Source organism: Rhinolophus sinicus, linkage group LG12 (genome assembly GCF_036562045.2).
Source record: "Rhinolophus sinicus isolate RSC01 linkage group LG12, ASM3656204v1, whole genome shotgun sequence".
Lineage (NCBI taxonomy): Eukaryota > Metazoa > Chordata > Mammalia > Chiroptera > Rhinolophidae > Rhinolophus > Rhinolophus sinicus.
Genome location: NC_133761.1, coordinates 5497885 through 5642063, shown reverse-complemented (window position 1 = coordinate 5642063; position 144179 = coordinate 5497885). Strand labels below are relative to the sequence as shown.

At 44.5% G+C, this 144179-nt stretch overlaps 1 long non-coding RNA gene across 2 annotated transcripts; it reads right to left on the bottom strand.

Annotated features, from left to right (window-relative positions):
• Positions 1-63584: 63584 nt before the first annotated feature.
• LOC141567921 (uncharacterized) lies at positions 63585-112250 on the bottom strand. 2 transcript variants are annotated; one of them, XR_012490895.1, is made up of 3 exons: positions 112085-112250; positions 69028-69103; positions 63585-63781 (listed from the first exon to the last, which is right to left on the bottom strand). It is a non-coding gene; the product is annotated as an uncharacterized LOC141567921 (long non-coding RNA). The 2 variants fall into 2 exon arrangements; XR_012490894.1 differs by lacking the exon at positions 112085-112250 and adding an exon at positions 97780-97960.
• Positions 112251-144179: the final 31929 nt, after the last annotated feature.

Sequence of the window (144179 nt, the reverse complement as noted above, 5' to 3'; positions counted from 1 at the left end):
GCAGTTTCCTAAGGTCTAGGAGTCAGACTCTGGAAAGAACTCTGGGAAATGCTGAGAAAACACTGGCTCCAAGAAGCAAAGAGAAAACAATGGCCTCCACACCCAACTTGGGACAATTCCGAAGGTCCTTCCCTGCCCCAGAGCACCCCTGCGGGTTCAACTGAGGCCTTGGCTGGAACTTCAGAGTAACTCAACTTCTCCGTTTGCCAAATTCTGTTCTCTTCCCCTCTGTTTCACAGGTCCTGAATTGCTCACAAGAGCAATTCCCAGGGACCCTATCCTTTTTTTTCATATATTTAAATTTCCTATTTTTTAATTAAATTATAGTTGGCATACGACATTATATCAGTATCAGGTGTACAACACATTGATTTGACATTTATAGACCTTATGATGTAATCACCACACTAAGTATAGTCATCATTTGTCACCGTGAGAAGTTAGAACTCTATCATTGAGTATATTCCCCTTCACCTTTTTCATCCATCCCTACACCCACCTTCTAGGTACTCTCATTTTTATCTCAAAGTCTGTTGCCAGGGGAAGCCAACCTGCCACGGCCATCATCCCTCCTCGGCGGGCAGAAGACCCCAGTGTACAGCGGCCTGATACCCGCTCCCTAGAGTCTCTCTCTATGCAAATGATTCGCCCAAAGCAGGCTGGTAGTGCTGCCAAGTTTCAGATCCAGATATGTCTGTCTTCAAAGCCATTGTTCATCTTTTCACATCCCAGTGTGTTTTCCTATGTAATGCAGAGCAAAACCAAGCTGATGGACTTCAATACAGTGTGCCGGAAAGGGTTGGAATGTGTGAGGTGATGAGCTAAGTGTCTGGGATCCATTCACTCGCTCTTAGATAATTCACTCAGCAAACTTTTATTAAGCCCTTCCTCTGTGCCAGGCCCTTAGCTAGGTACTGGGGATATTGCAAGGAACAAAGCTTAGATTCTTACTCCAACATCTATGGCTCAGCAGACAGAATGATACGTAAACCAGTGTGTGCAATACATCATTTAGAGGCAGATAAAGGATGGTTAAAGCTCCCACTTATAACCCACGAGAATAACTGAGTAGCAGTTTTTGAAGGGAGAGGCTCCCTTTGCCTGCCAGGGCCCCTTTGCCTGCCAGGGTCAGTGAAATCTAGCACGATCTGGTATGAAACTAGCAAGAACACCAACACCCCACTTCTCTCTTGTCCCACTGATCCAGCCCTGAGCCCAGCCCCGTGAGCAGTCCGGTGCCCCATGGCACAGAAATCACAAACAGTGCTTTCTGTGTGACAGCACAGGCGGCGTGCCTCACTGGAGACTTTAGAGCAAAGCAGATTATGTGGGCCCCGTGTCCACTTTCATTTCTGTACTTGGTGATGGTTACCAACGCCAAGTAGGATGAGAGGCCGGACCCTTCCACTCAGAGATGAAAAGAGTACCGTCGTGTTGGGCACTAATAAAACATGGAGATGTGATCCACTTCCCCTTTTCTCTTCTGTCCAACACTGGTTACCATATTGCCCGGTCGTCTATAGCTGCCATCCTACTCAGGGGGCACGTACCGGAACTTCCAATGCTAGGAAGCTCATGGAAGAAGGGCAAAGACAGTGGATTTAGCGCTCGATACAGTAGAGAAGAATTATAGGTAGAGCAGGAGAACGGAGAGGGAGACAGTTAATGATTAACCAACAAGTGAGTACTGTTGCTTCCCATTAAAAATTAAAATGATAACGCGCTATTCAAAGGCTTATGGTGGGAGAATAGATTAATGTGGAAAGACAACTGACAAGAGGGGTTATTATCAAAAGTTGTAACTTTAAGAAGGTGGGCAATTGTGGGAGTCAGAATCTAAATGTTATTCCTTGCTTAGCACCTAGCCCAGGGCTTTGGCACATAGTAGGAGCTTCATACCTGTTTATCATGTGAATATAGACTGACTGAATCACACACTAAATTCATCATCTCATATACAGTGTTCTAGCTGTTTTCACCTACATGTTTAGCTTTCATAACATCTTCCCGCAATTGCTATTTATTGCCTTGATTGCTTTCTCTGCTTGAGGATTTAGACACTTTCCAACAGACATACTATACAAACATGTATTAAAAAGGAAAGCACAGCCATATGCCAAAGGAAGCACCTTGTGTTTGAATGTAGACATACTTGGGTCTCACAACGGACAGCAGCACCAACACGGGGCAAATCGTTTGATCTTCCAACGCTATGTTCTACTTCCTAGGTTGATGCTAGGGCGACTTTAGGTCATGTATATGCAGATTTTCATCTCGGTCCAGAGAACTAGAATAGTGAGCCAGGGCTGGTTTCTAAGTGTTTATGGACACATAAAATGTTGTGGTTCTGACTTTGGCTCTAACTAGCTTGACGGGAGGCTTAAAACCGTCCCTGCAACGTAGACCCTTTGATGGGTTATTCAGTCAAAGGACGGATGCACAAAGGCAGCAGAAACTGTCACAACCATTTACCACCATGCAAAGCACACCACCCACGGCATCTCTTGGGCTAATTTAATCATCCTCACTCTCTCCTGGAAGTATAACTTGCATTCCCATTGGAAAGATGAGAAAAATGAGGTGCAGATTAATTCTTAAAGTCATCAAGATCCCACTGTGGGTGTGTGGGGCAGCCAGGATGTGAGGGCAAGAGTGCCCGCCTGCAAGGACAGGCTCTGGTGTGGCACAGCCCCTCCTCTGTGCCCCTCCTTTGGTCCTTCACAATCCCTGTTCCATTCAGGACTTACAATCCCCTGCAAAGGAGCGTTCACCATGACAGTAACAGATCAGACGTCAGGCTCAGCTCAGGTGCATTATGGGTAAATGGCCATCATAACAACGAAAGCCACGTTTTAAGTGTCACATGCTGTGATTATGATTGTGGTTGTGACACTGCACCCATAAGCCCTGTTCTAAGTACTTCGCAGGTCTATGTAAGCCTCATCACCAGCCCATGAGGTAGTAAGTACTGTTATTATTCTCGTTTCACACAGGAAGGTACCGAGGTCAGAGACTTCCCAAACCCGTAGTCCATCCGGGACTCACAACCAGAGGGCGAAGAAGTGGAAGTCATGAGGGATCTGCCTGCTCTGAGGTTGTGTCTTCCTGCCAGGCACGCTCCAGCCACTGCCCCAGTGTCCTGGAGATGGACTGGTGGGGGCCACTTCTGACCCCTCAGTCATCATCCACCAGTCGGCTGCCTTCCGGGTGTGGAAGGAGCACCATTTTGCTCTGCCTTTCCACATCTTGCTTTGGACCTCTTCCTTGAGTCCATGGCAGGCATGATAGGCACTCTCTTTTGAGGCCAAGGAGAGTGTCACTCTTGGGATGACATCTCTTGTCTCATTTATGCAAAGGTCTCGGGCCTCAGGTAGCAGGTTATGAAGAACTTGGGGGCATTAACCCCCGTGAAGCTGCCGTGTGGCATCCTGAGACCCTGCCAGGCTCTAGCGAGGCCTGGACCCTCCTCGTGAGCACGCTTACTCTCTCCTCTCTCCTTTCACGCTCTGCGTTTTGCCCCTTTCACTTCCCTGCTCCTCTCCCTGTCCTCCAGGCTCTGGGATTCTCTATGGTTCAACCTGGGCCCACCAATCCACTCTCTGGGGCAGCACAGCTTGTGAAAAAGGAGCGACTGTTTGAATTTCGGATCCCTGGCTTCTCTTCAATTCCCCGAAGCTCCGGCCACTCCTGGCTCCTTCTTACTCCACAGGTGTGGCCTGGGTTCACAGTGGCTGTTGGTCTCTCTCATTTCCGCCCCTACCCTTCTTCACACATAGTAATTGTTTCTTTGCTTTACGCCATTTCGGCTTACAAGAGGTTTCTTAGGAACAATCTACTTTCAGATTCTGGGGGAAACCTGTATTATTAAAATTCATAGATCTGCACACAAACAAAAGCTGATGCTTCTACGTATACATTTTTAAAGGGGTTTCGATTGGTCAAGCAAGAAGAACATTGACAACTGGCTATTGGGTTTACAACATGGACGTTATCGATGACCGGGAAAGAGCAGGTTTGGTGAACGATAGAGATGGAAGCCTGTTTGGCGTAGATTTAAGAGAAAATAAGAAAAGAAACGGTAGTAGTGACACATCTTTCAAGGAAATTTCTTTTAAATGGAAGCAAATAAATGAGATAATAACCCAAGGAGGGGGGTGCAAAGTGGGGGGCAGTCAAATAATGTAGATAGATAGACAGAAGGTAGATAGATGATGGAGTGATAGATGGATAGATAGCTAGAAAAACTCACAAAATATTAGTCTGCTGCTAGGAATGATCCAAGAGAAAACTGAGGATGCAGAAGAGAGAGTAAATATGGGGGCGCCCATGAATAGAGCAGAGAGGATGCACGACAGGGTTGGCCTGAAATGGGGCCACAGGGATGCATCCTGTGTCAGGAGCTAACGCTCAGCGTGTGGCACTGAACAAGTGAGGGGTGGCTGTGTGGTGGCAGGGGTGCAAGCTCTCTTCCGGGGTTTTGCCTAAACATTTCCTGTCAACAGGGTGGCCCACCCTTCGTTTTTCAGGCGAAGTCTTTCTCTGGCAGATGTCAATTTACATCTGTGGGTATCTTCCCTTGTTCAAATGTCATCCCATCTGACCCGCTGCCCTTTAAGTTCCAAATAAACTTAACTCATCACATTCCTCACACATGACAAGCCTTCAAGAGCTCAGCTATTGCACATGAGATTCCTTTTATCTGAAGTGCCTCCCATGTGCTCTAAGAAGGAAGTGCTTCCCGCCTCCTGCTCGGAGGCCCTCTCTCTATCTGGCTTCCTCTGACTTGCCTGGACAGTTAAGCCCGCTGCCCTACGGGCTCCTGTGTTACTTTGTTCACTCCCTGGTTGAAACCTTCCGTGCACAAAGGTGGCGCCTCCCTCCTGGCTGATGAAGCAGCTCTCAGCTGTCTACGCTGGCCGGTCACTCCACTGGCCGGTCACACCACTGGCCGGTCACTCCACTGGCCATGGGGGATTAATCATTGACAGGCTCATTGCCTCACTACTCCAGACCTTGACGGACTCACTTGTTAAAGGGTTGGTTGGGGAATGCCGGATGAGATGAGTGGTTCTCACACGGAGTGCTCCCCAAAGGAACTGGTGGGGATCTTTAAAAGTCTGGCCCCACCTAGAATGAAGGAATCGGGCTGTCTGGCTATTTGGGTGGAGGGGAGCAGGTGGCACCCTCTCTGTTAGGATTCAACCTCTGGACAGAGGGGCTCTTGAGGTCCTTTCATTTTGTACGTTCAGTGAATTCTGTTTTGTTCTGTTGATTTCAGTGTGCAAAATGGTGCTCCAATACCAAGAAGCACTGGGACCCCCTCAGATACTCCCTGGAGGACAAAGGGCTGTTCCAATTTGCCTCAGCAGGCATTTTGCATTTTCTCAGCTAGTGTCCTCACTGCAGCCTGCTCTGTGCCATCTTCATTTTGGTCAGCACTGACTCCAAGCTGTATATCAGCCTCTACACTATAGGCATTGTTTTAGGCCTTCCTGTTTCTCCTGCAGGCCTAGTAAGTATCTGACACATAGAAGGTCCTCTGTCCACTTTTCGTTTGTTTTTGTCCTTGCTGCAGTAATTAAAACAAACAAACAAAAAATTTAATGAGAGTTTAGTTGAGCCAAACTGAGGACATGCCAGGAAGCAAGATCTCAAACGCTCCCGTTGATGCATGAAAATGGCATCCAGCTGAATGGTGCCCTCCCACACCCTAGTCACCATCTTGACCTTTAGAAATATAATTGGGTGTGTACACATTTTCAATTTAACCAGTTAGTCATTTCTCTGGAAAGGTCTGGCAACGTTCCTAGATTTTACAAGAAGGCTATAATGCTGTAGTTCGTAGATCTGGGTACCCAATTCCAGGAGCCTGCAAACACCACTGGGTACTGCGTGGTGGGATATGAGCAGGAGGAAGTGAGGAATGTCTTCTAAGCCCGACACTGGGTGCTTTCCTCTCATCAGCCCTGCAAGGAAGGTACTGGTAACTCCAAACCCACAGCTGCAGAATCTCAAGCTCAGGGAAGTTCCCTGGCCTCTGTTTACCAAGGGTGCTGGTGACAAAGAAGCAGCTTCTTCCCTGAACACTTTCCCTCTGGCCTCACCTGCCACCTGCCACTGTCCAAATTCATTGCTGAATAAATAATGGCAATGGATGATTAGCAGAGCAATCCTAAGCGGAACGACCATGGAGGTGACCCAGACAAGCCCTGACTTTTAGGGAGGTGAGGGCTGGCAGTGGAAGTGAAAGCAGAGGAGGGAACCAAGAACTTGTAGTTAGTCGCCCCCAGCTGGAGCCTCAGGAAGCACAGCGGGTTTGGGCTGAGCTGCTCCAAATCTGTGGGGCCTCGGCCACATCGTCACCTCCCTGGGTTTCCGTTCCCTCTGGTAACTGAGGAATGGCCATTCCCTCTCCATGAGGCTGTCACAGGCATGCCGCACTATGTATTACAGTGACCTGCTCTCTACCTCTCTCCCCACCCGACTATGTGTTCCTGGAGGGCAGGGGCTGTGTCTTTTTCTCTGTTAAAATCCCTTAGCAATAGGAGAGTCTGAGTAAACATTTGTTTTTTAACTCAATGATTTACTATGTGGCTCAGCTTCTCCATTTGTGAACCTCCCTATAATGCCCCTGACCTTGTGAGTTTCTGAGAAGGTAAGTGGGATGCCAGTCACATGTCACATGGCACCTCTGGTACATGGAAGGGCCCTAATACATTATAAGGATGTTATGGCCTGAACTGTGTCCCCTCAAATTCATGTGTTGAAGCCCTAACTCCCAGGAACTCAGAGTGTGATTATCTGTGAACCAGTTAGTCATTTCTCTGAAAAGGTTTGGCAATTTGGCCACCTTCCTAGATTTTACACGAATGCTATGATATTGTAATTCACAAAAATGGACACCTATTTCCAGGAGCCTACAAACACTACTGGGTGGTGGGTGATGGGATATGAAATTCAGAGACATGTAAGGTAAAATGAGGTCGTCAGGGTGGGCCCTAACCCAATATGACTGATGTCCTTATAAGAAGAGCAAATGAAGACAGAGAGAATGACACAGACACATGTGCACAGAGAGAAGACGGCCACCGGCAGGCCAAGGAGAGAGGCCGCAGAAGAAACCAACCTTGCCCCGCATTTCAATCTTCGACTTCCAGCCTCCGGACTTGTGAGAAAATAAATCTTTGTTATGTAAGCCATCAGCGCCCTGGTATTTTGTCATGGTGGCCCCAAGAGACTAACACAGGACTGTTAGGTTATCAACATAGGTGTGGGCAGAGCATACCCCAGCTCCCTAAGAGAAGGCTTATGTTTCCTACATTTTAAGGGCTCTGATGTACCATAGGTTTCTAATGATCTTTTCTGTACCTGGGCTTTTCCTTGTATACATGTAGTTCCGAGGCTGGATTATGACATTATTAGAAACAATCGGATCACAGCTTATAGACGTGCACACTGAGCCTGCCCTCTCCGTCCTAAAACCCTCCGCCCAGCCTGGTGGGCTGAGTCCTACCGCCTGCAACCAGCACCGGCAGGCTGAGTCCTCACACTCCAGCTCAGAGGGAATGGACGAGGTCAGGATGCGGCCACAACAAAGCAAGAGGACAGGGCAGGGCCCACAGGGCAGAGGAACTTTGCCCCATTGCAGCACATTCCTGTGACCCATTTAAACTCAGACAGCAAGGAGCTCACCAATGCTGAGATGGGCCACTATTCCCAGGCTTCCCACCACTTCCTCTACAAATATTACCTGATGAGAGAAAGAATAAAAACCACCCGTAAACACGATATATGGAGGAACGCGTCAACTTCAGAGACTAAGTCAGAGAGCACACACCCTCAGACTCCCCCATCTGCAGAGAGCTCTGAGTGTCTAGGTCTGAAACCACCTTTCTTGGTGTCTACAGGCCCCAATCTGCTTTGAGAATCTGGTGGGAGCTCAGGGAAAGGTACTGCACATACACCTAGTAATCAGACACAATCTCAGGATCCCCGGGGTTCCCCGAAACCCAGCTGAGTCACCAGGAGCTGAAGAACCCCGGGATGGGACTGCCTTCCATTCCATATGGCAAGCAGAGGCTTGGGGCAGGATGAGCTGCCCACATCACAAGCTGTCAGGGCGAGACCTCAACAGGAAGCCAGGAGACCTGGTTCTTAACCTCACGATCTTCATCAGGGAGACTCCAGGGTCACAGACATTTAACTTGTGTCCAGGTTCCGGGCCAATTGGATTTTAAAAACAGGTTTCTTGAGATGTAAGTTGCATGCCATGAAATTCATCCATTTTGAGTGTACAATTCAACGATCTTTTTAAAAGCATATTTGCAGAATTTTGCAACCATCACCGAAATCTAATTTTAGAGCATTTCCATCACCCCAAAAAGAAACTTCATTCCCATTAACAGTCACTCCCCTTTCCTACCTCCAATCTAGGTGAACACTAATTTATTTTCTTTCTGTGGATTTTCCTTTTCTAGATATTTCGTATAAATAGAATCATATGGTAAATATCTGGTTTTCTGTATCTGGCTTCTTTCACTTAGTGTGATATTTTTGGGGTTTATCCATGTTGTAGCGTGTGTCAATATTTTGTTCCTTTTGATTGCCAAACTATATCCCCAGGGCTGATTGCCTCAGGTTATAACGTGCGTGCATGTGTGTGCATGTGTGTGTAGAGACGACAGGAAGGCCTATATAGGGAAGGTGGGCTTGGGCTGCTATATCTTGAGCTATTTTAGTGTGTACCCATTTTTAAAACTGAGGTGACCTGTACGCAGGGGATCTAAGCCAGTGGGGAGGGCAGGAAAGGTAGCTGGTGGCTCTTTCTATTCCCGAAGCAAGGATGGCCAGAACAGCCTGCTTTTCCCTTGTTCCCAAGCTGTTGGCACAATTCCTCTGAAAACAATAGGGATGGATCTTCAGTTGCTCAAGCTGTAGGACTTTGGGACCTTCTCCCTGACAGAGCCGAATTTCTTTTGTGCTTGATTTGCCTGGATTCCAAAGCTCACTATTCTTATCAGACTGGAGGTCAGATGGCCTCATTATGCTCTGTCCTGTGACGAAGTGTCTTGGGTTGGAGGTGATGGAGAGTTTGGCAAGGGGCCACCCTGTGAAGCATCTACCAAACCCTCATGCCTCAGGCGTCGCGTCGTGGAACGTGTACGTGGGATCCAGCGCAGGGTCCAGCTCGGACCTCAGCTGGAGCACACAGGTGCTGCCCAGAGGAACACTGACAAGCTGGAGGTCACCCAGAGAGACCAGCCTGAGCGATCCCATGCCAGGCAACACGCTCAGCCAACTGTGTTTAAATTCCGAAGGGCTGTCCCTTGGAAGAAAGGATCTGGATTCATCCAGGAGGGCCAGCAAGGACCAATGCGTGTGAGTCACAGTCCGGACAACAGGCGGGGGCTCTGCAGGGAATGAGTCACCTGGGCAAGGGGTTTGGGGTCTGGCCCCAGCACCAGTTCCAACATGAGCTTTAGATCCCAGTGAGGAATTTAGAGAGAATCCTGGTCATGTGACCTAGGAAAGCTCAGCGTGGGCCGGGCAGGAGGGAGCTGCTGTGTGAGGCTTGGACTCGCTCTCCTGGCAGCCGAGGACACCAGGACACCAGGATACCGGCTGAGAGGACAGAGAGTCCGGGACTCTGCCGGCCTGCAGTCAGGGCTGGGGAACCACTGCCTGGCTGACCCTGTTTGGGAAGAGCTTTTGGGTCTATCGTTGAGCAAGCGGAGGGCAAATGGGGTCATTTTCTGTTTTTGTCAGTGTAAGCAATTTCCCATTTCCTTGAGTGCTGGGCTTTGCGGTTAAAGGAGTGGGTTTAGGTAATCAGAAAGGAGTAAATCCACGAACCATTGAGTCATTCCCACGTCTTCTGATGTCCTCATCTGTTAGTCCCAGTGAGTCCCTCCTTAACCTTCCCAGGGTTATGGAGGCAGTTCATTGGCTCCCGTGTTTAAGACGGACAGCGAACTTGCCTCGCAATCATTATTATGAGATCTTATGAATAGCAGCAACGTCCACGTGACAACTTGACATTCCACTTTAATAAGGAATGGATTGTCATGGGCGACTTGGAACGAGATGGTCTGTCTTCTAACAGCAGTAGGTCTTCTGGCAACAGGCCTGCTCTGTTTTCTGGCTCTTTACCAGATTAAATTAATTTACTCCATAGTCCATCCCTTCTCCCTTTTTGGGCAGCAACCCAGGCGGACAGATCAAATTGTACAGAATGTCTGGCTCTCAAGGGCTCTCAGAAGCTCCTCAAGAAAGCGCAGAAATCCTGGAAACAGCAGGACCAGTGGAGGGTCCCGTCTCTGCTGGATACCATCAGGGTTGGGCTTCCCTCATAGCAGCAGGCAGTTCCTGTGCTCGGCAGCTCCAGAGAGACCCCCTCACCCACCCTTACATTGAGCAGAGTGGGGTGCCCCATGCAAAGTGGTTTGGGACACATTTCTGCATCCAACGTCGAACAGCATTCACGTCTGAAGAATTGCAAGTAGGCCCAAATAACGGAGTACAGAGTGTGTGATAGGGGAAGGTGGCCAAGAGATGGAGACGCAAGTGGAGACAAGATCACAGATGGCCCTGTGCAGCCCTGAAGGCACTCAGTTGTCCAAACCCTGCCTCCCAGCCAGATCTCACACGTCACTGGAACTACTATGAGGCCTTGCTACAGCTTGCCCTTATCCCGGCTCCCTCTGCCTTCCTCTGACTCCCTCTTGGTGCTCTTCCCCTTTAAGTCTACCTAACACAGTGATTTTAATGGGATTTCACTCAGCTCCAAATGTCAATGGCAGATGCATCCTGAAAATCCGTGCCCCCCACCCCTCCCAGAACACCACACAAACAGAACATGACTCCTGGTCAGAGGCCCCGCGGCTTTCACACCATTACACCATGTGATTGAGTGAGCTCCCGAAGAGTTAGGAGCCGTCAGCCCCTTTAATAGGTGAGGGAGGCCCAGTGAGACGGGGTAAGATGCTCAGGGCTGCGCAGGGTCTCAGCGGCAGAGCAAAACATCTCAACAGTCTGGACTCCAACCCTGGCGCTCCCACTGTCCTCAGCCTTGGCCTTAGTCAGACTTTCCTAGAACTTGGAACAATGTCCTGCTGCTCTAGATCCCACAGAACAAGCCAGGACTGGCCTCAGACTTTTCTATGTAGGCTCTGGGCCTTCTCAGGTTGTTGGAGTTCTAAAGAACAGCCTGGGACCCTGTGCTTGTCATTACCAGGTGGTGGTTTCATGGGTTTGGTTGGCAAGTAAGTCACAGTAGAAGCCAGATGGCGTGCTAGCCCATCTTGCTTCTTTAATTTCGCTAAAATGAGGGGCTTGGATAAATTGTCTGGTTCAGCTCTGATTCCTGGGGAATCTACAGTCTTAGAAATAGAAGGTGGAAAAAACCCTGAAGAAATGTCAGTTCCTGTTTGCCTGGGTCCATCCCTGAGCTTCTGTCATACCCAGTGTCTGAGTTGGTAAGGGCCAGGGGTCAACATGGTGAAATAGTTTATCTCATGGGAAACTCAGATTGGTTGATTAAAGTTGCATAGTTGAAAGAATTCTGATTACCCTTAGGCCCGTGGGAAAGAGTACGGTGGGTGCAGGATTTGGGAGCTTGTAGCACACATACCACACAGTACTCAGCTCTAGTGATGGAACAGTCTCATCGGTTCTGGAGGACAGAATGATCTGAATTCCCACTGGCCTTGGATCTTCTACAAGGGAGCCCTAGGTCTCACCATACTTCATGGGTGGACATGATTCTTGCTTCCTATATGATTAAGGTAGTGCTCCGAGAGGTTGGATAAGTTGTCCAAAGCCACACAGCTAAGGCACGCTGTATCCAGGACTCGAATCCAGATCTGTCCCATTCCAATTGGGGTTCTCTCCATGCCTTAGTATACCCTGCACCTTACGTTCTCTCTGACAGAGGCTGAGTTAAAAATTTTACAAGTATGCATTTATTTTTTTAAAAGACCCCAAATCAGTAAATAAAAATTTGAAATGATTTTTTAAAAAGATTTCTCAGTTAAAGGATGAAAGTTCTGATTTGAAAAATTAAAGTCACAGAACAGTTACAGGGACTCTTACAAAGCCTTTTAATATTTGTTCCTGAACTTGAGAGGGAACAGATATTGAGAGCTATTCTAGATGCTTGAAAAGGTGACCTCAGGCCTTCCCTGAGATTAGCCCAAAGCAGATAAGGATAAAGTGTTTTCATTAAGGCTATTAGAGCTGGCAGGGGACACCACCTCTGGGCCACTTTAGCTATAAGCCTAGAGGAATTTAAGTCAGAGGAAGGGGTAAATCTGTCTCCAACTGCAAAGCAGGAAAACCCTACAGTGGATTCAGCAGAATCCATCCTCCACTGGTCTATTTTGACACTGCGTATGATTTATTTATTTTTATTCCTTCCCAATCTCTAATGCATGGCATGACATATCACGTGACTAAATGAAAAGCAAGTAGAGATGAGAAAGGTACTAAATGGTGCCCAGGGGTTTATAGTCCTTCAACTGTTCACTTAAATAATACAACTCTTTAAGACACATATGTGAGTTTTTAGATGTAGTCTGGGTGTCGCAAATGACAGACATGAGAGGTGGGGGATTAGATTATGGGGGGCCGTGAGTGTTGGGTTACGATAACTGGATTTTATTCTATGGATAAGGGGTACCCTTTAAGTGGGGGACAGACTTTGCCAGATTTACACTGTACAAAGGCCACTCTAGCTAAGGGTGGAGCCTGGATAGAAAGGAATGCGGCTGGAGGCAGGGAGACAGTCAAAACCCAACAGGAAAATGCCTGGTTTCCCCCTGAACTGCCCTAATGAGGGAAGAGATCAAACCAGACTTGTTCACTGCTCTAATTCCCCAGCTAAGGACAATGTCTGCCACCTATAGGCCCATGACACACACTGGTTAAAGGATCCAATGATGTAATTTCAGTGATCCCAGTGAAAAGGTAAAATCTCAATCGGAGCTTTGGTAGAGGGAACTGAGAAGAGAGGATGGGTTTGAGAAACAGGGGATAAAAATCTAGAGAGCTTGGTCATTGACGGAATCAGGAGTGAGGGCGGAAAGGAGACCGAGATGTCTCCAGACTTCTGGCCTGGGGACTAGAGGGCTCTCAAGGAGTAAAATGGGGCACATTTGGGGGCGGGGACAATGCTGAGCTAACATGAGGTTGAGCTGCCTGTAGGACATGTAGGTGGGGTCGCCTTAGATGCGTCCCCTGAGCAGCTGCCTTGGTTCAGCTCTGGCCCTTTGCACATGCTGCCCCCTGTAGACCGGAAGGCCTTCTTCCCTTCACTCTGTTAAGTCTTCCTTACCTTGGACCTCAGGTCAGCCATTCAGGTTCCCTGGTGTCAGGCTCTAAGAAACCAGCTGCATCCTTTCGGATCATGGCTTTCAAATGGCAACTGATGCCCAGGAGTGTGGTTAATAGATTAATGTCTGTCGCCCCCTCTAGAATCTCCATAAGCCAGGACCATGTCTCTTTCTGGTCACCAGTGAATTCCTAGTAAAAAGCACCATGCCTGCACATAGTAGGCACTCAATAAATATTTGCTGAATGAATAAGGGACTGACTGAATACCTTTGTAAATAAATGAGTGCACAAATAAACAAGAGATAAAGTCCTGATACTTGAACAGCTTTCCAATATTTTCAACTGTGTGTCAAACCCAGAGAAGTGACTGGGTCTGTGGTTCTGTGTGTGTTCGGCTGCAATGCCCACCACTCAGTGGACACTCAGCCTATGCCTACTTCCTGCCTCACCCACTGACCTCGGTGGTCTCAGCTCTTTGCACACAGTAGGTGCCCTATTCAAGTTTGAACTATGGATAAAGGAAGAGAAGGGTGAGAGGCAGGTGTATGTGTTATGTTGTCTCCCTTCCCAGGTACACCAGTGCCACCAGGCGTGGGTTTAAGGAGAAGGCGGAGCAGGTGGGAGCTGTCGGGGTGCTCATTGTCTGAAGCACCTTTTATTTATGATAAACACCAGGGGGAGCCCCCAAATGTCTCCTGTTGTGCCAGAATGCTGATCCTACAGCTGTTGCTAAATTACCAAGGGGTCCTGGCCACGTCCTGCCACTCACCAGACTCTTAATGGACACAAGAATCTTACACCCCTCTCCCTACACACCACAGCTCTCTCTGAGAGACTCCGGGACATCACAGCCCATACAAAACGGATCGCACTGTCTGGCTTGTGCCTCCTGCACCATCCAGCTTGGCAGCTGGTGCCTGGATTTGGAAGTCATCCTAGACGCCCAAATGAGTTGGTGTCAGGCTGACCTGGATTCACATCCCAGTTCTGCCCCGTCCTGGCTGTGCGGCTTTGAGAAAATGACTTAAGTTTTCTGAGCCTCAAGTTTTCTCATCTACAAAAAAGGGAAAGAAGGGACCGTACTCATTTATGGTGGATTGCAAACTCAGGCTTGCAAAAGATCCAGCCTAGTGTAGATGACAGATAATCAATGAGTCTCCTCCCACCTCCTCTCATCCATGGTCATGTCAGAAATTCCTAAATCATCACAGGGAGGCCATTTTTCTTGTGTTCCACTCAGAGACTTAGCACATAGTAGGGCAGCAGGTCTCAAACCTCAGTGTTCATCAGAATGTTCTGGGGCTCCTTAAAAATGCCATTCTCGGCCTTGCCTTCAGGCTGCAGGGCCCAAGAGTCTGCATTTTTAAAGAGGGCCCTCAGGTGATTAGGGGTCTCCTCTTGAGCAAGCCCCATTTTCAGTCAAGACCTGGCTTAAGTGGCACTCACTAGTTCCTTGGCTGAGCGGCCTGTGGGTCTGTGGTGTGGAGTAAAAAACGAGAAAGGGAATTTTTAAAAAGTTCAGGGGGATGGAGAGGGAGGGTCCCCTCACAGCTGTCTTTCTCTGCACAGGGAAGGTTTACAAAGCTTGTCTCTTGTTGCTCATAAAATGGCTCTTGTGCTTAAATGGGCGATGTTTAACGAAAGCAGAAAGCCATCCTGGCTCCGGTGACTGCAATCATGGCACTCCTAATTAAAGGCTGCTGGCGGGAAGACTTTCCTGGCACCAGAAAACTCCCTTGGGGGCAGCTGCCTAAAGCAGCCACCTAAATGCCAGCCGTGGTTGCTGGAGATCTGGGAACTTTGTTCTGCAAGATTCTTTGCATCTTGGGATCAGCATCAGAGAATCCTAAGGGGAGGCCCAGGGGGGCGGGTCTCAGAACCTTCCACACCTGTGAGCTCCAGGAATCCTTCTAGGACTTCTATTGCGAATGGTTTGAAATAACAACTGTGTGTGTTCAATGACTATCCCTCCTCATCCTCTCTCCTGTTTTCAGCTGCAGCCTTGGACTCGAACCCCGGCTCTGGCTCCCAAACCTCTTCTTTTTAAACCTTTCTCTGGAAGCTTTCAGTGAAACAAATTTTAAGCAGGCAGCAACTGAATTCATCCATAGGTCTTTGTAGCCACTTCTTTAACGCTTGCGAGACAACAGAATAGTCCAAACAAAGGCAGAAACCAAGCCTTACCTTTCAGCGGTACGGCTGCTGTATCCTGACGCTCTTGTCTGGACCACAGAACCACCCACAGCTTCGGTTTCCGGTAGAAATGAATCGGCCTTCTCCTCTTCAGCGGAACACTCCAGTCAATCATCTAGACATATAAAAATAAAATAGGAGTGGATGTGTGTGTAGTTCCTTTTTAACTGGGCCTCAGTTACTGGGAAAAATCCGGTGTCGTGACCAGTTCTGATTCTGTTCACCAGATAGTTGGCTACCTTTTTAATAGCAGGGCGTGAGGTGGCTTTCAAGATTTCTAACCTCTTCCCGGACACCTCACTAAGGCGTAAGATACACAAAGGCTTTAAAAAAAAATGATTGATCTATCTATTATCTCTCTCTCTCTCTCTCTCTCTCTCTCTCTCTCTCTCTCTCTCTCTACCCCCCTCTCATCTCTCTATCTATCATCTATCTCTCCAATTGAGATATAGCTCACACATAACATATGTGTTAGGTGTATGACGTAATGATTTGATATACGTATATATTGCAAAACGATCACCACAACCAGTTTAGTTCATATCCATCACCACACAGTTAAAATTTTTTCCCCTCGAACTTTTTAAGATCGACTCTCTTAGCAACTTTCAAATAGACAGTACAGCATTGTAAAGAATCATTAGTACGCTGTGCATTCCATCCCCTGGACTTATTTATTACTTATTTTATAACTGGAAGTTTGTATCCTTTGACTCTCCATCACCCATCACAAAAGTTTTTCAATGTCGTATGAGTGTACCCTAAGACTCAAGGTATGTATATATATAGATATATATGCAAATATAAGTATACATACATGTACATGCATATACAAACATGCATATTTGCACGTTTCTCTATATACAATGTGTTTATACTATATATACATATTACCGTGTTTCCCCCAAAATAAGACCTAGCCGGACAATCAGCTCTAATGCGTCTTTTGGAGCAAAAATTAATATAAGACCTGGTCTTGTTTTACTATGATATAAGAGATATAAGACTGGGTCTTATATTAATTTTTGCTTCAAAAGACGCATTAGAGCTGATTGTCCGGCTAGGTCTTATTTTCAGGGAGACACGGTATAATATGCATACATCTATTCCTACCTACACACACACACACACACACACACACACACACACACACACACACGAACGGCATGTGATCAGAAGTCCTGAGTGTGCCCCAGGCACTCTGAGGGGCCAGCGGGGCCCCCTGAATGCCAGTCCATTGCCTAGTAAGCCTACGAGTCCCCTGCCCCTCCAGCACTGGTCTCCTAGCTTCTGCTCAGCCCCCAGCACCGTGCCTCACCTGCTGCTGCTCACCTCAGGGCCACAGGTGTAGGGAAGAGAATGTGACCCACTCAGTCGTTCCTGACTTTGGAGACTCCACAACAGAGCTGCTTGGGCGCTGGGGCAAAGCCTGCCGGGGTCCGAGTCAGGCTAGTTAACGGGCACTTCTGTCTCTACCCCAGGCCTCGGGCTGAGCCCCAGGCATCACGGGTGCCTCTGAAACCCCTTCCTGCGATGTTCCTTTGCCTCATGCTACCTCTTCCCCCTTCCCACACACGCAAAATCGCAAGTTTCCACAAGGGCCCACAGGTGTCTGGATCCTGGCTTAGCATCTGTTCTTGGTTCTTCTCCTAGGAGGTTTCCCAGCCTCCATTTTAACAGTACCTGGCAGAGATACGGGGAGGAATGGAGACAAAGAGCACAAGGAGCCAGGCATAGCATGGCGCTACGGTACCTGAGGGGTGACCCTGCCGTCCTGCGTCGAAGAAACAGAAAGGAGCGAACCTGCCCCATGTCACCCAGCTGAGGAGGGGGACACTGGGCATCAACCTCAAGTTTACCTGCCTGACTGGGAAGCCCATGGGCTTCTTTCTGCACGGCCTCTGGGTACAGTGGCCGCCCTGGAAGTCCTCCCAGCTCCTCTGGTTCCAGGCGCAGTGTGCTTTGTGGGATGCTAGTCCTGAGTCGAAACCGGAAGTCACAAGCTCCAAGCCTGCAGGGCCCAGGACCGGATGGTATTGGGGGGCCAGAGAATCCACGACAGTGGAGGGAAACTGGCACCAAAACCAGCCCCAGGGAGTGGGGCGAGCCCTGACTGGCTGGAGGGCACACACCCACAGGGAGGCAGCTGCCCCTCAGCCCTGGCTCCTGGGCCATCTGGAGAGAAAAGCCCAGACTTGCCAGATCTGCTGGAGCCTTAAGGGAAGCCAGGCACTGGGAATTTTAGGTCAAGTGTCCCGAGGGTCTGGAGCTAATCCAAATAACGTGTGTGCGTGTGCATGTCATGCTGGCTAAAAAGCACAAATTATCAGCAGAAACTGGCTGGCGTCTGTTTACTCTTATTAACCATTTTACAATTTAAGAAGGTATTTGGGTTCTTTTTTTTTTTTTCCTTTGGCAGGTGAATCTAATAAAGTTCTCTCAATTACCCAGACCTCTCTTTATGACCAGCCTCAAGCTTCCAATTGGGGAAACGGAGGCAAAAGCAGCCAGAGGGGTCATCCCAGACATGCTGCCAGCGCAGTGCTGTGTTGAGAGGTCTGGGAACCAGAAAGGAGGGTTCAACCGAGGACACTCCCGCTGTTCCTCAAACCAGAGGGCTCTGCAGGACTGAAAGCACAGACTGGCTGTTACTCTTTGATCCAAACTGTGGATCACAGCTCATCACCCCCAGGGCGATGACGCACAGTATAGCTTTCGGCTGACTCAGCACTTTCTGAACGCAGTGATAACAGGTCCCCCTCCAATTGCCAGGGAATGGGGGTGGGGACGCCCTAGGAGATCTGCGGTCACAGCCAACTCTCTTGAGACCAGACCTGTGCTCGCCTCTGACGGGGGGTATGCTTTCCTCTGGGGCTTCTCCTCCCAGCTGTGAGCGGTACCTGTGTGATCTTTTTCAACGAATCTCATGAATTTCAGATTTTATATCATCAGAGAAAGGAGGATGCATCAATAACATTCGTGAATATGCTAAAAAACAAAGAAAAAAATGTATCCCAATTTTAATTCTTGTTAGGATTCCATTTCCTGACCATGAAATTAAAGTGATGAGGGGAACTGGTGACGGAGATAACAGTAACAATCGCTGCACACAGTGAAGCCTTACACTGTCCCGGGCGATGAGCTGTATGCTCTACTCAAATGATCTAAGGCGGGGGTGCCTGCCTACTTGACATAGGTGTGATTCTGCTGTCCAAACCACTTACGACCTTTTTCAAGTCACACTAAATTACAGCTCAGGCAATTTACATGCAATGAATCTCCTTAATTGAACGTTTATGGTTGGATAATATAACTGTGGTATAGACAAGTGGTAATTCATCCAGCTCCTCTGCTCAAGGAGGATCTCGCCTGTTCTAAGAGGAGTGTGTGGGGACGTGGGCGGCAAGGTGGGAAGAAGAGGCAGGGCTGGGCTGCTGACCAGCTGGCACTGCCCCTGCCACGTCCCCCGCCACTGTCCCCTGGTCCAGCTCCAGCCACACTGTCCTCTTGCATCCTTTGTTCCTATATTTTTTATGCTTCCCAGGACCTTTGCAAATGCTGTTCCATTTGCCTGGCGACTGTTCTCTTCCCTTTGTAGAAGTAACACCCACCCATCCTCCAGGCCCTCAGCGGGGACCCTCAATGGGACCTGTGCCCCTTTGTCTGTACAGCTTTCTTTCATGACGCTGATAAAAACTACAGGCGGACACTTATTTGGGGTCGTGTTTGTTAATGCTTCTCATGCATGAGACTCCACACACCATGAAGACAGAGGCCACTCTTGGTTTTATTTGTTATTACTTATTTTTGCATCCTGACCGCCTAACACAGGGTATGGATTTAGCAAATGTTTGTTGAGGAATGAATTAACAGGAAGGTGTGTTCAGGTGCAAGGGCATGTGGGTGTCAGCTCGGTGAGGGTGGGTGACAGATACATTCTGAGCTGGCCCCTAGACCACACTTGGGGGAAGGGACTCGGTGGTGGTGGCCTCAGCCAGGACGCTGGCTGCAGGGACGGGCACATCTTACGCTTGGCAGGTTGATGACAGCATCATGGAGTCTGGTCTCCCGGGGGTGTGAGCCTTGCCCTTGCGGGGCCTGGATTTGAGGCTGGAAGAGAAGAGGAGCTAAACATTGGGTGTTGGCAGCCCTGGCTGCTCCCAGGCAGGTGAGGGGTGCAGGCCAATGCTCACTCACTGCCCCAGAGCCTGTCCTGCCCAAAGCAGGAGAACTGTGCCCTCGAGGTCTGTACCACAGGTTGGCAAACACCCTCTGCAAAGCAAACAGTACACCTTTGCGGGCCCCATGGTCTCCGCTGCAACTACTTCCTTTGCCATCAGTATAGCACAACAGCGTCCATACATGATGCAGGAGCAAATGAGCGTGACTGAGTTCCAATATAATTTTCTTTACGGACATTGAAATGTGGCCATTTCAGCTGTCACAAAATATTTTTCTTCTTTTGATATTTTCCCTGACCACATAGAAATGTAAAAACTCTCCTTAGCCGTAGAAGAACAGGTGGCCTGTTGGATCTGGCTCATGGGCTGTAGTTACTGACCCCTGGTCTATCCTCTTGTTCCAAATTCCAGGGTGTTTTCTCTGCCATTTCACAGAAGGTGCTTCCAGATGGCTGGTTCAGGTCCTTACTCCATCCTTTACACTTTGTGTGAGGCACGGAGCATTGTTTCATCAATTCAGGCCCAGGTGTCATCAACGGTAGGGGGATGCTGAGTCAGTTATCAGGCTGGGGGTCCCTGCCGTGCCCCTCCAGGCAGGGGCGTCACCTGTGGAGGCTCCACTGGGCTTTGAAGAGGACTCTGAGGGTCACAGTGGGTCAGATGCCACAGGGAGCTACCAATAGCTGGGGACTCCGACACCACATCCCTGAGCTGTGGGTACCATCTGGAGTCTGGCTGTCTCCTCATTCATCTAGAGGGTCTCATAGTCACACTAAGAACTGGGTCACAGCCACATACTCATTCCTTTTTCCCGCTAGCAAAACTACGCAAGATTACAGGAAATCCAGCCTTCCCTTCACACACTTTGTTACCATGAAATAAGACACGACATACATCAAGGCTGTGGAGATAAGACTCAGAGGGGGTAAGGGACGTGGAGCTTGTTCCCTCCTGTAGTGTGTAGGCAAAAATCACAGATCACAGATGATTTAAAAAAAACAAAATAAGCAAGCCAACCTGTTTTTTCTCTAACAACCTTGTTCTCGTCCGTGACCTCAGGATGCCCTCCACCCGGAAACCTGGGTTTACCGTGGACTCCAGCCCTTCTCTCCTACACAAGGAATCATGGAGATCTGTGCATTTTCCCCCAGGACCACCTGGAAATCGGCGGCCTTTCTTGTACTAACTGTCCCACTTCCTCCACGTCTCTTACCCTCCCTCACCTGGACCACATTTGACCTCTTAAGGTCATCTCCCTAACATCATCGCCCTGCCTTGGTTTTAGGTTATGATTTGTTTTTCCATAAAAGGAAAATCTGAGTATATCACTTACCTGATAGATATTCTACAATGGCTAGGGATGATGACAAGTTCTGGAGATGGGCAGTGGTGATGGTGGCCCCAGTGTGAGCGTGTTTCACGTCACTGAGCTGTACGCTTCAAAATGGTAAATTGGTACACATTTTATGTCATGTATATTTCACTACATCAAGAATTCCATAATGGCTCCCCATTGATCACGGAATACCCCCGTAAGGCTTATAGACATCGAAACACCTCCCATCTCCTACCGTGTAAATTTCCTTCTAGGCCCACTGATGTCACTTTAGCTTTCGTTACCTTGCCATTTCCACTTGCATCTTTTTGTCTCTTCACATTCCATTTCATCTACCTGACTGTATATTTTATTTTTCCCTTCTCCCTATTTCCTGAGCATCTACTCAACCTTTAAGAGCCAGGTCAGTAAGAAACACTGCCATTTCTTCCATCATTCTTTGCCCCTGGACCTCACTTTTTTCATGCAGGTAGAACTAAATGATTCACTGTTTATCATAATATTAAGACCTAGATGAAAAGGGGGAAAGGACCACTCATAAGCTCTATGTCCGATCTAAAGAACCACAGTAAAATGAATACCGGTGTGTCCACCACCCTTTGTCTAGGAAAGGACGACGTCACCTTGGCAGTGATCGCTAAGTCCCTCCCAGACTTCTTCCCTCCCTCCCCCTTCAGACTCGATGCTCCTGGAAATTTTGTGCTAGTCATTTCACTTATTTTCTTCATAGTTTTACCATGCATACTGTATTATCTAACTGCACATGACTTTGAACTTTATATAAATGAATTCATACTATATATTCTCTGTGAGTTGCTTTGTCTCCTCAAAATTATGTGTAAGCACACAAAAGCACACTCTTTTGTACTTTTCTGTAATTTGTTCATTTTTCACTGCTCTGTACTTTTGCATTGGTTGAAGAGAGCACTTTTCTTTCTTTCTTTTCATCCACTACTGCTGGTGATGGGCATTTCCGTTATTTACAGTTTTTGCCATTAAAAATTGTGCTAATGTGGCCAACTCTACAGGTCTCTTGAGACAATCACAAGCTTCTCCCGGGTACAGGCCCAGAAGTGGAAGGGCTGGGCTGGACTGAGGCACGTCTTCAGCTGTATTCGATGAAACCAAATTGCTACCCACAGTGGTTGTATCAAATCGCAGCCCCACCAGTCACTGGTTAGGAGCAGTGACTGTCCTACTTCCTCCTGTCATCTGATTGTCAGACTTTAATTTTGCTAATTTGGCAGATGTGAAATGATATCTCCTTGTGATTTTATTTTACATTTCCGTGCTGACAAGAGAGGTTCGTTTCTTTTTGTACGTTGATCATTCAGTTTCCCCTTTTATTGTTGAATAGTATCTGTTTTGCCCATTATGCTAGTGAGCTGTTGGCTCTTATTGTCTTGTAGTTTATTGCATATTCTTAAAAGTCATTTGTTGTCAATTTCCTATGTGCAAATATTTCTTCCTAGTTTTGGGTTATCGTTACTCTCTCTCTGTGGTTTCTTTTGATACACTGAAACTGTCAAGTTTAATGAGGATAATTTTGTCTCTTTTTTCTTTATTGCATGTGCTTTTGGTGTCTTGCTTAATACATCTTTCCAAGCTTGAGGCCATAAAAAGCCACTCTCCTACGTCATCTAAAATGTCTATAGTTTCACCTTGAACCCTAACATCTCCAAGCTTCCTGGAATTGATTTTTGTGTATGTGACAAAGAAGTCCCATTCAAATATTTTTCTATATGGACGGCAATCATCCCAGACTCACCCACTGAGTCTACCCTTTTCCCACTGAACAGCTGCAGGGGTTCTCACTGGGCCCTGAATCCAGTTCCAGCATCCATCTCTGCGGCCACTCCACACTGCCCTCATTCCTAGAGCTTGATGCCAAGTCTACATGTCTGGTAGAAGTCACATCATTAATTCTTCCTTCGGAATGTCTTTGCTATTTCTGTTTCTTTGCTTTTCCATTTCCAGCTTATAATCAGCTTGTCAAGCTTCACCAAAGAACAAAACAAACTGTCATGTTTTGAATCATACGATTCTTAATCATTGCGCCCATAGTGTCGTCTATGCTGCACATAAATCCATGTACACTTATGTATTCACAGACTCTACATCTTATATTCGTAAAGCTTTCCGTAGCGCCTGATACACAGCCAGTTTCTTGAATAAGTGAATGAATGAATGATTGAATGAATGAATGATGCAAGTCCTCTCTTCACCTGAGGTTCACTCTTACATAAAACCCCAAACCCATAGCACAATTAAAATTTTCATCTTTCAAAGGGACCTTTCACTCCGCAAAAGATAGGAAAACAAAGGCATGTTATTGGAGTACCTGCTATATGCGGGGAATGCTGCCAGGAAGAAAGGGACGCAGAGCCATTTTGGAGTCCTGTAAAAAGCCAAGCACTCAATTTAGCCGTCTTCTCAGAGCACGTGGCTTGTGGAAGGCAAGGATTCCTCTTCTGTGTGTGTAAGTCCCACGAGTAACCCCTAGTGCTGACCTGCCTGATATCTTTTGTTTGAGACCAAGACAGGTTACAGGTGGACATTTCATTAAACAAGGTTCACAAACAGGCTAAGGGAGGCAAGACATGTCCAGAGCGAGGCAAGCAGCCTGGAGAGGCCCGCTTTCTCTCTTCTGCATGATTTTTCCATAATGCTCACAGACACAGGCTCTGCGGACGCTGATAAAGAGAGAACAAAGGCTCTTATCAGGGAAGATTGTGTTTAGGAAGGAGGAGAATGACAGAGATGAGAGAAGGCGCTCAAGCAAAAGGCTGTCTGAAAAGTCATTATGGGCTTTTAAGTAAATTCTCAATTATAATTATTCTAATGGCTTTAATAAGTCTGCAATTTGGAGCTGTGATGTTCTAATATGTCAGCTGTCATAGGCCTCCGTGGAAGACTCTCTCGGTCTGTTTTCCTTTCAAAGCCAAAATCATGAGGGCACCTGCTATGGTGAATTCTGCCAATTTCTCACTCAACAGGGTTGGGACCTCTTATGATATTTAAGCCCAACTCAGCCATCAGGCATGCAGCTCACAGCTCACGACACCCGGAGCTGTGTCCCCTGAACTCTGCCGACCGTGGGCCCTAAGTGACAAAGTAGAAAATGGTCCAATGGGGATAAGTTATTGTGGTAGATGTGGCTCAGCAGATTTGGATTCAAATCCAACCTCTGCCTCATCACAGCTGGGGAACTTTAGGAGAGCCAGTGCCCTTCTCCCTGCCTCAGTTTTCCCATCTGCAAAATGGGGGCAATGCCCACCTCCTAGTGTTGGAGGAATAAAAACTCAAACGTGTAAAAGTCCCTGCTTGCCATATAATGGGCTTCTTCCATTACAGCCAAATTCCGTCTGCAGTTGAGAACAAAAGGATAAACCAGTTATCCAGTGTCACTTAGAAACAAAATTGCTAACGCAGTGAGTCAGCGAGAAGTGGTCAAAAGAACACAGAAAGAATTCTTTGTGATGTAGGAAAATGACTCTGCAGCACCTCACCTGTGTGACTCCAAGGACAGTGCTCTCTGGCCTCGTGTCACTTGCCGTCCCACCATCTGGCATGCTGTCCCTCCAGGTCCTTCATGGAAAACACCCCCCCGCCATTTCTTCAGGTCTCTGCTCCAAAGGAGCAGATTCCCAGTACCCTCCTCTAGACAGCGTCACTCTCTGTACCCAGGGCTCTGCCTTGGTGGTTTTCATGGCAGCCTCCACAATCTGACATATCGACCTGTTTGTTCATTTATTGTCTGTCTCCTCCAGTTAGAATGCAAGAGCTCTGGGAACAGAAATATAAGTTGTATTCACTGCTATATCTCCACGTCCTAGAAAGGCACCTGGCACAGACCAGTGGCATAATACACACTTGTTGCATGAGGTTGAATGGATGTTTCTTAAGTTCTCTAAGCTTCCCACTCTTCCTGGGAAAGGAAACACCTCCCTTCCAGGGTAATGTGGAGAGTTACACTAAATACTTAGCATGGCACACGGCATGTAGGGAAACGTCGGTGAACGGCTGTGACGATAACGACCATCTGCCCGCTGGCCGAGGCCGTCATAGCTGCCCCTGCTGCTAAAAGCCTTTGTCAATGGAGGAGCGGGATTTGGGTCAGTGAGTGTTTCCCACATCAGGCTGCAGATCAGAATCACCGAGGGAGCTTTGGGAAAACACAGCTGTCCAGGTCCTACTGCGGTCATTCTGACCCAGATCTCTGGGTCGGGCCCAGGAATCCGTGTATTTTAACACGAGGGTGATCGTGGCATTTCCCGTGCAGCACTCCCCTTAGAAAGGAGGCAGCTCCCAAGAGAGATTTCATGATGCCAATGTTTCACATGAGGTCGCTTCATTATTATAAGGAATAAACACTTCCTGCACAAGGTAGGACTATAAAAAGCACAATGGGAAGGGAGGAAGCGGAACGAAGAACAGAGAACTTGCAGGCAAGGAGCTGGCGACTTGGTCTGATAGGGACCCTACTCCAGCCGCATCTATTCAAGGGAAGCCAGTGAACTGATGTGACCTTCACGTTTCTTTACACCTTGACTTTGCTACGCAGCAGGCCAACCGTGAATGCTTGCAAGACTGTTTGCGTTTGCGTGTGTAATCTTTGAATTGTGACCCTTGCAGCTTCTTACAGTGTGATGCTAATAAGCAAACACATGACTTCTTTCTGGAACTTGATTTTGTGCAGAGGGTTTACACAGCTGTTGAGTGCCCACAGTGCAAAATACTGAGGCCCAGAGTTAAACCCGCCAGGTAAACAAATGAAACTCATTTCGTGTTTGCAATAAAATAAGTGTATAAATAAGTAATGGGGTTGATATTTCCTTAGTAATTACCTAGATCTGTGCTGTACAATCCCATCGCCATTAATCACATGTGAGTATTTAAATTTAATTAAAATTGAATTAGAAATTCCGTTCCACAGTTGCACTAGCCACATTTAAAGTGCTGAATAGTTATGCAGGGCTGGGGGCTAAGGCATTGGACGACTTAAATTCTGAAGTGGGGACCCTGGAGCGGGAGATGGAACCATGGTGGGGCTGTCCCACTAGACACTGGGACAACAGGGCGAGAGGGTTAGTTACTCTTAATTGGTACTGAAGCTGACACAAGAGACAAAGCCACTGCTGAAGACACCACAGGAAACAGGAAGTGCAGTTCCCCGCAATGCAAAACAGAAGGGAAGGGTCTGAGAACAAACAGGAAATGACCAACGTTGAAACCTCAGCTGTCCTGACTCCTTCTGGAGCACTGCCCTCAGAGGGACAGATGAGCCATCCTTTTGGTTGGACTTGTTCTCTGCAAGGTTCAAGTTCCCCAGCCGGGGGATGTGATGGCCTCATCTTGATTCAAGTGGTCCCTTTGGAGCTCAGCTGTGGCCAAGAGACCAAGGCAGGGAGTCATTAAAGGAACTATTAGGAGCCCCCTCCTCAGGGTTACTACAGATGCATGGCCTGGGAGGTGGTCTTCACTCTCAGCTTTACTTTGCAAACAAAGACATCAAAGACCCATAAGATGAAATAATTTCTCACACATTGTATGACGGTCAAGAGCTACATGGAGTCACACGAATTCGGGTTTGAATTATGGCTTTATTTTTCACTGGCTGAGTGCCCTTGAACAAACAATTTGACCTCAGTGCTCAGTGTTCTCATCTGTGTAAAGGGAATGTCCATATTCACCTTGTAGTGTTGTTGGGAAGATCCAATGAAACACACACACACACACACACACACACACACACACACACACACAGCCTGACAAATCGGGGTATTAAAAATCACCTACTTCCACCAGCAGTTGCTTCTGTCTGCGTGCCAGCACCCTGTTAGTTCATGGAAGGTTTTAGCCTGGTCAGCAAGAGCCTCCCTATCTTACTAAATAAGGCTATTCTAATGCAAGAGGTCACACAGAGCGATCAGCATTCCCTAGAAAGAGGGGATTAAGAGTTTTTAATCCATGAGTTCTCAACATGGAGTGTGGTAGGGGGAAATTGATTCTTTGAGAAGAAAAAAAAGCTGACTCCTTTTGTGGATAAAGCATAGATATACCTAACATATACCTCACAGAAGCAAATATAGGAAATATGGTATTAAAATCTCATGGTGGGAAGGTGGAGATTGGGGGTGGGGGAATATCTAGAAGGCTCCTGAGACATGCGTGAAGGATGTGCCTTTCAGGTCTCTCTCGAAAGTCTTCTTTTGCTCAGCAGAGAGTCACCCCATTGTGCTTGGGGAGAGTTTAGTGTTAGGATGTTAGGATATCTTTACAGGGACACCCTCGTGCTAGGCATCTCTGCCTAGTGTTGGGCATCGGCTGGATGAGTCTACACCTGCTAGGTACATGCAGGCCTTGAGGGGTCATCAAAATGATTCTTTGTTTCTGCCCAGTTATAATTCTCAGGCATAGCTACCAGGATCTCTGGCTTTCTTTTTCCTCTAGAGCTAAATTTTCAAAGTTTTTTAAATTTTATTTTATATATTTTTAATCACCACAATATCTGTGTCTAATCCCTAGGAAATAGAAAGTTTAGCTCAGTGAAATGTCTGTGCAAACATCTGCCTGGGTGAGGCTGAGCTGCTAGCTCAGGGTTTAATAAGAAATGGGAAAAGGAATTGAATTAAAGGAAACAAGAATAATCACCTGTCTCCGGTCCTCTTAGAAAAAAAAAATATATATATATATCAATCATTTTCAAGGGAATCCTCACTCCCAACTCAACAGCTCTACTCAATTTTCCCTCTGGAAACTGGCAGATTCAACAGCTTCTCAGAGAAATGAATTACAGTTAGGGCTGGCGAACTTTCTGGAAAGGCCCGATGGTAAACATTCCCAGCTTTGTTGGCCATAGAGTATTTGTCCCAACCACAGCTGCACAACTCTGCCGTTGTAGTGATGCCTCTGTGTGTGTGAGTGTGTGTGTGTGTGGGGGGAGGGGTTTAAACAGTCTATGGATATGGAAGGACTTTCCATTCCGCCCCAGACAGGGATTATTATTGTTTGTTATTCACTCTCTTGGATGGGCGGGGGGCAGGGGGGCTTTAGAAGCTTCCACGTGGTCTTCCCCACTGTGACCACTCTTGCCCCCCAGGCCACAGGCTCAGTGTGGAGCTTGAGATGCCCAACAATACACTTACGAGTCCCTTAGAGTGTGTGTCCAGCCTTCCCCCACGGACCTGTAGACGTCACGTGATGTTGGCATTTATCCCATCTGCAGTCATAAGATTTACAAAAGGAGGTGTAGGAATCCGAGCAACGTCCTTGATGCCCAGGTGTCAGGGGCACCCAGGGCTCATGAGACTGCTCTGATGTCACAAGGGGAAGGTGTGCTCATAAAATCGCCAAGACAGTCCCCAGAGGGCCCACCTCTCCCTGTGGCTGCGCTTTCGGGCTCCCACACTGCCTTGACAGTCCTCACGCCTCTTTTCATAGGATGTGTGTTGCTATGGTGACAACGAATGAACTGCAAGGGTCGATGAAAGTGGGGTAATTGGGAAGAAGGCATTTTAACCCCTAGAAATTGTCTTCCAAATTATTCTTTTCAATGAAGCTGAAAAGTCTCATCACATCACCAACAAAGACCTCAGTGGAGGCAATGAAGGCAGAAGGTCAGCCAAGGCCATGGGGGACACCTTAGCCTCTGTCTTCATTTGGTTATTCTGGTGAACCCTGGGGTCCTGGGCGGAGACTCTAGATGGAGGAGGGAAGAACCTGTACTAGTAAAGTGCCTTGAGACTACACAATCCTTTGAAAATTATCAAGTAAATTCACCCCTGCTAGTAATCCCTCTATCCCCACAGCACAGTGATGGGAGGCTGGCAGGGAAGAAATGATCCCATCTCACAGAGAAAGGGGAGATGCAGAGTTGACCGAGGTCATGAGTCAGTGGGAGGCATTCCCCAGCGTCCCCAGGCCAGTTGGTCCTTGTCTGACTACCCGGCCATCTCCAAGGCAGCTCAGAGCCAGCGCCAGGACCAGAAGCCCGCTAGGCTGGGTATCGTGCTTTTCCCTGCAGTGGGACGCAGTGAGGGTGGAAGCCTGATGTCTTGCTTAGCAGAATCCTGAGGCTCAGCAGCAGCAAATGAGGAGGAAAGAGCAAGCCAGCGCCAGCCCCCTCTGGCTACAGAGAGCCTGGGCCGCTGTCATCTCAAAGAAAAGCAGTGGGGGAGGCAATCTGTGGCAGACACTGTATTATTAGCTGCCAGGCTAGCAAGTGGAGCTCAGGAGGGAGCCTGTGCAAAAGCAGGAAGCCTGCGTGGTGCCCCCACCCCCAATGGCAATAGGGACAGTCCTGCAGGCTGACCCAGCCTCTGGGCCACTAAGATGGCTCCTCAATGTCAGCCTGGCCAGGATGAAGGATGGAAGAGGTGACAGGTCCTGGGGCCACACAGCATCCTCAGGGCAGGTGTGGGACCCTGAATACACAGACACATAGCACAGGACTTGTTAGCCATTAGGTGGAATGAGGAGGGACTCTCCAGATCCGCAGGCCAAGCCTCCCCCGACTGCAGCCCAGTGCCGCCCCAGGAGCCCCACCGTGACACTCAATGGCCATCATGCTCCCGTCCTCCCTTCTCACGCCATGCTTCCCGCTGCCCGGTGGGTGTGTGCTGACTCAGCACTGCAGTGCTTCCATCACCTCCTCCCCATCACCCCCACCCGCCAGCTCTGGACCCTGCACCCCCACCTCTGGTAGGATCGCCACAACTGTTCTGCTCACGGTCACCCCGGTGGGAAACATGCTCACCTCTGACTCCTCTGCTGCTTTTCTATCTAACTGTCATCGATCCCTGGCCCCTTGTACTTAGGGAAATTCTGTGTGGCTATAGTTTCATTTCCCTGCCTTCTGTCGCCCCTGTAACCTTGACCCCCCCCACCTGGTGGGCTTCCTCCCTCCATTCTCACCCTCCAGTCAGCTCATAGATACCATTCTTTATCCACACACTCATTCATGTAACCAGGATTAGTTGAGGACCTACTATGTGCTGGGAACTTTTCTAGACTTCATAGATATGCCTGTGAATAAAGTGGACACATGCTGTCCTCACGAAGCTTACATCCCAAAGGTGGAGTACAGACAATACACAATCACATAAGCAAATAGATACAGTGTGTCATAGTGATAGAAACATCATATAGAGAAAGACACGCACACATGTGCACACACATGCTCATACACACACGGGGGAGGACTAGAAAGTGGCTGGGGTGAAAGGTTGATATTTTAAACATTTTGGTCAAGGAACTCCTTAGGAAAAGGGACGCTTGAACAGACACCAAGGAGGCCAGGTGGGGATCCATGCGGGTCTCTGGGGAGTGCATTCAAGGACAGGAAAGGGACAGTGCAGTGACCCTGAAGCAGGAATTGCTTGGTGTGTCCAAGGCACACGGTGTGAGAGGGACCCACGGAGGCACTGATGGGAGAGGAGGCCAGAGGGAGGCCGAGCCCTGGTTGCAGGGGCTGGTTCACACCATGGGAAGGGCCTGGGCTCCCCTGAGTGAGACGGGAAGCGTCAGAATGTTTGGAGCTCAGGACTGGTGCAATCTGAGCCAAGCTCTGGCTGCGACTTGAAGATGTCATTTTAGGGGGGGCACAGTGACGTCTGCTAGCAGGCCACTTCAACCATCCAGCTACAGAAGACAGTCGGAGGCCCAGGGCGCGGCAGTGGAGGTGGTGGGATGCAGTCAGATTCTGGATATACTGTGAAAGCAATGCTGAAAAAATTCCCCACACCTTCGGTGTAAGCGCAAGAGGATTTTAAGGCCTAAGGCCTTAGAAGAATGGCGGAACCGTTTATCGAGACGAAGAACATGCTGAAAGAAGCAAGTTTTGCAGGGGAAAGAAAGAGTTTGGCTTTGACAGCATGCAAACAATGCATATTCATAAAGCATTGCTGCTTCAGAGCATTTCTATCGTATCATACATCATATATCACACATCACACAGCATACGTCATACATTATATATCACATATCATATTAGGTTGGTGCAAAAGTAATTGTGGTTTAAAAGGTTAAAAATAATTGCTAAAACTGCAATTACTTTTGCACCAACCTCATGTATCATATGGGTTTTATTTATCCTTACAACAATCCTGTAAATAAGCAGGAGTACACACACACACACACACACACACACACACTCACATGTTTCTAGTGCGAATAGCCTAGTGAGAGAATGGACCACACTAGGCCATGTGGTCTCCATTTGAGGGGTTTACCTGCAAAGGTGAGGAGGTCTTTGCTAAGAGAGAGGCTATTGAGTTGGTGTTTCAAACATCAGCTGGGTGTGAGAAAGCAATGGATGTTGTTCAGAAACTCCTTTCGTCTGTGAGACTTGATGATTTGTGGTTCTTTGCAGCACTAATCAGTAAAGGTAAGTAAATTTTGGAATTATCGCCATATTCTGAAGCTGCTCCTGTATACTTGAGAAGGATTATTTAAGAGAAATATCTAGAATCTAATGACAATTCATCTACTCTGGCTGTTCTCTAGGATAGCAAGTTTGTCTTACTCATTGATTTATCTCTCGTGGTCTGCATAGAACGTGGCCCATGAACAAACGTTTGTTGAATGAAAGGACAGTGGGATGAATGCCTGAATGCATGAAATGAAATGAATTCTCCTTCCTCTAAAGTCATTTCAAAGGGTCATTTATAGCTGGTTAGGGAAGGGAAGGATGGCGCGATCCCCGAATCCAACCCCTCCCTCTAACACAAAAGAATCAATGGACAGCGAAGTTCTGAAGACTTCCCGTCAACAATAACAAAAAATGTTTCTATATGATTATTGAACATATTTCTACTTCAGTTTCATGGCCAAAAAAATTTGCAAGTGGTATCATTTACTTTGGAAAGATCTTTTAGGGCCTGCTCTGCCATTGAGTCCCTCTTGTAGCTGACCTAAGTCTCTCATGCTGTACTTTGTCACTTTCTGAAATCCCTGGCCGTTTTTCTGAGCGCTCTCACAGGACTATGCCTCCCCTTGCTGTGACAGGTCCTACACTGTGTTTCACATGCAAAGTCACTTTGTGTCACCTGCTTCACTAAAGCATACGGTGCTCCCGACCGAGGATGGTGTGGGTGACGATGCCAACCATGGTTCGGGCACACGGAACACGCTCAGGAGATGTGTCAGATTCCGACCAGGCTGGAAGGCATTGCAGAGAGCGTGGAGCTCCATGCGTTCAACTCCCAGTGGAGGACACTCAGGACAAAGCAGCACAGGTGACCTGTTCGAAGTCACGTCGCTGTTTCTGACAAAGCTGGGACTCGAGTGATGACGGGTATTTGCATGACAAAGACCGTGGCTACAAAAGAGAATGCAGCCATTCACACAGAATGTCTGTGTGTCCAGATCACGCACCCTCGCCATCACCTCCTGGACACGACGGATCAGACCAACCCACTCTTCTCTCGCGGTGCCGCGGGGACACCGTCCTCAGAATTTGTCCACCATCCAGTGCTTCACCTGGGACTCCTGCTCACCCAACAAGACACTGCTGGCACGTCTCCTGAACCTCCTCCTCCTGGGATGGGAAAACAAATCCCATCATCTGTTTCCTCTTCCTGTTTCATCTAGGCATTTATTCAATATTGTTTTTTAAAAACCAAACATCAGAAAGCATTCTTCCTACCCTTCCTGTTAACTCGATCATTCAGTTTAACTTTTGAGCTGTGTGAAGATTGTTTCAAGGCCTACATGGATTGCCTGCATGTTTACTAAGGACTCTAGTCTCTGTTTAGCAACAATATTGCCAATTCCACTAGTTTTCTTGCATGAACATGCCAGAAAACGGCTCTCCCCCGGAAATGCCACACTTTGACCACGTTCCCCTTTTAATCCCTGTGTCCCTTTTCTGTAGCCCCCGTGGTGTCAGGGCCTCCGAGTATTTTGGGCGGGAGAAGGGATGACCTGGCAGCCCGTCCATACTGATGGAGACGGTAACACAATGTTTGATGGGGAACAAAAACGCTGCCCACGCTGTTCGCACACGTACAAGTTATGAACTAATACGGCAGGCGAGGTGCACTGAGAAGGGAACTGAGACGTTGAACTTGAGTGTACGGAAGAAAAGGAGAGAGAGAAGGGTCGCATCTTATCTGACTGCTCCTGTGCGTTTCCCTAGAAGAGTCCGGGGAGGAGAAAGGGATAACGGCACCTTAGACTTAAACCCTTAAGCCACATTCTACCACAAAGGAACAGAAACCCTAGCTCAGATTCCGTCCTCTCTGTCGGCCTCCTAATGTGCCCCTTGGGATGTTATCTGTGACATCACTGAACTAGCAAGGGAGGGACTTGGCACTCCGACCTAAGAATCCTTCTCAGGGCAATGTGATTCCTCACATTATGTCATGCGTGTGAACAGGCAATTGCTTTCCTTGATGAGTATCCTGTTCTTAGTGCAGCGGGTATGTTTTGTCACATCCAGTGCTGACTGTCCTCAGTGAGAATCAGAATGCAGTTCTTATTTGCATGGGGAGGGCAGCCAGACAACGGGCGAAGGCTCCGGCAGAACTGCTCTGGTTGTCAGAAAGCGCCCGGCTCCCAGGTGGCACTGATTTGCTGCTGTGTCTATTTCTGTGGGAACTACAGGGCACAGTGGGCTCCTTGAGGGCAGGGCGGCTTCCTACTTCACTCCCTATCTGGCATGTCGCCGGGCACATAGAACGTGCTCTATGACTATCTTGAACTACATCTTCTGCTTTTGAGTCTGGATGCAGTGTTTGCTCCTCCCTCCGCCCTGCACTGCCCTTACAGGTGTAACAGGCCTTTCGCTCTTCCTCCGAAGCTCGTGCATCCCTGAGTCATCGCCTTGTGTCGAAGGATGGCCTTGCTGAGGCAGCACTCCCTGGAGAGGTTCAGCTCTGTGAGCCAAGTTCTATCCCCACACAACTGACTTCTGTGTGATCAGCCCAGGAAATGAATCAGCAGTCAGTTTGGGAGAGGTTGCAAATGAACAGTCATTGATAACTCGATCAGGACCTGCAGCCAGAGCCCACAGAGAAATGTATCACTAGGAACAGCAGTGCTAGGATTGAGGTTCCCCAGACGCTGGCTGAGGGCTTGTGTTAAGCTAGCTGGGCCCTACAGCAAAGATGCTGCAGTCATAGAAGATGTGGGGAGTGGTCCCAAGTTACAGAGGGAAAGCCCTGGAACGAGATTAATCTGGGCTGGGATCTGACTCCCCCACACTTAGTAGGAGGGCTTTGAATAAGCTGTTAAAGGTCTCCGAGCCTCAGTTTCTTCATCCAAAAAACGGGTATAATGACAACCTCACTTTGTAAGGGGTACTTGAATCGATGGTTGGTGCTTGACAAATAATCTGTTGAATTAGTCACTGCACCTCAATCACCTTTCCCAGTGCCTGGCCCATTATTTATGCTTTTAATGAATGGGCGTAAGTTTCCTACCATAGTGCATGGCATATGGTCTGTTGCTAAAAATAAAGTTAGCTCTGTCCCCCACCAATATTTTGCCCCCCCCAACCCATTTGCTTTCATGATTTGGAAATGTTGGCCCAGAGAGATGAAATGGCCTTGTCAAGGTCACAGAGACAGTGAGTCAGAACACCCACCCCTGAACCCCCTTCTCTGCCCCACAGAGCTCCAGCTAGTCCACCCTCCACACTGCTTAATGAAGGTTAGTTGCCTTTCATCCTCTGCCCAGGGGACCTTCCGTACCCACTGGGTTAGCACTGAACCAGGTTCTCTAACCCTGCTGCTCTGCTGCTAGCGTCACCTCCCTCCCCTCTCCCCATCTGCAGTGGTTAATTTATGTGTCAACTTGGCTAGGACTCGACACCCAGATATTTGGTTGAACATTATTCTGGATGTTTCTGTGCAGGTTCTTTGTAGACGAGATGAACATTTCAGTCAGCAGGCTTTGAGTAAAAACAATGACCCTCCATAGTGTGGGTGGGCCTTGCCCAATCAGTTGACAAGTGTAGACAAAAGACAGACTTTCCCCAAGGAAGCAGGAGTTCTGTTGGTAGACTGTCTTTGGACTCAGACTGCAGCAGCAGGTCTTCCCTGGGTCACTAGCCTGTTGGCCTAGCCTGCAGATTTTGGACTTATCAGCCATAGTTCACGCACACACACACACAGAGCATTATTTCTGTTTCTCTGAAGAACTCAGATGTACCATCCTTGTTAGTTTATTTCCCAGCCACTCTCAGCTACTAGCTGCTTGCTGCATCCCCAGTGCACCGAGATGGCTGTCCTCATGGCTTCTTTGCACAGGCATCTTTTTCTGCCCGGAACTCTGTTTGCCACCCAGCCACTGCCTGTCACTCAGCTTCCCATTCCTCCTATGACGAGAGACTGGCCAGCTGCACACCACGGCCTGTACACTGGTAGGTGTCCCTTCCTGGGGCTCCGACAGCAGCCACTTGTGTTTTCCTTTCTATGCAATTTACCACCTTGTATTGAATTTGTACATCTGTTCTCTATGTCCTCATCCAGAAACACCTGGAAGGCAGGGACTCACTTATTCCTCAGACAAAGCTGTGTTGAAAAAGGAAGGAAAGGAACAAGGAAGGCAGAAAGGAAGAAAGAGGGAGGGAAAGAAAGAGGGAGGGAGAGAGAGAAAGAGAGGAAAGGAAGGAAGCAGGGAAGGAGGGAGGGAGGGAACCTAAATGGTCAAAAACAAGTGAAATAACAGCTCCTCAAAACCCATAACCGTGGTCTCATCATGAGGAAAACATCTGACAAATTCCAATAACGGCACATCCTACAAAACAGACTCAAAATTGTCAGTCATGAAAAATAAGGAAAGTCTGAGAAACAGCCAACAGGAGCTTAAGGAGACATGTGAACTAAATGTAATGTGTTATCCTGGAACAGAAGGACGTTATGTAAACATGAAGGAAATCTGATAATCGGTGGACTTTAGTTGGCAATAAGGTATACATATCAGTTCACTGATTGTAAGCAATGAGCCATGTCAGATGTTAGTAATAGAAGAACTACATATCTATGTGGGCACACTTTGTAATACACCTCATTTTTTAAAAAATCTAAAGCTGTTCTAAAAATAGAGTATACTAAAATAATAAGAAAATGTAAAATTTATCAAATGTCTGATGTTTGATACATTTTACCAATCCCAATATCTTGACCTAATTTGGATCCTGAGTCACCAAAAAAAAAAAAAAAAAAGAAAAAAGAAAGAAAGAAAGGAGGGAGGGAGGGAGGACCATACTTAAACCCATAACTGAGCCTTTAGGATTATGACGATTGCCTGTGACACTGCAGAAGTTTCTTTGTCTCTTTTACTGGTTTTCCTTTTCATGGAAGGATATTCCCAGCGCTTAGGTGAAGTAGCAAACTGGTCTGGCCTTACTCTTTCAGAATTGGGACAGTTACTTCACAGGAATTCTTCTCCCAACACCCCAAGCCAAGATCATACTCGTGATTTGGATTCTGAAGACTCAACAACACAATACGATGGTCAACAGCCAGGTATTGGCTTCTGTCAGGGCCACCTGCACCGCACAGGCCCGCGTGTCTGTTCTCTAGCGCCACCTACTGGACCTTATCTAAATCACCTGCATAGATGCGTATGCCCTATGAGACCCAACGCTAGGCATTACGGGGAAAGAAACAAAATCCACTATGTCAGGGGATACTGGGACCGGAGGAGGCTTTTAAGATAATCTCTTCTTTTATTGAAAGGAAAACCAAGTGTTAGATGCATGGGGCATTAGATGCATGTGGAGTCTCACTGAGCTTAGAATTCTCGATGCAGCGAGCAAACAAAGCACATTAGTGACTGACTCCATCCATGGTCATCTTCTCGTCCTAAAAGTTTAACTCAAGTACAGGTCAGCAGTATATAGCTATGCAGACCTCCAGGTGGGAGCCAAGGAAAGTGGCAAGAACTGTCCTACATGTTAAATGCTTTTGAGAGAGAGAGAGAATCATACAGCTGTGAAAGGTTAATTAGTATTTAAACACACAATTGTGTTTTCTGTTTGGTCTGACTTGGAAAATAAATTATGTTTTTCAAAGCACAGGCTTGCAGGCTGTAATTGAAAACGGGAATGGTGATTGCAGCTCAGCCAATGTGGCAGAGGAAACAAAAGAGAAATCACAGGGCAGCAGCAGTGGTGTCCCCACTCCCACCCCTACTCCCACTCAGCCTGGGGCTGAATAAGAGGGGAGGGGGCGATAGAGGCCTAGGGAGCTGGCTTCTTCCTCTACCCTGACACTTCCCCTTGGTCACCTTGGGCAGGTTACTTTGCTTTTCTGAACCCCTGGGTTCTCATTTGTAAAATGCATGTAATAATACTTTTTCTCTCTGTGTTAAAAAAGTTTATGAGATAATGTTTGGGAGAAGGGTTGGCATGGTGTTGGGCACAAACAGGTGTTCAATGAATGCACGTCTCAATACATGCTTGCTCAGTCTGCTTTAATCTCCCTCTCATCTGAATTTCTATATTTCTGTAGAAGCCAAGAAAACAAGCCTTTGATGAGATGCTGTCTTCTATTGTGTTCTAACTGTATCATGTGAGATTGTCAATCCAATCCAATTTCATTTCATTTACTTCAATTACGGAATATTTGTAAAGAAACGATCATGTTCCTAGTATAATACTAGGGGACACAAAGATAAATAAGGCCCAGAAATGCCCTCCTAGAGCTTAACCAACACTGGGAGAAGTAAGAACCATATTTGAGGGGCCTGCACTCAGTACTTGAACACCTATGATCAGTGGGGAACTCCTACAAAGGGGTGATGATATCTATTATCATATATGATTTTCATAGTAACCCCATGAACTCGTGATTTTTGCAGATAAGGAAGCTGAATCTCAGAGAAGGTAACTGACTTGTCTGCGATTGCTCGGCACAGATGAGAGGATGGACCTTAAATCCACATCTGAGCCCATTCTGAAATTTGGTCTTCCCCAGGGCTCCCTGCTCCACACCTGCCTGTCACCACCCAGTGTTCAACTGTGCCTGCGTGTTAAAGCTCAGCTCTTTGCAACCCTTCCTGTTAAACCCATGGGAAGAAGATGGGTGTCATATGCCAGTTACATTAATTGCTAAGGACAGGAAAACTGGATTCTCATGGAGAAGGTTTTCTTTCTCCATGACCAGCAGGACCTCATTTAAGGTTTATATGCACCACCTATGTCTAGAAAGAAAATCTGAAGTGGGTCTCAGCATTGCCACAGATAACCACGGTTACTATAAGAACACATTTCAATTTAAATTAATAACTGCACGTGGAAAGGGACTGTTCTGTCTCCTTTGGATCGTCAGTGCCTAGAAGAGAGCTTCCCACAGTTTGTGCACAACATATATTCACTGCGTCATGATGAATAGTTCTCTTTTCTGTCGTTCATATTCATTTCCAATATTCACACTCAACTAATCATTTTTCTAACAAGGTCTAAATTTATTCTTTATCTCAATTCTCTTCATGAGGCACAAATTGTCTCAGACACTTTTCTTATAAAACATTCTGTATCTTCCTTGTTAGTTTCAACTCTACCATCTTAAAAACACCAAGTAGTAATCAGTAGTGACTTCTTACACTTAATTGTTAAATGTGTTCGACGATGTTTTACCAATTTCTGTGCTCACCTTGGTTTTCCCTGACTGTTAATTGGGATGGCAGCTCTGCCTTCCTGGGTTGGTGTGAGGATGAGAACAGCGTCATGCTCCGTAAAGGTTGGTCATTTACCTTCTGCCCACCATCCATCCCATCACTGCAGTGCTGCTGTGACCCTTCATGAGCGCGGACCATCTATCTTTGTTGGCCCTACTTCCAGCTCCTCCTCCCTGCTACTCGGCGCTGCAACCAGATTCATCTTCTTAGGGTGCAATTTCGGTAATGTGGTTCCCCTGCTCAAAAGTGTTCATTAGCCCCCTCTTGCCTACTTGGTTATGTTCAGGTTCTCTAACATAACTCGCAAGCCCATTGTAGCATAACACACAGTCACATTCTGAGGTCCTGGGGGTGAGGACTTCAGCCCATGAATTTTAAGCGGATCTAATTCATCTGTCTGGGGGGATCTGTCCTTCCTGACTCTTTGGAAGTTTGCTTTTCCTAACTCTCCAGCTAGGGAGAAGCACCACGGATAGCTTTTCTGCCCACAGTCTCCGGGTCCAGCTGGTGGAGCTCATCTCTCATCAATTCTCCTTACGAGCTATGGGATTGTGGGCAAGTTGTTTAATGGCAGTGCCAGTTTTAGAAGGGCACTCTGAGAATCCAATGAGTTAACTCCATTCTAGGCATTTACAAAAGTGCCTGGCGCACTCTAAGTGCTATGGAAAGCTTGCTGCTACACTTGTCTCCTTGCATTGATGTCCTTGGATGCTGTTTACAATAGACTTTCTTTAAAAAAACTTTATGCTGAACATTCTAGGTAATTGTATATGTTACAAAATCTTCTCTTAACTCTAAGCTCTTGAAGGATAGGGGCAGTGTTTTGTTTATCCCCCACAGCACCGCACACGGAGGCTCGAACTAAGACAGTGTCCAGTGAATGTCTGTGAAGTTGCTGGTTGGCTGGGGCCGCCATAACAAAGTACGACAGAGTGGGCAGCTTAAACAACAGAGGTTTATATTCTTACAATTCTGGAAGCTTTAAGTTGTACATCAAGGTGTTGGCAGAGTTGGTTTCTTCCAAGGCCTCTCTCCTTGGCTTGTACATGGCCGACTTCTCTCTGTGTCCTCCTCACATGGTTTTTCTTGTGTGTCTGGGTCCTCATCTCTTCTTATAAGACACTAGTTGGATTGGATTAGGGCCCTTCCATTGGACCTCATTTTAATGTGATTACCTCTTTAAAGACCCAATCTGCAAACAGTCACATTCTGAGGTACTGGGGGTGAGGACATCAGCATATGAATTTTAGGGGGATACAATTCAGCCTGTAATGCTGATCAAAAATAATCCAAAAAGTAGGTGCATCTCTATTGTTCTGTGCTAAAACGCCCATTTGGATGAGGCCGTCTTCTCTGTTAGCTCAAGTACTCTGAGCCTTGATTACACTGTTGAAGAGGCTTATGTGACCTTCACAAGAGTATGAAGAATAACTTGGTTTGGAGGCCGAGAGCATCTTGGCTGGAGGAGTCCACAGAGATGCTGGGACCCACACCCCAGGTGCAAACGGGACACCTGGGTCCAGAAGTTTCCATCATTGATGCAGGGTTTCACAGCTGCCCACAGCAGATCATGGCTCCCTTTCTGTTTCTAAAAGTTTTCCACTGAAATGAAGAAATGAGGCAGCAGATTTTCTGCCTACTGCAAGGATTCTAGAATATTCCAAAAGTCTTGTTTATACAAGACTTGGTCATTACTCCTTGAGTGAATGGGAATCAGATATCCATCCTGGATGGGTGACTCTGAGCGGATGCATTACTTAGCATGTGTCCTGTTTTATTTTTAACTCTTCATTTTTTTACTTTTGGAGTAAATAAATTTTAGGGGGAAAGAACCCCTTCAGTGAGTACAAATCAAAACCAGGCGGATGCCCAGGCCCAGTGCAGTTTAGATGCTGACCTGAATGCTGGTGGGGTGTGACTTTGGACAGCTGGTTTGGAAAGCAGCTTGATGCATTTATCGGGACTCTTCAGAACCTTGAGCACTTTGTTCCAGTAATTTTACTCCTAGAAAGTTACCCAAGGAAAAGAGGTGGAAACGTGGACAAGGATACAGGCTTATACTTGCATGTGTGTGTGTGCATGTGTGTACGGGTGCTCATGTGTGTGTTTGCATAAGTGTGCACATGTGTGCATGTGTGTATGGGTGCTCATGTATGTGTTTGCATAGGTGTGCATGTGTGTGCATGTGTGTACGGGTGCCCATGTATGTGTTTGCATAGGTGTGTGCACGTGTGTGTACGTGTGTGTGTCTGTGTGTGTGTTTGGAGGATGATTTTTTTTATAACAGCAAAATGTGGAAACAACCTATTTCACACGAGTGTGTCATTAAAATAATGACAGCATGTTAAAGAAGAGGAAGAACACAGATACCAAAAATGGCATTTATAATGAATGTTTAATGATGTGAGGAAATGACCACAATGGGATGTGAAGTGGGAAGGCAGAATACAAAAGTGCAGACGTGTTTGGATCTCATTTGTGTTGTTTGACACGTGCATTTGTTTAAAATATATCTTTTTGCTGAAAGACCAGGAATTAGAACATGACGTCTCCAGGTCAGTGGTTCTCACTGGGGTGATGCTGCTGCCCTCGGGGGAAAGTGTCCAATGTCTGGAGACATTGTTGATTGTCGTACCCTGGGGAGGAGGCACAACTGGCACTGATTGGGCAGAGGCCAGGAATGCTGCTCAGCACCCAGGATGCACAGAATAGCAGCCCCCCCACCGCCCAAGAAAGAATCACCCAGACAAACACGTCAGCAGCGTTGGTTAAGAAACCCTGCTCTAAGTCCCCATCTTCACTCTGTCTCTAACTTGAGCAAATCCCCTTATCCCCCCTTCCTTCTCTCTCTCTTTCTGTCTTCCTTCCTTTCTCTTCCCAACATTTATTGAGACTTTAGCATACGCCAGACACTATTATAAGCATTTTCTGTGTATTAACTAAGGTTAACACAGAACAACCCCAAGAGGTGAGTACAATTATTGCCATATTCGGTGAAATAGCCTTGGTTGATTTGTTCGGCGTTGTCAAAAAAATACATCAAAAGTGTTTAGTACAGCGTCTAATATACAGACAAATTGATAGAAGGTTAGATAGATGGACAGATAGACGTGTTTGTGTGTGTGTGGTATCTGTATATATCATGGCAACCATGTAAAAATGGCCAGTTTCTTATGGTGGGATAAGAGAAAAGTTTTGTTTTCTTATTATACTTTTTATATTTTCCATATTTATACTTATCTCCATGTTTTCTTTAATATGTATGAATTACATTTGTTCCCAAAACAACCTAATAGCCTATTAGCACCCAGGAGAGCTGAAGGGCTGGCTGTGAGAACAGTCCCTGTTAAATAGGAAAGTTTAAAGACATTCTCTTCCCATTTAGCTGTGTGACATATTTTACTAAAATACAGCACTAGACATCATTGCCAAAACAAGGTGTCAGACCCTCTGACCAAGTACAGTTAAAATTAGTGTCACGAGTCTTGCTTCTAATGATCAATTTACTTGCTATATTTTACCACAGCCAGCTCCCTGGGAATTCGTTATTTCCTGCTGGTCTTATGCAATAGGAAGTGCCTTCATTTCCTCTTACAATAACCCTTCTCATTTCCTCTCACACCAGTGATGCTGCTGTGAGCGAGACACATCTTCACCCAATGGGTTTTCAACCCGGTATAAAATTTATCTGGGGAGCATTTAAGAAATACGAATGGTCCAGCCTTATCTTGTGCTCCTGTATTATCTTGCCTGGGACTGGGTTTCATTTGTATTTTAAAGCTCCCCAGAGCTTTCAATATGGAGCTGGGTTTGAGAACCACTGCTTTAGGCATAATCATACTCACTATCCTCCCATTGGCCCACGGAGGGGCAATTAATTACCGGCCTGCGTCAGGGCAGCTGCGTGTGTCAGAGGAACAGGGTGCCCACAGAGGCTAAGGACCCAGCAAGCCTCCACTCCCCACTGATGCTTGCAGCGTCAGCAGCACCCCGTTTTTTGGCAGCCCTGTTAGAAAGCTCTTTACCCAGGTGCAACCCTCGAGGCCCCATGGGATTTGTTGGCCCCTCTTCCAGACGCCACCCCTCAGTATCTACAGGTGGCCTCACATCCCTTCTCAGTCTTCAGTTCTCCCAGCAAACATTGCCAGTCCTCTCAACCATCCCTCAGGCGACAGGCCTGTTCTCACATTCTGTTCCTCTCTTGGTTCCGCTTCCTGTCAAATGTGTTGTGTGTCCTTCTGCTTCCACCAGGCTGGCCCTCATCCTATTTCGCTGTTCATTTCTGGAGTACAGATAATCTGGCTAATCACCCTGTCTCTTGTTGGGCAGGACGTGGCAGAGCAGGTCCTGTCCTGGAGGCGATGGCGTAGCCCCAGATGTTGGGAGCGCCGCTGGCTGACAGCGCACAGATGGGTCCCACTAGGGGATTTTTCTCTGCCCTGCAGGAAACGCATCCAATCACTGCTTGAGGTGGGGGAACAAAGGCTAAACACGTGAAGTCCTCGAAAGGGCCTCCCAGCTTCAGAGCTTCCTCTGGAATCAACGGAGGCCTCTGTTTCAACTGCATCACAGGCTGACCTCACCTTTGGCCCACTTCTGTGGACTTGACAATGCAGGGGGGTGGATAAGAGGACTTCCTGCAACAAGAATCACTGAGTAGCCTTGCCACATCACAACCTTCCTGCTCCAAAATTTCCAAAGCCCTGTGGAACCTTAAGATGTGGAGATAGTCTGTCTGGAATGCTTTAGAACTTAGCATTGGCCGAGCCAACGCTGCACTGAGAAGGAATTAGAGCTGGGCCTCCATGCAGATGCTCCTTTGGACTCTATCAGCACCGTCCCCATTCCTTGGGTGCTGCGCGGTGAACATCCATCCATTGCTACCCGGCTAGTCCTACTCACCTGATCCCCCTGGGCCTCTGCCTTGGTGACTGTGTCCACCTTATCTCCATTTTGCAAGACTTTGGCTTTCTCACCTGACGTCCTGAACAGGTCCTTGCTCTGGACCTCCAGCCAGTCTGTCTCCTCTCCCTGTCTTCCTACCAGCCCCAGAACACAGGCTGTGGAAGCCTGAAGGGCCCATGAAGTTGCCTTATTTTATGACACCTCCCCAGTGTGAGTTTCCAGACTCAGCCCTATGAATCCAACTGACCACAGGATGTCTCCACCGGCTGGCCTTCAGTGGGGCACCGCTGCTTCACTGTGTCCCAGCACATTATCTTCTCCTCCATCCATCAAACCTTCTTTATCGGTGTTTTACATGTCAGTGGGAAACGTATGACATTTTTACTTGGGATTACGTTTTCAGTAAAGTAAAGCCACCCTCAGTAGCTCTCATATGCGTTCCCTCCTTTCGGTCCCCTTCCCACTGCCCTGAGAGGACCCCACGAGCACAGGGCAAAATCTAAGCTCTTCAGCTGAGCTTGGAGGGTCCTTTGCTCAGTTTCTCCCCTCCCTACCTCCTTTGCATGTAAAACTCAACATTATTAAATTATTGGGTGTCATAGAACATGCCAGACTTCCTTACACTAGTGCCCATCCTGGAATATTCTCCCCGAAATGACCACTGGGAAGTCCTTCCTTCCCTTTAAGCTCATGTTTAAATATTTGCTCTGTGAAGCCTTCCTGAACTTGCAAGGGATGGATGTAATGCTCCTGTATCCTTTGCTTGATCTTGCACGTCCATCTAGTACCCAGTACTGTCAGACCCTGTGCACACTGGTGTCTCCAAATAGACCCCAAGTTCCTCACGGGGGGTGCATCCTTGGTGTCTGACTGAGACACTGAACATACAAACACACAGTGGCCAGACCATCAATGAAAATAAAACTCAGATCCAAAAGTTGCAGCAACCTGCCCCAGAAGCCCATCCATTATCCATAATAACCCAATCAGGAAGCCAGCCGGCCATAAGTCAGTGTTGTAGGACTGTCACACCATCTCTAGTAACCAGACCACCATCCCTATTAATAGTCCGGGAAACTAACGAATAACTTCTATGACAATTGCCCCAAATGGCTGCCAGGGCTTGATTAATAATTGACAGCTTCCCTAATTTGTATCCCTGATTCCAACTGGACCAACCAGAGAAAGCCACATATGCACCCTTAAATAACCATATAGGACACCATTTCCGGGTAGTCCACTTCCAGCTTCCCCACGCAATAGCTTCCATGCAGGGTGCACACTTCCCTTTGTTTCCCTATAAAGCTTTCCCACTCCTCTGCCTGCCTTTGAGTCTCTGCAAAATGCAGCCTTTGCTCAAGCCTTTGCTCATTCCCATTTGGCTGGGCTTTGTTTATTTTCACACAACACAGTGCTGATGCCCGATGGAGTAACCACTGCCATGTACCCCTGTTGCCGCAGCACCAGAGAAGTGACAATGGCGGTGAAGGGTCTGCCTCTCTTTCTGAGGCAGAAGTGGCCTGAAGCCAGTGCACCAGCATCGGCATGTTCCAGGGCACCCACAGATCCATCCCTCATACTTGCAACTCTAGCATGTGATCAGACCCCACCCTCCACCTGCTGCTCCCTTGACGTAGGACCCTAAGAAATTCAAGATCATTTTACTCCTTAGCCGTTTTTCAGGCTTAGGACAAAGTCTGCTGCCCACAAAGCAGCTTTTGTCCTTTCAAATAACTTGGGAATAGTTCAGTTTTCACAGTTAAACGAATATGAACCTTTGAAATACATAACATAAATAGAATGCGCACTTAGCCCATCAGATTTGGCAGCTTCACAAAACTGACCTAAACCTTCTCGTGCCTCTTGGATTCCAGTTTCCAGCATGAGGTGGGGAATGGGAGACATCGATGTAGTTAATACTCATGAGAACCACTAGAAAGTTGGAAATGGAGCCCAAAGAAAAAGGTTCTCTGAAGAAAGAGGAGGTGAGAAGGGGCTTCCTTCTGCCCTCTGAAGCTTAGCATGCAGAGGGAGACTGAATTTTACTTGGGAGCTATTCTGTGTTTCTTCATGGGGCGAACTAAAGGGGTTTGGGTTGCAGGATTCAGGATTCCCCGAAAGATAAAGAGTGAAATGCTCTCTCATATCTGCTGCCTTCTGTCACCCGCTGCCGTTACCTCAGGGCAGCCGTCACTGGCTCTCTCTGGGGTCCTGCAAGAACTGCTTACCTGGCCTATGTCTCTCCACCTTGCTCAGGTAACAGCCCTTTCTTGTACGTGGGCTGTGGACCCAATAAAATGGAGACTCCTTGACCAAAGCTTTCTAAACTGGGGCCCCCACTTGACACTCCGTCTCTGCTTCAGCTTCTTTGTGCTGGACAACTTCAGTAAGCCCCTCTCTCTGTGTCTGTGTTCTCTTTTTGAAATAGAGACACAGGGTGACTGTGAGAATCAAAGGAAATAATGGATATGAGCATTGACAGACTATTAAGTATTTAAAAATTTGCTATGGTTAATATTGTTATTATAATTCCTCAATGACACATGTGAACATGAGTTTCTTGGTCGTATAGTTAAATATTGTAAAAGTTACTTAAAAAGACACATAGAGTCTCTTTGAATGGATCATCAAAGCAAACAACTAGGAAAGACCTGCTGCAGTGCCCACAAACCCCACCCTGCACCGTGGCCTTCTGACAAGTACGGGCACAGTATTGGTTTTAAGAAGAGTGGCCGGATCGTTCTTTGAACATACGGAACCTAAAAGGGGTTGAGGACCCTCCAGTCTGAGCGTGGTGATCCACAGAAGGGAAATAAGGCCCCGAAGAAGCTGGATGTTTTGCCCAAGGTTGTGCAGCTAGCGAAAGCAGACGTGTAACTAATAACGATAGTCAGGGCTGTAGAGCTCTCAGGAATCACTGCCCACACATTACCCTGCTCGGCCTCAGAATACTCAGGGATGGACAGTGTCTATCTCCTCAGAGTTTCCTGAGTACTCATTTATGAAATCAGGCTCTGAAGATAAGTTTCACGGGTTCTTAAGAAAAGCAAAACTATTGTAGTTCTTTTCCCCCATCAAACAATGGAGATGTAAATGCTCTAGGAACCCATTTATTGCTTTTATCTGTCTCATATGTTGGGGTATTGTTAAAGATTTCCTTTGAAACAAGAGGTTCTGTTACTGACAATGCTTTGAAAACCACTGACCCAGAAGGAAAAGTATATGCTGAGGGAGCAGGGATAACATTGCATTGGCTGCGTTTGTGTGTGTGTGTGGAGTGGTGGGGTGGGGCATGTTAGGATGGGAGCAGAAGAAAAGTAAATTCATTCAAATATTTTCCGTATTTCCTGAAAGGCAAATGTGTCACCCATGGGCAGTGGACCTTCCAATTCCCTGACAGTCCAGCAGGAACAGAGGGTAACTCTATCACCCTCTGTTACTAGAAATCGCTGTCCCCATAACTGAGTCTTCTCCAGAACACACATGGCTCTAGTCTCTGAGGACAGATGACTCCACCCGTGGGGACGGGCTGTGAACACAGGTTAGTCTCTATGTTTCTAAGCACGATGTGACTTAAATGCTCTTATGAGGAAAACTGTCAGGGAGTGTTTTAATTTTATTTTACTTGAAAGGGCTTCATAGCTGAGAAAAAGAGAGTTGTGGATAATTCCAGTCAGTTGGGCTCCAATATTTTTTATATTGGAAGGGCTTAAGGTAGTTCTTTCTAAACTGCCCTGTCCAATGAGCTAGAGTGAAAAATACATTTGCCATCATGCTCCAATATGCACATATGTATATATATGTATATGTATGTATATGTATACATATGTACTCATATGCGTATACGTATGTATACATATACATGACTACACAAAAAGATATATAAAATTGAACCAAAAGTTACACAATACAGAAATATGTTACCCTTACTTCAGCAAAGCACTCATTTTCCATTCCACTCCATTCCATTCCACTCCATTCTCAACTCTTTAAAAAGAAAAAAATTTGGAAACTAACCACTACCTTGAGTTCAACAACCACTAACATATTTTGTAGTTTTAAAACACTGATGTAGGGGCAACAATCTGGAAGATGGTGGCTGAAGGACTCAATCGTAAAGCTGGGTCTGCACTGCAGGTGACAGTAGATTGGAAAAATGAGTCAGGGGGAAGGCGGAGAGCAAAAGCCAAGAAGAGGCACTTCCAGGCAAGCTTCGCAATTTTCAACGCACACTCCCTGCCTCTTTCATGACAGCTGTCTATCTACTGATTGATAATATTAGCTGAGTGTATGCAGAAGTCATCAGGTCTAAGTGTTTTACATACGAGAACTCAAATAACACTCGTAATAACCCTAGGTGGCCCAATTTATTACTATCACCCCCATTTTGCAACCAAGGAAACCAAGGCTGAGAGACTTATTGTCTAAAACGAACAATCAGATTTGGCCTCTTGTGTATGGCTCAAGAGCCCAACCACTAACGTCTGATCTTTGTTGCCTCTTGCTGAGCAGCCGAGCTCTCTGCGTGCTGGCTGACGCGGGTCAAGGGAAGGGGCGGGAGAGAAGACAGGCTCACCACACCTGGTGATGGTTCTCTTGGAGCACTAAATGTGAAGCAGGGGTTGTTAAATGTGAGGCTGCAGAGATAGAGAACGGCCATGATTCTGGAAGGGCATCTAAGTCTCGCCAGAAACCTTGGGCTTTATTCCATAGGCTGGGGGCTTCTAGAACACTGGTTCTGAAGGCCAGGGACAAATAAGTTTTGGAAAAATCAGAGTTAAAACAATTGAATAGGCTCCTACATTTGGGATTAGGCAACACTTGGGGAGGACAATAGCCTGTAGCACCCCCATAATTATGGGACCACTGAATGTGTTTTGCCGTGAGCATTAAAGAAATATTCAGGGAGCAAGACTGATGGGACTTTCTGACTGATTGGATATGACAGGCGAAGGATATGACAGGTAAAGGACAGAGATGACACTCAGATTTCTGACCTGGCTACCAGCCTCATGTGGCGTCTACCACCTGAGTTTGAGGACAATGGGAGAAGTGTTGGGGGATGGTGAGGAACGAAAAGTCACAGGTGATATGTGGAGTGGGAGGGGCTAATGGGTTATTTAGTTTGAGAAGCCCAGCAGGGAGGTGGGTATATAAGGGACTGAAATTGGGACCGAGGCCAGGCAGGAGATGTAGACTTGGTATTAACTGGACTACCAGTGGTATTAAAGCCTCAGAAGAAAGTCCCTCATCTGGAAAGAACTTGCAGATAGAGAAGAGGGCTAAGAACAGGATCCTGTGAGTATGAAACCTTTAGTGGATGAGCAGAGAAGCAGGAGTGCAGGCCGCAGGGGAGAAAGGATGCCTAGAGATACAAATTGACCCAGGAGAGATGAGTCACAAAAGCCAAGGGAACAGGGATTAAACAATAGAAACTGGAATACCGCGAGATTGCAAGGCTCCATCCCACAGTCCACACGCTTAGAAATTGGGTTCCGGAAACTCTCACAGTGGGAGAATTTGTGCTTAAGAAAACATGTAGAATTGAGCTGCAGGGGCAAAGTCAGGAGTGAAATTTTGACATCACTTTGAGATTTTATTTTAGCATGTACCAATGAGAGCATATTATGTAAAATAATTTGCATCTTGTATCAGGAACAGTATGTTAACTCCTCGAGTGCTTTTTTTTGTGTTCTCCGAACACTAATACTAGGTACTTTCATGTATTAAATGAGACTAATGATCTCATTTGATGCGTAAAAATAACCCTACAGGGCAAATACTATTTTATGTCCATTTTTCAAATGAAACACACACACACTCACCACAGAGGCTTGGATTAGCTAAGTGCCCAAGGCCACTTTATTAGTAAGTAGCAGAGCCAGGATTCTAAAGTGGATTTGTCACACACCGGCCTGAGCCGTCAGCCACTGCACTGAGCGATGTCAAATACACTGCATTGTAAATATCTCCTTACAAATGCCTTTATCACTAGAAACTCTTCAGGTTGTATGTCTCTCAGAGTCTTAGCAAGATGCTTATGCATTCTGCTCCCCGCAGAGAGCACACACACTAAGAACTGAGCTTTAGCTTCTGGTTTTCTGACTAACAGTTTAACACCTTTTGAGCTTCTCCACTCATGGTTCTATATCCTCCATCCTGTGATGTTTGGAGAAATGCAGGCACATTTGCATAAACTCAATCAGAAATGCTTAGGTAAATGGAAGGTAAGCTGTATAGACCATAATTATGCATGAGAAGCACTGGAGGACAGGGAGGGATCACAGTGTGCTCTAATTTCCAAATGTAATCGTTTGCATGTGTTGTGGGGAGGAAACAAACTTAGGTGTGTGAAGCATCCTAGGTGAGGGTGACGGTAGTTTGCAGCTGTCACTTTCCTAGAAACTGAGCACACAGTTTATGGCCTTTTCTCCAACGTGTCAGAAGGTAGCAAAGACAAACCTATTCCTGGAGGTCTGCGTGCAGGAACCTCTGAGCCCTCTTCAGGCTGACAAAATACTAAGCAGCAGACCCTTGACTTCATTTTTTAGAAACAGAGAAAAGATTGCATCCCTTTATGACGGCTGTCAGCTTGAAAGAACTGTGAGTCAGAGCAAAGTGGCATTTTATATTTAGTAATTCATTTTCCACGCGGATCAAGGTGGCAAATCTTGTGCGAAACAGCTCCCCATGACTCACACCGGCTTTTAAAGATTTGGGTAACTAAGTTTGACGAATTGTTATCAATCCAGGTTTGAGGGTGTACACAATTCCTCTGGGCTATTAATAAGATAATACTGTCTCTGTGTGGTTTGGAATGTAATTATTATTTCTTCCCCTCAACAGACCTTTCAAAAAAGGGGGAAGAAACATTCCAGACTTGACAGAGCACTCGTGAGCCACATCAAAAGCAATGCTTCTAGATTTTGCCACATCCAGGAATCTTAGGATGGAGTTGAGGTATAAAACAAAAGTTCAACATGCATGAAGAGGTTTTAATATCAACATTTATATAATGAAGTGCCGACGGCCAAAGAGCTGCTAGAAGGCCAAAGGTCATTTAGAAGGTTCAGAATCACCCCATTCTTGTTCCCTGTGACTAGAGCCTGGACTTTATTCTATCACTGCCCTGCTCAAAAACAGCCCCTTCTGGTGGGCTGTGCCCAATCTAACCTCCGTATTGAATTAGTGAATTCATTTTTCCACCCAAAATTTATTCAGACACCATATTAGGCACTGGGGTATGAAGCCAGATAAAGGCTGGTCCCTGGCTGAGAGGGTGCTTACAGCCCCATGGAGACATCTGTGTGGATTCATGTAGATTGAGGTAGGCATATGGGACCAGAAAGAAGAGATAGAACGATTTTGTGTGTAGGTGGATTCAATCAGATTCCAGGGAAGAGCAGACATTTGATTTGGAGTACAGCACAGGAATTAAAGCAGAGAGCTAGGAGTTAGTGAGGTCTGGGCTTGAGTCTGAGGTCAGCCACTTTGGACATGGTGTTGACCTCTCTATGCCTTGGCTTTCTCATCTGTAAAATGGGGATGGGCTAGCTCAGCACTCTGCCTCAGCAGTACTGGGAGAATTAAATGAGGCCACACATGGGAAGCCCTTAGTACAGTGTTTGGAAGAGTCATGCTTATGACCTGCTTCCTGAATGAGTAAACGACTACCCTCTGCGGGTCAGGCACAGTCTTTGACATCCCCTGCCAAGCGTGACCTGGAGGCGCTGATGGGCTGGAGTACTGAGCAAGGAACACCCCTCTCCCTGGCGCCCCATATGCACTCATATCTTGGTTCAGTATGAGATGGCTTCCTCAGCTCCCTTCTCTCTTCTCTCCCCCAGCCCTTCCACTATCATTTGGGCCACCACCTATTTGATTCCTCCCTGTGTTAGGAATGCTTTCAGTGGTGAATAGAAGACAACTCAAGTGACAGGGTATAAACACCCAATGATATATCTGTGTCGCCTGAAAGTCTGTTGTGTTGGCAGCCATTAAGGAACCAGCCTCTGCCATCTCCCTGTCTGGTGCTGTGCTGTTCATCCTCATGGTCTCATAAGGGCTGCTGCATCTCCAGGTGTGGCATCTACATCTCAGGCAGAAAGAAGAAGGAAAAGCACAGAAGCAAAGGAGGGCACAAAAGGCTGAAGGGAATGCTGGCAAGTCTCTTTTTAAAAGTCCTACCCAGGGACTTCTTCCATGACAGTGGGCGGCCTGGGCTGCGTAGCCATCGCTACCCACAAGACTTGGGAAAGGAAGACAAAGGGAAAAAGAGCTGGGAACGGCTTTGGGGTTGCCCATGCAGCACTAGCCATCCTTCAGGTCCTAACTGAACTACCACTCGTCTCATGAACAGTCGTGACAACTGCCATCTTTACGGTTAGCCCTGTCCCCTGAAGGCCACGGCATTTATACTGTTCCTCATTGCTAAGCCTTTGTCTAACATGACGACACTGTTCTCGAGCAGATCACTTCATAGGCCACAACATACTTCCTACTGTGATCTCCTGTTTGACTCTGTCACCTTTCCGAGGTTCCATGAAGGGGACCGACCCAAGCTACCAGGTTGAGATGGTGATCTGGGGCCAGAAGGAGGGATTTTTAGTCCTAGCTCAGGGGCTTTTTAGAATCAAGAAGAACAGATGCCAACATTAGTTTGGTCACTGCTTTAGCTGTGTTAACCTGGCAATTTCCTGAAAGTCTCTGAGGCTCAGTTTTATTATCTGTAAAATGAAGAAAACAACACGTCTCTGTGATTGCTCTATGGGTTAAGTGATAAAACATAAGTAGAGTACTTAGCACAATGATTGATGTTCAGTAAGCTATCACAATACAGTAACTATTATTATTTTTACTAGTTGTATGACCTTAGGCAAGACAAGTAAGCTATTTGGGACTCAGTATCTGATCTCGAAAATAGAGAGATACCTGAGGATTATATAACATACCATGTAAGAAGGCCCAGTACACATATCTGTCAATCAATAAATATCAGTTCACTGTGAAGTGAATGGATAATTACCCACTGATTCTTGATGACATGAAACTCCATATTATATCAAAACCAAGAAATCTGGAAGGTTCTCATCAGTAAAATACTAATTGTGATGATGACTTGTTGAGTGCATGTCTCCTGCCAGATACCACATGCAGTGGTGTCATGACCCCATTTTGTAGATGACGAAACTGAGGACATGAGCATTTAAATGCCTCGCCCAGATCACTTAGCCTGGGCTGGGCTCCAGGTTCCTGTAACTGCTTAGTTCACACTCTGCTGAGGCAACCACACTACCTTCCAAAGACTGAAGGAAGTGGACAAGAGACTTTAACCTTGAGGCATTGAACAAGTGAGCAGAAACGGAGCCAGCATGGAACAGAAGGAAACACAGTGGGGACCCAGAGCACAGGTAAGAAGTACTACATAATGCAACTTCCGGTTCACCATGGCAGACGAAAATCCAAGATGCCAGTGCTTTGCTCAGCTCGCCCTACAGTGCCATGAATAAGCAGAACTGGAACTCGGGTCTCAGATGACTTATGAGTAGGCCAGGTCTCTTTGCAACAAACCCTTCGTAAACAAGCCAAACCAGCAGCTGATGCCCAGAGTTCTCTCTTTCAATTTGTTCAAAGGGAGATAGGTGTATTTTCCATATTCCCAGCACTAAGCATGTGGGTTTTAAAAAAGAAAATTGGCCAAAAAAATATTGGTAAGAAAGAAGTAATTTCTACTCACAACTTTAAATTTGGAAGCACATCTGAGGCAGGGCAGGGCTGGCTGCTGCTGAGTTCATCATGGCGGCTTACAGGGAACTGACATCACTGTTGACTTTGGAACATCTTCTAGGCTCCAGCGCGAAAGACAGAGTCTCTACCAAGTAATTTCCTGGGTTTAAAAACAACCAGAAGCCAACAGTTTCTTTTGGAGCTAAAGTCTAGAGAGAATTCAATCATCTTAAAATCAAATGAGATCAGGTGAGAGGACCCAGCAGAGGGTCCCCTGGGATCTATTTATCCATAGCTTTGAGGAATAACTGAGCAAATGCTTGGCCTGAAAGAAGAGAAACTATAAACACACGCATGTGGTATCTAGGACAAAGGTCCCATGTTGGAGAGGAGCGGTGACTGGAGTTCAGTTCGGGTCTGTCACCGAGGCTGTCAGTAGACCCCCATCCCCGTCCTATGTCTCCTGGCCTGAGTTTAGGGTGGGGACTCTTGCCCCAAGACTCGGAGACACTGGAAGCACAAAGCATCTGTGCTTTAAGGTCTGGGGGCACTACAGTGGGGAGAAGAGATTCCTGGGGCTTTATTGAGGGCCTCGGCGGTGTCTAAGCTGCAAGTGGGACAGGGGACATCTTCCTCCACGGACACTGGCAGGTTTCCGCCATGGGGTCCCACGTGTCAGGAAGCCAAATCCACAGCAAGGAAGGAAACAGAGGCCCACTCTCGTGAGTACGCAGGTAACTGCCGCTCACCACACTCCCAGAAATGACTGGAAGTCCTTGTCATGCAAGAGGTTGGAAGTTTCTCCTGGTGGTCTCTTCTCAGTCCCCAGCTAGGAATCCTCAGATAAACTCGGGTTAAAAATGTAAACACACTTCACCCACTTTAGTAGGCATATGAGGCACCACTTATTATTGCACTTAGTTTTTTTTATTTGTTTGTTTTGTTTTTTTCCCACCTAGACCCCTATTTTCCCAGGAAAATGGGTTCTTCATGCCCAGTCCGACTGTCAGTACCCAGGTCCTGCCTTCTCCAGGAAAAGGGGTCATACCATGTCCCTTGAACCAGTGAGAAATCCAAGCAGGGTGAATGAGAACTTTTCTATGAAAAATGATGTAACGATGCTATGAAATAAATGGTCTTCGTTTTTCTGGGCTATAAAAATAGATGTGCAAGAGACACCATTTCTACTACCGTCACAGAGAGCCCAGCTGGGAATGAAGCCAACACACAGGGAAACGGCAAATGCTCTTAGGGACGTGGAGACTCCCGCCGTCACCTGAGCCCTGAGAGCCGGGTCTGCCTCTAGCAGGTTTCTGTCCTGGATTTCCTTTTACTTTAAGCACACATGTCCCTCCTTCCAACTGCATTTACTTTGAGTTGAGTTCTTTTGAAAGAGTTCTGTTACCCTGCAGAATTAGAGCTCGGAAACCACAGGCCCTATCATACAGGTTTAACTGGGTGAGGCGGGGTGCAAGGTGTGAGGTGTCCTCTGTTGCACCTGGAAGCTGGCAGCACCTCTTGTGCAGTAGTAACACAGCAGTCAGTTAAACTGTTAAAGTGTGGAGTTCAAACCTGAGACCATGAACCTCCTAAGACTGGCATTTAGAAGAGTTGGTAGGAAATAGCAGAAGGTTAGGAAGTGTCTCCTTCTTCTCACAACCTTCACTACTGCACACCAGTCAATGGACAACCTTCCATCCAAGCCAGTCCTTTAGAAGGAAGGAAATGGTAGGCATCTACTTACAGGCATTTTCTGCCTCTGGACAACTGTCCAAGATCCGTGCAAACCAAACTTAGAAGGCCTGGGAATTTGCAGGAGCCCAGTTCCTTACCCAAATAAATCTAGTGAGGCTGGGAAATACAGTTTGAAAGGATCGTGGCCCGAAGGGCTTGGAAACTGGGGAAGTTTGTCCCCTTGTACTCATTCAGAAATACCCTCTCGCTGAGCGCGCCTTTACAGCCTGGGGGCAGGGGACAGATTATGTCTGCCTATTCATTCACACCAGTCACCCAAAGGGTGCCTAGCTGAGGCCTACATGAAGGGGCGGAGCTTTGAGACCCATTAACAAGCAACAGAAACGTCAAGGGTGAATCCAGATTCACGGGCTCTGATTCAAAGAACTCTTGCCTTTGGTTCCTAGCTAGTGTTGTTTCCAGAAGTTGAACCAACCAACTGATGACCAAGATTGCAGGGAGACTTTTGTTCAGGAGAAAGCTCAGTCCTGGCAAAGGCATTTGTGGCTGTACAACTCCCAGGCTCTGAGGCAACGGAAGCTGCTGCCGAAGCGATTCCAGGCCTGGGAGAGGGAGGGGATCGTCCCTAGGGCCTGACTCAGATGTGGTCTTGGAGGGCAGTGGACAAGAGACAGACTTTCAAAGAGCAGAACTGGATGGGCCAGTTGGCTGGTCAGGAAACTCTCTGAACTGACCAAATAATTCATTCTCACTGCTCTACGTGGCAGGACGGTTGTGCAGATCTAGGCCATTTCCCTCTCTTCCTTTTTACCCAAGTGGAAACAACTGTGGCCTTATCCTTTCCCTGTTTTCCCTCCACTATTGCACACTGGGTGTGTCAAGGGGAGTGGAAATTATTACTAATTCCATATGTTGACAGACCATGAACTATACACCTAAATAGAAGTAGGAGGCATTTAGTCAGAAAATGTGGATTTGGAACTGGACGCAGTAACTGAAAGAATTTTGGGGTTGTTTCTCTTTGGGGAGGAGGTGGCTATTTTCATTTGTATATTGATAGATCTCTTTTAAGAAGGGAATATTTCTAGAACATATGGAAAGAAGGGTACAGGTGTGTACAGCACAGCCATGGGTGGGAGGCAGTAGCACAGCCCTCGATGTTCCTTAGGTGTACAACTCTGCCTCCACATACTGTGTTTACACTGGGGTTATGGATCACACAGCCCCGCCCTTTTAAGCTACAGGCATTCCAGTTATCTCCTCCTGTGTAACCGATGACCCCAAATTTAGTGGCTTAAAGCAACAATTTATTCTGTCTCCTAATCTCTGGGTTGGCTGGACTCTGTGTGGCCTTCCTGCTACTTTACGGGGGTCATGTGGCTGCATTCTACTGCGAACCCTCGGGCTGGGGTGTCCACGACAGCTCTAAGACAGTGAGATAGAAGCTACAAGGCCCTTAAAACGTAGTCCCAAAAGTCACACAGTATCACTTCCACTGTCTTCTATTGGTCAAAACGAATCACAAGGCCAGCTCAGATTCAAGGGGAAGAGACATCAAGTGCCCCTCTTGAAGGGGGACAAGATAGGGAGAAGGGTTGGGAGACCACTTTGCTGACAGTTTACTACCGTTTGCTCCCTGACTACAAATACTCACGTTTCCCTTGTGGGCAAAATACCCCCAGACTCTCCCAAACTCCCCCAAATCTCATCCAATCATGGCATTGGGCTGAGGCCCCAAGTCCAAAGTCTCATTGTCTCATAAGGCCCAATGCACATTAAGCTCCTGAGGGGTGATTCCTTGAGTAGAACCCCTCAGACGCAACTCCCATTGGTCCAGAGGACTGTGAACTAAAAAGGAACTCATCTGTCTCCCCAGCTATGCAGTTAGAGAGCTGTAATCATGCCCACGGTTCAGTCAGATGTCCCCGACACACAGGGGGACAATGGGGGAGCCAGGAATACATTCAGTTCTGTCCAGTTCTAAAGGCCATGCTCTTTCAACTGAGGAATATTACACCAGGCCAGGTGGGAGGGAGACTAGTATTAATTAGAATATTGAAATAGAATTGTACGTAGAGATTCAAAAGACCAGAAAAATGTCAAGCTCTCATTCTCTAGTAGGCATCTGACATCCTCCCTTCAAAATAGAGTGAAATTTTATAGCTTTGAATGATTAGATTTTTTTTTTCATATGGCTCAACATGTTTGTTCTATGTTCTTTTGGTCGCCCCATTATTTTCTTTGCAGCCCCACTGTTTTATTCAGAGTCCTTTTTCCAGAATGAATTCTTCTGGTGTACATTTATTGAACTTGCAATTTTAGTTAGGTCACTTGAAAAGCTGAACTCATCAACTGAGTTGTAGATTTTGGAACAAGTTAGCATGAGAGACTCTGCTCCTGTCTCATGGAAGCAGGCTGCCATGGCAAGGGGGACGCAGTCAACAGAGGCCACGCTAGGACACTCAGTAATAGCTTGTTTTATAAGACATTTATGACATTTCTTTCTCTCCATTGTGCTAGGGCTGGATTTCACGCACACCAATTTAAACTAAGCAGTACAAGATGCTTCCAGCTCATTTTGTATATTCTATTTCCCAGCCCCAGAATCAGCCATTTTTCTTTTTTATTAGAGAAAGCTATTAGAGAATAAAACCTGGGTTTTAGGTGTATTTGTTGCTGCTGGGGCCTTGTTGCTTGTAGACCTTGTCAGAAGGCAGAGTTAGGAAATCTATGTGTGTGTGCTAGAAGAACCAAGTACACATGCATACACACGTAGCTAGAATTAGGTCTGTGTCTATCCATTGCATCTGTAGTAAGCTAAACACGAGTTCTTACTGATGTCTCAGCCCCTACTCCAATATCACATGATTCATTCTAGTCTTATCTGTAACCTCCCACTCCAAAGTGAGGAAACTGGCTCCCACCATCTACCATCCATGTAGTGTTGGATACTCCCCGTATGTCTTTACTGTGGGTTTCAGAATGGTTAAACCCATACCCCATAAGGGACAGCTGAGCCATCTAGCATACCGTGCTTATTGCATTTCCTTTCGCACTCCGTCTAACAGTGTCTGTTCCTTCCTAAAGTTCCAGAGGTCAGCACCTCTTTCCCCCCATCCTCTGCAGAGAGTTAAAGATTAAGATTCTTTGGCCACAGTCTGCATTCCATCTTGAAATCCCCCACCCTCATACTTTTCAAACATTGGCATACATTAAGATCTATGCTGTGTTATAAAGTTCTGTGGACTTTGACAAATGGATAGTGCCGTGTATTCACCACCATAAAACCGTACAAGACAGTGGTGTCGTCCTAAAGGACTCCTGGGCTCCACTCAGCCTCTCCGCCTCGTCCCGAAGGCCCTGGTAACCACTGACCTGTTGTCCATCTGTACAGTCTTCCTTTTTCAAAATACTTTATAAATGGAAGTATTTCTCAGACCAGCTTCTTTCATTTACAGATGCGTTACGTTTCATCCATGTTGTAGCATGGACCAATAGTTCACTCTTTCTGGTTACTGAATAGCTTTCCATATTGTGAATGTACCACACCTTGCTTATCCACCCCACCTTTAACGGACTTCTAGGTTGCTTCCATTTTTTGTCTAATATGAATGAAACTACTATAAATATTTATGTACAGGCTTTTGTGTGGACATACATTTTCAACTCAGTTGGGCAAAAACTAAGAGCACGACTGCTGAAATTTATGGCAAGAGTATGTTCCTATTCACAAGAAACCACCAAACTGCTCCCCAACGTGTGTGTATTATTCTGCATTCCCACCAGAACAAATCCTTGCCAGACTTGTTCTTATTGTTTGTTTTTCTTTAATTTAAACCATTCTGATAGGTGTGTGGTGATATCTCATTGTTGTTTTCATTTGAATTTCCATAACGACAAATGATGGGGAATATCTTTCCATGTGATTATTTGCCATCTTTATCATTTCCTTAGTGAAATACCTCTTCAGATCTTTTGCCCATTTTTAAATTAGGTTATTTGTTTCCTTGTTGAGTTTTGAGCATTTTTTGCACATTCTGTACATAAGTCCTTTATCAAATAAGTGACTTTCAATATTTTCTCCCAGTATGCGACTTCTCTTGTCATTGTCTTAACATTGCTTTTCACACAGCAAATTTTTAAAATTTTAATAAAAGCCAACATTTCAATTTTTTTTTTCCTAATAGCGTTAACTTTCAGTTTTCAATGTTGGTGAATAATTTCAAGAGACATAATTCCAGTTTTTGTTATTATTGCACAAAAGACACAGACTTGATTCACTTATGCAAAAAATCTGATTGGAGAGGTAGGAGGCAGCTTCCATAAGGGAAGGGGGTGCTGAAGGCCAGACATCCGAAGGCATCCAGGCTACGGGAAGCGGGCTGGTCGTCAGGGTGACCACGTAATTTGTCATCTCCACCAGGACACTCTGGAGAGTGAGGGGCGTGCTATCCATAACTGCATTGAGACAATAGGCAGGGAGAGAGAGAGAGAGAGAGAGAGAGAGAGAGAGAGAGAGAGAGAGATTGCAGAACTTGGGTCACACGCCCAAACCTTGGACAGGAGAAGGTAAGACAACTTGACTGATGGTCTCATGGAGACTGAACTCAATGGCAAAGAAGCACCCCCTGCCTATCTTCCCCTGAAGGGAAGTCAAAAATCCTCTGACCAAGTTAAGAAAAAAAACAAAATGACGAGGCAGGCAAAACAGGAAATGTCTACTCCCTCATAGGAGGCATGGATGGCATAACTGGGGCCAAATGACAGATTTTCCAGGAGACAAATTGCATGCTTGAAATTTCGGCTGTGTGGTGTCCTGCAGTGAAAAGCACATGGTTGTTCCAAGTCAGGAGACCTGGGCTGAGGCCCTGACTCCACCACTTTTCAGCGAGTACAACCTGCAAGGTGCTGGACCGCGGTTAGAAGCTGTTCCCTCCCCTCTCACCCGAGGACCCAGAGCCTGGCAGGAGGAGGGCTGTTCTGAACACGGAAGGAGCCCATACAGCGCCCTTGGGTGCCAGCGCCCTGCAAATTGTCAATGACACCTGTCCCTGCAGCACCCAGACGTTATTCTTTTTCTCAAAAAGGTTTCAACCCTGCAATAGAAGTGGAATAGTTCAGTGTTTGGAGGTGAATGAGTCTGGGTTGGAGTCCTGAAGCCGACATTTTTAACTGTATGACTTTGGGCAAGTTTCATAACTTCTCTAAGCTTTCATTTCCTTAAAAGGGAGAGTGATATCCGCTCCAGGGTGTTTTATGAGGCTTAAATGAGATGAGAGTTTTGAGAGTGCCTGGCGTCCTTTCCAGCCCCAGTAGGTGCTCAATGAACACTGTAGAGGCGGCATGTGCATTTCTGGCTCATCAGAGCTGCTCAGTGCTTCTGAGATAAACAAGAACCCCTGCAGCAAAATAACATGTTCTCAAACCACAGAGCAAATAAGTAATTTGTCAGGAAGTCCACGAGATAAGAAGGCCTGGATCATTTCCAGGGTATCCTCCAGTAAACACGGAAATGCAAACGTAACACAATAGTCTGTGGTGTTTCTCGAAAAGTCTGTTAAAATCGACTATGAGGAGGAGCCTGCATTTGAACGGAGAAATCCCTCCTCGTCATGGATAAAACTCTGGAACCCACTGGCCTTGTCCTTCCTGCTCCCAGTTTCCTCCAGTTGCCGCTGCTGGCTGAGGAGCTTGGAGGAGCAAAAACAAAATTAGAAAGCTGGACTGGAGGGAAGGTGCGAGTTTCATTTCCATGTCTTTCATTTTGTATTTGACTTTAGGAAATCACTATCTACTCCTAACCCCCGTTCTTTCACCTACAAGAGAAAATGGCTCTTCGGACCATTGGCAAGTCCCATGCACAGGTGCCACCCCAGCCTGTGGGGCGTCATGAATGCATCTGGGCACTGTCTTCTGTTAAGTGAGCCCTGAGGGGCTCCCCAGCCTCCTCTAGGCAACCACCGAGAACCAGTCATTGTGGGGTCATGAAATAAGCCATGTTTATAGCAGCGATGATAACAGCTAATGCCATTTAAGTGCTTACTGTGGGCTTTATGTGCTTTTAACTCATTCATGCCTCACACCAACTAACTCTCAGGCACTGTTATTATCCCCATTTTACAGATGGGAAAACAACAGGACTACTGATTCCTAAGAAAGGAATCGATGTGAGAGCCTCTTCTCTCGTCTTAGTGTTGACTAGGAGCAAAGAGGAGACGATTCCTACCAAGTTTCCTACCCTCTCAGGGAAGTCCTAGGAAGATGCTCCTGTCCCCAACCCCACCCTTCTCTAGTGCCACGTGCCTCCTATAGAGGAGATACTGGGGCCCACTGGGCAGAGTGACACCAGTAGGTGTAAAACTGAGTTGGAGCCACGTGCATGGGCCCAGCGGGAGTGTGTGCTCTATGTTCCTTCCTCAACTTTTTCTCGGACTCTGACATAGCCTGGGGCACCAGCACCCTACCCAGACCCTCTCCCACCCACCATGTTCCCACTCTGACCAGTGTACCAGGTGGGAGTGGGAGTGTGGGTGGAGGCCCATCTGACCTGCATATAAACCATTATGCTGTATTATCCAATCTAGTTTTCAGCAGTGAATCCCGCATAAGAAGGAAGATGGGGCACCTGCCTCGCCATTGACAAAACCCACACCTCATCCAGAAGTGACCAGGGACACGTGTGCAAGGGCTCACTCCCTCATCCTGGACGGAGCCTGGATAGTCAACCTTGAACCCTTTACTCTGAGATTCCTTTAAGGTCCTGCATTCTGTGAGTCCATCAGATGAATTTTTTCCTGGGACTGGCTGTAACCTTAGGTGATTCTGGGTCTCCCTGCATCTCTTTCTCTCTTGGTCGCTCTTCTCTGTCTCTTTGTGTTTAGTCCCTTTCTCTTCAGTACCTGCTTCACAGGAAGGACGTTCTCCTGGCTCAGCACCAACCTATGTCCTATAGGCTGACATTCAAGTGTCTTCACGGTGCAAAACGTGGCCAAGATGCCTCCTGGCTGCCTGGCATATGGAAACTAGTCATGACAAAAGGAGGGGTTTGGAGAATCTTTGTTCCAATAAGAGGACTCCCATATTTCATGTGTTTTCATAACAAAGCTCTTTGACATACAGTATTTTGTCTTATTTGCACAGCCCTGTGAGATAGTTATTATTAGTTCCCATTTTACAGATGGGGAAACTGAGGGTCAATAAGGTAAGATTCACTCAGAACCTAAATCACAGATCTGGCTTTCAAAAAGTTAGGTTTTCAACTCTAAAATACATAAATGGAAGAAAGATGAACTTTCCAGACCATCAGAGTGGATCCAAGGCCTACAGTCAGCACTGTAAACAGGAAAACTCACTGGTCTAGGCGTCAGGAGACGTGGGATCTCGTCCTGACTCAGCAGCTGACTGGGTGGCCTTCAGCTCTCCCAGCCTGTCTTGGCCCGTCTCTATTTGTGTAAAATGTTAACACCGCCACATGGCCTCCCTGCCTCCCAGGACACAATGAGAAAATGACTGTGTGTGCAGAGATATGAAGTCGTCGGCATAACCGTCATTGATCCCACCCCCATTTGTGCTGCTCTTTTAGTACTGATCTGTCGACCTCCACCTATCTGCCTCCAGCCCTCTCCTAGGCTGGGGTCACCTTCTAAGGGGTCTGAGCAGAGCTGCATGGGAATGGGGAAGGACACAAAAGTCCCTGGGCTTCCCTGGGACGTGGTCAAGGGCTTATTTCCTGGCAGGCATGGTGTTTGGGGTGGGTCCTGTGGCAGGCAGCAGGTAGGCTAGAGATCAGGGCACTGGCCAAGGCGACTGCTGTCTGGGTTCCTGTGGGCATGATGGCACCTGGCAGGGATCAGTGAGGAAGACCCATGACAGGTACTGAAGGGTCCCCGGGCATCAGGGGCTTCCCTTAGGAATCCTAGTTACTAGCCATGGGGGCAGCAGATGATGCTCAGACCCCATCTGTCCTGGTCACCAAGAGCTCTGAGCTGAGAAGGCTGAGCTCTTAGAAGACAAAGGATCAGGGGACAGAACTGGGGCAGGCACACACTGACATAGCCAACCAATAGGGCTGCCCACTTAGCCCCCAAGTTTGCTCAGAAGCCCCCGCTGTCCTGTCCGCCTGCAGCTGGAAAAGAGGCAGAACTAACAAAGGCCATTGCAGGGCTTCATTTTCTCCACAACCAAGTTCATGGTGTAGGGTTTGACCCATTTGTCTGGAAAATTGTGCTCCCTGAGGGCCTTTCAAGCCAGCCTTACTGCTTCTACATTTTGAGTCAAATGACATGTGGGGTGGAATTCAGAAACTTCTTCCAAGTTCCTCTGGAAAAGGTCTGACTTCCAACCTGACTGAGGCATTCGGTGCCGAAAAACACTGAGCAAGAATGGTGCTCTCCTCACAGGGAAGACGAGAGCCCCACTTTCCAGCATTCAGAGGCCGCTCCACTCACTCATGGGGTGATGACCTCTCCAAAGTAACACGCTAAGAACCCTTTTCTTATTTTGCAGATGGATCTTTCCAAAAGGGTCCCATCAGATCAAATGGTCCCGGCCGCCCATCCCCCCAGAGGAATGCCCCATCGCCTTACCTTGCTTAACGGCAAATCATAGTTGACCCAGGTGACTTCGCAGGTATTCTCTCCCCGCACTTTGCACTATTCCGCGCATGGCCGCACGACACTGGAGTCACTTCTATTCAATGGACTGGTGGGATCCTTTCATGACTCTGTGTCTTTGCATATTTTTTAATTCCACACGTATTTATTGAGTGTCTCAGGTATACCATTCTAAGCTGAAGAGAGAGAGAACAGGACAGTAAAAGTTCTTACATTCTAAAGGAGAAACAGACATCAAACTAACAACCAAGTAAATATGTAACCAATGTCAGTGATAAGTGCTCTGAGAGCTAACGCCAGATAAAGGGACAGAGAGCCACAGAGGCCACCGTTTTAAGGCCTGTGGATAAGGGAGTCGTCTCTGAAGAGAAGATGTTCAAGCAGAGGCCTGAGTTAAAGGAGGAAACAAGCCATGAAATATCTGGGGAAGGAGAGCGGCCTCCAAGCTCAGGGTAAATGGGACTATTGGTGCACAAGATCGAGACGGTCCCTGCTCTTATAGAGCTTACATTCTCATAGACTGAAGAAATAATCCCATGACATCTGTCACTGGTAATCACTCAAATAAGAAATACGATAGTGTGATGCATGTTATTACAGGGGAATGTAAACTGGTCTGGGTATGTTGGATCAATTCTCCCAATTATCCATTTCCAGTTTGGGTCTCATCCCTGCTCCACATCTAGCAGATTTCAGTGGGAATGGGACCTTGATGGGTGTCAGATACATGTCCCACACTTGTCTTCCCATCAGAATCATCTGGAGAGCTTTACAATGTGCTGATGGCTGGCCTTGCCACACACCAATGGAGTCGGGCTCTCTGTGGACGGGCCCAGGCATTTGAAAGAGTGGGCCCGATACAAACTCAACGTTTTGAATCCAGTATCCTTATGCTTGACCAGCTCTAATTATTGGGAGGCTCACTCCCCGACCCCACTAACATCCAGTCCATTTTGAGCAGTTCAAATCATTAGAAATCAGTCCTTTATGTAGAACAAAAGTCTTCACTGCTTATAATTTTGCTGTTCTGATCAAAGTTGTATAGTAGATGCCAGCGGCTCTTCAGATGTTGTGTTTTATTGCCTGGAATTTTAATGCTTAAAATGAATTGTTAGCGATAGAAATAGATTTTACTCATCTGGCTTCTTTTGAAAAATCAGAAGATCTGTGAACAGAGGGCTGGTTTTCTAAAGGGAAGAATGGACAGGAGCTAAGCAGCTGCTGCCTGATTTTAGCTGGGGCACGAGTGAGCCACGGTGCCACGTAACCGAGCACGACCTGTGTCATTTTCACCTGGGTCGTCTTGTTTTTATCGTCTACCCAATGCCTCTAGATGCTGAGTCTGAGACCTCTTTCCTGGCTCTGTTTCTGGAAGGTCCATGAGTCCCCACTGTCTTCCATCTGATAAGCTACCCCACCCGGATTCAGTGGCCATCACTCTCTGGGGCTTTCCAAGCCCAACATCCGCAGCACCTCAGCTCTTGGCAGAAGCAGGTCTCCAAACTTTCCACCATCTTGGTTTCTCCTCTGGATTCCTCAGGTTGTCAAGTTTCCCCAGAAGCAGGAAGCAAAGTTCACTTCTCAGGTGGTCAAGGTAGCTGATTCACTATGGATTTTCAGGTTTGTTTCCTCTGTGACAATCCTGGGTTTGTCTGTCTTCAGATTCCTCCAATCCCTCCCACCACCACTCTTGTTTCGTTTCATTCACTCTACCTTTGACATTTTAATTTTACCTTCCTTTCATTTATCTGCCACCTGCCCAATTCTCCCAGGCATCATTCATGATTTTATTAAGAGATTATTGCTTATCTACGTTATAAATCTACTCAGATCGCAGAAGCTGCCAGTTCAGGTGCAGTTAATAATGTCTTCCTTGATCTTTTGCAAACAGTTTCGCACTTTATTAAGGATCTTAGTGAGCTCCTCTCACCACACATGTGCTCACCCACAAGCACTTACCCACACACTGATACTCAGCAAAGCCTAATGTATGTTTTCCTGCAACTTTCTTATAAGTAGAACATCGTCTCTATTGGGAAGGAATACTTTTGCATTTTGATCAATAGAATAAAAGTAGGCCCAAACCCCAGCCCAGTCTCCCACCATGCAGGGACCTGGGAATTAGCTGCCACTAAAGTCCCCTAGGAAGGAAAGTGGTCTTATGTAACAGACAGAGAAACATTTGAAGTTCTTTCTTGAAAATCAAGGAGGAAAGAGACAGGAGGTAGCTAGTGACTGCATAGGGCAGCAATCACCTATGAAAAGGTGGCCAAAGAAGTACCCCTGGAGAAAAGGGAAGTTTCCTGAATGCTCTGCTCCTTCTTCCCATCTTCAGTCAAATATACGTTGATCACGAACTTTTTCAGTGGCAGTGCATTCCTTTGAGGAAAAGCAAAGTGTTGCCAAGCTTGGTATTCAGGTTTTGAGGGGTCAAAAGCAGAAAGGGTACAGGCCCTGGCAGAGGAGGTCACGTGTGGACAAGTCTCAGAGAATTGAGCACATGGCTGGATTCTGAGCTAATAATGCCAGTTCTCCAAGATGCAGAGGTCCCCAGCTATCCTTTCACTTATCTATATTTTGCCATTTATCTATTGACTAACACATCATCTGTCTATGTCTGTGTCCTTAAAGTTAGCATAGCAAATGGTTCTCTGGTATATTGGACAACAAAACTTCACCCTATATTGGAGTTGTGTGTACGCACGTGTGTGTGTGTGTGTGTGTGTGTGTGTGTGTGTGTTAGTGGGTTTCATAGATCCATAGAAGCTAAGAAATGCAAAGGAAATTTAGGATTCTGTCCATAAGTGGTCTCTGAGTCTTCTCTACTCATTGCTATTCGCCTGTAAATATATTTAAACACCTCCCCTGCTGGAACTCCGTGAAGCAGCAAAACCCATCCCGGGACAATTACAAGAGGGTAGATCTCCTTAGACTAAGGCAAACTTCTTCTCCCAAGTTCCATCCACTTACCCTCAACCAACCCTGACAGCTCCTAGGACAAACACATCATTCTCCCCAGAGCACTCTTTAAGATACTTTAATCAATAACAAGCCCCCAGATTCATTTTCTTTATTCATTAGTTCCATTTTCAATGTTCCTCCCACAACACACTTGTGATCTCCTGTCAACATTCTGGTAACCTTCCATTGGATGAACTGATCCTGCCAGGGGCCACGGATTCCTTGGCTCCCGAACCTCACAGATCACAGGATGGCTATTAGGGATGGACTAGCTTCCTTCTCATAGTATCAATTCTAATGCCTCAGGAAAAGAGTCTGATTGGTTCAACAGTGGTCACATGCTTACCTCTGGACCAATTAACTGTGACCCGATGGACAGGATTTTCAATGGCACTAGTAGCACGTAGTTGGAGTGGAGGGAGGAAAAATTTCCCTGAAAGGATTATGAAGTTCCCAGTAAAAGGGACGGAGTCAGAGAAAAAATAGATGTCCTTGTCACTTGCTGTATATCTTAGGGAATTCTACTGCACTTCGGTTTGCTCATCTATAAAACTAGAATAATAGCAGTTATCTCGCAGGTGTAATGTAAAGAGTAGATGCAATAATGGGTATCTGGCACCTACTGCATACACCACGCACTTTTATTATTCATACATTAAACGACTTTTATCTTTCATACTTTAAAAAATTATTTCCCCCATGGCTAAAGTGAGAGTAAAGTAAAGGTCATTATTGAGAAGATGGGAAAGTGAAGAAATGAGTAGAACATCTCCCATATTTTACATCTAGTTCAAGTAATTTCCTACACGATTATCTAAAATATCTTAGCCTGCTGTTTTCACTTAGTGGAATTCACAGGTACACCTGTCCACGTTTTTGTAGAACAGGGTATACTCGTAGCTTACACTTGGTCAGTCATTACTGGTGGGCTCAGGCGTGTCTCCTGAGAGGAGGAGAAAGCCCTCAGGTATACGTTTGCATGTGTTACTTTGCAGATAAAAAGGGACGCTCACTGAGGAGAAGGGAAATAGTGACAGTGCAGATGGCGCGGATGATGTCACATTCTTGAGGTGGCCACATGGACTTCACTGGAGCTTCAGGGAGACGAGGTCTTCAGGTTAAATTGGAAGGAGGGGTCTTTTGAGGGAACTTCATTAGAGAGATAACTCCCAAATTCTTTTAGAAATACGACAGGGCCTTGGTAACTCCACAGTCCTGATTTTTCTTCGGTACCCAGGAGGATGGCGGTTTCAGAAGCATCAAAGATGGCTGTCTTGAGACAGGCTTGTGCGTGGGCACCATGCACCTGAAGGTGGGACTTTTGGAGGCAATGGACATCAGCAAGGAGTCAGGGCCAGGGAAAGCAAGCAGAGAGAGAATGTATTTCAGAGCTTGAAGTGCAGACTTTCTGGTGAACCACATAGGACACTCTCTTAAGACATTCAGAAATGGCTGCGTGAGACTTCTTAAACAGGTGGAGTCAGAAGCTAATGACTTTTGACATATTGCTTATGTACTCAGGTGAGGTGGGGGGAACTCATAAACTCTAAGTTAGCATCGGTCTTACATCTGCATCCTATACTATCAAAGAAACTCCCTAGAATTTCTCTACTCAGTCCTCTATTATTTACTGTTTGGATGGTTTCCAGTTGTTCATTATAATAAATTCTGCAGTCATGAACAGTGATTTACTAAGCTCTTAATTTTTAAATGAAAGAAAATAGGCTTATTTGCCCCCAAAGAAGAAAATAATGGGATAATTATGCAGTGATTGGTCATTGTACAAATTAGAAAATGGAATAATTAAAGTGGCTAAAGATGTGTAACTTCTTTCAATTTTCTATGTTGTATTTTGACTTCATAATTCATAAAAAGCAGCATGCTGCAGTGCACACAGATACGCATATATAATTCCATACTTCCATATAATGTGTATATTCTATAAGTGATGATAAAGGGCAATGCTAGAGGGTAATTCATTGGGTATTGGGCTCTCCTTATGTCCTGTATTAGCCAAACTAAGAAGAGTACTTCCTATTGACATTTCTCATGAGCGAGGACCACTATGGATATGGTGCAATGGTTTCCTTTTCTGTCTGACCACATCCTGACTTTTGAAAACCAATCTGAGGCATTTGTGAATCAGGATCCCAGTGGCCTACAAAAAGGGTCTACAGTCATAAGTCTGTCTTCTAGAGACATGGTCTGGAAATGATACTTCTCAGGAGCCTGTGCATTTTGCAAAGGCCTGCAGGAATTTGTACTGGGGTTGGACAGGAGTTTGGACAGTCCTCAGGGTCCCTCGATCTTACTTCCACCCAGATTGTTTTGCATTTGTTTTATTGTTTCACTGTCACATAAAAGGATTCCTCGATCATAGGACTTATAAGTAAAGCACTTCCTAATAACCCTACAGGAGTCCCTATTATTCCCTGCTGGTTCCTTGTACTATCACACCCACCTCTGGCCTTTTCCGGATTTGGGTTCTTCTGGAGTCTTCTCACTCAGCTTAGCTTGGCCTCAGGCACTGGCAGCTCCTATTGTTACATATTATATATTAAATGAATATTTTTATATATTGCATCATATATTGTTACATATTAAATTACATTAATTTTCCCCGTTTCAGTAGTCAGCCCTGAGTACCTCAGAATGAAGAGGGAAGAGTTAATTTTTAAAAGTGTTCTTTTGTAAGCAATGTTAGTCCATTTTTCCACCAAGAGCAGAGCCTTATTGCATATTCCCCAGATCATATAAGTAATACATATTCATTGTGAAAAAATTGAACAATACGTAAAATTATAAAGAAGAAAATAAAAAATCAAATAAAATCCCAGCACTCTAAGCTAGCTACCATGAAAATTTTATTATGCATATTTCAGACCTCTCTTTATGCAAACATATAGGAAGAACCTTATAATTTTAACTAAATGGGGGAAATACCATATAATTAGAGATAACTTCTGGTTCTTTCCTTCCTTTCTCCACCATTTACCGGATAACACATCCTCTCTCCCCATCCCGCCTCTTTCCTCCACATTTACATATACACAGAAGTTTTTAAAAACTTGTAATGAATATTTGATCTTTATGTATACTGTTATTAAATATATAAGTTAGAGCTACCGTGTTTCCCCGAAAATAAGACCTAGCTGGACAATAAGCTCTAATACGTCTTTTGGAGCAAAAATGAATATAAGACCTCGTCTTATTTTACTATAAGACCGGGTATACAATATAATGTAATATAATATAATGTAATGTAATGTAATGTAATGTAATGTAATGTAATGTAATGTAATGTAATATAAGACCAGGTCTTATATTAATTTTTGCTCCAAAAGATGCATTAGAGCTGATTGTCCGGCTAGGTCTTATTTTCGGGGAAACACGGTATTGGTAGATACAGACATATGATACATACCCTCAATATTCCAAATACATGAGGCATGCAGGACTGGGCAGAGGGAGAAGATATGTAGCAAAACAGTTGCAACCTCTGTTGCACACAACCTCAGCCCCACACAAAAGGAGCTCTGGAGCTCTGCTGGCCATTCAGAAATGTCTTGAATTGAGGCAAAGATGGCAGGCTTTGGTAGCCTCACGTGGACCAGTCACTGGATGTGGGCTGTCCCACATCCTCTTGGATGAGGCCCCTTGGGGGGTGCAAGCTGTGAGCAGCCAGCACTCCTGGAGGCTGTGGAAACATGAGTCTTGGGCCTGCAGCGGGGAGCTGGCTGGCACGCCACAGCACCCACACGTGGGAAAGATGAGACTGACCACAGGCTTCAACTGCACAGAGGTCATCTGTGAGCTTCTCTTCGAATGAGAATTTGGGGTGGAGTGGTAGGGAGGAAAGTGAGCTTGAGTGCAGTAAGAGTAAATGAGTAGAAAGAGACTGAAGAATAGTAAATACCTAACAGCCACTGTAATGCATTCTGATGCAAAGAAGAGCAAAGATAAGCTGGGGTAGCTGGAGGAGGAAGTGGGATCAGGAAAAGTGACACTGTGTTTGTCGGTTGATGGTCCTGATGCTGGAGGGGCAGGACAAGCAATGGTGCAAGCGTGAGGTTCAGAACTGCCTCGATAGCCTTGAGGATTCTATTACAAGGGTTTTAAAGTATTATTGTATTTTATGTCATATTGCATTTGTGAGAACCTACAAAAATGTTGAATATTGATGGAATTCAATGGACATCTCACCTTGTGTTTGATTTGAAGAGAAAAAGCTTCAGTTTCACTATTTTAGAATGACATTTAAGGGTAGATTTTCATAAATAATGAATCATTGCCTAGTTTCTAATACTTTCTTAAATACAATCATAATGGCTACTGAATTTTATCAAATTCTCTTCTGGCGTCTCTTCATAAGATCTTACCCTACCTCCTTCCTGCCCCCAGCACATGCCTTTATTTGTAGCCAAGTGGTTAAGACCAAGGTGAAAAGCTGTACTCCCTGGATGAGGTTTCCAGCCCTACACCAGCCACACCACTGCTGTATGATCACAGAAGCTTATCGTATCTTCTCAATGCCGTGGGTTTCTTATCTGTAAATGTCAATGCTAATTAAGAGTATGATGACCAAAACAGAATTATAGTGACAGAGCAATTGTGTGGATACACACCAGTCATTTAGCAGAGTATCTTGGTGTAGTCTGTGCTGAATACACATTAGCCTTCGACATTTTTATTATTCATATATTAACAGATTTGCTGATACAGCATCTTTGGAATAAAGCTTACTATGTCACGGTGCTTAACCTTTTTGTTACTATTGAAAATGTTGCATGCCTGGTCACAAATAAAATTGATCCATAGTTTTTGTAATAATTGCCAATGCTGTTTCTCTTTTCAGGACTTTGCAGGACTTAGTGTTAAGGTTTCACTTGTTTAAAGAGTTGCATTGTTGAGCTTTTCATTTTTTCTTGCATCGTCAGAGGTTTCTAAATAGCACTGGGAATATGCGTGCTTTACTGGTTGGATAGGACTCAGTTGTGACACCGTCTGATCCTTATGCTTTTTCTTTAAGGGTAAATCTTTCATCACTTTTCCACTTTTTTTTTTTTTTTGTAATTAATCTGTTCAGATTTTCTACTTCTTCCAAAGTAGTTTTGGTAGCCTGTATTTTGATTGGGAGATAACAATTTTTCCATGTTTGTTTGCATGTTTGTTTACTTGCATGTCATAGATTTACACATATTATTCACTTTCAATTCTTAAAAATCTCTTCCATATATATGTTTAAACCTCTTATTTAATTTGAATGCTACATATGTTTCTTTTTTCATTAATCAGTCTCATAAGGCAATGATATATTTTTGATTTTTTCAAAGAACCAGATTATTTATTCTAAAACATGTACCTTTTTCTATGTATTATATTAACTTCAGTTTTTACTTGAATAAAATTTTCTTCATGCAGACTTTTTGGTTTGTTTTTGGTTCTTATTTTCTAAGCAGAGGCTTAATTTCCTGCATATTTTGTCTTCCTTGTTGTAAAACTATGCCATTTTAGGCTCTGAATTTTTCCCTGAATATTGATTTCAGGGAAATCACAGGTTCTGATTTCTCCTTTTTATTTTTTTATATAATCTGTAATTTCATTGCAATTGCCACTCTGTGTTCTTAAATTCCAAGTACTTAATAATTTGGGGTGCTCTTTTAAATTAATTATTTATAAACATTATGATTTTGATCACATTATGCAGTTTATCAAATTTCTATTTTTGAATTTCTTAGCTTTTTTGTACTTGTGAATATGATGAATTTTTGAAAATGTTTGTTAGACAGATGTAAAATGTATAATATATAGTCAAAGAACAAAGGGTAATATACATGCACATATAATTTATAAATATGTATATGGTGTGTGAATTAATTTCAGTATATATATATAATACTAATGTTGCTACTTTGGCTTTCTCATTGGCTTCTATTTTCAACTCTTTCTATTATTTTGTCTCAAATTCATTTTTTTTTTTGTCAACAATATGGAGATGGGTTTTATTTTTAAAATGTGTTTGGCAGCCTTTGCCCATTCGCATATAAAATAATTATATATGGTTTATTCCTTTCACATCCTTTGTATTATTATTCATTGCACATCATTATTTTCTGTTTTTCCTTTTATTTCTTTTTTGCTGGTCGGTTCTAGTTACTAAACATCCCCACGTATCCCTTTGTTAGTTTAGAAGGTATGCTGTTCTTTTTGATACCACCACCAATTATCTCCTCTTTCTTGAACTTCAAAATCGCTATTCTATTATTGTATTAAGATATCAATTATTACTCTTAACCAAGATTCTGTAACCCACCTGCCCATTGCTATCTTCCTACCCCAACAGAGTAAGAATTTAGAAATATTTTTACTTCTCCCCTCTGGTCTATTCTACATCTTCAGGGCTTTATTTACAGAAGGAGTCTTTTTCTTCCAGTTTTAAACATTTTCTCTTGTAGCAGGTCACTTCCATTTCTGGATTTCTTCTCTGGTATGCTATACATTTCAAGACTTTTGATAATCATGGGCATCTGTCGTTTTTTATTTCTCATTCTAGCTTCCTCCACCTATCTTTTGTCTTGAGGTCTCCTGTTAAATTTATTTCTTGTTTGATTCGAGTCCTTACTTCAGTGTTTTCTTCAGGTGAAGTGTAGGTGACACATTCCTTCAATCCTTACATATCTGCAGATATCTTTCTTTCACACCAACCAATAAATATCACCTTGGGTGGATATAGAAATCTTGGGTCAAGATTTATTCCCTAGCAGCCTACAATGTTATTCCATTATCTTCTACCTTGGCACTCTGGATGAGAAGTCCCATGCCAGTTCGATCTTGTTTTATCTTGATAAATTATTATCATTTCTGGATAGAAGCTTTCAATGTTTTCTCTTTATTTCCAAGATTCAAAAACAAAGAACATTACCACACTTTGGCTGGGTTGTGCCTTTTCTAATATCAATCTTGCCTGGAATTGGTTGAGGCTTTCAGGATTCAGACTCAAAATCCTTTAACTCAGTGCATTTTTTAATGTATTAACTGTTTTATTATAAGTCTTTCACCATCTATTATCATTTTGTTCATCTGTAAGTAGTGTTAATGAATCCACAATACATACTAAATAAGGTGTCTTTCAACACAAACACACATAAAAGAAAGTTATGTATTCATCGGTTGATGAAATGCTGTGGCAAGAGGCTCTCAGCAACCTAACCCTGTATTTCCTCAAGCAGCAAATGGTTCAGTACTTGCTAATTCAGTGTTCCCAGCAATTTTATAAACAACTACCACAAGTAATAAGAATCAACTCTATCTGGTTCTATGAAGCCTTTTTCTCCATGCAGTAATATAATCTTAAGTGTCATTTTGTTTAAGTTGCCTGTATTCTCTTTCTGGATGTCAGATACCTTTTAAGCGGATTGCCAGTTTCTGCTGCCCATTCAATGAGGCTCTGGTTGAGCTATTACTACGTATCTTAGCATTGATTCCCAAAGATGAGAAAGGTACCCTGTTATCTGCCATACAGACTAATAATCTACAAGACTCAGCTAAATAATAGGACTCCGTCTACCTGTTCACATTCTCTAAAGCTGCTCTGAAACCAGGGAGGTCAACAGGTCTTTCTATGAAAGCTTTTTCCAGTCCCTGAACATTTTGGAGGCCCAAACTCTCTATACCCTTTCTAGTGCTGCCACATCATACTCTTCAACCCAGGAATCTCTCCATTGCATTCCAGGCTCTCCTCTGACCTAGGGAGCAAAAATCCTCCAGCAGCATTTTCTGGCTGATGTGTGCAGGTCCCAAGGCCTTGCTTCCCCTCACCAGGCCTCATGCGTCTACCGGCTTCAAATTCATAGAGGTGGTCAACAGTGGAAGTTGAGAAGGGATGCAGCTATGTGGTCAAGTTGCCATCTTTCTAGGATTGGATTCTGAAACACATTATACCTCAGCGAATGCCACCAGACTCAAATGTCTTTCTCCACAGATAAATTATTTGGAAGTCGAACTTGAACTAAATGCAACGGCATCCTCTTTACTCCACATGTTATCACGGGAGACTTCCTTCTCTCAGTGGCTGTTATTTCTAACATGGCTGCTCAGCATGCACAGGCAGCCTGGTTGATCTCTTTTTAATGTATGGGCAAGTCGCTTGCCGGAAACAGCTGACCTCCATAATTATGAGCATTGAAGGGAAGGCATTTCCATAAATGCCGTGTGTTTTACCAACACTGCTTCAGATGAGGCAGCTTTTGATATTGCACTTGTGATAACAATTCTATTATTGCACAGTCTATTATTTGTCTAATGAGGAAAATGAAGATACATTATCTGCTTCACTAATTCTTGTTAACACACCAAAACCAATAGTCTCTCCTGTGGTACTCATACTTTCCATTCAGGACGGCCCAATTCAAGCAGTGCCCACTAAATCCACTTGACACGGATGCCAATATGGGCACACTTTGCCATCTGTTTCTTAGATATTTTTATGACTTTTTTTTACTCATGACGGACTTTTAAAAAAATGTTTGTTTTACTTAAACATAGTGCATGTAACGTACTAATTTGTAAATTTTTCTCATTAACTGTATGTGGCCCTTATTTCTCTACCATTTTTCTTTTAACACATATACACTGAAATTTGAACATTTCAGAAGCATCATTACATGTAGGCTAAATATGGTTTTTGTTAAGTATTCACAATTTCTGTTGAAATATATTCTTTTTGATGAGTATTTGATACTATAACAAGAGAACTGGATTTAAATGCAAAAGGTTTAGGTTTAAATCTCTCTCCTGCTGGGAAGTTAGTCTCTTCTTTCTCTAATTATTCTATTCTGACCCTGAAATTATTTAACCTCTATGAACCTTGATCTTCTCACCTTTAAACGGGGATGAGAATAACGACCTTACAGAGTTCTCACACTGACTTAAGTATAAGAAAGTAGCTGACTCATGATAAATACTTAAAGGAATGTTAGTTGAATTTGAAGCCATGAAGAAAAGTTTTATACATACAATGAGTAATGTAGACATAGTTTTCAAGGAGAAAATTTAACATGCCTAAGTAAGTAGACAAATACTTTGAACCACTTAAAGAAATTCAGTTTAAAACCAAAGTGTTAATTCATGTCACTGTTTTTATCCATTATATTATGCCTGGCTTATCTGCTTCAGAAAGATTTTATTATCATATTTCCTATAACTATGTTTATTCTCAATTACATAAGAACTGTTCTTTAAAATAATCCTAAAATTAAAAATTTTTGCTAAATTAGATTTCCCTCTGCATCAAGATGAGAATATCTGACTGTATTAAAATTCCTTTTTCTTTTTTAATGACAGAAAAAAGGCACCTGAGAATCAGAATACTGAGGAAAACACTGCAACACTACATAACAAAGGAGTAGTGATATATATATATATATATATATATATATATATATATATATATATATATATTTTTTTTTTTTTCAAATATGTACAACTGACCAATGCCAAACTACAAAAAAAAAAAAAAAAAGAAAGGTTGAAAAAGCAACGGTACTAATTGGAGACAGATGGCACAGCCAAAGCAGTAACTGAGGAGAACTCAATGACGGGGCTATCTGAGGAGGGTGGGCAGGGTTAGGAAACCCACAAGGATGGAGAGGCACCCAGGAGGCTCCTTCACCATGTGAGACCCAAAGGGACATGGGAGGGGGGAGCGGAGTTAACAGAACCTGCCTGTGAAAGATGAGCTTCTGGACAAGCACTGTGGCCACAGGCAGAGAAACACAGGCACTGCCAAAACCTTGGCCTGGCCTAGTGGAAGGGAGCAGGAGAAATCTGTTGCCCTCTGACACCCCACAGAGGCCACCGAATCCAGCAAGGCGCCTGAGGGTAAGAGGGCCTGGTGAAGCTCTCCCCTGGGATATGGAGCGGAACAGAGTGAGAACAGAGTGAGAATGTCGGAAGTGTATAAGGAGAGTCAGCAGCACAGCAGGAGATTAGCAGCGATGCTTATGAAGATGGGAAAAGGTTCAGTATCGCTAAGCGGGTAATGTGTACAAGAATGCCAGTAGTTGCTGTGGAGAGACAAGTGTTATACTTTTCTCTATTGCTGGTGTGAGAATGTGTTGCTCCAACTTTTGGGGGAAGCAATTTAGCAGTATATGAAAGACATCTTAAAAATTTGCATTCCATTAGACTTAAGTTTATCCTAGAGAAATTTATCTGAAAGAAAGAATTAGAATATAGTCTAAGAAAATAATTACACAAGTTTACAAAAATGACTATATGGGAAAGTTTATCACATCAACTATTTGGACAGCAAAATTTGGAAGATGTACAATAATGGGAAATTGTCTAAATTACCATGTATGTGTGATATAAATATATATAATATGTACGTATTGATAGTGACCTATTATTGCAAATATTACGAAAGCTACTGTGAATCAACATTGTTGTCATAGAAAAAGTCTCACAATATATTGCAAAATGTAAAAAGCAGACTGACATAGTATTCCTAGATTGTAGACAAGTTGGATTCAGAGGTAAAGGGATTTTTCAAGGTTACACAGTTAGAAATAGAAAGAGAAAGAATTATGGTTGCAAGCTAGGCTTGAGAAGTATACAGCCAGTGTGCTTTCCACTTTCTAAGTTATTTGTTATCCATCTTTAGCAAACAGGCTATGCCTAAGACTGCCTGGAAAATACCCAAGGGGCACTCAGGTGGGTAGATGGGGCTTGTAGGGTGTCCTTAGCATCTGATTTTAGCTGTTTGTTTTGGTCTCAGTCATTTCTTCCTCTGTCTCAAGCTATGACAAAGTTCTAGAAATGTACAGATCCCATCATTCTGAAAGTATTTCAAAAGCAAGAGGCATGGGAGAGAGTATGGGGAAGGGAGAGGGGCAGAAAAGAAGAGGGAAGTAAATGGAGAAGGGTAGGAGTGTGGGGAGGGGAGTGGGGGGTGTAAGGGGTGGAGAGGAGAATCAGTCCACAGTGAATCCCTTCAGCACCTACTACGTACCAGCTCTGGTTAGGGTTCTGGGCCCTGGTGACTGGAGCAGATAAGCTCTGGCCCCATGATGCTTGTAGTTGAGTGGGCTAAATAAACCCGTAACGATGTCACAATCACTGTATTAATTTGCTAGGGCTATTGTAACACAGAACCACAAACTGAGTGGCTTAAACAACAGACAAGCATTGTCTCCCAGTTCTGGAAGCTGGAAGCCCAAGATCAAGGGATCTGCAGGGTTCATTCTCATGCCTCTCTCGGAGCGTCTGGTGCTTTGGCAGCAGTTTTTGGTGTTGTTTGGCTTATAGAAGCATCATTCTGACCTCTGCCTTCATCCTCACATGGCATTCTCCCTGCGTCTGTGTCTAAGCCCAAATTTCCCCTGCTTCTAAGGACAACAGTCATACTGGATTAGAGCTCACCCTAGTGACCTCATTTTAACTTGATTACCTCTAAAAAGACTCTATCACCAAATAACGTCATTTGCTGAGGTACTTGGGATTAGGACATCAACATATACATTTGGGGATGGGATAGGGACACAGTTGAACTCATAACAATCACAAATTGAGATTATTGGAGAGAACCGCTTCAAGGGTGGTTTATGAAGACCCCCCTGAGGAGATGACATTAAAGAAAGCCCTGAAGGAGGAAATCAAGGCAGCTTTGGAAAGAGACAGAAGAGCATTTTAGGCAGAAGGAAGAGCATATATGACAGAGGCACGAGTCAGGAAAGACCTTGGCATGTTCAAGAAACTTTGGAAACAGGTGGTCAGGCTGGACCACAGAAAGGGCAAAAGGACGTGGCCACGATGAGATTCCAGTGTAGGTGGGGCCAGACAATTCCAAGCTTTTGGGGCCACGATGATAAGTTTACATGTCATTCAAAATGCAGTAGGACCTTAAATGCCACTCACCTGGCTAACTCAATCCCCCTCCGCTCTCACCTGGGCGCCTCCATGCGCCTTCATTCCTTGCACTCCAGAGACACAGCCCCCAACACAATTTATTGCCATCGCCTCCTCAAGTCACTTTATATCCTGACTGGATTTTCGTCTTGGTGAGGACAGGATGGGACCTTATCTGTCTTGGTCCCAATTGTATCTCTAAGCACCTTCCTCATTTGTCGCCATTTGAAAAGTAAGCATTTAGTGATTTGTACTAATTCGATTAAAAGGCACTCCCCAGCTTCTTTTCTAAGTTTCCATTCCCTAAGCTATTAAACGAAAAGGTTCTGTAGTGGCCAAGAGCTTAAATTCCAGATTCAGATGGTCAGGCTCACATTCCAGTTCCGCGGCTTACTGGGTATGAGACGTTAAGTTTTCCACCTTCCTGTCTCACTTGACTCATCAGCTGAAGGGGGCGTTAGTTCTACCTAATTTACAAGACTGTTGAGAAGATTAAATGAAGGAATACATATAAATCACTTAGTGCCTTGTATATAAAGTGCTAGTAACCACCACCGTTGTTATTGTCATTGTTATTGAAAGCTGAGTAGAATTGGAACCCTGAACACAGGCTTGTCTTCTTAAATGACCAAGACAGACTGATTTAATGATACAAGTTCCAATTATACACACCGATTTTCACATAAAAACGCTCCCTGCATGCACGGCCCTGCACGTACTTGCCGTACACCCGCCTCCCTCCAAGTAACAGAGCTGTGTATCCAAATGTCCCCATGGACCCCTTACTCATACATATGGGTCTTCCCATGGAAGTCTGTTCTCTCCATGGCAGGGAGAAGGTAATTGTCCTTGTAACTGCTGTGGGTACGTGCTGAGTAATTTGCCAGAGGACTTGTTGAGTGAAAATGTATCTTTTCAGAATGTAAGTTCTATCCTGTTTTTTAAAAATAAATATTGAGTGTGAATGTGTAAAATATAAGGACTGAAAGTGAAAAACAAAACACAGCTTTGTTCTCATAACCCAGATATTCAATCAGCATGGACTAGAGATCTAGTGAATGATGGGCATTGAGCCCAGGGTTTTAGCATTTGCCAAAACTAAGTAGTTGTCAGTATCTATGTATCTATATTTATTTATCATCTACTTGCCTGCTCATCTATATCTGTCTGTCTGTCTGTCTGTCTGTCTGTCTATCTATCATCTCCTATCATCTGCATCAATCAACAGATGATTGAGAGAGTCATACTTATCTTATTTAGACTTAAAATCCTCCAGTGAAGAAAGTACTATTACTATCCATTTTACAAAACAAATACCACCTAAAAATTAACTTTCATTTTCACTTCTTACTAAAATATTTATAAAATTGAGAACCAGGCACTACATAATTTTGATAAATTTCTTTGTTCAAGCTTCATGTTTACTTCTGAATTTCTAACCAAAACCCACTCTCTGAAACCGCCAGAACATGATTCGTGATGGAGCGTTCCCTACTTGGCCTGTCTAGATCTGCAATACCCCACTATCAATTACTGTGTGACTCTACAGATTTGCATAATAGGAGGCTACGTCCGATAGAATGGAAACCATATTGGAGAAAGCATCTCCTGCTCTCACTTTCCTAAAATCCTGATGATTACAGGTAACATTTTGGAACCCTGAACACAGGTCCAGCTGGAATAAGAAATGAATTTCTGAGGCTGTAAATGAAAACTGGAGGGTATGTGTTTGACAAACTGCCCCCAAAGAGGTGGCACAACTTGTGGAATTGCATTTCCAGTTTTCATGTTCATGCCTCGTGCTTACCAATTGTGTCTCTTACACAGACTCTCCAATGGAACATTGAGCCCACCTCTACATTTTTGCTTAAACCGAGGCAGTAACTGAAGGCTGTACTGGGAGGCCAGAAGGATCTTCTGTGGGCCAAATTAGACTGGTCATTAGCATAATATTAAATACGATCCAGTGGGCTCACTATGGAAAGAAAAGCCAGTGACCACCCATTTAGAAACCTGGGGAGATGCTGGCCAAGAAAGACCAAGACTGCCTGTATTCTGAAACATCTTTTATCATGGTGTACTTGGGGCTTTAAAAGATGCTATTACAATCAAAGCTTCAGAAAGGCACAGATTCTGTTTTCACTCGGGCATGCCTCTGAAATTATCCCTTTGTTAAGCTTTCCTCGGTTAAATCTCTTGGGTGCGACTTCCTCCTGAGACACTGGCCAGTATGGCGCCCACATCTGCATGGGTGTGGGATAACCATGACAGAGTGGAAGGTGGGGCAAGATCTGGCCCTTCCTTCCTCGTACTTCCAGTGTAAGTTAGCGTAGGACCAGAGGTGGTGTGTGCTTCAATCACCTCAGTGACATCCTCTCAAGATGATGAGCAAGCACCTGTTTCTTAGCAATGCGACACTGATATCAACACAGTAGAGAATGGTCGCCAATGGATAGAGCTTTTCCAGTTTCCACCTGGCATGACAGTTTGCAACTAAAACTGACTCCTGGGATTATGCAAACCCCAGGGACTCAAATTTGTCATGAGGTAGGAAGACCCCGCAGTGGAGAAAATAAAGGGCTTTCTCCAGATAGAAGACACGGAACGTCAAACACTTAACTTACATAGTAACATAGGTTTTTCTTGGAAAGGCCTTATATTAAACCTTCCAACTGGAGCATGCCAGTGGAGGTTATGTTGACCATGCAATCTTTTTGTCAAGAAATATCCATTTATATGCCTTGAACCTATTTAACCTTGGATTAGTCTGGGGAAATTCTGAGTTTCCTCTCTGTTCCATTCCTGCTACTATTAAATGACCCACATCATTTAATGACTTTGTATTTCCATCCCGTCCTTCCTTTAATACATTTTTATTGATCTCCTTCAATTCAGCAGTAACTCTGCCAAGAGGCATAGATCGGACAGTAGAACCCATTTCCTGCCCTCCAGAAGACAAGGAGTTTAAGATTTACTAATACAATCTCCATTGTTAAGCACTTTACATACAATATCCCAAATAGTCTTCCTCACTATGCAAAGCAAATGGTATTACTTCTGATATTAAAGACGAGAAAACTGAGGATAAGAGAAACACTTGGTGTACCCAATTCACACAGCTAGGGAAGGTGGACATAGGGGACATGCCCCTGTTCACCTGTGCCTTTCCCATGAGCCAGTGCCGCCAGACTCTTACGTGAGGCTGAGTGCATACACCAGGGGAACTGACAAAGTGATAAGGGCACTGGGGGAGGACGACTGGAAGAAGGTTCTTGCACTTGGGAGGATTTAGCTGGCAGAGGTCTTTTCACCACATGGGGGAGATTAGTCACGTGAACAGGGTTGGATTCTTTCTTGGCAATTAGTTGCTCAATTTGTTAGATTAATGGATTCACTCAAATAATAGCGACCTAAAACAGTAGGGGATTAATATGCTCAGTGCTCTGCAGAAGGTTTGGTGATGATGGACCGTCCCTGTCTATGTGTGTCATGATGGATACTTGTTAGTAAGGTCATAAACCATATGCCCAAGGACCTTATTATCCTCTGAAGAAAGCCAGTATATGAAATCAACGTATGATTATGGCCAATCACTGTCACAGTAGGCACATAAATTAGAGATTGTTTCCCATGTGCAGCTCATGAAAATTCTTATGGTTGGGTGGGACCTTGTGTATGTTTTATCGCCTATAAATTCTTAATGTTATAGTTGTTGGCAATGTGAAGTCACCATTTAGAAACCCCAGTAAGTTAAAAAAAAAATAGCCCCACAGATCCTACCAATTCTAATTTCTTTAATGTTTAGGGTCATTAAGCGGCATAAAGACATCACTATGGAGTCATTATACTTCCAACACTTGGACCTAGATGGCAAGTGTTTTTGGCCATTGAAGATCAACCCTTTAAACAAGACTGAGAGCTAGCTGCATATTGAAGGGCATAGTTTATTAAATTATTGAAGTAATAGGGTGCAAAATAGGCAAGTGAACACACTACCTTCGTGTACTCTTCCTCATGATTTCAGAAGTGTTCATTTTTTTAACAAGTATTTGTTGACTGCCTACTTTGAACCAAGTTCTCTACGGTCGCTAGGAATGCAGTGTAAGCAAATCAGACGTGGATCTTACGCCAGTTAGGAAAATGAGTTGTGCATATAGTTTATGCGTTTATAGAAATGTATAATTATGAACTGTGTTAAATGCCATAAAGAAAAGTGCGAGGTGCTATTAGAATGTTTAAGAAGGGTACCTACTTGAGTTTGGGGGGCTGCAAATTATTGTCATGAACATATGCAGCCTAGTCTTCTCCTTCCGCTTAAGTTCTTGAGTAGCCTGATATACATACTTTTATGTAAACTTAGCAAATTAAAATTTCAAAATAGTTTAAGATATTTTGAAAGTCACAAAAACTAGTTATAGTCCAGTTGCCCTCTATCTCCTGTCTTTTAATGATCTTTGCCTTAAAATCTAGAATAATGTTATATTGGAAAGGAAAAGATTAGATTGGAAGAAAACATCAGGTGGGTCGAATACAGAGTTAGGGAGAGAACTGAGAGGCCTTGGAGAAACCAGACTGAGGACAAGACTTCAGCATCCTTTTATGTTCACAACGTCTGAATTATCTTTATATCGTTAGGAAGGGCAAAGTAACAGTGGTCTATGCTTACGCTTTGGATCACACAGACTTGAATCTTAAATGAGTTTCTAAAGCTCTCTGATCTTTAATTCTTTAGTGTTAAAACGAAAATAAATCTACCTCATATGGTTATTGTGAAGATTAAATGAGATCATTCATCTCAAGCACTTATCACAGTATTTGAAACAATAAGAATTCAACAAATGGTAGCCATTATTCCACTACTGTATCTCATTAACTATAGTTGACAATGATAAAAAGAACTCACCCAATATCACAATTAATAAGGGAAAGAATCAGTATTTTCTCCGGTCTGTTGCTTCTTAAGTCAGTTTGCTTCTAAATGACTCACTGTTTAGGACACATGAACCTGCCATGTCATCTAGATGAACGTCAGGGGACGCCACAGTGGTTGAGCCCAGAGACTCTCCAATATCCATGGTTCCCTATGGACCTTTCACTAATCAACAAGAAGTTCTATTCCTTCTGTGTGAGCTACTCTCGTGGCAGTAATCACATTATAGCTATGCTCCCTCATGGTACATCATGTCCTGACGACATGGTAGACTCCTTGAGGAAAGGGTTTAGATGACACATATAGTGCCAGCCTCCCCCGCCCTGCCAGGACCAAATAAGGACTGATTATCTGTTATAGACTTCCCAGAGCCACAATTCCAAACTCCTAAAAGCTCTGAAAGCTATATTAAAAAAAAAAAAAAAAAATCTTTGGACAGAAAGACTAAAGCTGATCTTCGGGAATTAAGGGAAAAAAACTTGACCTGAGTTACTGGGACACTATGTATAATCTTCATTAATCCCAAGAATAATATGTTTTGTGCATAAATATTAATACATTGATTAGTGAGTTTGGGCAGAAGTTGCCAGTACTATAATTTTATTGTTTGTCCCGTGTGTATACCACCAGTGGGGGGTCTACTGTGAAGCTGAGGAAGCTTAGATTTCAGGCCTTTTGTACCTGATTTTGTATTCAAAACTTTGTCAACTTTTATTTGAAGAAGTTACCTAAACTGCATAAACTCCAGGCCTCACAAGGGATCAGCCCATGTGTACCCCATTAACTTTGTAAAATTTGAAAAGTTTTAAATCCAAAGCACATCTCACCTCGAGGGTTATGGATTTATGAAGTTAAGAAAAGAAGAGGAAGGCATGAAGACAGAAGGAAAGGAAGTCAATAGGCAGATATACCTACATTATTTTTGGTAAGAGAATGCTATAACAAAAAGGCTTTAAAATTCAGTGGCTGAAAACACAACACAACATGAAGTTCATGTTATGCTCAGTTAACTGTCCAAGGTAGGGATCAAGTCAGGGGCAGCCCCACTCCACCAGGTCATTCAGGGATCCAGGCTGCTGTCATTTGCAGGTGGCTTCCAGGGTTCCTCTCATCAGTACCCTCCCAGGCCATGTGGAGGTGGGAAAACAGGAAGTGTGCATAGGAGGGTATTTTCTTATTTTTCTGTGTTTTCCAGGGACAGGACTAGTAGTGGTATACTCTACTTCTTATATATCACTGGCTGTAATTCAGTCTCATGGCTATGTCTACCTGCAAGAGACAGGTAGTATGGCTGTGACTTGGGAAGAAGAGGACAGACTTTGGTAGAACAGAAACAATCTCTGTCACAGCAACTCATTCTCTAACTGGGGCTCCATAGACAATGCATGGCTTCCTACTTCTCACAGTCTAAGAAGCCAGGCAAATATTTCAGTTCCTCTCATCCTAGTCCCCTGTCCAATGGCCACGTCCCCACAACATATAAAAATAAAACTAGGCAATCAATAAGATCAGTTAGACAGGGTTTAGATTGTTCTTTGAGGCTGTACTGGCCCAACAGAATAGTTTCTTTCCTACTGGACAATTTTCCAGTCTTAAATTTGTAATTAAATAAATGAATGAACATGTGCCTCTCCTACTGGCCCAGGGAGTGGAGTATGGGAGAGGCTAGAATCTGAGTCTAATAACAGTGACGATGATAATGATTCTGTCGCACATTTGACTAGTAAGTCAGCTTACAAAGGACTTTCAGGTGTGACGTCATTGTGATCTTCACTACAGTCTTCCAGTGTAAACACACGGCCTATTTTGTGGATGAAGAAACTGAGGCTCAAAAGGGTGACACGGCCAGCCAAGGACTGCACAGGAAGTGCCAAAGTAGGACTCCAGCCCAGGTCGTCTGATTCCGTTACAGCACCCTTTGCACACAATCACATGTCCTTGTGCTTTGGCCCAAACAACAACAGCAACAACAAAACACATCATCTGGCCTCTAGAACAAAAGTCACAAACAGTGGGCTCCTTGGACTTGTGTTTGCATCCAGTGGGCCCATCACAGACAAGAGCAGAACATATGGATGGAAGAGGACTTTTCAAGGCCAGGCTTGAGCCCAGAAGTTGGGACAAATACTCTATTTTTCCAATGTTTGTTATGCCAACCTCTGTTCTACTGGAATGGCAGGTAACTATGACCCATAGGCCAACTCTGGCCTTGCTGCCTGTTTTGTAAACAAAGTTTTTTAGAAAGACAGCCACACTCATTCGTTTACCCATCATCTATGGCTGTGTTAGCAGTGCCATGGAACAGTTGAGCAGTACAACAGAGACCATGTGGCTCTCGGAGTCTGAAATATTCATCATCAGGCCTTCCGCAAGAGAAGTGTGGGGATAGTTGGGACAGAGGAATGACTAGCACACGACACAGAGAAACAATAGAGCAATAAATCAAGACGGAGGCCCCAATGGCAGAAACACGACCAGGCCCCGGAAGTGGGGCAGAGGAGGGGGGGTTATTTATCTTCCTTTGTCTCTATAGGAGAAAGGCGGACAGCGGCCTTCTGAAAAGGAAAAATGAATGATATCTGGATTAATGAATGACTGAAGGATTCACAGCAGCTTGCAAAGTAGTGGGAGGACATTGCAGGCATTCAGAGCAGTTCACACAAAAGCGTCAAGGTGAGAATCAAACTGTTTTCCTGGGAACATCGAGTTAAATAATAGAGATGAGATTTGAGGAAGACTCACCTCCAGTGAGTCGGACAAGTCATGCATATTGTCACACGCAATCTTGAAAACCAACCTGCCAGGCAAGTCTTATTCCCATTTGAAAAATAGAGGAGAGACAAAAATGAAAAGAAATGAACTAACTCCATTTGGTTTTCAGAACAAAAGGTGGGCAAGGCTTTGTGCCAGGCTCCCAAAGCCTTTGCCTGGCCCCTGCCACTTAGCCAGGTGAATCACCTCTGCCCTGGGCCACCTAGCCCTGGATTGGCCACCGCCAGCCAGCTGCGACGCTTGCTCCTCCGTTGGGCTAGAGGCACTGTGACAGAGGTGGCATGCCAACAGGCAGTGGGACCCCTCCAGGCCAGTGCAGCCTCGGCAGAAACTGTCCTGACCAGATTTAACTCCTGTAATGTTAAGGATGGATCTCGTCTGTGTGGGGGAAAAGCCTAGATTGATGTGAGCACAGACCAGTGGCCATTAATCATGAGGAAAAGCGGACACAGTGACAAATTCGAGGTGAGCTGTTTTCCCCCCACAGCTCCTGTCGTCCCCTCACCCTATTCCACCCAGCGGAGCTGCATTCGAAGCCTGCAATCAACCCAGGCCTTAAGTAGCTGCGGAAATCTGGGCAGGTTTGATTATATCCACTTCACCTTCACACTCTGCATCCAGCAATGAAAATGTGTGAAGGAGCAATGCCTCGTTTTCATACACTGATGTGCGTTTAAAGAACCACACAGGCACACGGCATCTAAAGCAACGGACGGAGGTGCTAAAGCTATTTTTGAGAATCTTAATCAACTCATTTCAGCTTTCAAAGAAGAGCAACCGATTGTTGGAATATTTTTGCAATCACCATATTAAGATAGGATACAACAGTTTCTTTCTGTGAAAAAAGAGAAAAAAGGTGGTGATCATGAAAACTTTATGAGAAGAACCACGCTTCCTTTATTTTTGTCGTGGTAAGATGCATATATATATTTTATATATATATATATATATAATATATATATATGTATATCCCAAGATATATGAGATATATATATATATATATATATATATATATTACATATACAATAAATTTATTATATATGTGTATATACATGTATAAAATAAAATGTGTCACTTTAAACACTTTTAAGTGTACAGTTCAGCGGCACCAAGTCCACCCACTTTGCTGTGCAGCCATCATCTCCAGAACTTTTTCCATCTTTCCAAACTGAACCTCTGCCGCCATTAACTGACAACTCCCCATTCTGCCCTCCCGTCAGGTTCTGACAACCACCTTTGCACCTCTGTCTGTGAATTGACCACTGGGCACCGCACATAAGTGCAGTCATGCACTATTTGTTCTCCTGCGGCTGCCTGTGTCCTCGAGGGTCATAGACGCGGTCACAGTTATCAGAATGGCCTTCCTTTTTAGGTTGAATAATAGTTCAGTGTACGTACGCACCACATTTTGCTCATCCGCTCACCTCTCGATGGACATTTGGTTGCCTCCACCTTCTGGCAGTTGTGAAGGATGCTGCTGTGAACATGGGCGAGCAAATATCAGATTCTCTGCTTCAGTTCTTTCGGGCCTGTGTCCGTCGGTGGGATTGCTGGGTCACATGGTGGTTCTATGTCTAACTTTGGAGGAACCTCTGTAGTGGTTTCCACAGTCACTGCCCCATTTTACATACCCATCAGCAGTACACAGGGCTCCAATTTCTCTGCATCCTCATGGATGCCATTTTGTGATTTTTTTTTTAAATAAAAGGCAGTCTAAGTGGATTTGATGTGCCTTTCCCTCATGATTGGTGACGCCGAGCATCTTTTCATGTACTTATTGGCCATGGGTATATATTCTTTGACCGGTCTCAACAGCCAGAGCTGTCAACCACCTATCAGGAGTTCTGCTATCGAGGGCAATCAGCCGACTTTTCAGAGAACTGAGGAACCTTTCCATTACTTCTCTCAGGGCTACAGCTTGTTTTCTGTCATTATCTCGCACTTTAGGGGTGAGACTCATGTTTTTATCTGCTTGAGAAGCTTCTCTGCTATGTCAAAACTGTCTCTTTCCTCTAGAGTTAATTTCCTATGAGGTTCCCTTCACTTTTCTGAGTTCATTTATTCATTCATTTACGTTTCTGCTGTAACATTTAAGCCTCATTTCAATCTGGGCATTTTGCTCTTTCCAAAGATTTATTCTCCCTTTGGAAAATTTTCTATGATCTTTGAGCACTTTTTAATTTTGTCTTCTCTAGCTAACTTACTATTTATTTGGTTAGTTTCTTCTACAAGTTTTGGTAATAAACTTTTATTATAACGTTTTTCTAAATATGTTTTATTATAGTAAGTTTTGTTATGTAGTATAATGTTGGCTTTTAGCAAAGCTGCCCATCCTACTAGATGCTGGTAAGTTTCCAGCAGTCAGAGCCTGACTTCCGGCATTACTGCCCCATAACCCTCTGCAGCATTTCCAAGACGATCCAAAGGTTAAGATTTGTGCCATCAACATGCTCTTCTCGCACCTGCAGCTTACCCATAAACAGGGTGACCGGCTTTCCGGTTTTTCCAGAATGGAGAGTTTCCTCAGTCTGAGGGATTTTCACGGCTAAAACCAGGAAAGTCCCAGCAACTTGAGATGAGTTGGTCACCCTACCTAGAATCCAAACTAATAATCAAATCAGTAACTGGGAGTTTCAAGGTAGGGACAGGGACAACAAAGCTTCCCACCATTTTCAGGACACAACTAGAAACTGATAATATTTGACAAGTTCTGGGGAAAATGGGTGGGGCTGTTCATGAATGGGTGTGACTGGCACATGGGCATGTAAGTCACACCGTGTGCCTTTCCAGGGTCAACGACACTTCACTTGCTCTCCATGGAATGTTCAGGTATTCCATGCTTCATCAGGTTACAAAGGGGCTTCCCAGACGCCACCCCCTTTGAAGCCTGGCTTCCACCCCACCCTCTCTGTCTCTCTCTTCACTCCTGCCCACATCAGTCTCCTGAAAGCACAGAGCATTTCCACATGACTGGGCCCCTCCCTCCCTGGAGATTAAGTTCTTAAATAAACTCATAATAGAAGATTTCATGGTTGAGAAACTTCAGACCCTATAGGAAGAAGCAGGGACAGTAAACTGAGATTGGATGTGTACGGGTGTATAAAATACTAGAGCAGCTCACTAAATAAGACAGAATACTCAAATATATTTTACTTACTGCTTACATACAAATGATCATTTTACTATGTACGTCCATTTACCAGCCCCTGTTCATTTGTTTCAATGAGATACTTGTAATTCTCTATATTTTTTAAAAATGTGCATGTGAAGCACCATTTTACACCATTTTATTGATCATTACATCAGAATAATTGTGATCTGGATTTGCAATCACCATGGCAACACTTCTATGTTTGAGAACAAAAATTAGGCAGAAGTTGTAACTCGGTGTCTACACCTGAATGTCCCTAAATCACCTAGAACTAATGGGATTCCTTAAATACTCCTCAGGTAGTTTGAGCCTCTATTACATAGTTCTTGTCAAAGCAGGACGCAGGGGTGTGCGTGTGTGTGTGTCCGTGTGTGTGTCCGTGTCTGTGCGTGTGTACGTGTGTACGCGTGTGTACGTGTGTGCGTGTGTGTACGTGTGTGTGCGTGTGTGTGTGTAAGCCTCTCCATTTCCTAAGTCAGTATGTGCTTTATTTACTCCGTCTTTCCTGCTCTCACGCAAGCTTCCCTTTACTTTGCTCCTTGTCGTTGTCGGAACTAATGCTCTTCCTTCTTCCTTCATTTCCTTATAGAGCCCCCCAGAGTGCTGTGGTTTGTAACCGACTGTCACTGAACGTTTGGGAGTAATGGAGGAGGTATTATTTAGGACTGGATAGCACTAGGCTACAAGTAAAGGAAGACCACACGGTAACTGATGCAGACAGATGTCTCTGCTGTGCAGCAAGAACTCCATGGGGAGGGTCATTCATCTGCTTGAGGGAGTCAGGGCTGAAGTTTATGGAAACATCTTGGCCTTTCCCTCATGGGCACAAGATACTCACTGTAACTCAAGCCATCACATTCAGGAAGGAAAAAGGATTTGGAGGAAGAAGAGAAAGAAGGAATAGTTCCTGGAGTTGTGGCTGCAAAGGCTTTCGCAAAAATCTTCAGCTGACATCTGCTTATGTCCCACTTTCTGGGACAGTGTCACACGGCCACCTCTGGCAACAAGAGGAGCTGGGCAGGTGAGTCCTTAGTCTCCCAGACTCTACAGTAGAAGAAGGGAAAGAAGAAAATAAAAGTTGGAATGGGTATTGAGTAACCTACAGTATCTGCCTTAGAGAGTAGTTATAAACCAAGGGGAGGGGAACAGTTTTATTTGTATCTATTTTGGGGGGATTGTCTAGCTGTCTTTCTGTTACTAATTTCTAGTTTAATTCCATTGTGGTCTGAGAGCATATTTGTACAATTTATATTATTCTAAATTTTGTTAAGGTATGTTTTGTGGTCCCAAATGCCATCTACCATGGTGAATGTCCTCGTGGATTAAAAAGAATGTGTATTCTGTCCTTGGGTAGAGTGTTCTGAATGTGTCTGGTAAATCTCATCGGTTGTTCAAATCCTCTGTTTCTTTACTTATCTTCTGCCTGGTTGTTCTGTCCATTAGAGAATGGGGTACTGTAGTCTCTAACCATCATTGTATAACTAAGTGTCTATTTCTTTTAGCTGTAATTTCTGTTATTATACAGGTGTCCTATTGACGATCCGATAAGGCATGAGGGGAGGGCAAGTTGTCTATTGCACTCTGATCAGGTCTTGGTCCTTTAGTTAGCCCGGGTCCTTGGGCTGTGACCTTCACACGTGCTTCTCAGCCTCCCGCACCCTCCCCGCTTAGGTGAGACCATGAGGCTGAAGGGACCTGTGGCTGGGGATTTCCCTTCTCACAGGTCAGTTCAGTGTTGCTAAATTCCCCGTCAGCTAGGCCCCAGTAAAACAGTTTGCCTTAAGGATAACTTTATGAAGGAGAACAGAGGGCTCTGGGCACATGCAACGTGCCTACGATTTCCCTCCCTCTGCTGGAAGCATGCAAGGATTTCCTCCAAAATTCACCCTGAGAACCTAGTGGGGTAAAGTTCCTGTGTGTCCCTTAAAGCTGTGCCCACTGTGGAGTTGGAAGTCTCAGGCTCATCCACACTGAGTGTCCAGAAAATCATCAGTTACAGTCTAAAGTGTTCCTAATGATACTGGTGCCCCCAGGAAGCTGTAATTATCTATATCCACCTTGCGATTTCTCGGTGTTGGTGGTGGCAGTTTGCCCTGAGACCTCAACTCTCTTCTGGATTTAAGAAGAGTTATTGATCTCCAGTTTGGTTGGCTCTTCCCATGTTGTGGGGAGGGAAGTGACAACTTCCAGGCTTTTCACCTGTCAGACGAGAAAATGAAGTCTGTGTGTGTGTTCTAACTTATCCTGTCAAGAAAATCTAATTATTAGCTTACTTATTAATTCTTAAACATAATAAAACTGGATTTTTGTTAATGCCATTACTTACAAATAAATGAATCAAAACTTCTTCCTAAATTTGAGTTGTGAAAATGGAGCTTATTTATAAATGACCTGTCTTCACCGAGTCAGGGTCAAATCGGCCCCGTGGCTAATAGGCACAGAGGAAGGGAAAGGCATTACATTGGACTTAAGGGTTGGGTAGGAACCTGTCCAGGTCCCAGCTCTGCCACTCCTCTTGAGGTGGCCCAACTTCTCTGAGCCTTGCTCTTCTTATTTGTGAAATAGACGGGAAAAAGGGGTGTTGGTTTGAAGAAAAACTGACGATGGATCATATGCTTCCTCCATTACGGATTTTTAACCGACAGAGGAAAAAACATGATGATTTCTCTTGTGACGATACACTATTACGATTATGTTATTACCAGTTGGGCAATACTGTTAACGAAGGGTTCCTGCAGACCGTGTAAGCGCTGTGTCTTAGCATGCATTGGGAGTGAGCAGAGGAAACTAAATTGTCTTTCCAAAACTGTTTCCTCCTGATAAACCTGGAGGAAAACCCTTTCCCTCAATTTCTACGGAAATACGAAGCACACAACAATGAGCCTCTACCAGCTACCGTTACCGTGAAGGTTACATGAGACAAAGTAATGTGAAAATAATGGAGATGGTCCGGGTGCTTTTGGAACAGTTACTCTGTTCCAGGCATTGTGCTAAGTGTTCTCCATTCTGTACTCTCAATTACCCCTTAAGATTACATTCTCATGACTCCCTTCTTCAAAGGACGGAAGCCTAGAGGGATTAAATGATCTACTCAGGTCACTCTGCTGGCTTGTGGTTTAGCTCAAGTATCAGTTTCACAGGTGTCATCTGACAAGAGGGGTCTTCAGAGCTCTAAGCAGAAGCTCGGACTACTTCCGGGAGGGACGGAGGGAGCACAGAGCCTGACACCAGAAAGATACTTTATACATGTTTGTGGAAGGGACGGCATCTATTTGGAAATCACTGCCGGGTTTACTCCCTGTAGTGCACTGACGTACCCTCCACCACTAGTCAGCGATGGAATAGCTACTTTACTTCACTGAACCTACCCTCTGCAGGGCTGAGTGTTTTGCAGTACTTGGTAAATATGAGACTTATTGACAAATGCCTTCTAATATTTAATAACTAAAATAACAGTTTTGGAGGGGGCAGAGAAAGATAAAATCAGTCAATTAAAATGCATGCGTGTGTGTGTGTGTGTGTGTGTGCGTGTGTATCTGCGCATGTGTGCACATGTTTACTTTCCTTAGAGAGTCAGACAGAATAATAGGAAGATGGAGACTGGGAAGGAATTAGCATTTATTAGGAAACCTGTGCAAGGTGCTGTGTGCATATTTTTCTCGAGTGGTCTTTTGGAGAGTAAGAAATGTGATAATGACTAGACACCGTCTGGCGCCCAGCAACCCACATGTATTAACTGAGCATTTTCTATGCGATAGGAACTGTGCTAGGTGCTTCGGAAACTAACGCAAGCAAAGCAAAGAAAGCCCCTCTTCTCAGAGGGAGCGCAGAGAGATTAAAATCAACGAGGACACAGTGATATCAGCTACCAGCACAAATATGAGGGAAGTATAACTTGTTTTGGAGCACGTTTCACGAACTTGGAGACTAAAAGGAAATCTTTCAGAAATGTGCCCTCTCGGTGAGGTCTAGCAGGTGAGTAGGAGAGAGCAGAGTGGGGTAGGCCTTCCAGGTAAAGGCAGCAGACTGTAGAAAGGCTCAAATCACAGATGTCAATGATTCATATTACTCTTTATCATGGGCTACAGACTCGGTGAGATCCAGGTTCAGACTCTGGTTCTGTCACCGCTAGTTGTGTGCCTTGGGGAAGTCTTGAGTCTCTGTTCATTGGACCACAAGCACACGCATACATAACTCGCAGTTCTGTTATGGGAAGGAGACGAGCTGACAGAAGCACAGGACCTAGCAATGCCTGGCAGGTAAAAGTGCTACAACACATTTCTAGTTCCAAGTTCTTGAAAGAGTTTTTCATTGTATGGACTCTAAAGTCTTCCTGGACACCAGATAACTTCCATCAACCCACATTCGGTGAGAGGTGTGAGATGCTGAGCAAATATTCCACAAAATGACAGGAGAACAACCAACCGGCCAGCCATGCAGTGAACTCCTCCTGAGCCATTATATGGTGGAACACACTGCTAGTTCTAGAAAGAACCCACAAAACAGATTCCCCAGGGGGTAAAGGCGTGGTGTATGTCAGTAAGGACCCATGCACTGCAATTCCAGGCTTTTAACTCAAATCCTGCACCATAATCACACCTCGGCCGACTTTTGGACTTTCCTTGAAAAGGTATATTCCACATCCTGAAGAAAAAAACAACTTGAAAATATTTTTGGTTCAACACTTCAGACGATGGACCGCATCCAACCAGAGTTTGAATCTAGCTTCCCCTCAACTCCCTTTAGGTCCATGAGTAAACCGTAGTACGTCTGACACAAAATCAGTATCTGTCATGCACTCTTAGGCAAATAATAATTTTCTACTGAAAACTATTTTCTTAGTGATGGTAAATCTTAACTGCTGTTGACAGATTCAATTTTTGCAGAGAATCAAAAAGTCGAGAACATGTGTGGAAGTATAACTCAGCTTAGCAGATATTATTGAGCACTTACTACCTGTCATTTGCTTGTTTGCTTTCAGATTCACCCACTGCCCTCGCCCTGGGAACAGGCCCTCTCCTCCGAGTTTAACTCCACAAGTCAAGTTCATCAGACGCCAAGCAGGTTAGGAGACAGGGATGTAGGAAGTATGGAGCAGAGGCTGGTGGTGCCCCATTCAGCCCCTGGGGTGCCTTTTAAGTTTGGGGTGCCCATCCCCCAGCTGCTGAAGGCTCACGCCTCCTTCCCTGCACGATTGCCCTGGAGCGGATGGAGCTCTCACCTGGAAGGGGCTGGAGTTACATAGCCCTCTGGAATCCTTATCCAATCACAGACTCAGGTGGCGGGTACAAAAGCCTATTTCCATGCCTCAAGGTGGGACAAATACCAGGATGCAATTTGTACCTGCAAGCTCCCTGCATGATCTGGCCGAAAGGCAGGCCTCTTCTGGAAGCCCATCCCCGCTTAAACGCCTTCCTTCCTCCATCATGCTTCCCTGGCCATCCAGTCTCTCCTGGGAGCCTCTCTTAGTAAACAACTTGCTCACAATTCCCTGTGTCAGGCTCAGCTTCTAGAGAACCCAGGCTAGGACAACGGGAGAAGCCCTTTCACTCTGCTTCAGGTAGATTCTTGAGCAGTGGTTCTGGCTCCTTCATGATTCTAGGTCTACCCCACAGGAGCTGGCAGGAGTTCAGCTCCCTCCTGGTCATTTTAGACCCTGCAAGGTGACTCTGCCTCCATGCTATCAGCTACTGTTTGGAGGTTCATCTTTGCCAGGCAGCCTTGTCTGCTCAGCAGCTTGGTCGGATCCTTGGAAGGTATATCTTCCAAAGTTCCAACCACCTTGGGCAGTGCCAGCTTCTCGGGTTTGGCAATATCATCACCTGCTTTGGTCCTCCATCGGTGGGTGGCAGAGGCTTTCTGTAGTTGACAGCCTCTGGGTTGCCTTCTCTTCTCCTGATTTCTGCTTTTTCAACATATCTGCATTACTTCTCTGCATACATTCCTTCTGCTGAGCTACCTGGCATGGACTTTGTGCTCCCACTGGTTACTGACGGTTGTTACACTAGGGTTCTTACACTGTGCTGGAGGCAGAGACAGAACAATGGTAACTCTTGCTTTGCCCTCAGGTTATTCATGACCATCAACCTGACCCTTAAACACAAGGTTTATCTGACCCCCCCCCACCTTCAGATAGAAGGCTCGTGAGAAGAACATAGGGAAACAGCATTAAGCCATCCTGGGTGGGACATATTCTCCTGAGAGGTCACTCTGGAACTGAATGAAGGACAGAGGAGATGCAGGATTGCCATTGTAGATACCGTGTTTCCCCCAAAATAAGACCTAGCCAGACTATCAACTCTAATGCATCTTTTGGAGCAAAAATTAATATAAGACCCAATCTTATTTTATTATAAGATCGTGCATGATATGATATGATATGATATGATATGATATGATATGAATGTAATATAATATAATACCAGGTCTTACATTAAATTTTGCTCCAAAAGACACAGTAGAGCTGATGGTCTGGCTAGATCTTATTTTTGGGGAAACACAGTACATTCCTCTGCTCCAAGCCAATTTTCCTCTCGAATGATAACAGAAAGGTGAGCGGATCCCACTTAAGTCCCTCTTTGCACTCCCTTGTCCTGGCTGGCGGTCAGTCAGTTAAGCTGTCAGTCATCAACACAGGACGTGAGGAGGTGACTGAGCTCATGGAGTGAGCAGCTGCTGTGAGAGACGCCCCTGAGGTCTGACATGAACATGTGAGCAATTCTTGATGCACGCCAGGGGAGAGGTGGCAGGGGTGGAACGGAAAAGGGTGGGTACCCTCTAGCCAGTCTTTCTCACACTCTCTGTCTGAGCTTCCTAATCTCCTGAAGGCTGGGCAGAATCAGCATCCCCTGGGAGCCCGTGGATATGCGAATTCTCAGGCCCCTCCCCAGACCTACTCTATGGGAAAGTCCAGGTGGGGTCCTACCAGTCTGCTTTGACAAGCCTCCAAGTGTCTGATGAAGCTGACGTTTGAGACCCTGGTCTGGATGACATCAGGTTCTCTCTGCTAAGGGTGTGTGACAGAGCCACACTTGGCATTTGAAGTGGGAAATGAAGAGAGCCACTTTACAGCAAAGAAGGCCTGACAGGTATTAAGCGTGCGCCACGTGGCAGTGCCATGGATGTCTCAGCTGTATTCAGGCCTAATGATTTCTCCCTTTTTTATCTCCTTATGACACTGCACTCTCCTGGTTTTTCCTTCTAATTTTCAGATTCTTGCTTCTTGGATCCTACCCAAAGACTTGTGCATTTTGTTTGGTTTGTTTTGTTTATTTTTGTCACTGCTCAAATTTACGTTTTCCCAAGTTTCCTGAACTTTGGTTTGGGCCCAACTCCACAGGCAGCAGTCCGGTTGAGGCCAGGAGCTCCCCTAAACCACTGTGGCAGCCTCTTTGACCTCTCCTGTGAGACGCAGCCCCTCCAAGCCACCCGGCAACTGCCTCCACCATGACTGTTCCTGAACGCGATCTAACCCCTCCAAGTCCTGCCAAGATACCCCCACGGCTCTCCAAACTCAGAGAAGAAATCAGTGCACACACATGTGCACATGCCTTACAACGAGTCTGCTCCTGGTGCGGCTCCTGACACCTCCTATTCCACACAGGCCCCTCACAGTCACTTTATCTCCTCTCCCACTTCCTGTGTGTCTCCCTGTCACTTTTTTCATACGATAACAGGGAAGGCATTTGCCCATCCTGTTTTCCCATATGACAGAGACTGGCTAATTGCTTATCAAGAATTCTCCTGTTCCTCCCAGAAGCAAAGCTAGATTATATTTTCCAGGTTCCCTTGCAATGAGATCAGCCACAGACTGAGTTTCAGGCAACAGAATAGTGGATGGAGTGAGGGGGGATCACACAGTGTGCGGGATATAAATGATAAACGTCTAAGTATTGCTTTGTCTTGTGCACCTGAAACTAATTATATAAAAAAAATGCATATAGAACCCATACAACGTCTGATGACGCTCCACACCCTGTCTTCACTCATCTGACAGGGGCATAGGGATTGGAGAAGGACGAGGTGTGGCACGTCCACGAGGTGGAAGGGGCCTGGACCCATGAATGGCTGCATAGAGCAGAGTCCCTCTTCACACCCTCCTCTGCTGCTTTCAATGGACTGTGGCATGCAGGAGAAATAGTATTCAGCAAGTCTTCACTTCATGTCTCCCATAGGTTCTGTCACTTTAAGTGAAACAACATATAACAAAGCCAATTTTTACCATAGGCAAATTGATATAAACAAGAGTTAAGTTCCTGTGGTATCTCATTAATATTATAAAGCAACAAGTTGAATGAAGTTATTTGAGGACCTGCTGTACCTTTAATTTGTGATATACATGGGAAAACAATAGCAAATCAAAACTGGAAGCTTGGCATATTAGTGAGGTATTCCTGCACTGATGCTGCAAGTAAAACAATTTAAAACTCAATGGCTGACCAGTGCATTCCTACCCTTGCGGATCTGCAGGCCAGTAGCTGTGGCTCGTGAGGCTGGTGTCTGCTGGGCAGAGTTGCTTCAGGCAGCAGGCCTGGCTTCAGGCTGCCCCAGTCTTCATCATGGCACCCAGAGTGAAGCGGAGGGCGTTTCCTGAGCAAGCAGGAAAATCTCAAGGCCAACCACTGGCGTTCAGGACCTCAGCCTGTGCCAGCACTTTAAATAATACACACATCATCCGCTCTACTTAAACTGCTCACTTGCTATTGTCCAAGCAAATGTCAGTGAAGCAGGAAAGTATAATCCACCCCAAAGGAGGGGCAGGGGTGGAATGCGCTGGAAAATAATCTGATAAGAGATGTGGAACCTCCCAGAATGACCAGTCACAGCCCGTGGTCTGAGGTTTGCAGGTTCTCCCAGGAATACACGACTGGCCTCATCCTCCCATCCCCGTCCTGAAGGACAGACCTCAGTGAATCCCCTCCTTCCACACTCTGCATTTCTTCAATTCTTCTGTAGCTCCCAACCTCTCCCAGCCCCATGTGACATAAATGCTGGAGGCATTCTCAAACATAACCAGCTCTCAGAGTGTTACAGATGAAGCAGACTGAGACCCCCATGCCATCATGGACCCTAAATCATGCTAATTATAAGCCTCCCCATTTCTCTCCCACAGTATAAAGCATATTCACAAGTACAGGAACTCACATTCATAACACAAATGTTCATGCGAAAGCTCTGTATTTCCATTGTCGCAGCTGATTCCGACTAGCACCTCTCATACACACACCGGAGTATTTCTCACATTAGCAGGTGTAAATTGCACTGATTCTTTCCTCTAGGAAGACGTCCTTTGTACTCTCCTTGACTATGAGCACTGGCCCTTTCATTCAACATTTAGTGAAAAATATTCGGTGAGCAGCAAACACTACTAGGCATTGAGTTACGTGCTGGAGAGACGAGTGCCTGCATTGGATTTTGTCTCCGGACCCTCTTCCCACCATGCCACCTGAGCTTCAGCCACGCCACCAATCCTCAACAACTCTCATGTCTTTACACCTCAGCCCACAGACTCCCCTCTGCCTGGGATGCCTGCTTTCCCCCTTTTAGCCTGAAGAACTCCCATTCACCCTTCAAGGCCCTGAATCTAGGAAGATTTCCTCAATTCCCAGGGTTGAGTTCTTTGCTATTTGAATTTCTATAGCATTTGTAAACATATAACTTTATGATAGAATTTGCCATATTTGACAAGTCTTCCAAAGTACAAGGTCTTCAAAGGAGGGGAGTCTACCTCCATTGCACAGTTGATACTGGTGGAGCTCTTGGCACGTACCATACCCTGCACTAAACACTGGTGACTGAGCTAAAACAGACACAAGCCCTGTTCTCATGGGACTGAGAGTTTAGTGGATGGAACAGTAACTGAATTATCACCCACAGTGGAAACTTCCAACAGCGACAGGTGCTGAAAAGAAGAGGCCCTGGCTTTATAAGAACACATGACGGAGGATTTAACCTGGTCAGAGGTTAAGCACATGGGAGGCTCCCCTTTGAGTGTGGTGCTTGAGCTGAATCTCAAGGATCTAATTCATCTTTTGCCCATGACAAGTACCTAGAAGAGCACTTGGCACATAGTAAATGCTCAACAAATGTTGGTTGAAGGAAGTAATAATAGGCTATTGGGAAATGTCTCAGGTGACAGTTACATTTCCATAGTATGCAGCATTAAGTCCTCAGCACATTTTGTCATGTAATCTCACAATAAAAAATATACTCTATGATTATTCTCATTTTATCGATGAAGAAACTGCAGCAAGGGAGGTTAAGCAATTTTTCCAAGGCTATACAGCCAGGAAGAGGTGGAGCGGGGATTTGAACTCACACATTCTGGCTCAAGTCTCAGCAACTTGCTACTACGTACCGGGCACCAGCTTTGTGCTTAGGTGTTTTACATGCATTCTTTCATAACATACCTGGACAGGTAGGTACTTACTATGTTTTTTTCTTTCCTCCCTCTTTCTGGAAATGCCAGAATTGGAACTGAGAGATACAAATATCTCCACACAAAATAATAAGGTCATAAACAGCAGAGGCAGGAATAGAGGCAAGTGTGGCCCCACAAACGTGTACCTGGATTCTTTGCAGAGCGCCCAGCTGCACACTGGTGTTGCACTGGTGACAGTGATGGTCCAGAGATTATGGAAGATGACAGGAGGAAAAGGAGGACGGCAGAGGGGGCTTGCAGGCCCCTGTTTGGAGTTTCCACTCTTCTCCTGAGATTTGGATTTGGGCTGCTAGAATCACACAGAGTTAAAGGCATTCAGCTTGTCAGAAACACCCTGGAGCCTCTCCCATTTCTTTATTACTCTCTACCTTTCCCCATGTCACTTTGCATTTGTAAAAAGCATTGCAATCACTTCTGATACTGCCTGATTAGAAACTCAGTCTATTTGCTTATGTAAATATAAAACTGTCCATAGTATGAAAACAGTATAGAAAATTACTTGTACTCAATGGAATTTTTAAAAGAAAAATTACAAGGAGCATCTGCAGATTTTAAAGTGTTTTGTTTTGTTTTGTTTTGTTTCTCTCCCAAATGGATAAAAATAATATCGAGCTATTTGTTAAATGCTCCAAAAGGTTTGTGAGTAGGGAACTGACCAAAGAGTGGGAGCGGTTGTGGAAATCTGTGCTGACTCAGCCACTGAGCTGCAAGATGAAAGTATCGAGACCTAGGCTATCTCTGTAGATGCTGTACCAATCATATTAATTGGAAACTGAAAAGAGGAAATGGTCACAATCAACACATTTGTCACCTGGAGGGCTGAGCAGTTCATAAATTTAATCCAGCAAAGGAACTGGAAAATATTAGGTTGGTGCAAAAATAATTGTGGTTTAAAACGTTCAAAATAACTGCAAAAACCGCAATTACTTTTGCACCAACCTAATAAAATGGATGGGCAGAAGAATCCGGGACAGGAAGCGGGGGAGGAGACCCCTAAACAGCCTTCTGCAGCCAGATGGCTGGGAGTGCTTGAACATATTTTATTTGAAGCTATTAGAAAAATGAAAAGGCGGCTTCCTCCTGGCCCCTGGCTAAAGTATTGTAGCTTCTTTTTTATGGTCTGTATAAAATAAGAGCAGTAAAAAGACACAAACAGGGTAGTTAAGTTTAATGGTGGTAAAAACCAGACACCTGAATGTATGTAATTTATTTCCCTAAAAAACTCACCCCATGGAGGCTGCCATTAATTAGCAGGGAAATGTATCCCAGAGCCAAGGTTGCATGAGGTTTGTTATCTTGGCTACTTTATAACAAGGAAAAACAAAACACCCAGAAACATCTTGGGCATTTCACTGCAGAAGGAGGTGGAGGGAAGTCATTCAAACAGCTTTGGGGCTTCATCTGGAGAAATAGCCCTGTAAGATCTGAGCTCTCTAGAATTCCACAAGGAACCTTCCCCACCACAGGGGTGGGGGTGGGGGCAGCGTGGGGCAGGGAGGAGGAACCCACACCAGCTGAGGACCTACTATGGCCAGGGATAGGGCTGTGTGCTTTACATATGACCAGCACTTGTGATTATCTTCATTTATCAGACAAGAAAACTGAGGCTCAGCTCAGTTCAGGTAAGAGCCAAGATCAAACATGGATGAGTCAGTTCTACTCCCCACTGTGCTCTGTGTGCTTCTAAGCTGCCAAATACACTCTTTCCCTAGTTATTGGAACACCAAAGAGGCAGAACTCCGAAAAGAGAAAATTACTGTAACTTCTCCAAAGCCTTCATTTACCTGTCTGTGGAATGAGTAGAGTTCTCCATTTATTGCTTGTTTTATTTGCACTATTCATCACCACAGGGCTGAGTGGAGATAAGTAAGTCAATAAACTCGATTGAACAACTACAGTTTCAACAGCAAGCTATTGCTCAATAAATATTTAACAGAGAATGTGGTCAGAGCTAAAAAGACTATTAAAGGTGATCGGATCAAACCACATTATATTTGCATCCTTTTGAGAAAGATATCCCTTCATGAGTTGTTTGATTTTTCCCCCTTCCTTCCTTCCTTCCTTTCCTCCTTCCACTTTTTTTTTTTTTTTTTAAAGACGGGGAGAAGCATTTGTTTGGCTTTGCGAGCGCGTGGTATAATAGAAAGAACCAGGCTCTGTGTTGTTGGAAAGAGAGGTTCAGACCTCATCTTTGTTGTTCATTTACTGTGTATCATTGAGCAAATTACTTTACCTTCACCAGCTCAGGCTTCTCATAAGTAAAATAGGAGTAATAAATCAACTTGGCTTTCTGTGGGGTTCAAATGAGACAACACATGGGAAAGTATTTGGAGCCCTGCCAAGTCATAGTAATGCTCAATAAATGTCAGTTCCTTTCCCTTTGGTGCCATTTCAGCTCTGATGAGATAATAATACACACTGAAGTTCTTCATTGTTTTTATGTTCAATAAATTGGCTTCATGCCTTGTTATTTCCCCGGGACTTTACCGCAAACCTGTGAGGTTGGCAGGACAGGGCAGATATCCCCTCTTGGACACACTGATGAGCACACAAAGGAGCAAGGACATGAAAAGTTCTGTCTGAGGTCACACAGCAAGTAGGGGTTGCCCTGGGCTGCTACGGGCACCCAGGTCTTGGGGTGCCAGGTCCACTTACTTCCATCACCCGACATTCACTACATTAACTAATACACCCCACACTCCCCTGTTCATGCTGACACCCTATACCTTTTCACTGCCCTGGTTTTGTCATGTGCAAAATGGGGACCATCAGCTCAGCCTTGCAGAGTTATTGTGCCGAGTTGATTAGACAGTGTGTGCACTTGTCAGTACAGTGCTCAGAATGGGCAGGATTTAAACTTGTATCTCGCTGTCGCTGTACTTGTCCAGCGGCAATTACAATAAACACCAACAAGCATCAGTGCTTGCATTTAGACAGTGGGGTGGATACCTATTTACTAATGTTCTTATTGCAACACGAATATATACACACAGGATAGGAAGAAGGAAAAAATCGGCTGTCTTGGCATGTAAATGAAAAAATTACTCTGGAAAACTTCTCTGCTTTCTCAAATTAAGGAAGTGCTAACAAACGATGCTGCAAATTGAAGGAATGAAGCAATGCCTATTGGGAAGCAGCGAGGGAGCTGACACGTGGCCATCACTTGGTATTAAACTCTGCTTTGCAAAACGGTATATTCCTTTAGAAAGCAGACCCTCTCTCCATAACGGGCAATGGAAACCTTCTGCTGATTAACAAGGTGCCAACGCATTGGCCAATAATTCAGAGAATCAGCAAACACAGTTAACAGTTGGCCTGAAAACACTGGGCCAACAATTTATGAGCCTCTGCTCAATTCAGGAGGATGCAAGTCCTAGCCTAATAACCATCATTCTTCCTTGCCTGGTCCAGAGAAAAGCCTTCCCCTAGATGAAGAGGTTTTATTCTTTGATGCTCCTCCATTCTGATTAGAGAACCATAAACTCTTTTGTGATTATCTCTACAATCCACTTACTGCTGGAGAAGAGACAAGTAAGTACTGCCCTGATGCTATAAATATCGGTGCCGTTATAGACCAACTCTGTACTGAAGCTCACGCAGGCCCTGGGACTCCATCGGCATCCCAGACCAAGGCTAATGCAACTCTGGTCAAGCTGATCACTAGATAATCACGAGAGCTGATTAACAAAGGAGAGAGAGAAAAGGAGGAAGAAAGGGAGGAATGGTACATGTGCTAGAAAGAAGAAAGAATGATAAGGAAAAGGAGAAAGAGGGGAACGAGAAACGGTGAGAACGAAGGGATTAGAAAGAATAATCAAGTCCCAGGTAAGTTGTCTAGGACCTTCAGGAACACTTCTCATTGAATATTAACAGAACGTGATGTAGGGTCTGTGGTTTTAGACAGAAGGAAATGGACACAACAGGTTGAATGACTTAACCAAAGTCACCCGACAAGCACTTGGAGGAACATGGATTAGAATCCAGGAGAAAGATGAGGAGGATGGAACAGGAGAGGAAAGAGGAAAATTGGTTTTGAAGAAGCACTGACAGGGCCCACCGGCTTGTTGGTTGGAAAACGAGTTGCTTTTGTATCCTAGTCACATGGGTACAAGTGAAGAGCCACTTTAATTGTGCCAAGCTAAGATGTCTGCCCCAGAAAGTAAAAACTCCAAGAAGTGAGCCTGGGCTGGAGGTTCGTGCTCATTACGATGGGTGGAGAACTTCAGCTCCATGGGTTCATGTGTCAGTAGAGGCCCCTGTCTGCAAATTCAAAGGACTGTGTAAGGATTTTACAAGCTGCTGCAGCCCTGAGCTTTACTTGCACACTAGAAAAGAGAACTCCAGGGAGCAGGGACACTCCACCGTCCATTTGGCAAAGGAGCTAGAGTTGTATCAAAGCTCTGATTAATCACCCTTTCCTTGGGCTGGGAGAGAGGGGCACCTCACACAATCAGGCTGGAATCACCGTAGACGTACTTCCCCCCCCACCCCAAAAAAAAAAGGACTGCATACAGGGAACAAAGGCCATGGGGTCACATAAAAGTGGTTCAGTCTTTCTATGGTCCAAGGAGGAAAAACTCTAGCAGAACCAAAAGCTCTGAAAAGGGACGAGGCACGAATATGCCCCTTGGGCCGTCTTCAAACTCTCAGCTCGGCCCCTTGTTGCAGGTCCTGGGAACAGTCTCCTGCTCAAGGAGCTCATCTCCCAGGTAAGTGTGAAATCCCCCCCTCAGATTCCAAGGATTTTGCTTCCCATTGATCCTATTGGCCCCAAAGCTCAGCTTCACTCCAACCAAATATCTGAGACCTGTGGTTCTCGCATCTGTGACAGAAGCTTCTAATAAAATAGAAGAAACGCACAGATACATCAAACATGGATGTGTTCATTTAGTGATTCAGTGTGTTTATCGAGGCCTGGACAATGGGCCCCCGCAGTGGACACAGTCTTTGTCTTCATAGAGACGGACACACACACACACACACACACACACACACACACACACACACCCAGACCCAGACAAAGCCCAAGGGACAGAGAAAAGGAATCGTAAGGCTCAGGTGTGCTCTGAAGGTCACGTACACAGTTCTAGAATGGAGACTAAATGGGGAGGTTATCTAAACAGGGGGCTCAGACTTGGGGCTCTTCATTAGGACCCTTTTCCGTTATTAGTTTTAGGACTGTCATTTTGGTTGGATGGGCCAGATACATATGTAGAGTGACAGCTGACTCTGTGGTGTGTTTTCTGGAACCTGGGGGAGGGCACTGTCCTCTTGTATAAACCCCCCTAGCAAACCCTCTCCTCCTACCAGACGGAACTTTAAATTCACCTTGCAAGGCACGGGCTTCCTTTCCACAGTGGAAGTTCACAGGGAACTTAGACCTGTTATCATGGGGGATGGTGACCTTAATGGCACCGAGGTATCCATGATGCCTAGCCGATGACTCCTGAGAGAATGTTCTGGAGGGTAGTAAATGGGAGCATAGGATCAGGAGGCCCCCGAGAGAACAGGAGACCACAGATACCAGATCTAGATGTCTGTGGAGCTTGGCCTGCCAGAGAAGTGTGGTGCCATCAAATTGTCCTTATGAGACGTGAGACCCTAGAGTGCTCTGGGGACAGCCAGTTGTGTGGGAAAGTCAGGAGTCTCAGCTGCTTATGGATGTTTGCACTTGGACATGCTACTTAACCTTCCCAAACCTCGACTTTCTCTCGTGGAGAACAAACCAGAATAATATCTATCTCCCAGTGTTTCGCTGGGGGGAAAAAAAAATGCACGCTGGGCTCAGCAGCACGCCCATCGCAGGGGAGATGGTCCATAAACATTTTCCATCCTCCCGGTCCTTCTCTGTGTCTCTCACATCAGGCTCAGTTCTGCGCCCAGAGTCATGCTTCACTAAGTGTTTGGGGTGGATGAAAGGAAAGAGACTGGTTCCTCATTAGCTGATCTGTTCTCAGGGAATGTGGAGTCCAGTTTGGCAGATTTGCGGAACCCTCCTCAGGACTACAGATGCCCAGAACGAACCTACGCTCCCTGGATGAGTGTTGCCAGAACGAATGGAAGACGGGTGTTGCTGCACATGGGTGAGGGAATGTCTGTTATTTGAACTGAAATGGACAAGAAATACACAGTTCACACTATAAATAAAACCAGAGACATTTCCTCATCAGCGACCTTCATATTGTGACAGACAGCCCACGAAGCACATGGAAGACCTTACCTACCGACCGGCTGTCTCTGCATAGCCCACTTTTCTTTCCTCCCTAACATGTAACCAGAATTGAAATCAGGCATCAAATCTGAAACTCGGCGAGGCACCCTCCCTCCCCCCGCCCAGGACACACAATGGTCCCTCAGGAGGAGAGTGTGGACCCTGGGCCCCCTATGCTGGCGGGGATTTTCCCAGGCATCGTAGTAGGGTTTTCTGTTCCTCTTCAGTTCCCAGAAGAAATGTTGCACAATCCTGCAGTGTCCTCTGAAAGAGCTCCCAGAGGGCACTCTGCAAAGTGGGTGGAACCCAACATTTCTACAAAATCACAGGAGAATGTCAAAATCACCAGCTCAGTTCTTCTTTTCCTAAATATTTGAGGCTTGGTTCAACAATGTCAAAGGAATCAACTGAGAAAAACGTATTTTCTGTCTACATCTACCCTCTCTTTATACGCCTTTGAAGGAAAAATAAAAAAGTAAGTTGGTCTAGATAATTATTACCATCTCCATCATTCCAGGAGTTCAAAGATGACAGTGATGGTGATATATCCAGGCTGAGTCTTAATAACTGAGGAAGAAACAGCTCAGCAGAGAAGGCAGACGAGGACGGAGGCCATCAGGGAGCTGTAAATGTCCCAGGCATATAGCACAGGATGACGCAAAGCACGCTGCTCACGCAATTTGTTGTTGTCGTTGTGGCTTATGTTTTCCCCCCGTTTTCATTCGTTCTTGTGTCTGTCCACCTTTCAATCTCTGCCTCACCTATTCAACCGACTTTCCTTAAACTAATCTTTTTCTGTGTGGATACTTCACTCTTTGGACTTCAAGTTATTTCTGGTGAGCAGATGCTGTGCTTGCAACTCATCACTCGCATTCATATTTTCATCCATCCATCCATTCATTTGTTCAATAAGACATCAGTGCCTGCTACATGTCTGTTACCTGTGAGGCAGGTGATAGATACCGAAGGCACGCAGGAGAAGGAGACCTGCTTCAGGACCTCAAGAAGCTCATAATCTAGTAAAAAAAAAAAAAAAAGCCAACCTGGATTGGCTAACTGTGATTTATCTGAGCAAGTCTAGCAGTCATGCACTTATTCATGTATTGCAACAAATATGTATATTGATCCTACTGTGTGCTAGGAACTGGGATATACCCTGGGGATTCAATGAATGAACAAGAGTGGAAAGCCTTGCCCTGGTGGACTTTAGAGTCTCCATGTGCATCATGGGATCACTGGGATCTGGGAAAACTCCAAGAGGAGAGGTTATGGGAAAATGATGGAATATGAAAGAAGGTATTATTTTCCTTTGCCCACCTTACTGTAAGCAATAACTGTCAATTTTTGGAACAGATTTTGTTACCCATGGCAACATTTGAAGCAAACAATACAGAGCAGAGGAAAGCACTCATTCATACACTGATGTTAAATCATCCACTTGGCGCGCTGAGTGTGTCGTCAGGAACACAAAATGAGCTCTTGGTTAATTAGAAATGCTCTAGTGCTTCATTGTTAGAGTGGTTGTATTGAATTTGGAAGAGATCTTTATAATTTTTTTTTTATTTTGCCCTAAAATTTTCAAAATGTGTTATTTGCATAAACTATTTATAATTTTGGAAGACCAAAAATATGTGGTTTTCTTAAAGTTTAATAAAACAATTTCTTATCCTCTCACTCTCTAATAATAAAGTCCAAACTTCTTAACAAGATTTACAAGAGTTTACATGATCTGAGCTCTGTCATCTCGCCAACCTGGTCCCTTTGCCTCCATTTTATCAGAGAGCTTTCATAGTCCCTGGTAGTCTTTGTTCTCGCTTTCCCCTGGGACTTTGCACACGCTATCCTCTCTTTCTGCCTGTGATGCCCTCCCTTCCCCTATCCCTCTCTTTCGTAAGTGCCCTCCTATCCTGACTAATTTAATACCACATTGTCCTCAGGTTTCAGATGAGATTTCGCTTCTTCCAGAAATCTCTCTTGAATAGAAACCCACAATGGGACAATGCTCTTGCTATGATTTCCACACTCTCTCATGATCCCACATCAGAGCTCTAACAATGTATTGTTAGAATACTTTCTTTGAATACTACTTTCCCCCACTAGGACATGAAACAGGACTGTGCTGATCATATTAACAAGTTTATTTCAAGGGTCCACTACAGTAATTGCCAAGTAAGTATTAGTTGAATTAATGAATACATGAAGATCGTCAGTGATTTGTGTTGAGGATAATTGTATCAGTCACTATCGCTGCATAACAAATGACCCCAGAACTCAGTGGCATAGACTGGTACATGTTCAGTCACACACTCACAGCCCTGCATTTGACTCTGGTGACTCTGCTGCAAACTGCTCGTCATGTAAGTTCTCTGTTGCTCTCAGCAGTACCGGCGAGCTCAGCCCCATCTCAAGTTGACAGCATTACACAACAGTCGTGTATCAGAATCCGGTGCACTTTCTCCCCCAGGGCCTCCTCTGATGGGACCTTCTTAGCCTGAGTGCAAGTGCAGCCCAGAAGTGTGGGGGACACACCCAGTGGAAAACCACAACCAATGCAGAGGAGCCTGAAGAGCAATGCCCCAGCCTCCTCGCCCTTCAGTGGACAAGTCTGGGGACCACGATACTGTCCCAGCAGAACTGAGTCCTGTTGAGCACAGTGCTGACCCACGAAAACACACCCTCACCTTGGCTTTTCCTCTTCCTCTTTCTCATTCTGTCTACTTCCTCACTCCTTCTTCCCAGAAGAACCTCTCAATAAACTACCTGAACCCAAGTTCTCATCTCGGGCTTGGCTTTGGAGAGAACTCACATGAAGACAGATGGCACGAGGGCATGTTTTTAACCCATCTCTGAGCTCTGTGTCTCACTATTGGTTCCATTCCAAGAGGTCTCTCCTCAAGAACTCCTGAAAAACAGTGTGAGTCATCTGTTCCATGCCCACTTGGAGTTGAATCTCATGGCCTGGGTGTTGGAATGTGCCCGTTAGCCAAGGCTGAGTCACACGCTTCTCCAGGGAGGAAGGGTGTGGTCAGCTCCTCCAATGTCACATATGCTGATAGGTAGGGTATGTTTTCATGCAAAATGAGAGTTAGATTACAAAAAGGAGAATAAATGCTAGGTAGATTAAACAACAGATACTCATTAAGAGAGTCACCAGGGTCCCCCCTCTCCATGGGCAGCACAGGTAACTCAGGCAGCAGAAATGAGTGAGGAGAACACAACGTCCTTCCCAGGAGAGTGATATCATTGCCTATTTGGGTTGGAAATGGCCTGGAAAACTATTTCACCCAAACTTCTCAAGTATTGGAGAAGAAGTTGAGAGGGGGGTTAAGCGTATTTGCTCGGTTGTCCAGCCAACAACTGGTAGTTCTGTATGACAAACACGAGACTCTGACCTTCCAGAGCGGGGTAATTACCCCCCCAAACATCAAGGTGGCCCTGATTATCCGCCTTCCGTTATAGCGGCTGCTTCCTGTGAGCCTGACCACATTGAATTATAAGGACTGCAGAATTATATTTCCAAAACACCACATTGTTATAAAAATGATAGCCTTGGCTCTAAGACAGGTCCTTTCCCTTCCCGGATGTGCTAATTCAGCCCTTTAAGTCTAATCTGTGTCTACAAAGAAAAATGTTCACTCCTGGTTTACTTAGCTTACAAGGCTCGATTTCTTTTCACACACAGAGCTCCTGGGACAGTCCCTGACTCAGCTCTCAGCCTGCTTTTTTGATAATTTAGGAAATAATAGAGAAAGGAAGATTGAAAGGAAGGAAAAACAGATTTGGCCAGAAGCCTTCACAGGAGAAGAGGGCTGCTCCTTGCGTTTGAAGGACCAGTCAGATAGGGGTTGGATGGGAAGGAAGCATGGGGCTGGGAGATAGAGAAGACAGTGTTTGGGGGAGGGGCATCTGCTTTCGTGGTTAAGGACAAAGGGATTGAGTTGAATGACTACATAAATCAGAGAAGACTTGATTAGGGTAAAAAATACAATATAAGTATGAACACCCCTGACAACATAAAGTGCTGTCTACAAAATGAGGCGATGGAGGGGGGAGGGAGGAGTGGGAGAAAGGAAAGGAAAAGCTAAATTTAAGACACTATCTAAAGGAACCAAAAGAAAAACATTAAGTTAGTTATTAGCGTTATTAAGACAACTGCCAGAACCTGAAGCATAGTAATAGCACTATGAAATGCTGGGAAGAGGACAGGGTGAGAGGAGAGGAAAACAATACATCAGGAAATACAGTTTCCAATGCAGTCCTAAAACTAACGGAGGCCAGGAACAGAATACATATAAGCAGAAATGGTATGAAGAGGCTGTGTCTGAGCACTGGGATTAGGAGCGGGGAGGGGGCAGATCCGGTCTCCCACTAGCCTTTAGGTGCTATCTGAATCGTTACCATGTGTACCCATTGCTTTGAGATGTGAAAAACAAATGCCATACATCAGCAGTTACCCCATTAGCATGAACTATGCACCCCTCTGTGCCAGGCACTGCCCTGGGGGTTAGAATTAGAAGATAAATAACAGAACAAAAGGTTACGTGTCAGAATGGAGAACTTTCTGGTTGGGAGAAGTACAAGGAGGGCATGGGAGAGATTTCCAAGAGGTACCATAGGAGGTGGCTATTGAAAAATGAAGAAGCATCCACGAAACAAACAATACAGCAAGGACACTAGAGAAAAAGAGATCAAATGACTCTGAGCAACTTCAAATTGTGCAAAATCGCTGGTATTTTCGGTGCTGGCTTATGAGGGACAAATATGCCCCAATCAGGAAGGGCCCGTTAGGCCACATCGGGGGGTTTGAACTGTATTCTGCAGACCAGGGGTCACAAACTCAAATGCGCAGAACAATAGTTGGGAAAGATAATGGAAATAAGAGAAGAGGAAAGGGAAAGACAGTGATGGGTGAGGGCCAGGTCCTAGTGGGTACGAGGCACAGCAGACAGCTGCCATCCAAGCATTCAAACCCAATATTAGAGATTTTCTAGTTTTTCAAATAAAGCTAGAATTCAAGATTTTTAGGTGAAATCTCTTACTTTTAAAATATGGGCAACTTGATGAGTCAGGCTAACGCTGTGCTGTGCTGTGGTAACAAGGGAACCCCCCAGTAACATAATAACGGTTACGATGGGGAGTAACATGATAACGGTTTACTTGTCCCTCCCACAAAGTCCACTCTGGGTACATCTCTCTTCCTGCTGCATGGATGTCAGCACCATCCCACGGTCTTCAAGGTCGTTGGTGAAAGACAGGAGGAAGTACATTGCCTCTTAAAATCCCTGGCAGCTGACACGCATTGGCTGCAGTGAGTGACTTGCCCTCAGTCTAATTTAAAGAGAGACTAGGAAGTACCACAGCACACACGGGTATTTGACGAGTCCTGAACTGTCTGCCACAGCAAGTAATATATGTTTTATCCTTAAATACCACATGGTCCTATTTATAATGACTGCTTTTGGCAGAGAAGTGGCCGTTTAAGATCTCTGCCATAGTCAAGGATCGAAGAGTCTGAAAAAATACCACATTTTCCTTTTACAAAAAATAATTCCGGGAACAGTAAGGAGAGTTGACTAGAGGAGGCAATACTGGAGGAAGGATTGTTTACGAAATTGCCCTGGGGGGCAATACTGAAGCCCTGAAACAGAACAGGAACCGTTGGAATAGAAGAGAAAGGATACTCATAAGTGATATTACCTCTCTCACCTTATAAAGAAACGGGGATGCCCAATGCTTCTGTGAATTGCCCAACGTTACAAAGTTAATAAGCAGCTGTCCAGACCAGCTCTTAGTCCCGCACGCTTTTTATTACATTGGTAGAATGGTAGAAAGGAACACTAATGGAAATATAACATCTTTGACTTTGAGAATTAGGCTTTGGGGAGCTTATCTAATGCAAACACTCCATGCCATTGGATTTTGTTCATAACTGATTTTAAATGTGAACCCCCTCAAGGATATTACTTTCTTCTTAACTTATAAGGCCTGCCAATGGGCAAACATCAAACAGATAATGTATTCATTTTCTAACCTTGATTTAGACTCTCTTCCTCTTACCTTCTGGGAAATCCTCAGCTTGAGAAAGAAATGTTTTTATCTTTCTCACCTCTAAGCGTGTCCTGGTGCTGGAACAGTAAACATTCTCATCAGCACGGCTCCGAACCATCTGTGATGAGATTTCTTCGGGAGGGTTCATCTCAGTCTCTAATGCTCAGAAGTAGTTAATCCACTTGAGCCTAAAGCAGGAAGGAAATAGAGAAAGAAAAAGTGTCGGCAAGGAGGGAGTGCATGGGTTTGTGGGGGAGAAGATGGATTAAATGGAGCAGCGCTTTTCTCGCCCTAAAGCTTCAAAAAATGAGAACATAATGCATCTGTGTAGCAGCACATAAAAAATTAATGTTAAGCCAAAAGTTCTAATATTAATTACATGGAGACTTTAGAGCAGGCACGGAGTTGGCCATTTTATATGATCATTTTAGTTCAGCTGCCCTATTTCCCAGTCGGTGGCGGATGCTACCCCCATTTTACAAATGAGCAAACTAAGACTCAGAAATGCACCAAATCACAAGCTACCAGAGAATCCTTGCTATTTAAACCAAAAGTCTAGATTTTTGCTTCTTCAAAATCTTATGTAACACTCTTCTATTTAGAATCAATGTACTTTTATTTATGAAGTACTTACCATGAACCCCAAACTCTGCCACATTACATGTCATTTGATTCTTAAAATAATCCCATGAGGTCAGCGTTACTCTAATTATTACAACAAAGGAAACTGAAATGCAAACTGAGGAGCATGAAATGCCTGGGGTTTCATTCTGGTTGCCAATTGAGATACAGGACAGGAACTCAATTTCCTGAGAAACTGGGCCTCTTCATTCTGGCCTTTTTCTACTCTCTTTGGGAAAATCTTCCTGATAATGAGTGTCTGTGGGTTTCCTAGTCTTTTCTGATCTTTCTCTCTTTGCCTGGAGGACCTATGGAAAGGGACTATTTTGGAGGAAAGTCATTTTAATTATGACGACCATTTGGGGACACGTTTATCTCCAGCATGTATCCTTGCAACAGCAGCATGAGGCATATGTTAACAGAACAGCCCACATAACGACATCATTCAGAGTCATGACGTTGGTGAAAGGTAAATAGAGTTGGGTGTGAAGTTGATTTCTGGGGCATCTTTGTTATGAGGATTTGAGCAAACATTTAAAACTTTATGATTTTCATATACAAACACCATTGTTGGAACATAATCCCAGTGGAGTCAACATCTGGATGATATAGTCACAAGGTTGAAAATACAATAAAAAATATTTCCTACAAATGCAAAGACGTGGGAAATGCAACCCGTAGCAGTCAATAGAAATAGTCTTGAGATAATTCAGATGTTGGAATTAGCAGACAAGATCATTAAAACAGCTATTAAGAATTACATTCATGGAAAGGGTGAATGTTTGAGTGACTAGATGGGGAATCTTAGAAGAATACCGAAAACCAGACAAGAGCCAGATGAAAAATCTAGAACTGAGAAGTACAATTTCAGAAGTGAAACATTCACTGAATTCTGAGATATGTTTGCTTATTGTACCAAATATGGAGAAAGGGATGATAAAGTCTCCAACTATGATTATAAATATGCATATTTTAACTTTTAGTATTATCGTATTTTGTTATTTAACATTTGAAACTCTTATTAGATACATAACTACGATAGATAATTTTACGTCAACTTGGCTGGACCAAGAGATGCACAGATATTTGATCAAACTTTATTCTGGGTGTTTCTGTGAGGCTATCTTTGGATGAGTTTAACATTTACATTGATATACTGAGTAAAGAAGATTGCCCACCCTGATGTGGGTGGGCCTCGTCCAATCAGTTGAAGGACTGAACAGAACAAAAGGACTGACCTGTGAGCATCCCACCATCACCATGAGTATCATCTACACCATGAGCATGCTTCACATCTCCCTGCTTTTGTCCATGCAGTGTACCATGATTCACCTGCTTTCCCAACACTCTCTCTGCCAGCATAAAATTCACATGTCCAGGGTACTAATCCTGGGTCGCTGACATAGCCAGTCTCTCCATTCACAGTGTTTGCATGTTGGTTTGCACATATGCGATTACTAGGTCCACCCCATTTAATTATGATTATACTTCCATATAGGACCCCTTCCCTGGCCTTTGGGAATCTCTACCTCCTTATTTAAAACCTTAGTGCCCTCCCGGGTTCTAAGCACATCAAGACTGTTTACTCATGTTTGTTCTGTATGTGTCTCAATCACAGAGTTTAAGCCAATGGTCTATCAATTAACCAGAACCAGCCAAACACTTTTATTGTGAAATATCATTCAAACATATTTGTTTAGTGACTTTGAGTTGTTTTTTTTAAAAAATCAGTGTCTGCCTATATTGCAAGAAATTCATACATGCTTTGAAAAGAAAGCCAAGCGAACATTCCAAAATGTGTTAACTACTACCTAGAAGATAACACTCTACAAGGATATTGCATGCTGTGTGACAGTTAACCGTGTGTCAACTTGGCCAAGCTACGGTGCCCAGGTGATTGATTGAACAACAGTTTAAGTGTTGCTGTGAAGGTATATTTTAGGTGTAATTAACATTTAAATCAGAAGACTTGGAGTAAAGCAGATTACCCTTCAGATAATGCAGGTGGGCTTCTTCTAATCAGCTGAAGGCCTTAAGGGAAAAGACTAAGGTCCCTCAAAGAGGAAAGTATCCTGCCTTCAGACTCAAGACTGCAACATCAAAAGCATTGACTCTTGCCATAACTGCCAGCCTGCCAGCCTGCCCTGCAAATTTTGGACTTATCAGTACCCACAATAAAGTTGTGAGCCTATTCCTTAAAATCCCCCTCCCACACACACACTTCTCTCTTCTCTCTCGGTGGCTCTTGGTTCTGTTTTTCTGGAGAAACCTGAATAATACGACATATCATTTAAATGTCGCCACCAGCTTATGAGAGCAGTATTATTCTCATTTTTCACATAGACATTGAGGCTCAGAACATTTCAGTGTCTTGCACAGTTGAAAAGGCAGACGTTACTACTGTTCACCAATATGTATTTCCCCCAGGGTGACTAACCTTTCTTGTTTGCCTGAGTCTGTCCTGGTTTTAGTATATAGGACAACTTCAGTCCCATAAATCCCCTCTTCTCTGGTCCTCCAGGGGAATGGTACTTCCTGCTCTTCAGCAAGGCCCTGTGACTTGCTTTGGCCAATCAACCTGAACAAAAGTGGGCTGTGAGTCACTTCTGGGGGGAAGTATTTAACGACCATGTTTAACTCCCCAGCTTTCTCCTCTACTACAGTGGTGATGGCTGATGAATGTGCTGAATTGCACATACTGCTGAGACGTCATGAAGGACCACTGCCCTGGATGTGCCCGGACCACCACCAGCTAACTCTGTGTGAAGCCACTGAGATGTTGGTGTTGTTTGTTACTTCAGACTGTGCTGTTCTGGTTTGAAGAGTATAATGGAAGTCTCTGTACTCTTTCCGGGTACCCTGTAATCAAGAAAAGGCAGTTTTGTTTATTTTAAGCAGATCTGTCGAAGAAGAAAATGTGTATATTTTTACATACAGAGAGAACGGAGCTGGTGGAGAAACACAGACGAGGACGCCAGAGAAAGAAAGTGCTGTTGTTTGCTTGTGCAAACAACAGAAAGGAGGGCATGTGCGGTTGGTGAAGGAAGGATGGAGAGAACCAGAAACAGGATGAATAGCTCTTTCTCTGAGGGTTTGGGGAGCTGCTAAGAGACAGTGATGGATGGGAGAGGAGGACTTGGCCATAAATGCCATTTTACTCGGAAGAGCCCCAGACACAGAATCCTTGGTTTAAAACCTTAAGTAATTATTTTCTCATATTCACTGAGATCTGACATTTTGTGATTGTGAAATCCTACTTGGTATCGTCACACATACTCCCCCCTAGATTATACCCCTTAACCACTGGGAGGTAAACGAGAAAGTCTAAGATAAACTCAAAGCGTAGGCACAATAAGAAGACACTAACAAGTGTGTTAGGGCCTTTTAATCCACATTCATTATGGTAACTGTTAATGGCTTTGCAGAATTCCCGATTTCCTGCTCATCTCATTAACTATATTTGTATCATGAACTTGACTTTCAGCTTGTTGACAAGAATAGACAAGGGTAATTAATTAAACAATTACAGACAGTAAATGTTCTTTACTGCAAGCGAGGCAGACACAGGGAGAACAATGTGAGCACAACCTGCAGAGCCAAAGCTTGGGGGCCCTTTTGCCCAACACTCAGGAGAAAGCCCATCCGCCCACACCTCTCCTGGTGTGGGAGAGCCTCACCTAAAAGCAGGTGGCCCTTGGGCTCCCCTTGCTGTCACCATCCAGGTAGATTTGAGTTTCTTCTGCTGTCCATGCATTTTAACAGCATTTTAACTGAACAATTTTCTAAAAATGTAGTGGGGGTTTTCACATTATATGCTTTCACGTTTGGATATGCAGATTTATTCACATTGAACTTCTGGATGCCAGAGTTGCAAGAGCATTTTCTAGATGAGTCAACGCACTCAGAGAGCTGAAGTTATTTCATCTAAAGTCAAACAATGGTTTATTTGCTACTACTTAATGCACGCACACTTGTATGCTAGGACTTGGGTATGGAAGAGGCAAGTAGCCTGTTTTGTACCCTACTGTGAGTGTAGTGCTGAATTGTAGGAGCTGGTTCTCTGGGCCAAGGCAGGAAACCACTCATCTTGTCTGAAACACATGGTGTCACAAAGGAAATTTGGAGAAAAAGAGCTTAAGGAACAAGTGGGGAGAAGGGCATTACAAGCAAAAATGGAGCGTATAGGAAGGCCTACTGCTGGCAGGACCAGGGTATTCTTAGCAGGTGGTGACTTTTGAGTGTGTTTGTGAACTTGACTACACATTACGTAACCTGGGAAACTAAAAAAAAAAAGAAAAACACGTGTGCCGTCCCATTTCCAGACCTCCTGGCATTATTGACCGATAGGCTGAGGTTCAAACTGCCCCGCACTTCTCAACAATAAAGTATATCAATTCCTTGCGAAAGAGAGAAAGAACTGCCCCCCTCCCAAAGTTCCAAATATGAAGAGAACTTTGAAGGCCTTATCTACTCTCATGATTTTACAAAGGATATGAGAACTAAACATACCAAATATTTCAATCACAGCTGGCAAGGTCTCAAAAACATTTTTTGTGTTCTCTTCTCACAGGCTTAATTGTACCAACGTGGGCTCCATCAGTATTTGCTGACAGACAATATTTAATTTAGAGCATGAGACTATGTAATCTGATCATTACCCATTTTTAGCCAGTGTCTATGTTATAGGTCAACCAAGCTTGGCTTGGTCTTTGTTTAACTAGGCTTTCCTTGGAAAAAGCTGTTACCCCTGTGTATTAGTCAGCTCAGGCTGATGTAAAAAAATACCACCGATGGGGTGGCTTAGATAACAGAAACTTTACTTTGTCACAGTTCAAGCTTGTGATTTTCATTGTGAATATATGCAAATTTTTAGGCACAGGATTTTAAAAGGAGGTGAAGGTTTTGACTATCGATGATGCAATTTGCCATTCCTACATGAATGGCTTACACTTGATGGATTAGATTATGTTATGTCTAAACATACTTTGGAAGTTTTGCTCATGTCTGATGGGTAGTAAGATACACAATAGTCTCTATGTGAAGATCCATTTGGCTTTTCTTTCCTGTATGACTTAGAGTTTTAAACTAAGACTTGAATTTTGAAATGTTCCAAGTATTCGATACCAGACTGTTTAAGAAATTAAAGATTCATAGCAGGCAACACAAAATAGAAAAAGCATTTGGACTTGGGAAAAGACAAACAGATTTCAAATCCTGGCTCCCTCCCACACTCTGAAAGGATGTGGAAATTGCATAAGCCCTCTCTGAGCCTCAGTTTCCTTATCTGCAAATTGAAGCTTGGGGGGATAAAATGCATTCATTCAATCCTTACTGAATACGTAACCAGTAGCAGTCTTTGAAATATTTAACCACTAGTCAAATATCGGCACTGACCCATCAAAACAAATGACATGTGACTGCCCATTAAAAGACCAAAATACGACAACAAAAACAACAACATAAAAGAAAACTAACTAACCCAACGACGCTACAGGTAAATTTCAGCTGAATACAGCCCTGGCTGGAATGAGCCCAGGTACAGCTGCTGATACACCGGAATTCAAGTCACAGAGTGCATACCTGGAGAGAGCGAAAGTCCTGTGCGAGAACATCAGACACATAACAAAATAAGTGCAATGCAGTGTTCTGTAGAACACAATAGATGCTGTGTCATCAGGGAACGTGCCTGGTACAGAGCCTGGCACACAGCAGGCACTCTTTCCTTCCTACTGGCCTCGTTAGGGAAATCAGTCCTCTACATGGTGAGATCAAGTATCACTTTGTTTAACAGAAATAGGAGAGAGAGGGACAAATCAGGAGGTGGAAAGTACTCACTTAGGTTATGAATAAAGGGAAACCAGTTGGAAAAGCTCACCGTTCGAGTCTTTACCATAGTGCACTAGGCCCGCATGCGATCCTCCCCTCACATGCCATTTGTCACTGTTACCCAGACACAAGTACTCTCAATCATCTAAAAACCATCATCATCTTTTATTTCCAGTGAGCCAGGCATTGCACTATTTTATGGAGGTCATCTCATTTTATCCTCTTTGAACCCCGACGAAGGTAATATTATCTCAAGTTTATCAGGTGAAAACTGAAGGTCAGAGAGGTGAAGTGAAATGGCCAGTCACTTAACAGAAGCTCTTTTATCAGTTGAAGATGACGCCAGGTCACCATCCTCGATGGACCCAATGACCTCCTAGAGGCTAGGGCAGCCTGATCCCTTGCCTTTTTTTCATATCATGAGGACCCATGGAATCAAAAGACAATGACTCTTTCCTAAAATGGGGCAGCGTCGTAAGACAGTGGAAACCCCACCTCAAAGGGGAATAATGTCATACTATAAAGAGTTTTCAGAAATAAGTACGTTGCCATGTCAGAACTATGATGACTTAATAAATTCTTCCATTATGTAAATCAGAGAGAGAGAGAGAGAGATCAGGAAAAGGGGGGCTTTAGCATTATCCTTGTATGCAGTGATTTATAATCTGCACTGTTCCAGAAAATGATCTGAAATGCTACCAATTTGGATTCTGGGGTTGAAGGTAACACATATATATGCCTTTTAAATAGAAGCACTATTTAACAGAAAAACGAAGCAGTCTTTACGATTGCAGCTCAGACAACAAAATCAATCCAGAGGCTCTTCATCTTGTGTCCTGACGTGGAGGTCACACTCGTACCTGTTGCCCACCAGATAGCGACACAAGAGTGCTGCCTCTTAAAGACTGGCAAAGATGGGGTGCTCAGCAATGGGAGCCCAGCCTGCGGTGGTTAACAAAGTGCCTTGGGGCTCAGTCTTTGACCCCATTTTTCTGCACTTGATACCAATTTTTGTATTTCAACCCATGTTTCTTTCTCATGACCGGAACGTGCCTTTCTCTGGCTCAGGCAGAGACCTTCCAATTTTCTAGTCTCACTTTCAGTTTCAGAATGCTCCAGGGCCCCTCTGCTTTCAGTCACTAGTAGCATCCTGTAATCTACCAGGCTGTTGCTGTCATGACTGCTGGCTGGGACATGTGGGGGCTAAGATAGTCACCCCGTGGATTTTTGTGCACCATCTGCCTGCTCTCTGCTGCCGTGTGGGCCCTGGAGTGGCACTTACCATTTATTACCTTCTGCACTGAGATCACGAGGTGGGGTGCAACCCTATTGCACTCAAGAATCTGCACCAGAGGCCAACTATTAATTCTAACCCAGGAATTAAACCAGAGTTCAGGGGCCAAGTCAAAGTCCATTGCTACGTATTAGGACAGAAGATGCAAAGAGCCAAGCTGAGCCAGAGTTCGCGTGGTAAACAGGACCAAGAAGAAACGGGAATTGAAAAAAATATGTGGGAGAATCCAACCGAAGTCCAGCTTGGCCTCAGGTATAGCCTTGCCCTCCGAGTCTGCTGGCTGCCAAGGGCCAGACTCAGGTCTTCCAGCTCAGGTTATGGGTTTTGTCAAATCTGGGGCCCATCAGCTGACAGCAAGAGGGAAACCAGCACAACCATGAGATCCCATTCTCAGCAGACACCTGCCTCACTGAAGTGATGAGCTGATGGAGACACTTTGGCTTTCCACCACCTCACGCAAAATTAAAATTGCTCAAGTAGGGATTAATAATTATGAGCACTACGTTCACACACGTTATTTCATACAATGCCCGCTCTCAAAAGCAGTGTGAAGCTGCTTTATAGTAAACATCCAAGATACAATAAATCTTTTAAAGTGAGATGAAAATGATCACCAGCAGGTAATAGACGAGCATTAGACACAGAGGTCAGTGGAATGTGGGTTTTCAGACCGGAGCTTTCTGGTAGCACCTGCAGAAAGGGTGCTGGGCAGCCTGACAATTATAGGGACACGTATCATTATGCCTGGAAGAGGAAATCACTTTGATGGAAAAACGACTACATGCCAGAAACTGATTACTTTATGCAATCATCTCATTAGTCCCGTATTTTTAAAAAAGAAGATGGACAATTTATCCAAAATCAGAGCCGAAGGGAAGAGCTGATTTGAGGAAAGAACATTCTGATTGTAAGGTCTGCCTGCTTCCCATAGGCTGTGTCTTCACAGGGACAGAATCCAGCCATGACACAAAGACCAGCTTACACAGGTTAATTCAGTTATCCTAATTGTTTTACTCTCATGGGCTTTCAAAAGTCCATTTGTTAATTCACTTAACAAATATTCATTCAGTATCTATTATCTGTGCAAGGAATACACGGATGAGTGAGACAGCTTTGTCCTCTGCTCTCAAGGAACTTACGACTTAGTGGAGGGAGAGACACAATGAATTAATTAAAGCAGAAGCCCAGTTATGCTTTTCCTGAGGAAGGCAAGGATGACAAAGAAAAAGGAAGGACGAGGAAGAAGAGGAGGAAATTACAGAGAAGCACAAAGGAAGAAGGGAAAGAGGAAAAAAGGGAAGACGGGCAAGGGAGATGGGAGATGACATAGAGAGAAGCAGAAAGACAAAACCTAGTAGTTTTTAGACATCAGCCTGGCTCAGTGTCACATGTCAGACATGCCTAAGTCCCCTCACTCTCTTAGCCTTTCAATAGGGTCCCCTCATTCTCTTAGCCTTTCAGTTTGGTTCCAGCAACAAAGATACAGACTGACGCTTAAAACTCGGTTCCAATGTGCCTTTACCAAGTGACTTTGGGTGGAACAAAATTCTTAATGTTATTGTCCCTAGTTCCCTTGGTTTTTGCAAAACCCTTTCCAAAGTCTTCTCTCTGAATGGGGCTGGGAGACAGGAGATAGTGCTGTGGCTGAGACAGGCCTGGAACAGATGAGGATGAACTTTAGATGATATCAAGCGGGGACTCTAGTCCTGGTCCCCACATAAGAACGCAGGACATGGTGAAGCCAAACAGGAACACCCACGGAGCCATGGATAGGGGAGTCATGCCACTATATTCTCGCTGGTGGCTGGGTTGGAGACACAGGAAGCAGGAGCCACTTGATACACAATCCGCCATCCGCTTCTCTGCCAACCAACCAACCACCTAGCTTTCCCACAGCAGTTATATTAGTGGCTAATGGCTACCTTGTTACAGCTGATGGCCAGCTACTACCCGAGCCAGCACCTTTCCACGTGAGGCTGAGAGCCTGAAAACTGTTCTCTGGGACTCTGTCCCCAGATGGGGACATGCTTGAGACAGGGAGGGCACACTCCTGGCTGCCATCACTTTCCCATTCGAGAGCTGCTACTGAGGGCAGCACCATCTGCTCCTCAGGGTGGGGGGGAGGGGCAGAGGTCAGAAGCAAGTGAACAAACACAACTTTTATAAGAAAAAGCCCCAATTTCCTTCCTGACACCCATGCAGCTACATCAGGAACAGCAGAGGGGATGGATAACCGAGCTTCATTTGCCGCTTGAGAAAGTGCACGCAGAATGGTCAGCACGCTTGTTTGCTTTTCATAATGGATGAGAGGCTAAATGTAAAGCTCCTGGAGCTCCAGAGAAAATGGTTGACATTCAACCTGATGTGAATCCAAGCAGTTTCATCTCAGGAGCCTCTTTTGGAAAAAGCCCAGAAACAAGTTGGAAAGCAGTGCGTTCTTAGAGCCCTGCAGGGAGCAGAGTTGGGCCATCCGCTTCCCAGAACACCCACAATGCTCTTGTGTGGTGCCAGCCCTCTGACCCTGCCCCAGGCCACCACCTGCACTGGGAAAAATGGTACCCAGCTGAATCTTGAGTTGACAGAGCTGCCTTTTAATCCTGGGTCCACTCCCTAGTCACTGTGTGACCTTGTACCAATTACTTGACCTCTCTGAGCCCGAGATGAGTCTACAATCCATAGTAGCAGTGGACTGAAAGGAAAATTTTAAAGAAATGGAAAGCAGAGTAATAACAGTATCCAATTAACCACCTCACAGTTGACTTACTGCTTTTCATTCATCAGTTATAATAATTCCTGTACCTAAGATAAGGATCTTTAGCTTCATTTTAGATAAAGAGAGATTGAGACTCAGGGTGAAGCAGTTGCCCAAGGCCACACAGTAAGGGGTATGGCCAAGATTCATACCCCATTCAAAAATCTCTTCCCCTGCCCATGCCCCCGTTAACGAATGCCGCACACTTTGGGACCAGGTCACTGTCTGCGTGGGGAGTGAGTGAGTGACAGCGAGGGGCCCACGATGCCTCTCAGGGTTCTGGTGTTGGTGGGCAATTCTGTGGAAAGACCAGAGGGAGAAATGCGAAGTCTGTGTGGGCACGTATGGTGTGTCGGCGTCTGATGAACAGCCACGCCCTATCCTTCCATTTATTACCCGAGCTCGCTTCCTTTTTCTCAGCAGCCTTCCCCCAAAGTCAGTTATGCTTTTGGTCCTCACTGAGCCCTTGCCCACTCTGTAAACTGAATGCAACCTGGTTTGTGCCCTCAGCACTGCACTGAAAGTACTGTCAGCCTCCCTAGTTACTTAAACGTCGCTTCCCTCCTGGTTGCCTGAACCACACTTCGCCTTTTTCTGTCTCTGACTCCTCCCAGACGGCACTGCCTGCAGCTCAGCATCTGGCTGCCTTTCATTTTCATGCCTAGGATTTCGTCCTAAACCCTCTCTTCTCTCCTCTCCTCCTCTCTTCCCTTTCCCTCTCCTCCTTCCCCTCCTCTGCTTTCTGCTCTACTTTTCTCCCTCCCCACACACCCTGAGTGATCTCATGCACTTCTATGGAGGCAATTATCACTGAATTATATGCTAATGGATCACAAACTATGACACCTTTTCGTGTCTAAGTTACCTTCCCATCCTGTAGACATGATGAGATTTGCCCTAAAAGGCAAATCGCACCGTGATCTGTTCCCATCCCCAAACAGCTCATGGTTCCTCATTGTTGACAGTCAGTCCCTAAGATCAGGACTGAGCAGTAGAACCGCTGTATGGTCACCACACGCTCCCTCCCACTTTGCACACTTGCCAGCTCCAGCCACATTCCGGTCACACACACGTACTCCTATGCCCCTTGCCCGTCACGTGTGCTGAAACCATCTGTGTCTCCGTCGTCATGTGCCTAAGTGTCCTTCGGCTCTCAGCTTAGATGTCATTTCCTTGGGACTCCTCCTTCTCCACTTCTCCCTAAGACTTGGTTGAGGCCCTGTATGTTCTTTCACCATAAGCAGAGCCCTTACCCCAACATATGGAATTGTCTATTGTTTTCCCAACCAACGAACTGTAACTTCTTTTGGAGCAGGGATGGTGAACTGCCATTGTTCTCTCCCAATGTTTGTCATGGAGTGAGAAGTCAACACCACTTTTTTTAATTTAAAAACAAATAGGAAAATCAGTGGGTGTTATGGACTGAATTGTGTCCCCCCCAAATTCATATGTCAAAGGCCTGATCCCAAATGTGGCTGCATTTAGAGACGGGGCTTTCAGGGAGGCAATTAAGGTTAAATGAGGTTATAAGGCTGGGGTGTCTTTGTAAGAAAAGGAAGAGACCGAAAGTGTGTGTACACAGAGAAAAGGTCACGCGAGGACACAATGGGAGGGTGGCTCTGCGAGCTAAGGGGAAGGCCCCAGGAGAAACCAAATCTACCGGAACCTTGATCTCAGACGTCCAGCCTCCAGAACTGGGAGAGAAAACAATTCTGTTTTTCAAGCTACCTAATCTGTGTGTGTGTGTGTGTGTGTGTAAATGGCAGCCCTAGAAGACCAATATAGTTAGTAAACGGGTATAGAAGTCCGACAATACCAAAAGAGCTGTTGTTGAGAGACATGCATCTTGGAGTTATCTGTATGGAGATGACGACTGAAGCCAAAGCGATGGCTGAAATCATCCAGGTAACGTGCGTGCTGTGGAGAAAGTTGTAAGGAACACTGATAGTTATAGGAAGAGAATGAGGGCCCCTTGCAGAACACTGAGTGATGGATTCCAAACCACCAAGGAGTGAAACCCAGCAGGCACACAGTGTCAGAAGTCAAGGGAGGTAAGTTTTGTGGTGGATGGGTGGTCAGCAGCATCTGACGCCCTAGAAGGGCACATAAGAAATGCGTGTGTTAGATTTGACAATGGGAAGGACTTGGCTGCCTCAGAGTGGGTGGTTTTAGTGTTGGTTCTGCTCCCAGTTATGTCAGGTACTTTCATACCTCTGAGCCTTTGCACACACTGTTCCTTACACCTAGAATACCTTGCTCCGTTTCTTTGCCTAGCAAATTTAAACTCAACTTTCAATATCTGTTCATTCAATTAACAAATATTTGTTAAATGTCTGCAATGCTATGGCCATTGTTTTGGAATCACTCAAATGTCATTTCCCTCATGAAGCCACTCCCATGCAGATGGAAAGGCCTCTTTCTCTGTGTGATCAAAGAGCTCTGTACACCTCCCTTCACAACTTCCAACCCCAACCCACTAGCATATGGACAGCTGTTTGCTCACTATCTCTAGAATAAATTCTTGATTTACCTTATTTATCTCTGAATTTTTTATGTGTTGGACTGTATTTCTCTAAAATTTATACATTGAAGCCCTAACCCCACCCCCCCGTACTCAAAATGTGACTTTCTTTGGAGATAGGGTCTTCTCAGAGGTAGTCAAATTAAAATTAGGTCATTACATTGTGCCCTAATCCAGCTATGACTGATGTCCTTATAAAATGGGTAAATTTGGAAACAGACGTGCACACAGGGAGAACGTCATGGGAAGGTAGGAGTTACGCTGTCACAAGGAGAGAAACAACCAGAAGCAAGAAGAAAGATCGGGAACAGATCCTCCCCTCACAGCCCTCGGAAGGAACGAACTCTTTTGCCAACTTGATTTCAGACTTCCAGCCTCCAGAACTGTGAGACAATAAATTTCTGCCATTTAAGCCACACAGTCTGTCATCCTTTGTTATAACAACCAAAGAGAACTAGTATAGTATTTACAATGGTAGGCTGTCTGTTAAATCCATTTGCCTACGGACTCTTTACCTTTTTATATTTTAAGACAATTTTTGCTTTTGACCTCTTATTCCATGACAGGCATTGAGGATAAAATGATGACAGTCCATGGCCCTCGTACAAAAGTGGCTACATTTACCTTGGTTGGGGAAAAAAAAATTACGTTGGAAGCAGCACTGAATGGGGGAATACATGTGGGTATAAATGTGTACAGCAAGGACTTCTCTCCATCACACTCCAGCTGTTGTCAGTCAGAGAAAGAAAGGGCAGTTAGCCTCTCTCGTGACAAGAATGGCAGTCTCATTTTAGACTCACCAGTTAGCTAACTTTATAAACAGGGTAAGCTTTCTTCACAAAGCTGTACAGGGATTCTGCTCAATTCCTACAGGTCACAGCTTTGGCTGTTCTAACACCTGCCCAATCAGCACTTCCTAAAATGTAGAGAGATTATAAATAAGGAGGGTAGAGCCCCTCACAGGAAGCATGAAATGACTGTCAGATTGCTCTTCAAATTTTAAATTGCTTTGCCGTAAGCAGCAACTTTGAAAAAGACCAGCTTAGTATTTGTCCCCCTGAGTGCAGGGCGAGAGGATTTCAGGGAGGCTATGGGTGCCTACCACCGCGTAACGGCAGCGGGAAAGCAGCCACGAGCACACCTGCAATTATTAAAGGGAATTATTAAAATGCTATGATTGGACATGCACGGCTGCTCTCTTTTCTTCTTCCCACTGCAGAGTCTGCTGACCAACAACTGGGGTTCATTCATTTATTCCCTGTACCAGGAGTGTCCGAAGGGAGAGCTACACGGTTCCCAGAATGGACTTTCATTCCTTGCTTCCTCTCTGCCTGCTTGCTTCCCACGTTCATCAGCTGTTTAAATACCTACCATAAGATCCTCTCTCTGCTGACTTATATGAAAACAAAGGCGAAGTGACACAGTCTCTAATTTCAAGCATCTCATAGTTTAGTAGACAGGCACCTCCTACGTGGTCGTGTTATAACAAGCACCACAGTGGGTCTACCGCTTGGCATGTGGGAGAGTGATGGGGATGGGACTCCACCAGGTGGCATATCTGCTGCCGCCTGGATAAACCCATGAGAATAAAGATCACCTCTAGAGAAAAGTCGTGATGAGCACCACACAGAAAGGTATCGACAATATCAAGGCACTTGCCCATTTTTTGCTCATTTCCCTGACATACCTGGGGTTCTCGTCAATATTCTTACAATAAGGTTTTGGTTTGCTGTGTTGGTGGTGGTGTGGCTTTTGTTACTTTAAGTTACATCAGGCTGAGTTTTTTACATTCAAGCTGAAAGAACCCTGACTAATAGGGGGATCATATCAGAAACGGGGATGCAAGCTTTGGGAACTGAAATGTGGAGCTAGCTGTCAAGATGGGACAGGAGTATCCGTTGCCCCCACCGTCCCCAGTGGGAATGCTGAAAACACTGTTGCAAGGTAGCACAACATCTGGTTACGGGTTTCTTGCAGTATCTTGGGGTCCTAACCTTGTGACCAACAAAACTAGAACCTCAAAGGCTTAGTAGAAAAATGTCAGGATATTGGATTACAGGCTCTGTCTTTTACTTCTTCAGTAAACTTCCACCACAAGGAGACAAGTTGCCCTATCTGAAAGCAAAAAGAAAACCCTGCATCTTTGTATGAGAAACGAGGCGGCCTCGGCAATGCTAAACAGTAAAGGCCAGCAGTAAAGTATCCTGTAGAATTTCAAAACTAAGTTTTCAGCCCCCTTTCCCCCCACCATGATAACGTTAGTATGAGCAAAAACAGGGCAGTGAAAAATGTGGCCAGAGAGGAGTTTCTCCTCCATCTGACAAAGGTGGTAACTCCTGCCAGTTACAGGGTGCTGGGTGTGGGGAGAGACAGGGAGTAGCCTTGCCTTATCATCTTATCCAGTCTTTCACTTTTCTCTGAGACATTAATCAGAGGTCAAGGAGGATGATCAAAATGCCAGGTCTATTGATAAACAATCAAAAGGGCAGGGCTCTGCTTCCAAGACAATGACCAGACACAGTTTCCAGCATCGGTCCTGCCGTCTTTATAAAATGAATCTGTCAGAGAGCTGACTGGGGTTTTAAGAGTTATTTATGGAGAGAGAAACAACAAATGTCCTACAAAGGTGCATGGGTTGCTAATGCCCTGAGATAAACGCAGGCTCATTAAAGCATATTGAGTAAGCTTCAGCCCCAGAATGGGAATTCTCCTCACTGCACCGCCCCTCTGAGAAATGGCCAGGGATGACACGAGATAAGGGAGTTCACCCAGCAGGCAATCCTATGGCAAACACGTTGCTTGAACAAGAAACTCAGTGTACTGTTGACCAGCAAGTCAACAAAAGAAAGCACATTTCTATCCCCACTCATTGAAGTATTGTGGCCACTGCATATCCCTTCCTCTTTCTCCCTTTTCTCAAAGGCATTTTTATTTTGACTATTATTTTACCTCAGGACTGTGTATTAAAAGAGGCAAATGGTTATAGTTATCATTATAAAAGCCTGAGGTTTGCATAATCTAAGCTCTAACTAGTTAGAAAAGAGCATAATATTTAAAAATTTGGGGATGAAGGCAACATCTGGACATGATTTGGAAAGCAGTAATTTTTGTCTATACACAGGGTAACTGCATTTTATTAGAGGGGAGCACTTTGGGAACTAATACATGCTAAAAAGTATTTGTAAATATATTGGGGAATCAAAGATTGCACATAGTACACAAGTCTCCTTTCTTCTGTAATTGAAAATCATTTCCTTTGTCTGCCACAGATATGGGCACAAACCCAAGTGTAGGCCACTCATATTATTCAATTCCACTGGGATTGTTTCAAGATCAATCTGAGTTTTTATTTGGGATTTTTCTGCTACAACCATTGAGGAATGTTCTCCTCTGTTCTCAGGAGTCTTGGAGCTTCAACAATGAATCCCTGGACCATTCAGTGGTCCATTTGTCTTTTTAGGGAGAGACAGAATCGATGGAGAAGAAGAGACAAGGTGAGTCCCACGATGAGTTCCCGGGTCTGCTCTTTCATATGCTCAGAACTTCATCAGTCCTTGCGGCTCATCCTACAATTATGTGAATCGAGCCAATAGCTTTCCCGTTACTTCCCTTTTTCACTAAACTGTTTAAAAATGGCCTCTGTCACTTGTAAACGAATGAGCATTGAAAGGTACTTTCATTGTTTCTATGGTATCAGTGAATGTCAGTGTAACAGAATTAATTTTTTTTTAACTTATAGACTAATTTAATCCAAATTTGTAATTCATTGACCACTGTTAATTAAGAGAGAAGCACCATAAAAGGAAGAATTTATATAAGTCATTATTAACAGTCTTCTAATTTAAACATTTATTATCCTCACAAACATTAGGACTCAGTGAAGTACTACATACCTTCACTCAGCTCAATCTTATGTGGCTAAAAGGCAGTAGAGCAGAGTGGTGAAGATTCTGGGTTTCGTAGTAGATCAGCCCTGGGCTGGACCCCTACCCTATCATCTGCTTATGTTACGGCTTTGAAGAAATAATTATCTTCTCTCAGCTTAATTTTTCTCATCTTTAACATTAGCATGATACTATGAATGTTATAAGGATTGATTAATATAAGTAATACTCTTACTATTCCATGTAGTTCATGATCACTAAATGGTGTTCTCATTGATACCCCCAGTCCTTTATTCAGGTGCCACACACACACACACACACACACACACACACACACACGCAGAGATTCCCAAGTTGTGTCAACAATCACACAGATGGAAACATTCTTTCCCACAATAATCTCTGGTCATTATTTTGAGTTTCATAACTATCTTGGTACAAATCAATAACAGAGCCTACGCACAGCCTGTGTGCAATGCCGAGTGCCAGGGGGCATCTCAAGATGGTACAGCAAAAGGCCTGAAGTGAAGTATAGAGCAACAAATAATTTAGACACTCAAGTGCTTACTTCCCTACCCATCCCCCATTTTCCATTTCATATGTAACCAATGGAACACAATTATGAAAAACTCAATTAAGATAAGCCGGTCTTAAAAAAAATAAACACACATTCAATTTATACCATTTCTTAGAATTAGTTTAGTGGGGAAAAAATTCTCATAATACTATTAAATTTTCCATTCAACTTTCAGTCGGAGAACAAGGGCTGCTGGCAGTAATTGCTTTTTTAATGACTCACTGCAACTCAGGGTAAACTCTGCTGTAATTATAGTCTTGCAGGGGAAGTATCTTATGATTAGATTTTGGACATAGCCAAAATATCATTTTGTGCTTTCTGTCTCTTTCCCTGAAAAAGGTTCCAATCTTTCATTTCTGACACTTAGCTAGTAAGTCTATTTAGAGAAATTATCATCTTCCCTTGAAAAGCTAAGTGGGCAAGTATTATGGTAAGAGAGCCATAGAATTGTCCTTCATCTTGGTTTAGAGAGCTTATTTAACTGCCTGCCTTACTCTTCTTCACCCTGCCTGCATTTCTTCTTCATTCATCTCACTCTGCAAACCTACGTTTCTCGGTGCACATAGCAAGTGAACGGCATCATAGCCTGGACATAGAAAAACCTCAGTTCTGTGAGGCACCACATCCAAATACACGGTTTCCCAATGCGGTGCTCCAGTTCTGAATTCCAAGGAAAGGGGCCTAATTAGCTTGGTGTGCGGCCGGACCACTCCTGTTCACTCAGTTTAGACCAGGCAGGAACAGTCACAGAACCCAAACGTGGTCGCCTCTTGTGCGGGCAGGACGAGGAGCTGCTGGGTAAGAAGCTGGGGGCTGAACACATTCCCCAGAGAGGTCTACTTCACGAGTGTTATACCACTTTATTAAAAAGAAACTGGAGCCCAGGAAATTTCAGTAAGTTGATCAAGTCACCCAGCTGGTGAGTGTGTAGAGTTGATCTCAGGTCTGTCTGTCTCGAAAGCTCATGATTCCTATTAAATCAGTAGTTTTCAAAATGGAGTCCACAATACAGTCCACTGGGTTTAAAACTAAAATTTTCAATAGTTTTCTTTATTTTTAATGTGCAAATAAAAAGTTTATACATATTCAATATGCGGGCTGACACTGAGCCTTTGACTTGGCTCATATGTCAAATGGTAACAGACATTTCTAGATATAGGTGGCAGCTCCGTGATGTGGAGAACTTAAAAGCTGCACCCACGCATTTATCTGCAATATTCCAGCATATTCCAAGACGAGTCACAGATTACATGCAGTTTTGACTAACTTAATTACCACATCATGGATTTAAAAAAATAAAAGAAGAAAAATTCCTGCTTAGAAACCACGGCTTGAGGATAATGATGCCCACAAAGGGACTCTTGAGAAAATGGCACAGCTATTTAAAATATGGGTTTAAGAGCCACATTCATAGTGATAAATCTTGCTTCAAGTGTATAGTGGGCCTTGAAATATTAGCTAACAAGAGTATGAAGTCATTACAATTAAAAAGGCACTTAATATCTAAGTGTGCAGAATACTATTAAATAATATGCTTCAGTGAAGAAAAAGGCCCTCTACGCTAGGAAAAATAAAGTGAAATGAAATTATTTTAAAAACATGATTTATTTCCTTTTTATATTGTTCTTTTACTATTTATATTTTGGGGCATTCGTGTAATATATTAGACTGAACTATATGAAATGGCCACTTTTCACAGATCAAAAAGTTTGAGCATTGGCAATTTCATATTGTCATATATATATATATATGTGTCTATATATATATATATATATATATATATATATATATATATGTATGTATATGTATGTATGTTGAATATCATTTGAAGTAAATTTATTTTAAAATATTTAATTTTAATTAAATAAAATCTATCTAGATAATTTTTTTAAATAAATGGGATACATGATCAACAAAGCTTGTGGACCCGTGTCTTGTGTCATGTTAGACTAAGGAAGGGTTCACGGAGATGATAGCATTGGATGAGATCTTACAGAACAAGTAAGTTCTCAAGAGATGCAGAATTTCTTGAGAAAAAGCGTGGCTGGGTCGTGGAGCAGCGGTAGGAACAAGACTGACAGATCTGCGTTAGTCAAGACAAGAGGCAGGAAAGTACAAAGGCGACTTGGGGCAAAGGGACAAACAGAGCGAGCAAGGAGACATTGGCTATTAAATAAAGTCTCTTCCCTTGTGTGGAAGATAGTTACCAAGTGGTCAGCAGGGCAGGACACAAATGCTACAGGCATAATTTTACAGTCCTTCCTGGGACATAGCACTACTCATTCTCCACGCCACGTGTCACTGAAAACCCTCTAGGGCAGGGGTGGCCAAACTTTTGTCAACGTTTTTCACCAAGGGCCATATGCGGTAAAATACACAAACAGCCGGGCCACTCACTCGAGGTGAAGTACGTATTGCCTCACCTGGTTTAAGTAAACTAAATATATTTTTGGAATTTGCTGCGGGCCAATTAAAAATGGATTGTGGGCCGCAGTTGGCCCGCGGGCCGCAGTTTGGACACCCCTGCTCTAGGGCATATGGAAGAAAAGTGGTGGATTTCAATGGTAATCCCTTGCTTTTCCCATAAACATTAGACATTTTATACATTTATCAAGATAAGATAAAAAATATGTTTCTCACTGCTCTTCTGAGATCTGTCCCCTCCGGCAGCCAACAATTTTCTGTCCTTCACCAATATATCATGCAGATTTAGAAAGTCAGATATGAGTCCATGACTATTTCTGTGAAAAACTTTTAAAAAAGCTAAATGTTTTGCAGTATGTTTTAAAGTTAAAAAAGAAGTGATATGAAAAATTTTGCCACAGTGGCATGAAGCATCACACACACACACACACACCCCTCTAAAATATAGTTGTCCCCCCTTATCCAAAGGGGAGATATGTTCCAAGACACCCAGTAGATGCCTGGAATTACAGATAGTACCTAACCCTATATACACTATGCTTCTTACTATACATGCATACCTATGATAAAATTTAACTTATAAATTAGGCACAGAAAGGTATTAACAACAAAAATAAAATAGAACAATTATAATGATATACTGTAATAAAAGTTGTGTGAATTTGGTCTCTCTCTCAAAATATATACTCACCTTTCACTTAAAGGAAGCACTTTCCGGCACCTCTCTGGCATATCCAAATTGCCAGCATCACTACTGTTGTGCTTTGGGGTCATTCTGAAGTAAAATCAGGGTGACATGAACATAAACACTGCGACACCACGACAGTCTATCGATCTAATCACCAAGACGCCTACTAAGGGACTAACAGTCGGGAGCGTCTACAGCGTGGAGACGCTGGACAAAGGGACGAGTCACGTCCTCAGTGGGACCCAGCGGGACTTGCGAGATATCCTCACGCTACTCAGAGTGGCGCGCAAGTTCAAACTTATCAACATTTTCCACTTAATATTCTCAGACTGTGGTTGACTGTGGGTAACAGAAAGCATGGAAAGTGGTACACCTACATGGATAAAGCGTAGGTGTATAACATCTTTTTTATCATTGATGCAGAACTCAAGTAGCTAAGGCACTAGCAGAATGCTTCCTAGGGACATGGTACCCTCTTTTTGGAGTGTAGAATGAGAGACTGTTTGAAAAGAGGCATACATCTGTTGGATATTTTAGACATTGTTGACAACCCCTTCCCCCATCACCCATCTCCCACACATGCAGTCACAAAAGTTTGTATTAATGTGGTTTTTCACATCTTCCCTTAAACGCTGATAAAGCATACTCCTATTATACTAGTTAATTTTAATAATTTATATGTAACAATAAGATAAAAAACAAAATTCTTACTTAAAAAACTTGACTACAGTTGTAATGTATGATTAGTAAAAAGGCAAACCTTCTGTCTTAGCTGATTTTTTTTCCTTAATACTTTTGTGTGTCTGGATTACTTTATGTTTTATAATTAAAAAGCAGAGTTAAATAACTTATGTGCTTTTTGAAATCCTTCCTGAAAAACACTGATGAATTATTGAGGGATCTAGCTTAGCTTCCTCCTGTTATCCGTGCTTGAAGTAAGTCCAAATGCTCTGCCTGTATTATCCTAATCAGGAACTGCTAATCCTCTAGAGTCGACTAGCAGAACGATTCACACAGTACAGAGGAATTAACCAGCTTCACAAGTTTCATCAGGCAACTGAGCCCTTCACAGTGATGGAAACATCCCCTTTCAGTATCATAAGCATAGTTTTACAGGAATATTTATGTGGATGACACGGTCATTCATCCAGCATTGACAGAAATCCACTTAGTGCTCCAGTAACTGACATATTTACATTTTCAAACGGCTTTTATTGTATAGCCTCTCATTTAACTCAGACAACAAGGTATTCAAAAATTAAACATCTGCTAAGATACATTAATTTGTGTAGGAAGTTACTGCCTTATTCTGATACAAATTTACTGACAAGATCCATCAGTCTGTATTTACAAATTGGCTTTCAAGTTCTAGGCAAGCGCCTCCCCCTGGATGGATGAATTGTGTTGTGTGGCATTAGGAGGCTAAGATGCCACTAACCACCAGGAAAATGGGAATTGTAGCACAGCGCTGGGTACAATGACAAAGTGAGGAGCACATTCTGTGCTGTGGATGGGAGAACTTATACTGGCAACCTGTCCTTTGTGGTTGCCCGGTCAGCTGGGCTTCTGCCCTTCAAATGTATAATTATTTTTATTTATACCGTAATTAAATTAAAATTATAAAATGATGTGCTCGCTCAAGAGCTTTTGAAGTTTGTTGAAGTTTTTTAATAGACTGATGTATTATGAATATTCATAAATGTTCCCTGTATATTGAGAATAATGTGTTTTCTCTAATTTTTGGATACAGGTTTCTTTATATGTCTAGTAGATCATTTTATAAATTTTGTTGTTTAAATCTTCTATATTATCACTTTGAATATCATTTATTAAGAAAATTATATTAAAATTTCCTACTATTAATATGGACTAGTACATGTTTTTTTGCATTTCTATCAATTTTGTTTCATATTTTTGAGGTTACATTATCAAGTGCATGTAAGTTTAGGATAATATCCAGCTAAGTAAAACTTTTATTCCTATATAATAATATGTCTCTCTTCTGATACCTTTGTTTGAAGTTTATTTTGTCAGATATCATTATAGCAACAATAGCCTTCTTGTGTTTTTGTTTGCTTTTATAGCTTTTTTTCCTTTTGACTTTATCTTTTAGATCAGTGTCTGTTATATTACATATTGCTAAATTAGCTTTTTTTATCCTATCTGGAAATATTTAATAACTGGTAAGTTTTGCCCATCATCAGAGTACGCCAGGCACATAACAGGCTCTTAACAAAGTTTGTTGACAGGATAAATGAGCAAATAATTGAGTAAGTTTTTGTGATTAGTGATGTATTTGAATTTATTTATTATTTTATTCTGTTACTGTCATTATGCATTAAACAGTACATATATGTATATGTATGTAAATATTTGGATTTATTTCTACTGTTGTATTTTGCTTTCACTTATTTTTCTGATTCTTTCTCCCTATGTTTTGTGTTATTTGCTATCAAAATAATATTTATTCTACTGCTCTAACATGTATATATATCCTTTCTTTTAGTCATTACTCTTAAATTGTGGACCTACAGGAATTAACCAAATATAAATTTAATGTCTCTACTATTGTATCAAATTATACAAAAATCAGTTCATCTCCTTCCATATGTTTTTAAATGCTGGGTATTTTAATTCCACCTTGTTTTTCCAAGCTAATATTAATTACTATTATTGTTGTTTTGCAGAATCAGTGTTGGCATACATTTGCCCACATATTAATAAGTTCCTCTCATCACCATTCTTTGTTGCTTTTCAGGTCTTCTCTGAAATCAGTTGTTTTCTCCATGAGTTACAATTTTCACAGCTCTTTCAGTGATAGTTTCTCCATTTCACCTTCATTCTGGAATAATAATATTGCTGGGTATGAAATGTTAGAGTAGCAGTTATTTTCCTTCAGCACTTTGAAGAGATTTTTTCACTGTCTTCTAGCTCCCACAGAGAAAACAGTGAGTTGAAGTGCCATCCCTTTTTTGTAATCTGACATTTCTCTCGGGTTATCTTTAAGATTTTTATCTTTGATGCACAGCAGTTTGACGATAAAGAGTCTAAGTTTGGATTTTTCTTCCATCAAATTGGCTACCTCAATCTGACAATTTGTGAATTTCATCACCAATTCTTTTTAAAGAGTATTTTCCTCCAATGTCCTGTGTTTTTTGTTTGTTTGTTTGTTTGCTGTTTTTCCTGAAACAATTAGATTAGGCTAGACTTTCTCATTCTCCCCTGCTTGTCTTCTAGCTCTCATTCATATTTCACATCGCCCTCTCTCTGTTCTATGCTCATTAATTTCTTCACTCTACCTGTCAAATTCCTGTACTTATTTCCTAAGCTATGTCTAATCAACTGTTCTTCACATTGTCTCAAATATTTTTTAATGTCAATGATCATATTTGTTCTCTAGAGGTTCTGTTTGTTCTTTTTAAAATGTCTGACATTTTATTAGTAGTATATTATTCCCTTCTTATAGCTTCCATCTTTCATTCCTTTCAACATGTTTAAATTAATGTATATTGTGTATCTAACAATTGTAAGCCTGAATTCCAGGGAGTCTAATTCTGGTATTGTTTCTGCTGACTCTCATTCGTGGTGGTGCATATCTTGTTTTGCAGTTTTGGATTGTGAACTCATTTTCTGAGAGACTTTATCTTCAAGAGTCCTTGGAGGTCTAGATTGCAGATATGTACCTCCACAAGGATTGTCATTTGTTTCTGTCAGGTACCCAAAGGTACTATCAACCCAAGATGACTTTAATTTCTTAGCTTTTGTTCTCCAGACCACACAAGTAGTGAAACAAAGGATACTTTGAAATACAAAACATACATGAATCAGGATTTTGGGAGTCTTTCTCCCTTTCCATAGGTAGACAATTTTTCTTATTCTTTTTGTTTGTTGTTGAGCAGAATTATTTTCTCTAGAAGCTCTTGGAGGGTCATGGCTTGATTCAGGATGTCTCAGTTCCAATGTCCCCTCACTTATTTTCTTTCTCTGACTCTGCCATCACGCAGATATCCCAAGCTCCTTTTACACTTCCAGGCTCACGGGGATAGACAGACTACCTGGGGTCTCTCTCTGGTGGTCCTAGTGAAAGCTGTTCCTTCTTTTCTAATTTTTCTGATTGCTATATGGAAACAAAGGTGAGATCAGCTTTTTTCTGGGGGTGTATTACCTTCAGTTTGGTGGGCTGAGAATATTTGTTCACTTCTATTTAGTCCCCAGCCTGAACTCCGTTCTCCACACAGCTTAACAAGGAGTCATGCACTTTGGGTAATAAAATAATCTATGTGGTGGTAGCTATTTAGCTCACTTTTCTTTTTCTAATTTATACTCTATGTTCTAGAAGCCATGAGGAGAAAAGATAACAGACAATATAGCCTCCATCTATTTCATCCTTTAATAGCCCTGACAGATAGGCAACAGATTTTCATTTCAGTGCTTTCTTTTCTCTCCCCACCCCCCCCACCACTACTTGACAGTGACAGAGAACAATGTAGATGAATAGCTAACGATATCAATTATGTCACCACTAGGAGGCAGGAGCAGTTTCCTGCCACTCAAGTGTTTGGCTTTTCTATGAAGAGTCGGTGTTCTTTCTTTCCCAGGTTATAACACTCTAGACCTACAGAGATCATGATGGCTCCCGAGGGAGCAGTGTCTCTAAGGTGAAGACAGATAACCTAGTTCATTTGCGTTTCCTTCAGCATATACTTATTGCTCATATTTCATGAAACAGGCAATGTGCTAAATGCTACCGCTACAAAGATAAACAGGACATCCCTGTCCCTTGAAGAGGTCGCTGTCTAGTGGAGAAGACAGGCACACAAACAAATAATTTCATACAGAATCCAAATTTCTAAGGAGAAAAGGCAGGCATTTCCTGGGATGTGCAGAAGACTTTCGGGGGAGAAGAAGCGCACAGAGGATCTCTGAGAGTCAGTCTGTTCCTTGACTGGACATGTATTTATCGATTCTTGAATGTGTTGTACATTAGGATAGGTCCCGGACATACTGTTAATAACGAGAACATTCTCCCCGTCACCATGGGCTTGCCGGTTATAACCTAGTACTTGCACTTTTAAACATTTATGCTGCAGGACCAAAGACATCTGCTCACAGAAGCCTATACATGAATGTTTTATCAGGTTTATTCATAATAGGCCAAAGCTGAAAACAACTCTGATGCCCTTGAGTGAGGAAAGAGTCAAACAAAATGTGGTCCATCCATAGCATGGAATATTACTCAGGAATACACAGAAAGGAGCTATTAACTACACAACCTTATTGAATCTCCAGAGAATTATACTGAGTAAAAAAAAAAAAAAAAAAAAAAAGCCAAACTCAGAAGGTTACGTACTACATGACTCATGACTCCATTTATATTATAGTTTTGAAGCAACAGAATGATAGAAACAGAGGACAGATTGGCAATTGTGGGGTGGGGTGGAAGAGGGTCTGGTTATAAAAGGGCAGCGGCGGGATTCTCGTGGCGATGGAACTCTCTGTATCCCCACTGTGGTGGGCATGCAAGCTACACAGGTGCTAAAACCACAGAGAACTAAGGAGACACGTGAGGAGAAGTAAAACAGGGGAAATGTGAATAAGATCAGGGATTGCATCAATGTCCACATCCTGGTTATAATATAAGCACTATAGCTTTGCAAGATCATTGAGGAAAACTGGGTAAAAGGTACACGGGACCTCTCTGTATTATTTTTTAGCACATATGTAAATCTACAATTATCTTAAAATTCAAAATATATATACATTAAACAATAAAAACTGTGAAATAAAAGGAATAGGAGTGCTCCAGCTTAAGCTGGTGTGTGTCCTGAGCTGACATTTTGAGCTTGGCGAAGAGAGTGCCGTCCTCTGCCTGCAAGTGCATCTGCCTCCCGCTGCTCCGGGAACACTGGGCCTGGGAAACACGTTGCCTGAGGCCGAGACAGCAGCCCTGAAGGTGAGTCTACTGCAGGCTGTTTCCCCAGAGCCAAAACTGTGGCCAAGGGCCTCAGCACGCATGGAAGAATCCAGTCTCTGCACTGTGGGACTGGGGCTGCCTGCTGTCCCATCACAGCTGCAGGGGCTTCCTTCAGACCCCTGCCTTTATGGCTGGTTTTATAACTCAGCTTCCTCCCGTCAGCGCTGTCTCTGGCTAATAAATTCAGTATTTTGGGCTGTGTGTGCCAGTGTCCTTTCCTCACTGCCCCCTGTACTCAGGCCCAAAGCAACATGCTCAGCTGAAGAGGATGACGACCCTCTCAGCACAAGGCGAGACCCTCCTGCGGCATGCTGGCCGCATTTCTCTTTTGTGCCATCCCTGGAACCCGCAGACTGGCTGTGTAAGGTGACTACAGGTGACGCACACACGGGTCCTCACCTGGCACTGTAGGATGACATGAAGGAGACATTCTGCGAGAAGAGTCATCGGTATGATGAATCTCCACGATGAACAAGAAAGACGACAAGAGCTAGAAGGGGAGGGGAGGCATCACGTTGTATCGTTTTTCTCTGCTCAGCTATCTTCCTTACAGCACCTCGGAACTGAGGTGGTCAGGGACCCATCACTACTCGGAACTGTGTATACTCCTCAATGCTCTTTCATCGAGTCAGGAAACATTTACAGCAAAAGCTGTCCGAAACTGGCTCTATTTAAGTGGTGTCTAGTTAACCAATAGAATCCCACCCCTGTAAAACATTCTAGACGGAAGCTGTCAGCAGGTGAGCTCTCGCCCACAGCGGGCTTTCCTCTCGGATGCCTTACTGCTCCCAACTGGTCTGCCATGTGCTAAGAGTCTATATTTGTCTGTAAACTGCTTCACAAGTCAAAGATATATTAAAGCAGAAAGAGATAATGTTTCTAAGAAAATGACGATGAAAAACTTTGCACCTTGCAAAGACTTTGTTTTAGAAATGACTGAAAAATTACATGTGGTCACTATAACAAGAAAAAACTGGGGGGCTGGGTGATAAAATCCAGAAGATGCCTGCCTTGAGACTGTAGCCCAAGTATCTTCAATTCTCTCTCCTCTCTGAAGAAAGATAAACTGGAAAGAGAGGATGTTTGATGCAAGAAAGACAAGGCAGAACTCTAGCGGGAAAACTTCAAAGGAGCAGCCTTGGTCTGCATCACAGTTGCTAAATTCATGTGTTTAAATTAATACTTATATTCATGTATTTTTATAATTTGAAATAAAATGTTTAAGCTATGCATGCATATTTTTAATTATGGTCCACTTTTTTTTTCCCTTTAACCCTTTAACCAATGAATCCGTTTCCAGTTGCTTGTATCAGAGCGCTCTGAGGCATTCCTTTTATTTATGGCACGAACCTTAGAGACTTCATGAAGCAGTGGTTAAGAGCAAGGCCTTTGGGATATGAGTAGGGCATGTTATTTGAACCCTGTAAGTCTCATTTTTCTCTCCTGTAAAGTGGGTATAATACATATCTCCTAAGGGTGGTTGAGAAGATTAGATACTTTCTGTTATCTGACACATTTCCTAGCATTTATTAAGCATTTAATAATTCAGTATTTGGTGACAATGAAAATGATGATCTTGATAAATTAGTAAGTGGGTACTAAGTGCCAGGCATGGCTGTAGACGCTGGGGCTACCAGTGTAAGCACAGCCCCTGCCCCACAAAGCCCACAGTCTAGTAAGAAGTCTCATAGATGTGGCCATCCAACACCTCTTTATTGAGCAGCTATTATGCATCAGTAACTTACTATTAAAATTGCTATAACAACCAAAACAGACACTGTCCCTGCCATCAGAGAGGCTAAATTCTACTGGAGGAGACAGGTATGTAATAATTAGAAGCCACAGAGTGCATCCCAGAGGAACTCACTGTCCACTGGGCGTGCGCACGTCAGGACTGGCTTCCCTGGGGAGTAAACGTGGAGTGGGGATTTAGAGTTTGTTGGAACATTAATCAAAGGAGTGGGAGGAAGACCAGAGCTCCAGACTGAGGGCCCCATGGTGGGAGGAGAGACCCACTGGCAGCAGCACACAGGGTGAGTGCTTTGTTAGCACTGCTGTGGTGGGCACAGAAAAGGGAAGGACAGAGTTCGTCTGGGTTTGGGGGAAGTTCTGTGACCCAGGAAGGCTTCACAGAGGAGGTAACGTTGGGCTGCATTGTGAAGAATAAAGTAGGTGTTCTCCAGATAAATAAGGTAAGGTGAGCTGTCCAAGAAAGAGCTGTGCGTACAAATGCTGGATCTGGGGTTGGTGACAGGAATGACGAGAAGTGGCCTGGAACTGGGCCGTAGAGGCCAGGGCTTGTGTGTTCTGCTAAGTGTCAGGGGGGGATTCAGGTTGGTGTCAGGAAGACCACTCTGGTGACAGTCATGGGACAGATTGCAGCACAGCAAGAATGAAGAGCAGGACATTATGTTTGAGGACAGTACCCTCATCCAGGGGACAGGAAACTAGGTCCCAGATGGGAATGTCTAGGGAAAAAGAGGGAGGACCATTTTGGAGAAGGGCTGGACTCAGCCCTGGACAGGGTGTGGGCCAGAGAGAGCCTGGCCCTCAGATGGGATCATAACAAAAGCTGACTGTGGAAACAAAGCAAACACATCTATCTGTGAGTACAGAATTTAAAAAAAAAAAAAAAAAAAATGCAAACAGGCATCACAGCAGGTTTCCTGCAATAAATGGTTTGTGAGCTGCACCTTCAACAGGGCACAGCAGATTGGCAGATGGCCCTGGGACGGTCGCCCGCCACAGAGCATGAACAATTGCCTCAGGTGGGAAATGCCTCCCAAGGGTCATTCCTTCCATCTCTTCTATGCTCTGCCCCTTTAGCATCATCTCTGACAAGAGTATTTTGAACTCATCAATATATGGTTAATCAAGCAGATAACAGCTTAATATTTTCCAGATCCCAGGCAGTAACCTTCTCAAAGTTCTTCCAACTCTCCACAAAAAATTCTGGCAAAATTAGTGAGAGATTTGGGAACTGTTATTAATGTACAAATTATAGTTCTTCATTACTTTCGATCAGAGATTGTCCCCCAAGGGACATTTGACAGTGTCTAAGACACATTTTGTTGTTGTTTGTTTATCAAAACTTGCAGGGTTGGTGCTACTGGCATTAAGTGGGCAGAGCCACGGGTACTGCTAAACATCCAACAACACACACTCCCTGCAAGACAGAGCTATCCAGCCAAAGAATTATCAGTAGTGCCAAGGTTATGAAATCCTGTTTTAGACCGTGAAAGAACTTTTGAAATTGTTCATTTCAAACTTCTCATTTTGCAGATGCAACATGGAAAGGCAAAGGTGTGAAACAATTTGCACGCGACTAGTTGGTCAGCAGCAAATAGGGCTGGAACCCACACCTTCCAGACCAGTGTTTTCTCCTGTCAATGTGCCAGACCTCCTGTTTGTTTTGAATCAAATGGCCAGTGTATTTGGATGCTGCCGTCCTTAATTCCAACACCAGGGAGGTATTATTTTATCAATACCGACGGCACAGGTGGGACTGGGGTTGAAGCCCAGGCTTCTGATGATTCAAGAGTGGAAAGGAAGAAGGGGCTTCCCCTCTCTTAGTCTGAGGCTGACATCACTGGAACCCCAAATGGGGCTGATCTGGGGAATCGGTGTGTGGTGACCAACCCATGATACAGACACAGTCTAATTAGGAAGAAAGGACGAGTAATTCAGTTCTGTTTTCCTGCAGGAGACAAAGTGCTTGTCTAAGGCATGAACATTTTATAGAGGGTTTAACAAATGTCAACAGTGGTAGAAAGAGACCAATATGTGAAGATGAGAACTTGGACAGCTGAAGAGCGCACACCTCCCACCAGCGAATGTGACAAAAATGCTCCCGTGTTTGCAGTGGAATGTGATGGAAGGGGGCTGGAAATGGGCGTCAGGGGTCACCTCCCTCGGTCCTGTCACTTACTGACCATGTCACTTTGGACAAGACATTTTAGTTCTTGAAGCTCAGTCTCCCCGAATATCAAATGATGAAACCAGAGTCACCGAATTTCAGTGTCTGAGTTTTTTTTGGGATTCTCAGGTTTAAGGTGCCTCATTGCCAAAGTGAAAAAATTGAAGCTCAGAAAAGTTATCTCTTGCAGGTCCCAAAACTAGTGGAGTTCGATGGGCAGGATTCCAGATCCCTGATAACCAAAGGCAGCTTTTCCCCATCTTAATTTCTTGGAGCAAATTTCAAGGGTGTTTCTGTATTAGCAGAACAGGCTTGAGGCCTTCCTTTAGGGAATTTTCGGATGCAGTGGTTTCAGCCTCACTGTCAGCACGGTTTACCCATCCTCCTCTGTGCAGTTAAATAAAAGGTTCCTTTGGGTCCCTTCACTCGGCTCCTCATGCCAGCACCCCCAATATGAGCATCATTTTTTAAGCTGTGAGGCTACAGGACAATGGTTTCTTCCCGGGTCAGCTGCCCTCTGAGCCCACCATGGACACAGTCATAAGAACAACCACCCAAGCTAGGACAAGCCTAATAGATACTAAAGGAAACACAATATTTAGTGATGGTGGAACCGCTTGACCCCCGAGAATGACTTGTTTAGGGAAGTGAGATTTCCAGACAAAGAATCAGGGGAAGCAGGAGCCAGGAGAGAGAGGTGGGGGCGCAGCCATTAGCAACCTTCCAACGGCGTTCAATCATTACCCAGTGCGCTGGGGCTTGTCCAATGATAAGAGCTCTTGGATAACAGATTGGCAGAAACAGAAGTCACTTGTGCCCTGAGATTGGTTTTGTGCCCTTAAGATGAGGGGGGGAAAAAAACACAATAAAAATGGTCTGCACCTCTGGAATCAGCAAATATTAAGATCAAATAAAATTTCCAGAGTCATGAAATGCCCAGCTTATGTGTTGAATTGAAGCTGAATCCTTTGAAATACTTAAGCCTGAGGCTGCTAGGCTGCTCAGCCACATTATGTGTACTTATCCTCACATTTGGTAGGGAAGAGGTCGTCTGCAGGGTGGCCCTTGAGGAGCAAACACAGCAAAATGAGTGGCCACGATGGTTTTAATGGTGATCTCAGATCCAAAGTCTCACCGAGTGAGGCAAATTTGAGCTGCAAGCTTTTTTCCTGTTCACAATTTGCTGTTTCCATTTGCCTGTGCCATATGACCAATTCAAGTCTTTTCCTGGAACAACTGGCATCTGCTTGGCCTTGGAGAAGCTGTGTGGCCCTCACTTATGCAGTGATCCCTGCATGCTCATTTAGCTCCAGTGTTTCACCATTAATCGGGAATATGTCGATTCTGATTGAGTTGTTACTGATTTAGGAATTATAAAACAGGAACACAGAGAAGCCTATAAAGACATGCGATCTCGGAGAGCCAGGATTACATTTAGTTTTTCTTAAGTAAAAAAAAAAAATCTTGCTTAGTTTTGTTTTGTTTTGTTTTTTTGTTTTGTTTTGTGTTTTCACAGAAAGCATGAAAAGAATGCATTTGTTTCATTCTTTTTTCCCTCTCCTCTTCACGCTCAATAAATATCTACAGAGCATCTGACACAAGGCACCGCAGCTCTCTCCCACCATGGCAATAGTTGCCACCTGTCTGCAGAGTCCAGGATTTCCAAACTTTATACA